General features: G+C 41.2%; 4 protein-coding genes across 11 annotated transcripts in view; 2 read left to right on the top strand and 2 right to left on the bottom strand.

Annotated features, from left to right (window-relative positions):
- Nucleotides 1-10,127: 10,127 nt before the first annotated feature.
- Nucleotides 10,128-35,660, bottom strand: ngef (neuronal guanine nucleotide exchange factor). Of its 2 annotated transcripts, none has more exons than XM_023961608.1 (15): nt 35,036-35,660; nt 27,665-27,734; nt 25,958-26,296; nt 25,655-25,719; nt 22,141-22,391; nt 20,398-20,558; nt 20,166-20,318; nt 18,909-19,038; nt 18,736-18,810; nt 18,365-18,454; nt 17,139-17,296; nt 13,329-13,487; nt 12,450-12,529; nt 12,272-12,376; nt 10,128-12,203 (listed from the first exon to the last, which is right to left on the bottom strand). In XM_023961608.1, exons 1-15 carry the CDS (start codon nt 35,253-35,255, stop codon nt 11,944-11,946), a joined length of 2,316 nt encoding a protein of 771 aa, XP_023817376.1. In that variant the 5' UTR covers nt 35,256-35,660; the 3' UTR covers nt 10,128-11,943. The 2 variants fall into 2 exon arrangements, with proteins under 2 accessions (XP_023817376.1, XP_023817377.1); XM_023961609.1 differs by having other exon boundaries at nt 25,655-25,722; nt 25,967-26,296.
- Nucleotides 35,661-40,379: 4,719 nt separating this feature from the next.
- mrps23 (mitochondrial ribosomal protein S23) lies at nt 40,380-46,720 on the bottom strand. Its single transcript, XM_023961763.1, has 5 exons — nt 46,595-46,720; nt 44,561-44,740; nt 42,592-42,669; nt 41,438-41,561; nt 40,380-41,350 (listed from the first exon to the last, which is right to left on the bottom strand). The coding sequence occupies exons 1-5, from the start codon at nt 46,636-46,638 to the stop codon at nt 41,219-41,221; spliced, it is 558 nt and encodes a 185-aa protein (XP_023817531.1). The 5' UTR covers nt 46,639-46,720; the 3' UTR covers nt 40,380-41,218.
- A 1,665-nt stretch (nt 46,721-48,385) lies between these two features.
- vezf1 (vascular endothelial zinc finger 1) lies at nt 48,386-76,055 on the top strand. 7 transcript variants are annotated; one of them, XM_023961488.1, is made up of 8 exons: nt 48,386-48,529; nt 48,622-48,846; nt 54,941-55,695; nt 57,331-57,400; nt 68,353-68,521; nt 70,797-70,838; nt 73,035-73,100; nt 73,269-76,055. In XM_023961488.1, exons 2-8 carry the CDS (start codon nt 48,772-48,774, stop codon nt 73,628-73,630), a joined length of 1,539 nt encoding a protein of 512 aa, XP_023817256.1. In that variant the 5' UTR covers nt 48,386-48,529; nt 48,622-48,771; the 3' UTR covers nt 73,631-76,055. The 7 variants fall into 7 exon arrangements, with proteins under 7 accessions (XP_023817256.1, XP_023817255.1, XP_020564165.2 ...); XM_023961487.1 differs by having other exon boundaries at nt 48,389-48,529; nt 54,938-55,695; XM_023961486.1 differs by lacking the exons at nt 48,386-48,529; nt 48,622-48,846 and adding an exon at nt 48,865-49,912 and having other exon boundaries at nt 54,938-55,695.
- An 11,675-nt stretch (nt 76,056-87,730) lies between these two features.
- The window catches only part of LOC101157508 (NLR family CARD domain-containing protein 3), a 20,578-nt gene continuing 5,558 nt past the window's right edge, over nt 87,731-102,750 (top strand). The window contains exons 1-8 of the mRNA XM_023961769.1: nt 87,731-87,860; nt 90,932-91,045; nt 91,847-91,960; nt 93,713-93,791; nt 93,955-94,180; nt 94,306-96,094; nt 98,635-98,808; nt 100,007-100,177. Coding sequence (XP_023817537.1) covers nt 87,847-87,860; nt 90,932-91,045; nt 91,847-91,960; nt 93,713-93,791; nt 93,955-94,180; nt 94,306-96,094; nt 98,635-98,808; nt 100,007-100,177 — 2,681 coding nt within the window. The 5' untranslated portion in view covers nt 87,731-87,846. The remainder of the gene's footprint in view (nt 87,861-90,931; nt 91,046-91,846; nt 91,961-93,712; nt 93,792-93,954; nt 94,181-94,305; nt 96,095-98,634; nt 98,809-100,006; nt 100,178-102,750) is intronic.

Below are 102,750 nucleotides of genomic sequence, written 5' to 3'. Positions count from 1 at the left end.
GCTTTTTTCACACTTTTGACTGACAAAATGGTTTTTGAGCACAATACGCATTAAAAAAAAGTTCTCATTTGTAGTTCAAAAAAGTTTTTTTCTTTTTGTTACTTGTTACTTGATCGGATCAATGGTCGGATTAAAATCCAACCGTGTACATGGGATCAGAAAAACTTTTTCCGATTAGAATGAACGTTCACATGGTCTCACTTTCGGTCGGAATAATTCATTTGGGAATGCGCTTTAGTGTTGAAAATACCGGAAGAGGAAATGAGTCCCGTTGTAAACAAACTGAGTTGCCATATACATTCATGCAGCAGCTCTGTTATATACGAGATGATCTTCCAAACGTGCATTTATCAATGTTATGAATATTTTGAAGTGCATATTCACTCATCATTTTATTTTTAATCTGTGTGGTCTATGGCGTTTCATCTCTGCCATAAAGTGAAAGGGCGTAAAGACAACTGAGCGGCGTATTCAGGAACTGAGTGAGGAACATTACAACCGCGCAAGCGCAATTCTAACCGAGCGGGGATCCCCAGCGGTCAGTTCCTCTTTGCGCCCTCAGCAGGATTTACGCTCAGTGTTAAGGGGGCGTTTTTGTCACTGGGGGGGGCGGTATTCAGAGGTGTGTTTGTCACTTGGGGGCAGGAACCTTGTTCTAGAAATCACTGAACACCAAATGCTGCTGCTACTGATAATATAAAAATTTGTGTGGCTGTCCTTCGTGTGTCAAAGTTGACTGTCTTGAGTTTGAAGATTAAAAATGACAGGCTCTCATGTGGGCTGCTAGCCCAGCACGGGATCTGCAGAAACGATCACATCTCAAGCATTTGAAATGGGTTGAAGTTGTTACGGAGTGACGCCAGTGATGTGCCCGTTGGTATTCATGTTGGCGTTGGTCTTCAACGGTTGTCATGACTTTCTTTAAAGTTTCACGGCAATTGGATTTTTGTGGGGCTTCTTCTTCCCAGTTGTAGTGTGGGATGCCTGCTCTCTTCATGTGTCGCTTTAGCACATCTTTATAACGTAGTTTCTGTCCTCCTTTGTCCTTGAGAAAGTTCAGAGTAGAAAACTGCTTTGGGCAATCTATTGTTGGGCATCCGACATACGTGCCCTGCCCATCAAAGTTGTGACGATGTTATTAGGGCGTCAACACCAACTGTGTTGGCATGTCTCAAAACCTCAACATCTGGAATACGGTCTTGCCACTTGATGTTGAGAATGAAGCGAAGGTGGCGGAGCTGAAGTCTTGTTAGAGCCTTGATGTGTCCGCGGTAGAGAGTGGTACACTCGATGGAGTATAGCAAACAGGGGATGACTGCGGCTGCATGTACCTTCACTTTACTGTATAGTGCTGTTGCTTACCTTTCGGCATATCCATTCATGAGTCGCCACAGGGATTGCCACAGGTGGTTTTAGCAAGCCCAGGGAAAAGCACAGGGGGTCCCATGCTTGGGGCTCCTTGTGCCTAAACAGTTAATAAGTAGCACAAAACTGTAATATAGTGTCAACAATTTGATAAACAAACCTAAATGCTTCACACGAATAATTCACAAATATTCATCACAAATAATTGTTTTACTCCTAAAAAAACAACAAAGCCAACTTTGTTGTTTTAAATAGAGGTAAAAATTACAGTAGAAACCAAACGAGATTAAGCTGGAACATAAACCTGCATCTTGATCATTTTAGTGAAAAAACAAAAACAAAAAAACAATGCAGCTGAATTTTTAAACAGAAAAGAAGGAAGTTTTACAAAATAAACATAAAAATTGTGACTCCGGGGTTAATTATTGGTGTACTGTTATCTAAACCTGTATTTTTAAACGGAAATACCTAAGATTATTCCACGTGGTCTGAATATACGACTTTTGTGCAAATAGTTTCAGTCTAATGCTGTTTACTCTCTTTGTGTACAAACATTCAAATTTGAATGAGTGATCTGAAGCCCACTAGTTTGCTGTGAGAGACAGTCAGGTGTGCCATGGGAAATATTTCAGTTTCACCTCCAGGATATCAGCTTTGTGTTCATCCAAACAGGACCAGGTATAACACAGAGTAGTTAGGAATATGAAAGATCAGAAAATACATTTTTCATTGCGTTTATTTGATTCAAGACACTGATCAGAATGACCAGAAATTCCAGTATTGTATCTGGTGAGGTACTGGTAACCAATGAAGCTGCTGGAAGACGGGTGTAATGTGGTGAATGGAGGGAGTTTGGGTTTTGGGTTATTATTCGAGCAGCTGAGTTTTGAACCAGTTGAAGCTTACAGAGAGTTTTTTGAGGAAGTCCAGAAAGAAGGGAGTTAAAGTAATCGATACGGGAGGTGATGAGACTGTGGACTAGGACAGCAGTGGAGTGAGGGGTGAGAGAGGGACGGAGACGACGAATGTTACTAAGATGTTATTGATGTGGGCAGTCAATGAGAGAGTGCTGTCGAGGATGACACCCAGACTCTAAACCTGAGGGGAGGGAAATATGGAGGAATTACCAATTAACAATTACCTGGGCAAACTTTAACTTTTTCCTGTTGAAATGTATTATTGAAATTATTTCAACTATTAGAAAAAAACGGCTGCAACTTCCAGCTTTTTGTGTCTCAATTGTTATAAAAAATGCTGTGGATGGACTGCACATCAATACAGAGTTTCTTTTTTTACATTTAACCCATGTGCTATCTTAGATGACCCCACCCTTACATTGACGTGTTCTCCCTACCATGACAAAGGTGGATAAAGGTGGAAAGATTTCATGTAATCCATGGACACCAATGAAGATCACAAATCATTGAAGAAAAAAGGTTTAGAACACTGTCTAGTGGGTCTAGATGACCCAACTCCCAACGTTAAAGTGCCTAGGATAGCACAAGGGTTACGGTTGTTAGTGTGCTTTGGGATTTTTGTCAAGGAAAAAGTGGACCTTGACTAAAAAAAGGTTGACTGCTCTAAAGGACTCACTTTGGGAAGATGAAGCTCACACATTCAGTGAGGACACAAAAATTCAAGCTTTGAAACAACAGTTAACTACACACACGTCTATGTTTTGACCCTTTTTCCTAGGACTCACCAAAGTCCAGTTTCCTGCCTTATGCTATGAGCGCATCTTATGCTCATTTTACAATTGACGAGTCCACGAGTTCCGAAATAAAAAGTCACTAAAAACACATTTACACAGACATCACTGACAGACCACAGTATGGCTGAGGAATAATTAAATACAAAATTAAACGACAAAAATGTGTTTAGAAAAAGGGGACTTTGGGTTTAAGGAACAAATAAGGTAAGGTTTTCCCCCTTAATCCTGTGTTTGGTGAGCAATGAAGTCACATGTCCTATTTACCTAATCTAATTACATGATTAGATTCTTATGACGATTGTCATTGATCGTCGTTGTTGGAGAATGGCTTGATGAAAAATTCCAGAAGCTCAAAACAACAAAGCAAAACCCAGCAGCACAACATGGAAAAAGGGTGGAGACAAGGTGACAAACAGAAAAATACAGAAAAACGTGGACATGGATGTAGCTGGTACTAGCTAACGAAAGCAAAAACAGCTGCTTGTTTGGAAAATTTAAATCCGGTGGGGTGTAAGGTGAAGAGGAAAGAAACAAACCCCAGAACAAACCATGTCCCAAGACGAGGAAACTAAAATTAAAAGGCACTAATCTGCATGGTTTCCTCCAAATCTGTGTCAGTGCATTCTTTACGATTAGCAGCAAAACGTGAATGTTTTTAATAATTGTTGTGTCCATGAAACAGGCAGCACTGTTAAACTGTTGAACTCGACTTTTGTAAAGCTAATCTAGAGTCTAAGACCACATTTAAATCATGTGAATGCTCAAATGATTAATTCATCAAATTTGTTAACAGTGGGGACAAGTTCCAGGTTCTTGACTCATGTACACGGGCCATGCTGAGGACTGAAGATCTGGAAGACCAGGGTCAACAGCTGGCGGTGGATAAAGGTGGAAAGATTTCATGTAATCCATGGACACCAGTGAAGATCACAAATCATTGAAGAAAAAAGGTTTAGAACACTGTCTAGTGGGTCTAGATGACCCAACTCCCAATGTTAAGGTCTAGGATAGCACAACAGTTAATAGAAAAGACTGTAAAGTGGATTAAAAGGATTAAAACGGTAACAAATGCAGTGATTTTCTCATGAGAAAAACTTACAGCACAAACAAACCCGCTGCACTTTTTCACCTTGGTCTTGGGTCGTTGGTTAACGTTTTAGCTCTGCTCGGACACACGGTTCTCCTGAGTCCGGCAACCGCTAACCCAGAGCGGCGGGACGTATCGCAGTCAGAAGTCTCCCACACATAACAAAGCATCCTCCCCTCCCCTCAAACCCCATGTTATAAACCCGAGACACGGTTCACTCGGTCCACCGGCTACGGAGTCAGGACCGCGCAGGTTCCAGACCTCAAGGGGCACAAAGCGCTCCTCCCCGGCACCCCCCTCGTGAGCGGTGTAAGAGAGGGGAGAGGCGGAGGAGCGGGTCGGTCCTGTTTGAGCTCCAAAGCTTTCTCTGGAGCGAAACATCGTCAATGCATGACGTAAACCAGAGCAGAAGTGACACATGATCAGAATTAACTGTTTACATGCAACACGATCGGATCAACAATCGGCATAACCCACCCATCTTGATCGGAAAGAAATTTTGATCCGAACGAGTCTAATCGGGGGAGACTATTCTGAACAGCGTGTTTACATGACGCATTTTTCTTCCGATCAGGCGTTCTTTCCGATTACTTTTGTCCATGTAAATGCAGCTAGTGTAAGCTGAAAAGTCCAAACAGTTAGAATTTGAGCAAAAATGCTTTTTTTCACACTTTTGACTAACAAAATGATTTTTGCGTCCAAAACGCACTCAAAAGCAAATGTTCCTTATTTGCTTTTGAAAAATATCTTAAGATAAGGCTGGCTGCTTCGCCATACTACTTAGCTCTTAGCTTCTAGCATCACATCCGGATGTGAGCAATATCCCAAGGTGCACCTCGACCAATCATTGAAGTGTAACAACAAGACCAATGATTGGCTATTCGAAATGCATCTTGGGTATGCGTGATGCATGAAGGGATATTGCTCACATCCATGTTTGTAATGCTAGGAGCTAAGTCCGGTAGGCGAAACAGCCAGCCTAATCTTATGATATTTTTCTGATTTTCCTTGAGACAATAATAGATCGATCATTCTTGCTTTTATTTTTACCCCTATTGAATGCTGACAGAGACACGGAAGTAGCGGCAAAAAGCGGCTTTTGCAGCAAGATGGACGGAGAGCGCACCAGGATGTGATTGAACCCAGAAATGAAAACATGATTACCGATGCTTTTGCGCTTTTTAAAATGAATAAATCTGATCTCTAAACATCCTCCGTGTCTTCAATGCAATGTAATGAGACACACAGACAGAAATGTGAAGGTATCTGCTGTAAATCTATGACGTGAATAACAGGATAAATGATCGGCTAGTTAGAATGTAGCCTATAGCCTTCAAATGTAAGGCGACTGCTAAAGAGTATGTTAATAAAAGACAAGTCCTGAATATTATTATTCCTATTCGACCCTAAACTACAAAATCAGCTGGCTGTCTGCCTACCGGCCAGCCAGCTGCCCAAATGCCGGCATGACAAGCAAAAGAGCTCCGCGGCGGAGCTAGAAGCTTTGTCCGGTGAATCGTATGGCAAAGCAGCAAGCCTAGGTATCCTAAATCTTATGATATTTTTCTTATATTCATTGAGACAATAATAAATGGATCATTCTTGTTTTTCTTTTTCCTTTCTTAAACAAATGTGGGTCACAGAGACACAGAAGTTACCGCTGAAAGCGGCTTTTGCGGCCAAACGGAGAGCATATCCATGTTTATGAATTACTTATGACGTGAATAATTATTGCGTTCGCACGAATTAAATATTTCGTTCACCCGAGTTTATCATTTCGAGGGAACGGAATATTATCTTGTGGGAACAAGATATTAATCTGTGGGAACAATATATATTTTAGTTTTTAATGTCAAGACATGAGCTCCATACTTACAAAATGGTTTTTGCGCACAAAACGCACTCAAAAGCAAATGTTCTAATTTTTATTTCAAAAAAGTGTTATTTTTTTGTCACATTGTAAGTTAAATAGTCAAAACTATCAGAATTTGAGCAAAAATGCTTTTTTCACACTTTTTTCACATTCCCAGTGCTGGGAGGAGGGAGAGTTACAAGATATGCGTGACGGGAAGATCGTCATGCTCTACAAGAACAAGGGCGACCGCAGCGACTGGGATCTTTCTCCTCAACATCTTGGGTAAAGCCTACGCCAGGGTTGTCCACAACCGCCTGCAGGCACTTGCAGATTGTGTGAATCCGAGTCAAAGTGTGGGTTCTTTGTCAAGCGATCAACCATCGACAACATGTTCTCCCTCAGGCAGCTGCCGGAAAAGTGCAGCGAACAGCAATGTTCCTTTTACCTCACCTTCACCGACCTGATCAAGGCTTTTGACTTGGTCAGTCGTCTGGCCTCTTCGCCCTCCTCCACAAGGTTGTCTCCTAAACTACTAAAGATGGTATAATCTTTCCACGACAACATGTCTGGCACTATTCAGTATGACGGAGCGTCATCGGCCACCTTCTCAATCAAGAGCGGTGTGAAATAAGGGTGTGCACTTGCCCCAACAGTTTTCGGCAGATTCTTCTCCTTGCTCCTGCACTACGCATTCAGTGAGTCCGAAGATGGGATCTTCCTCCACCAATGGAGCAATGGCAACCTATTCAACCTTTCCCGCTTTAGAGAGAAGACAAAGTTGCGCAAGGTTCTCATCTGGGAGCTGCTCTTTGCTGATGACGCCGCCCTCGCTGCTCACTCGGAAGCTGCCCTTCAGCGACTCATCAATCTCTTTGCAGAGGCCTGCACAGAGATCGGCCTCACTACCAAATACCAAAATCATGGGCTAGGATGTCAGCACCACTCCCGCAATTACCATCGGCAATCACACCCTGGAGGTGGTGGACAAGTTCACATACCTTCACAAGCCCCAGAAATCTATCCCTGGACTCCGACCTCAACGTGAGGATAGGCAAAGTAGCAACTGCTATGGCCTGCCTAGCAAAGCCTGTCTTGGACAATCCCATGCTGACCCTCAAAACAAAGATGCAAGTGTGTCAAGCATTTGTGCTTCTGTACGGCAGTGAGGCCTGGACCCTGTACATGCACCAAGAGCGAGGACTGAATGCCTTCAACATGAGCAACCTCAGTTAACTTCCTGACATTACCTGGCAGGATTGTATCTCAAATGCTGATGTTTTGGCCCAGGCAGGCATGTCAAGCATTTTGCCATCCTCTCCCAGAGGTGCCTGTGCTGGCTCAGACATGTGTGCAGGATGGACGATAGCCACATCCCAAAGCACAACCTCTATGGCGAGCTTGCCACTGTAACACGGCCAACCAGATGACCCGCCCTATTAGGAACTAATTAGGAACTCAACATTAAACTGGGGGCCAATTTTGGTGAAAAAAATGGATAAACAGAAAAAGTTGTTTTTAATAACTTTAATGACCAAGTATCATTTGTACGATTAAGTAGGCCCTCCAGATGTTTTCCCGGTTGCAGTTGGAGGTTGATGCCCGCAGATCTTCTAGTTGTCTAGTAATTGTATCATTTGACAGAGTTATTTCTTCAAACGTTTTCTTTTGCTATAGACTAAAAATGTCAGCTACTTTCAGCATACATTGTTTTAACAAACTTCCTGTCATTTCCAAAGTTACAACATAGCTACTAGCTTCTGTCATAGCTTCACTGGATTTAGGCATTTTTGTAAACATCTGCTGTGCAGCATAGCCTTGTTGTAGTTGTTGGAGCTTATTGTTGCGCTCCTCTCCGGTAAATTTGTTCTAGTTTTTATGGTTTCTAACAAAGTGATGATTTTTATTGAATTCTTTGAGCATTGCATTAACCTGCTTACAAATAAGGCACATGACTTTATCCAGCCCATGAGATACGACAAAGTAAGTATTTGTCCACTTAGCTTGAAAGCCTCTTTTCTCCTCGCCAACACAACGTTTTTCCTCAAAGGAACCTACTCTGGCTGTCTTCCTGCGGGCTGCCATTAGCCCCCAGGCCACACCTTGAGAACCCCTGGTCTCGAGGATCCTAGATCTTGATCTTGGTGGGACTCCAGAGGCGCGACCAGCTTTAAATGTGCTTGCTGCTTTGAAATTGTGTTTTAGCAGCTGTTCTTTTAATCCGATGTATTTGGATTAAGACAAATATGAAACAAAGAATCTTATCCTTTTGACACGTAAATGGAATTTGCATAATAATTTGGGACACACTGTAAAAACTCTTTACAGGGAGAAACCCTTTCCTCAGAGAGTATCTGTTCAAACGTTTCCTCTGAGTTCTCAACTCAGGATACACAAGAAAACAGATGTCAGGAAAAAACTAATTCCCTTAGAAACTGCAGCTCACAGGAAGCAGTCACTGTCCGTAGTGTTTGATCTCTTTGAAGAACTCGCAGAGGGTTATAAAAGGTAGGTTTTCTGCTCAGACCATGTTTCAGGATGGTAGGAGTTTGGTTTGAAGAGTTTCAAACCAAAAGTTTGGTTCACAAAGCAGATTACCCAGGCAATATCCTATGACTAGGAGATATCCAACTTTGTGAAACTGAATTCAACATGTTAAATGTAATAATTTGTTCAATGCTTCCAAACTAATACATTGAAACCATGTTGAGCCATATGTGGTGACAGCTATTGTGCAGAGGTAAACAGGTTGGTATCTGATTAGAGGATTGCAGGTTCAGTTTCACTGTGTGTGTCTTGAAATGTTCTTGGGCAACACGCTGAACCCCGCATTACTCTTGGAGGTTGAGACTGGCACCAGTAACACGCAGCTTAGCCTCCATTGATGTGTGAATGTGTTAAAGCTTTAAAGCTCTGGGGCTTTAAAGCAAGGTACAAAAGCATTATATGAGGATACACTATTTACCATGTTCTTATTAGAGCAAACTTTGGCTCTGCTCTTACCCCCACAGCAGAACACAGTCATGCCGGTTTGAACTCAGACAGGAAACATGGTTATTGGAGTTTGTCCATCAGGGGGTGCTGCAGAGCCTCTCATTAGGTTCATCACTGTCCAGATGTTGGATGTGAATCAGACGAATGCTTTTTTGTGCATCTCATGTGGCTGGTCAGACAGTGAACTCCCCACAGTAAGCCTGTAAAAATGTTCAACTCTAACTTTTTAGGATTAAACTTATTCCAATATATGATACTGCCTCAATTTAGAAAGACACCACAAAAAACCCTGGCCCTGTCGGGAACTGAAGGAAAGCTGAAGCAGTGTGAATGTGCATCTGTCTCAAATAACTGTCAAAATATGTTTTATGAAGAATCTGTTGTAAATACATTGACTCTTTTTGACTATTCATCATTCTTCATTGATGATTCTTATCAAACATTATGGTGAAAGGAGCTACTGTCACATTTTTTGCCTCATCCTAGAAAGAAGCATTGTCTCTATATCATTTACAATCCATTGAAAACATGGATGACTTTGAGAGATCAGATTTATTTATTTTGAAGAGATCTACAAAAGCATTGGTAAACATATCTCCATCTCTGGGTTTAAGTTTCTCTGTAACCCTTGTGCTATCCTATGACTCCACCCTTACAGTGAAGATCACAAATCATTGGAGAAAAAAGGTTCAGAGCACTGTCTAGTGGGTCTAGATGACCCAACTCCCAATGTTAAAGTGCCTAGGACAGCACAAGGGTTAAATGGAAAATATATTTTTTATCAACAATCAGGCAATCATGAAGACCACACCACCGAAGATCTTTATGAGTTACTTAAAATTGAGTTTATTTATAATGTGTACACTTAGGCTTGTAACTTAAAATATCAGCCTAAATGCTTTTCTTTTTGACTAACTGCACCAGCCAGACTGTAGTAGCCTATAAATAATCTTGACGTTTGTGTCACCTCACTGAGGAAAAGAGTCCAACTTTCTTTTCTTTCTACCTAGTTAAAACCCACCTTTGGACACCTCTGTCCCCCAATGAGCAGCTGCTGTATTTGCGTGTTGCTGACTCAGCCTTGTTGTGTAAAAGCAAACCAAACAAATGAAGAGACATTTTTGACTGCAGGAATGTTTTTATATGAAATGTTTTAAATGAATCTCAGCTAGTGTGTAAGTTCTAAACCGTTTAGCTCTTTTCAATTCATTTTATTTATAAAGCGCCAGTTCACATGCAAGGTTGTCCCTAAGCGCTACACAAAAGGCAAAAAAACAACATACATATTTATAATTGGGATAGTTACTTTCATTTCAGATCATTCTAATAAGGTCAAATTTTCTGTTTTTCATGAAAAGCAAAAGGGAATAAAAGAATAATATAAAGGTTTTTAGGTTTGAACTCCATATGGAGCAAGGAGAAGGATGACTCTTTAGTCTAATTTTCCCACCAAATATTTGTCCAAACAGAAACATTATTGTTTTGATCAGACAAGCTTTTACATTAACAAATCCCCATCCAAATTCCAGTTTTTTTTAGCCAATTTAGCATTTAGTCCTTACAAAATTGCAGTGCCAAGTGTTTCAGCAAATTTCAAAATCACTAGTCTTTTCAGCCAACTTAACATTTAGCTTAAATATCATGTTCCTGCTCAGGTCAACCTTTTTTGTCAGAACGAACTTCGGCTGCACTGGTTCCTGTCTGAATGATGGGGCCGAGGTGCTCTGTGTCTCTTTTTTCACTGTTTTTTACAAAAGCTCGGCATGTCAGCACAGGGAAAACCCCCACAAAACCTCAGTCCACAGACAGAAGATTGACGGCCAAACTGCTTCACATCGTTTTAGTCTGAAAAAATGTCCAAACACTGGATCTAAAGCTCAGAGTCTTCCAGGAGTGAGGAGAGCAGCGCCTCATGTGATGAAGTCGTGTTTCAATCATTTTACAGCTTGTGGGTTTATTGCATGTACCTCACAAAAACTGTCACTGACTCCGCCTCTCTGCTTGACTTGTGAACAACCTTGATGGGTGTGCACAGATCCTGTTCCAGCCTTTACTTTTATTCTTAAAAAAAGAAGAAGCTGCATTGCTGAAGAAAACTGTGGAAAATCTTCCAGGAAGCTTAAAGAAAAAATGCTTCAATGAGCTGATCTGATGATCTGCTGTAGCATGAAAAGATCTGCAAATTGAGCAAACTGGCTGCTGTCGTGGGCATTCTCCATCTCTGGTTCTACTCATTGAAGGATGGATTTCAGAGCAGTCACATGCTCACACTCAAAAGGAGGCAGGAAAATAAACTGCTCTGTTTCGTCATGTATCTTCATCACAGTCTTCGTCTCTGCTTTCAGCTGCAGAAGCAGCTTGATTCTTTATTACCAAATCTGGGTCAGAACCAAAAGCAGAGCAGAGGCCCGAGTAATAAAATTGAATTCTTTACAGAGCAAAAGAAAATTTTTAGTTTTGTCCTTCATTACACAATGATTTCTTTAACTTTCACAGTGCTGCTGTTAAGCAGCTGCTCCTCTGAGTACTGTGCAACTCTGTGAACATTATGCATCAGTTTGTGAGCGATGTGCCTCAGTTTGTGTCTCTCTGAACATTATGCATCAGTTTATTGGCGTTGTGCATCAGTTTATGAGTGTTGTGCGTCCTCTTGTGGTGTGCTACAGGATGTGGATGGATCTGTGGTCTGACAGTCCTCCATAGTTGTCAGGTGTTTCAACAACACAATCCTCCATGCCTGTAGGGTTCAGGGTTACACAACAGACTGCATGCACACAAATAGTTCTGTACAAACATTCACAGGTCTGTGTGAGAAGGTGCACACAAAATGAGGGTTTTAACCCTTCAGTGCAGAGAATAAGGATGTCACGGAGGGAGGGAGGTGACATGAGTCCATTTGATGCTTCTCTTAGTGCTTCTTAAGGTGACTGTCATTCACTGTGTTCCTTCATTGCTGTCCCCAGCATTTACACTCCAGCGGCTAGAGAAGTCCGGGTTCTTTCCCACTCGTCTTCCTGCTCTTATGCCGCTCTTGGTCCCCACCTGAGGGCCTCCTCCGCTATCATGGGCCTGCTGGACTCTATAAGCCTCCCTCAGGTTCTGAGCTCGCACCTCTTTGCTGTGTATCTCCTCGACAACTCGACTGGGGAACCAGCCTTTTTCTCCATCGTGGAGTCTTTCACCCATCATCCAGCCTACAACACAAAGGATAATGAGATCCACAGCTGAGCCAATCCTCAGGAGCAAAAACTGCTGCACGCACCATCTTTGGTTCTCTCGAGAAGGTTTAAAACATCCGCCATCTCAATGGAGATCTCATCCGACTCTTGAGCGGTGTATGACTGAATACACTGGACCTGTGGAGAGTCTGAGCATGCACACATCCTGAGTTTCTGCCTGCATACATCAGCAGAACTGTGCAGTGTGGACAGGCCTCTCACCTGCATGCTGAGGACCTGCAGACGTGAAGCGTGTGCGCCTGTTAGGGGTAAGTGCGCAGATCCATCGCAGCTTATCGCTCCTGTCAGATGAATGCTGGTATTAGTTATGCAAGACCAATGGGTGAACCTCTGCTTCACTGTAACACAGGCAGCCTCACATGCCAACAAATATCTTGGGAAAAGATTCAGTCATGATCAAAAGCATTCTTTCTGCTAACAGGTAAAGCTGATGACCTCATAGGCTGCCACCACAGGCAAGTAATTACAAATAGCATTTAGAAGAGTTTCTGGATGTCTCAAAATAGCTTCTTGGGAGGCCAGAATACACCCAGGAAGACAACAAAAGAAAACGCCTCCCTTGAAAAAGTCAGTTTACAAAAAAAAATGTTTTCAATTTAGTTTTTGCAAAATACCTGAAATGTGTGGAGGACTGTAGACAAAAAAAAAATCCAAGTCTGATATACTAAGATGAAAACTGACACATGAAAGTAATTTCCCCGTTCTTTTCAGTTCTGAGTTCTCAGACTGTCCAAACCACTCCTTTTCTTTCCACTCATACTTCTGTGTTTTTGTTTGAAACAACACTAAATAACCAACAGTTGATGGCAGCACATGATCTTTTCATTCTGGTGTCAATGGAGCTTGTGGCAAAGTTTTTAGTTACTTCTACTTCTAAGCCAGAGTTCAGAATGGCCAACATGAAAAACATTGACTGAAAATGTTAAAATTGTTTCATAGAAGTTGATTTTTTACCTATTAAAGCTACACTTGAACAATTGATTTTGGTTTTAGCGTCCAGTTGAGATTGAGCAGTAGATTCGTTTAAATCTACTACTAAACCAGAAGGCTTTTCCTGCAGTGTTCTACACTGAGACTCACATGCTGGAGGTCTTGATCATGTAGGTGACAGTCCGGTCCTCCTGGTTCTCCAGCATCTTCAGGTTGAAGACAAAGGCCAGCTGTTGACCCTGGTCTTCCAGATCTTCAGTCCTCAGCATGGCCCGTGTACATGAGTCAAGAACCTGGAACTTGTCCCCACTGTTAACAAATTTGATGAATTAATCATTTGAGCATTCACATGATTTAAATGTGGTCTTAGACTCTAGATTAGCTTTACAAAAGTCGAGTTCAACAGTTTAACAGTGCTGCCTGTTTCATGGACACAACAATTATTAAAAACATTCACGTTTTGCTGCTAATCGTAAAGAATGCACTGACACAGATTTGGAGGAAACCATGCAGATTAGTGCCTTTTAATTTTAGTTTCCTCGTCTTGGGACATGGTTTGTTCTGGGGTTTGTTTCTTTCCTCTTCACCTTACACCCCACCGGATTTAAATTTTCCAAACAAGCAGCTGTTTTTGCTTTCGTTAGCTAGTACCAGCTACATCCATGTCCACGTTTTTCTGTATTTTTCTGTTTGTCACCTTGTCTCCACCCTTTTTCCATGTTGTGCTGCTGGGTTTTGCTTTGTTGTTTTGAGCTTCTGGAATTTTTCATCAAGCCATTCTCCAACAACGACGATCAATGACAATCGTCATAAGAATCTAATCATGTAATTAGATTAGGTAAATAGGACATGTGACTTCATTGCTCACCAAACACAGGATTAAAGGGGAAAACCTTACCTTATTTGTTCCTTAAACCCAAAGTCCCCTTTTTCTAAACACATTTTTGTCGTTTAATTTTGTATTTAATTATTCCTCAGCCATACTGTGGTCTGTCAGTGATGTCTGTGTAAATGTGTTTTTAGTGACTTTTTATTTCGGAACTCGTGGACTCGTCAATTGTAAAATGAGCATAAGATGCGCTCATAGCATAAGGCAGGAAACTGGACTTTGGTGAGTCCTAGGAAAAAGGGTCAAAACATAGACGTGTGTGTAGTTAACTGTTGTTTCAAAGCTTGAATTTTTGTGTCCTCACTGAATGTGTGAGCTTCATCTTCCCAAAGTGAGTCCTTTAGAGCAGTCAACCTTTTTTTAGTCAAGGTCCACTTTTTCCTTGACAAAAATCCCAAAGCACACTAACAACCGTAACCCTTGTGCTATCCTAGGCACTTTAACGTTGGGAGTTGGGTCATCTAGACCCACTAGACAGTGTTCTAAACCTTTTTTCTTCAATGATTTGTGATCTTCATTGGTGTCCATGGATTACATGAAATCTTTCCACCTTTATCCACCTTTGTCATGGTAGGGAGAACACGTCAATGTAAGGGTGGGGTCATCTAAGATAGCACATGGGTTAAATGTAAAAAAAGAAACTCTGTATTGATGTGCAGTCCATCCACAGCATTTTTTATAACAATTGAGACACAAAAAGCTGGAAGTTGCAGCCGTTTTTTTCTAATAGTTGAAATCATTTTCAATAATACATTTCAACAGGAAAACGTTAAAGTTTGCCCAGGTAATTGTTAATTGGTAATTCCTCCATATTTCCCTCCCCTCAGGTTTAGAGTCTGGGTGTCATCCTCGACAGCACTCTCTCATTGACTGCCCACATCAATAACATCTTAGTAACATTCGTCGTCTCCGTCCCTCTCTCACCCCTCACTCCACTGCTGTCCTAGTCCACAGTCTCATCACCTCCCGTATCGATTACTTTAACTCCCTTCTTTCTGGACTTCCTCAAAAAACTCTCTGTAAGCTTCAACTGGTTCAAAACTCAGCTGCTCGAATAATAACCCAAAACCCAAACTCCCTCCATTCACCACATTACACCCGTCTTCCAGCAGCTTCATTGGTTACCAGTACCTCACCAGATACAATACTGGAATTTCTGGTCATTCTGATCAGTGTCTTGAATCAAATAAACGCAATGAAAAATGTATTTTCTGATCTTTCATATTCCTAACTACTCTGTGTTATACCTGGTCCTGTTTGGATGAACACAAAGCTGATATCCTGGAGGTGAAACTGAAATATTTCCCATGGCACACCTGACTGTCTCTCACAGCAAACTAGTGGGCTTCAGATCACTCATTCAAATTTGAATGTTTGTACACAAAGAGAGTAAACAGCATTAGACTGAAACTATTTGCACAAAAGTCGTATATTCAGACCACGTGGAATAATCTTAGGTATTTCCGTTTAAAAATACAGGTTTAGATAACAGTACACCAATAATTAACCCCGGAGTCACAATTTTTATGTTTATTTTGTAAAACTTCCTTCTTTTCTGTTTAAAAATTCAGCTGCATTGTTTTTTTGTTTTTGTTTTTTCACTAAAATGATCAAGATGCAGGTTTATGTTCCAGCTTAATCTCGTTTGGTTTCTACTGTAATTTTTACCTCTATTTTAAACAACAAAGTTGGCTTTGATGTTTTTTTAGGAGTAAAACAATTATTTGTGATGAATATTTGTGAATTATTCGTGTGAAGCATTTAGGTTTGTTTATCAAATTGTTGACACTATATTACAGTTTTGTGCTACTTATTAACTGTTTAGGCACAAGGAGCCCCAAGCATGGGACCCCCTGTGCTTTTCCCTGGGCTTGCTAAAACCACCTGTGGCAATCCCTGTGGCGACTCATGAATGGATATGCCGAAAGGTAAGCAACAGCACTATACAGTAAAGTGAAGGTACATGCAGCCGCAGTCATCCCCTGTTTGCTATACTCCATCGAGTGTACCACTCTCTACCGCGGACACATCAAGGCTCTAACAAGACTTCAGCTCCGCCACCTTCGCTTCATTCTCAACATCAAGTGGCAAGACCGTATTCCAGATGTTGAGGTTTTGAGACATGCCAACACAGTTGGTGTTGACGCCCTAATAACATCGTCACAACTTTGATGGGCAGGGCACGTATGTCGGATGCCCAACAATAGATTGCCCAAAGCAGTTTTCTACTCTGAACTTTCTCAAGGACAAAGGAGGACAGAAACTACGTTATAAAGATGTGCTAAAGCGACACATGAAGAGAGCAGGCATCCCACACTACAACTGGGAAGAAGAAGCCCCACAAAAATCCAATTGCCGTGAAACTTTAAAGAAAGTCATGACAACCGTTGAAGACCAACGCCAACATGAATACCAACGGGCACATCACTGGCGTCACTCCGTAACAACTTCAACCCATTTCAAATGCTTGAGATGTGATCGTTTCTGCAGATCCCGTGCTGGGCTAGCAGCCCACATGAGAGCCTGTCATTTTTAATCTTCAAACTCAAGACAGTCAACTTTGACACACGAAGGACAGCCACACAAATTTTTATATTATCAGCAGCGGCAGCATTTGATGTTCAACAGTGATTTCTAGAACAACTCCTGAATAAATTGTTTAATTTCATCATTCTCATAATTGCATTCTGATTTGTAGTTGATCAATGTATTAGTTTTCTTTAAACTCAGAGAATTTAAGACCAATAAGCTATTTTTTTAACATTTAAATGTGTCTCCAGTGCACAAATGCACCGAGATCTTGTCTGAACAAACCGAAGTTGTTGATCACCAAAATAAATTGGTATTGTCATTTATATTCAATAAAATCAACATTTATAGACATAAGAAACAACAGCAGGTCGAGCACTGCCCCCTGTGGTACTCCAAATGTGATTTGGTTGCCACATCTTCTTCTTGGTTATATGTTCAGCCAAATAAAATCTCATAATTTCTGTGGTTTATTTCTCAAAAAAGTGTTCTCAATCCTCCAACACAAACACTCAGGTCAGTTGTCCTCGTTGGAAGCTAACCTGCGCTTGGTGATCAGCAGCAGGTTGTTGAAAAGGAACAGGCAGATGGGCTGGTGGAGCTTTCTGCTCCTCATGGTCTTGGTGCTCTTTGGTCCACACATGAGCTGCACTTCACCCTTTTTGAGCAGCCAGCGCGAGTGTGAGATGATGGGCACAGACTGGGGAAACACACATGCATCAGAGACACACACCTACTCAGTCTTCTCTACACAAACAGTTTCAGGTCATTAGTGTGCTGCTCATAAAAGCTGCTTAGACCAGTGTAACCAGTCAAAACTCCTTTGGTTTCATTATTAACACAAATGATTTATTCTTGATTATGTGAAAAATGTGAGGCGGAAGCCCTTTGTATGACTGTTTCTGTTAATTCTCTCAATTGCATGCTTTTGTTAGAAGAATTATTCATACTTCACACAGATAAACTACATTTTTATTTTAAATCATGACGATCTTTAAACTTTTATATCAGCTTCAAATTTGGTTCAAGTCAATTACTCGAGGGAAAAGGTTTCTCTCACATGGAATAGTTTGTTTTATGAAAAAACTGGCAAAACATTTAGTCATTGACCCTTCTATCAGTGCAATCGATTGGGAAGATTCAAGTTAACTGTTGTGCAATGTGTCATAATGTTCTCTACAAGAGTTTAGGAATACAATAGCATAAAATCCAATCTCCCTGAGACTGTTTGTTTGAAGCAGTTAAATAAGAGAAATAGATTCAAGTGTAGAATGAATAATTTCTCTTCTTTACCTAAAGGTAATGTTGCAAGATGTGAAATTGTACCTAAATCACCATCAAAAGGCAGAAGCAAACTCAACATGTTTTATGCTGAACATTTGTGGAAAGTTATCATTGATCCTGGAAGGGACTGAGGTGCCACAACAAACTCTGAGAAAAAAGATGGTGACGGGTTATGTTTGTGTTAATGATGACTGATTTCTGACGTGTTTTATTGCTGGTTGTGTTCCTTTTGTGTTGCTGCGGTGTCTGCACACTGTGAGAATGTTTCCTTATGAGCAACACCATGATATTGACTACAGAGAAACTGGTTTCAAATGCTGGAGGCTTCTTTGATGTGGTTGAACCTGATAGACAGTACAAGTCCAATTGTTTTCATGAGTCTCTGAGGCCGAGTGTCTCTGGAAAATCACAATTTCCTTTTGAAATGTTTGCTTTGCATATTGTTGTGGATGACAGAAGAGTCTCTCACACTAGCTTCCTTTACCTTGGTTTTAAACTCCAGGGTTTTCTCGATGCTGATCAGTTCCTCTGTGCGACTCATTTTTCGCACGCCCTCGTTACACTCCTGCACAATCTGAGAAGGACACAGTTCAAACTGTCACCACTAATGGCAGCACAGAGGTTCACAGAGCTGAGATGACCGCAGCAGTTGCAGTGAAACCAGAAATCGGTCAGTGAGTGAACTTAAAGTCAGTCTAGGATCTCTTCCCCCCCCTAAACTGTTCCTTCGGTTTGTTCAACAGCAGCTGCCTCCATATTTTAAAACATGTCAAATCATCTTGTTAAACAAAATTATTCACAAACAATTTCATTCTACCAAAGAAGCTGTCCCTGAAACCCTTCAGCGCCACTCACCTGCTCCAGCTGTTGATGGGCTTTGATGGCATTTGTCTCCCTCTCTGAGTGTTCCTCTGCTGTCTTCAGGATGTTCTGCACAAACACGCAGATGTTGATGAGCTCTCTCAATGAACCAGTGTTTTCTCCAAATTCAAATAGAAGCTTTTTATGTTTGATGGAGAAGCCTGTACCTGCACAAGGAGCTTCAGTCGTGTGATTCTTTGAAAAGGGAGGATGAGGAAGGAGGTAAAAGACAGACCCCTAACACAAGAATGTTTTTCCAATTCAGCCATGGTCTCCCGAAAAGCCTGATTTTCCTCTCTGGAAAGAAAACAATGGTATAAATCATTTCAGGCACTTGTGTTTAGTCTTCAGTGCACCAAAGATCCAAGAAGAGGAAAAGGAAAGATTTGAATTTTCGATGTTTCATCTTTTATCTAATCTTAACTGGTGTTTTGATGATCTCCCACAGTAAGGAGTTCAGTCTGGAGTCTCCCACGGTCAATTTGGAACAACAGAGAAAAGTAAAATAAAGGCAAAAAATGCAAGCAGATGCTGCTTTATAAAAAAAGAAATCAACTTAATAAAAGATGGCACATTGTTTTCCAATAAATGCAGTTGGAATGTCTGAAAGAGCTGCAGTATCAGGTTTAAAAAAAAAGGTGAACTCCTTCATGCCTGACTTTATTTCCAACTCTATCAAAAACTATTCTTCAGTTTTTTTTCTGTTTAAAGTGATGTTTAATTTAGTGGAGTCCTGGATTTATTGGTACATTGCAAATTGCGACAGACAACATGAAGGGGTTAAAAGAGAGCATACCAACAAAGAGAGAACACATAATGTGAGAAATGCTGCCCTTCACTAACATAGGATTCATTTAATTGTCCCTCTGATCTAAAGGGAGGGGCAATAGAGGCAGAAAACTATCCTCACAATTGTTATGAAGCTTTCTTTGCTTCATGCAGATGTTTACCAGGATAACATTGGATTCAGATTGCGCACAGTCCCATTATTTTTTATTATATATATATATATATATATATATATATATATATATATATATATATATATATATATATATATATATATATATATATATATATATATATATATATATATATATATCTCATTTAAATTATGTTTTTTTGTTCACCTTTCTGCATATCCTCTTGGGGATATTTCCACAGCGAATCAGCTTTCACTAATTTCCACATTTAGTTTGGCAGAGTTTTACGCCGGATGCCCTTCCTGACACAACCCTGTATTTTATCCAGGCTGGGGACCAGCACACTGTGGCTACCAGGTTTGGAATTGGCGTGAAAGGTCTTGCTCAAGAACTCACACTTAATGTGAAAAAGTAATAATTGACACCTGCTGTACTTTTCTCTGATGTATAAATGTTCATGCCGATAAACCTGGAGTGAAACACCTGCATTCAACTACTCACAAAATGCGCCTGTAGGTCTTCTCCTGGTACACCTGGTTGATGACATAGGTGATGAAGACTTTGAAGTGCTTTTCTGCGTGGTGAAAAACAATGTCACACACATCCGAAATCAGAATTGCCTCCTCAATGCGGTGCTCCAAATCCATCAGGAACCTGAAAGCATGGAAGAGCGTCCTGTAATCCCATCAGATTTAGGCCAACGATAAACTTTTTCAGCACAAGTTCTTCCTACCTTTCACTGGCTTCCATTACTTCCTCAATGTTTGAGAACAGGAAATGCGTGTCAGACTGGCTGAGGGTGTTAATCAGGCGGGGGTTACGCAGGAAGTGTGTCTCTAGGATTTCCAAACTTTTGTAGTATGAAGCTTCCGAGGTAACTAGCTCAAACATTGCCTAATGAGAGAAGCAAAACAAGATATTTGAGAATGTTGTGATGATGCCCCACAACTTCCTGAAGTTCATAGAAACAACTTATACAAATATTATACTCATACAAACTTTCTCTGAAAAAGAAATTACAGCTCCAAAAAGTGCATTTTTCTAAGGAACACCAACCGCTTTTAGTTCTAGACATCCAGACAGCCTTAGTCCAAATCCACTGATATTTTATAATAACTCTATATTCATTGGCTGTTTCTTTATTTTATAACATAAATTTCTGGATTTTCTGCCACTACAATGACCAACTTGTTATTTCTATCCTAAAACAGATGTTACAAAGGTTTTGAGTTTGTCTTTCCTGTTTTCTCCCTGGTGCTGTTATGAACAAATCCTCTTTGCCATTTAACAGATGGGTCAGAGTTTTTGTGTTTGTCTGTCTCTTTGCTGCCTTCTCAGCCCCAACTGGTCGTGGCAGGTGGTGGTTTTTAAGGAATCTGGTTCTGTGGTGATTTTCTTCTCCTGTTCCAGGACTCAAGGGCCTTCATTTGGCTGTTTTTCTAGATACGTCTTCTGCAAGCCTGTTGTTAGATACTTATGTGACATCCGTTATGCTAGTGAGAAGCTACAAGGGCAAAGTTAGCTATTTGTATTGATTGTTCAATACAAATATCACATGGAAAACCCCTCCAAGGTGATCTGGTGGTCTTTTGCATGGCAGACAAGTAAGATAGTTTGGTTTCTTCCTAGGATTTGAACTGAACTGAATTATAATGATCTGGCATGCTGAAATAATTTATCTAGATTAGATATTTCTTGCCTTTTGTGTTGCAGCTAGGCTGAAACATTGGCTGTAACCTGGCCCTTTATAAACAAACAAAATTCAATTGTAACCCAGACTGAACTCAAACCAGACCACCATTTAGTGAGCATTTAACATTTTTCACAACTAACTGTTTTCCTAAAAATCTACAAGGACTCACTTAATCTTTTTAAAACCTTGCACTTCTATTGTACTATCATTTACCAGTTAAAAGACTTTTGGCAATATAAAGCTAAACTCTGGACATTTAGCAAGTAAAATATTAAGATTTGCTTTGTGGAGTTTCTCATTTACTATGAAAGTAGTGAAAAGTCACCACTGTTGTTCGTTTCAGATCTTCTGAACCCATGAACTAACTGAACTAACTAACCAGCGCAGTGGCCTTGCGGTAGAGTGTCCACCCTGACACTGGAAGGTTGTGAGTTCAGATCCTTGCTGAGTCATACTAAAGACTCTGAAAATGGAACCCAATCTCAGCATTAGGAGGCAGAATTGGGGAGATAAACCACAGAATGGTTCCAGAGTGTGGCTGGGTCTGCAGGGGATGGCCAAATCCAGAGAACAAATTTCACACACCTGTGTGACAGCTAACGGCACTTTAACATTGATATGGTTGTAATTGTGATCACAGTCTTTGAGCATGAATGTGCTCTGTCTGTGATCTTTCCTGTCTTGTACCATTAGCCTGGGTTGGGTGCTGAATCACTGCTTCTCTGCAAAGTGATCCAAAACACTAACACGTTTGACAGGTAGGTGGGATGTTTCTTTGTGTACCTCTTGCATTCTGATTTCATTTTGTGACAGACGGCTGAGCAGGCCGCTGCTCTGCACAGCTTCCAAGTTCTGCCACAAGCTCAGTGAGTGGGTGTTGTTCCTCAGCTGGAGCTGCAGTGTCGGCTGGGATGTGCCGGCACTTGCTTCCGCCTCCGTCTCCCCTTTAGACCCCGGATACAGATTCTCTTGCTGCCGTCGTTGCTCAATCTCCTGCTGCTTGGATGTGTCTCTGTATTCCTGGTACAGGAAAGCTAAAGTGTGAAAACAAAACGATGAGTTTCTTATGTAGGCATCTTCATTAGCATATTCTCATTTTAACATTACTTCTTTCTGTCTGTAAGATTTCTGTCCAAAAGCACTCCATTAATTAATCTGCCCACATGTCTCTCTATCTTCAGCAGAAAGAGCACATTCATACTCAGTGATTCATGACTCAGCAGCAATGGAAAGAAGGCTGTCTCTTTGATTTTGTCACCATATTTAGGAGTTTCTTGTATTGTGTATCTGTTAGATTATTCCACTATTATTATTTGTGCTAACTGTTCAAGATAGAACATTTGGCCTAAACAATCTCCATCCTACCCAGAGTCATGAACCTAAATCTGGGACTCCTGAAGCCCTAGGTTGGTAATTAGTTACCCAGCGTAAATAGTCCTAAAGGACAATCCACCCTTTAACCACAGAGAGGGCAATAACAAGCCAATAAGACACATGTGTCTTGTTGGCGAGATCATAAAAGTTTTTAATTTCTCAAAATATTTTTTTTTACATATTATTTAAGTGTAGCTGCTGTTGTAATTATTTACTGCTTGCAGGTCGTATGTGTGTATGCAGACAAATTGTTGTCATCAAACCATCAGTTGGATGCAAGGCTGTGTGCAGCCTTTTTTTGTAAAATGTTACATATGTAATACATGTTCTTCCTAGCTCAGTTTTATGTTATTATTCTTTATGCACTTGGACAGTTTGATGCTTCTTTAATGGAGTTATGGGGGTTTTAATAAGCGGAAAAATTTTAAAAGGATTTATGTTGGAGTAACAAGAAAACATATGTTTTCTATGCAACTGCAATTGTCACTTTAAACAATTATAATAAATAAATAATGAGGTATTTGACATTAATGTGTGGTTACATTTATTAATCATTACATTTTGTTAAACGTATAAGTTATATCTGGCCCTTTTAGGACAGCCACCATGCTAATGTGGCCCCTGGTGAAAATTAGTTTGACACCCTTGCAGTAAGAGATGAACTCTCAAATCAGCTGCTGGAGGTCCTCATTACACTGGATTGTAAAGAATTGTATCATGCCCTACTGTACTGTGCTGTACTGGACTACTTACAATGTACTATACAGTACTGTGTCTATGAAGACTCTCATTCATCCAGGTTAATTCCATCATACTAGTATTGCTGTCATCTGGACTTAATTTTTAAAGTTAGAAAACCTCTTATCCAAAAGGCTTTGTAAATTCTGAATTGGCTGGTAAAAGAGAGATGCTATGGGCTCTCCAATCTCGCCCATTGTGGCCAACTTGTACATGGAAGAAGTCGAGAGAAGAGCCTTGAACTCGTTCCCAGGTACTACTCCAAGCCACTAGTTCAGATATGTGGCCGACACTTGGGTCAAGATCAAGATCCAGGAAGTGGAGGCTTTCACAGATCATATCAATGCAGTTGACAAGAACATCAAGTTCACCAGGGAAGACACAAAGGAGAACACCCTAGCCTTTCTAGACTGTGCAGTGATCATTGGAGATGACAAAGAGCTCCAGGCTGAAGTGTACAGGAAGCCTACTTACACAGATCAGTACCTGTTGTTTGATTCAAACCACCCTTTACAGCACAAACTAGCCATGATCAGGACATTACACCACAGAGCCCAGGAGGTGCCCACAAGCTCTGACGGCGAGAAGAAAGAAGAGCAACATATCCGCCAAGCCCTCCAAACCTGTGGATATCCCAACTGGGCATTCACCAGATCCCAACATACAAGAAAACAAGACAAGAAGGAACAAGAGCCTAAACGGAACAGTATTTCAATTCCTTATATCTCAGGCCTGTCTGAAAATATAAAAAGGATTTTCAGACAACATAAATTCCCAGTTCATCTCAAACCAGTCAATACTCTCAGACAAAACCTGGTTAGACCTGGTTAGACTTAGTTTTTAAAGTTAGAAGACGTGAAACGTCTTCTAACTTTCAGATGACAGCCCCTAAACCTACTACTATGTTATTCAGTACTGTGTTGTACTGCACTGTACTGGACCATGCTGCTGTATACTGTCTTTTTACTGCATACATAAACTCAGATGGCTGGGAGTAGGACTGTCACACAGAATAGTCCTACGCTCACAAAACCTGGGTTCGCTTCTCTTAGGCAAAACCTTTTGTGCCTATCTGGATCTCCCTGTGCCTTGTGTAAGGAAAGGCATCCAGCGTAGAAACTCTCTGCCACCTGTGCAAATCAATGAAAGCTGACTCGCTGTGGCAACCCCAAACAGGATGTATTGAAAGTGAAAAACATAGTACTATACTGTGCATTTCCGTACTACATGTACCATACATTACTCAACCATACTGCACCATACTATACAGTACTATTCTGCACTGTACTTCTTAAACTGTCCTTTAAGTATTAATGTCATGTTAGTGACTTCCCTTCCTAAGCCCACAAAGTGATCTAGAATCTTTCTGAGGGTTGAGTCTTAAGGCCTGAACAAAGTGTTATCACTGACTCTTTGTTTTCTGGGACTTCAAAAAGTTCTAGTTTGTATTTAACCATATACAGAGTGTCCTAAAATGTAATCAAGATTTACAAAACTCTTTCTTCAGCTAGTGGCTCTATGGCTAATAGTGTCCACCATGAGCTTTTGTGTTGCTGCAGTGACCATCACTACCTGTGCACTACATCTGCTCCATAGCAAAGCATCTGACATTGCGGTCTGAAACTTTGATCCCTCACAGATGCTTTTCAGGTGGATGACAGCGGAAGATCTTCTAAAATTGTTTCCTGTGAAGCATATTGCAAAGTAGATGCTGGTCCTGTAGAAAATTGCAGCATTGCAATGCCACACAACAAATGAGGAGGAGGCAGATCTACATACTTTCGCATCTCATGAAGGTTCAGGTGGGCTGAAAGTTTGGCAATACATACTGTGTTTCTGCACAAATCAAGCTCGTTGTGTAATCTTTCACTGTCATATACTGCAGATTGGTTTAGTGGGTGTTGAGCTTGGCAGAGTTACATAAGAGCAAGAGGCACAGGGTGGAGGAGGGGCACAAACATATTCTTGCTCTGGACTTTAAGAGTTATTGTTAGTTCTGTGGTTCTATGGTCACCAAGCTTCCTGATGTTAGCAGGAATCAGAAATGTCACAAAATGTTGAAGCCTCTTAGCAGTTTCAAAGCTGCTTTCATGAGCACGTTTGACGCATGATTTTACATAGAGTATTTTCATGCCTCGTGTTGGAGTGGGGGAGTGGGCAGCATTAATGAGTTGCGGTTACTCACCAACACTTTTGATGATGTTGAGACCATGGAGCGCTGTCTGAGGGCTCTCTCCATTCCTCAGCAACCTGAAAACAGACACATACATACATTTTTAAGTTTTTAATTCACGATTCGCTGAAATGTAAAACCTTCACTTTTTGTATAAACACTGGGTTGTTACAGTCCTTCTGTTGCATCCTCAGGTCTCCGGTGCAAAAGTGAAGAACCAAAACCTATATGTTTTAGTTTCAATGAACATATTTACAGTTTTATCGGTTTAGCTGTAAAACAGAATGTGTTTATTAAAATGTAGTTAAGTCTGACCTGTGGTTGTGGTTGTGGTGGTCTGCTTCATTTGAGGACGGCTGTTGCAAGTCCATTTTATGCTCAATCTTCTGGACGGTGAAGGCTGAAGTTCTCTGCTCAGGTAGTTTATCAGATGCTGGGCTGTGGAAGTTGTGCGTCCGATAAGAAGGCAGGTCTGTTGTGAAGTCTCGCTGGCTGATGGAGGCAGCTGACTTGTCCACCCTCGTCTCTCCTCCCACCCCTCCTGTTCTGCCCACAGCATCCCTGTTGCTTGAAGCTTGCCTGCTTCTTGTCTCACCATTGCTTGGCAACGGAGCTCTGAGATGATGAAGCCGCGGCGAATGCTGCGGGCTGGCTCTGAGGTTAAACAAGAGAAAAGTACTTGTGCTACATGAAAACACTCAATACATGCATCTCACCCTTCATTACATGCATATTCAGATCAGGGACCACATCAGTTTTTTGTGTTAAATCACAATTCGGAGGGTTCACTTTTCTCATGTTCTCATTTGTGCATTTTTTTTACTTTCTGAAATTTTAACCCAAATGAAAAGATCACATTGACAAATCATAAACACACATAATGCCCTGCAGTGACTGACCAACTCCAGCTAAAGTCTGGGTGCTAACAACACAGCTGATTCCTTTGCTCAGAGGAACTGTGGCAGCAGACTCAGGTGAGTTATTGTCCATTCCTGAAGCAGCAGTCTTTTTAGGTGCAAAAACACTGCGATTGTCTGTGCAATTGTTGCTACTTATCTTTGTAGTTTAAACTTTTACCAGAGCTAGTCTGCCTAGCCTGTATGACGCAGCTTTTTACCTGATTATTGGAGTTGTAGGTGGAACCACATTTTTTATGAGACCCTTTCTTGACAATGATTACACACCCTTGGCTTGCAGTTCACCTGCAGAAAATGTTCAATTTCTTTTCTCCAGCAGGGGGCGCAGCTCAGGGTCTCCTGAACTCTGTTTGGTGTGTGTTTTTATGGTGGTTTGGGGGGGGGGGGGTCTGACCCAGCTGTTGTTGGACGGCAGGGGGTGCAGCAAATACTATGTTGTAGCCCCTTCTGCAGACTGATCCTGCTTTACAACCAGGGCTGCATGCATGCAGGAGTGCAGATATCAGAGTAGCACAGGTTGAGCTGAGCATTTGTTTCTGCAGCTTCAAGCTATTTCCCTGCAAAATGAGGAGCTTTCTTTAGATAATCTGCTGGAGCTGCAAGGAGCCTCGCTAAGCAGTCCCGGAACGTTTTGTTTCCCATGAACACTTTTCTTCCAACAGGCAGACAGCATTTCTGCAGCATTCTTCAAATGTGCTCTGGGCCTCTGACTCACAGTAGACAGGAAACAAAAGGATCTGCACTCATTTAGGAGAACAGTAAAGGAGCAGCTGCTGCCTCCTTTGTTTCCCTGCTACCCAATCGCAGCGTCATGAAGGATTACTGGCATTCCGGATAATGCTTTGTGTTTCTGCCTCATAGTTTGTTCCAGGAGCTTCTTCTCTAACCAGATAACTCTTTTTTTGTAACTTTCTCCAATTGAAAGATAAATATAGCAGCAGCAGCAGCAGAACAGTGATGTATATTTTCCTTCTGAAAAGAACAAATCCTGCAGACCTGCAGCATAGTGCTTCATCATGTCCCTAAAGGTGCATGTTCTTAGAGACAAACCATGAATGGGAGTGTTGTGGGTTATGTGCGTGTCCATTTTCAGAGAAAGACTTACTGTCGATCCACTGACAGCAGTGAGGCTCTCTGGTTAGAGGAGGTTTCTGCTCTGTGCTCCACTCCAGAACCTGGAAAAGGGGGGAGAGGAGCTGTTACTGATTGTTTTAGGTACTTGAGCAGAAAAATATATACAGAAAATAGTGAAAGGCCCTGTTTTTTCACTGGGACGGATTCTTTTCCTCTGTTTTTCAGCTTTACGGAGGTTTAGTAAAAACAAAACTCATGAACCCCAGAGTGCTACTGCGCTTAATCTCAGTTCTATCACAAATGTTTGAGCTTGCAGATTTCTTAGATCTCCTCCCTCATTCGTTCTGCAGGTCTCACCACTTGGTTCGTGCTTCTTTTTTTTTTCACAAGCAGGGGCAGCTCAAGGCTCACACTGAGGTGGTTATAGGGCAAACCTGACTCTGACTCTTAGGCCCACAACAGGAGTTTGACCTAAAGGAACCTAGTAGGGGACAGCTGCTCACTACTGTAGAAATAAAGATTACCTTTCACCCTTATTAGGATCATTTTACCCCTTTTAGTGTGTGAATGTGAATGGCTCTGTGACTGTAAAGCGCTTTGGGCCTTTAAGGAAACTAGAAATGCGCTGTACAAGTACAGTCTACGCCATTTACCATTTAATAATGTCACATTTAACAAGACATTTTAACAAAATATTTGTCATACAACACATTTCAAATGTTATTTTATCAGCACTGATACTCAGATGAATTAAGTTCAAGGGTGTCTACAGAAACTTTCTCTTAACATGAATGAATTTTTGAGTTCAGCTCAATGTTTTCTTTGGTTTTAAAGGGGCGTTCTTGCTTGTTTTAGACTCATTTGAGGAAATAAGATAAAAGTTAGAAATTGTCATTCTACTTTATGAATGAGCAAATTTCAATTAACTCAACCCAAAACGTCGGTGAAGGTTTTCATTCATGCAGGTAACGTCTTGAAGTTGAGTCATAACAACTGGACTTTTCAAACATTTCAAGGAAGAAGATTTCATGTCCAGTTGCTATAACTCAACTTCAAGTCAACAAAAAAAGGTTAAAATTAGAAATAAATAAAATCCTTAAAATGTTCTCATGATCACTATTATGTTCAGATTCTTTCAAGGTTTCTGGACAAAGTTCAGATCAGTCTTCAGAGAAGTTCTGGACCTGTTGAAGGACTTTCTCTTTCTGTGGTTCTGGTCTCTGCTGACCCTTTAGCTTGTCTCTGTTCTTAGTGGTTCTTTTGTCACACCCACTTGTCTGCTTTAGAGTCTTGCTCTTTGAACTTCCACATAATAAACACGTCACTGAGGATGATGCTCAGCTGCAGGCTGGCCTGCAGCCAAGCAAAACACTCTCACCAAGGTGTGCCGGGCCACTGGCGCACAAACAACTTTCTAACACGGCTTCCTGCGTAACATCACTAAAATTAGAAATAGCAGCGCAAGGCAGAGAAACTAGCTACGCATTTGTTCCATCAAGACGATCTCAACGCTCCTTTCAGTTTTCATCAGGAAGTCTCTTGAAGAGTCTCCAGTGGATCCAGAACTGCTTACTGTTCATAAAGGACATCGTGTTCATTCAATTAGAGCTTTTCTGCAGCCTTTTTTGTTGAGACTGACAGTGGAATAACCTCCTTCTTCTTGTGGAGACACCAGCGATGTCTCACCTCCACTCTGAACTCTGAATCGCCCAGAATTGAAGTCCCACAGATGTTTATAGGTGGAGAAAACACATTTTGAACACCTATAGGCTCGGATGGAAGCAGTCACCATGTGTTAGTGTTGAATCCCAGCTGTGACTCATTTATTAATGAGAGGGGTCATACTGTGGAGGAATTGGTGCCTTTTGAGGGAGAGGTGATTTTTATCTGTTCTGCAGCAGCTGAACCTTTTGTTTCCAAAAAATGACCCACTGTAAATGTGAAGGAAATAAACATACAATCCAACCTCAGTTTATCAAACGAAAGTCAATTAAGAGCTCTCAAAATAATCCCCTTGGGTAAAATGGTATGTCAAAGCTTCCGTCTGCACCCACAGGAGAAATCTCCACACAGCATCCACCTTCACTTTTTAGGACACGTGTCCAAAATATTCAGGGTTCCTTGTACTCCCAGGCAGGAGATGCAGTCCTGCTTCCAGAAACGGCTTGATTGACAGCACTTGTGTCTGCTTAAAATGTAAAGCCACATTAGACAAATGCACAAAGCCCATTACATTTAAAATATGCAGCAGTCTGACACCACTCTGTGGTTTGTTATTACCTCAGCTGCGGCTGCAGGGATTTTAGGCTGGAATAGAGGTCTAATTTCTGAGGATTGCACAGCAGACATTGTGTTGTGTGGAGTGACAGAGAGAGATGTGGGCTGAACTCAGTGAAATCCACACACTGCATAAAAAACTCTGGCACTTTGCTAATTGAAATATTAAGTCAAACATTGCGAAAATTTGACACTTTGCACATTTGGATGCAAACTGCAAACATTATATTGAGATAAAATGCAAGAAAGACACCCTGAAACCAGCCCTGAAGCAAGTAAAGAACTATTAACAAACATTAAGGCACGTTGAAGATTGATGTCTCTGTTTTGACAATGTCACTCAGCTATGACATCGCTACATGGCAGTAAGCAAAAACTCCACACATCCTGCTGTGGCTGATCCAATTCAAGAGGAACACTGAGCAGAATGAGCTGGAGTTGAACATGTATGCTCAGAACATCAACTTGAAGAATGATATCCATCCATCCGTTCCCTGTACTCACTTAAAGCAGTTCAAGGTCAATGGGTTTCCAGAGTGTACCTAAAAACCTTCGGACAACCTGGACAGTTTGTCAGTTCACTGCAGGGCCACTTAGAGACAGACAATCATACATACCTAGATTCTCTCTTACACACTCACAAAAACAACTTAGAGCAGGGTTCTCAAAAGTTTTTGTGGCAGAGGGCCAAATTAGGAACTCAAGACTAGACTGGGGGTCAATTTTTGGTGAAAAAATAGATAAACAGATTAAGTTGTTTTTAATAACTTTAATGACCAAGTGTCATTTGTACAGTTAACCAGGCCCTCCAGATGTTTCCCCAGTTGCTGTCGGAGGTTGCTGCCCAGATCTTCTACTCGTCTAGTAATTGTATCATTTGACAGACTTTCTTTTGTTCTGGACAGACAATGTCAGCTACTTTCAGCATCCATTGTTTTTACAATATTTCCAAAGCCACAACATAGCTAGCTTCTGTCACAGCTTCACTGGATTTAGCCATTTTTGTCAACATCTGTTGTGCAGCATAGCCTCCTTGTAGTTCTTGGAGCTTATTGTTGGGCTCCTCGCCTGTAATTTGTCATAATTTTTATGATTTGTAACATAGTGACGATTTATATTGAATTCTTTGAGCATTACATTTACTTGCTTGCAAATAAGTCATGAATTTATCCAGCCCTTGAGATACGACAAAGTAAGCATTTGTTCACTTAGCTTGAAAGCGCATTTTCTTCTCGCCAACACAACGCTTTTCCTCAAAGGAACCTATGGTACTCTGGCTGTCTTTCAGTGAGAGTCACCAATGAACCTCTGATTTTAATGGTTTGTGGACGTGGGAGGAAACTGAAGTGCCTGTGCCCAGCTAGAGGCTGAAAACATGTCTTTCAGTTGCAGATGGAAAAACCAGATTTGTTGCAGTTGTGTCTTGAGAAAACCTACACATGCAAACTCCACTCAGAGCGTACCCGGCTAGGATTTGAACCAGCGGCTTCTTACTACTGTTAAGCCTCTAGAATGACGTAGATCCTGAACCATAACTTTTTTACGAACACTAAGAAGTGCCAATACGATACAGGAGAAATGTTCAACAACATGATTACAACTAAGGAAGAATATCCATAATTCCCTTTAACACTAATATGCTAATTTACTTCAAACAAAACATTATCTTAGTAATTTCTCACAATATAAATGCACTATCTGAAGCGTGGATTAACAATGTCAGGGGCATGGACTTTGATCTTGAGAAACATGATGTGGTTTGTGAAAACAATTGGGACAAGGTGCAGCACTTTATGCAGGACAAAACAGGTTTAGACAAGAGATTCCAGATAAAATGTCAATAGTTGTGGATGATTTGCTAGGAGTGCAAAACATTACAAGTCTTGTTGAAATCAAATAAACATCTTAATTCAAACAGTATGTCATGTTATTTGATCTGCTGCCCTCTGGCAGAAGGCACAGGTCCATCAGAACCAGGACAAACAGACTAAGGAACAGCTTTTTTCCACAGGCATACACCATCCGGAATTCACACATTTCCACAAACTACACCCCACTCTGACTTTGTAAAAATACTGAATCACGGACTACTACAAATGGATGCAATATCTTGAATTCTGTGCAATAACACACAATATTTATATGCTGCGCTCATAGCAAATCAACTCATTCCATTCTATTTTTTCCATACATATTTAATATTTAACTGTTTCTGTACATATTGTAAATGTTTTTGTTAGAGATGTGAGAACAGTATTTCTATTTTATTTGATTTATCTTCATCACTCCAAGGCTGCTGTTTCATTGTATCATCATGTACAATGACAATTAAAGGATTCTGATTCTGATTCTGATGACACATCTAGAACGTCAGTAATACTACCTTCAATGACTGGATGGAGAATTTGGTCTAGTTTTTTCTGATAGCAAGAAGCCTTTAATAACAAATGGAAATGTCGTGAATACATTGAATAGAGTTCTTTTAGGGGTGGACCTGATTTAGCAGGCAACATTTGTACTCATGACTCATCTCATACTTTACATAAATGATGGTCCTGGGAAAGAAACATTTAAAATGAAAAAAAAAATAAAAATGGGGTGTGATTAGGGGAAATTGTTCTAAAATGTGTCAGAAACTATTTGACAGGCAAATATTAATTTGTGAAGCTGGATATTGCATGCTCCATCCCCAGGAGTCAGTTTTGGGTCATAAATTATTTGTATTATACAACAATTTCACATGTGAATGATCTAGAATTTTGAACTTTATACTATTTGCAGAAAATACAACAATGAGGAGATCTGGTGAAAATTACAGCCACATTTTAATCTGATTACTCTAGAGTCTAGACATTGACAAGGTACAGAAAAACTGTAATTTAATAAATGTATCTCTAAATTTAGACTACATTTGTGCTATTTAGAAAATACAGGAGGGATAATAAACTCCAACTGATGTAAATATGTGAAGAATTATTGAAATCAAATAGTTTTAGTCAATGATAGAATTAGTTAAACCCAAGACACTCAAAACTAGATGGCTAAAAGTGTTGCTATACTGCTGAGGGTGGTCCATGTACTGGATTGGAAGTCACATCATCCATCATGTTAATTGATTTGACCATATTTTGACTTTAGTGTAGAGACCAGGAGACATTTGTCTCAAAGGTTCACTTCAATCAATTCAATCAATGTACAAAAAGGCCCATAAGAATTGATTGTAAAGCTTATGGGATGCTTGGATCAAATCAACTCATCATTCATGAACTCTAAATTAATCCATGTTTTTGATTTAGTAAATGTAAAACTGCTTTGTAATCTTGTATAAACCCGGAACAGTCTGTTGTTAGGTAGAATTCAAAAAACTTGAATAATTAAATGAGGCCATTAAAACCTTAAAGCTCTTTCGGTTCACACAACTAAAAAGGATTTTGCAAATTGGTCAGTCGTGTTAAACTAGGGTGCAAACAGTTTAAGCATAAATACAAAGGGGTCTTCAAGCTATGACAATAAAGCTTTATCTTATCTTATCTTATCTTATCTTAGCTTAGATTATACTGGAGCATTTGCAGTGTGGTGTCAGACGATAAAATAACAAAATCGAAAAATAAGGAGAATGTTCTGCTGTATGTTTGGGTTTCAGGTGCCAGCATAAGGACTAGATAAGCGTCAATTCCTTTTGACTCTCTTCCAAGCATGTGATGATGTCAGAGTCAATGTTTGTGATAGTATTTTATGAATAGTTCTATGGCTGAGTATTGGTGCAATTTTGTGCTAATATGTAGCTTCTTTGTTGTGCTTGCACAACCTCATTGTCTTTTTTGTTTTTTAAATTGTTTAGATACTTGGAAATAATAATCAATTTAGGTCTATTCATGCAAAATGTTGCATGTTTTCATCTATTTTTAGGATTTACAATAGGTGTTTTTTCTGGATGTGACAGCCTGGTTTGGCACATGTCAAAAGGCGACAGGGCCTTCCAGTTCCATCTGCACCTCCACTCAGCAGCAGAGAAAGCCCTCAGACATCCTCTTTTAATGTCACACTCTGCTCCTTTTACTCCTCACGGCCTGCTTCTGATTGTTTCACTCACATGGCCGTCATGGGATCAGTGGAAGAGCTCCAAGACTTGGGAGAGCCCTGAATCAAGTCTTTAATCTGCAACCTAAAGCAACGACTGCCCCTCTCCTTCCATCCTTTTATTCATTCCAGCGAGGTACGCAAGGTGACTGACTGGGCCCAGAAGAACACCGGCACCACCCTGCCCACCTAGAGGACATCACCAGCCCCCAGCATCTTAGTAGGGCCAAAAACATCATCAAAGACTCCCTCCATCCCAACCACCGTCTGCTTCAGCTGCTTCCCTCAGATCTCACAAGGCCTGCACCAACAGACTAAAGAACAGTGTTTTTCCCCTAAAACAGTCAACCGGCTGAACAAAATACAGACTATTGAAAACAGAAAAAAACACTGTGACATCTGTGTGATTACCATACTTGTGAAATGTTTGGTTAAGGAAGTCCAATGTATAGAATGCATGTGCAATGCATGTTTTTTAATTTACATATTTTTGCTCTTTTTTATAGTTTACATTTACATTTTAGATTATTTCAATCCTTAATAGTATATATTCTTTAAAACACGTGGAGAACGACGCCATTTTTTATGGTATCACAATCTTCATTGTACAACAATGACAATAAAGATATTTCTGATTTTATTATTCTTTATCAAAGCTTTTATTTTTAACAATATACAGAAGTGCTTTGATGTTTTTTTATAATATAAAATGAAAAGGGATTCATTAGTGAAACTGGTTATCATTCTTAGTGTCTTAATGGCTGTAATTTAATGTTTGTCATGTTTGATTAGTTAAGTATTAAAGTATTGACGCCTTGATTCTGACCAAAGTCTAAGCTGTGTTGCATTCACTGAGACTGGGGGAACACAGCACTCAGAGTGTGTGAGCCCCGCTGACAGTCATGTGATGCCCTGCAATCTCACACTCACTTCCATAATCAGTTTCTCCCTGACCAACCAGTCTGATGGCAGTTTCCTTTGGAAGTATCAGTATGAAACAGCAGCGCTGATGTGGCTCAGCTGAAACCAAACAGCACAGTCTTACTGTCAGTCTGCTCGGTGTTGCCTGCCGTCTTCTTCTTCCTCATGGAGCGGTAGAAGCGCGAGTTCCTGCGGATGGGCTCTCGGCTGAATCCGGTAGCAGAGTCTTCATCTTCATCATCTACATTGCGACTGTTCTGGACCACCTCTGTCACCCGCTGCTTGTTCGGGGCTTCCTGTGCTTTCTGTCCCCACTTGCTCCGGAATAAAGCTATCACAGACATGACAAGACTCCTGTCCCCGTTTCACTTTGGAAATATTGACTTGATCTGGAGGAAGCTGATACAGAGATTGTTGTCCTAACTATCCGTAATCCAGGAGCAAATCCATGTTTTGGAACGGAAAGTTGTGGACGAAAGCAGGTCCAAAAGCTGAGGTCAGCCAGACGTCAGGATCGATGAGCGCTGTAAAAGGCAGGACTGTGGGCACTGTCGGTGGCTGAACTGTAATCACTGGATTTATGACTGCGTATCTTTGTCCCTCCTCTCCGGGTTTCTCTCAACACACCCAGTCACACTGCAACATTCCTGAGCTGGTTGGGCCCTGACAGTGCAGCTGTCGTGGAACCGGAAAAGCCACCTGTTTCAGAAAGCATCCGCTCACATCCATGTCTGCCTCTCATCCCTGAACCTGCCGTTTGTGCCCTGGGCTGAATCCCACTGTCATGAGTGCAGTGTTTACAGAGCAGCTCAGTCAGGGCCCCTGCTGCAGTTTGATCTGGAGTCAGCTGACCGCAAGAGTTTAAAGTTCACATTATCCCACAGCGCTGAAGCTGAGACATGCAGCTCCACTCACTACCACAAAAGCACTTTGACTTTTTGTCATTTAGTTGAGTTTTGGTCAGACACTAACTCATCACTGCTCACAAATGAGGAGACAGGGCCTTTAGAGAATTGAAATGCAGTAATTGCAAAGCATTTGTAGCTTTTGTTCTGCTTCTGCCAGAATGTGATGAAGCGTGACCTTTGCACAGGAGATGAAGCTTGTAACTCTGCTGCATGTTTGTGACAAGCGGTGACCCTGCCCAGCCTCACTTCCCTCAAGGAGAGGACTCTACTGTTCCAAGCACAGAGGGCTTATCACAGTCTTTAGAATGAATAGATTCGAGTTCATTTTTGGCAAATTGTTGTGGAAAAGAAATCTGATGAAAACTTTAATGAAAAAACCTTTGATTCCTGGACTTCTGGGACAAAAAGAGTCCTTAATGTTGTTTATGAAGATGTGAAATCAGATTTACTTTTTTTTTTCTTCCAGCAACAACCCCACCTGCAAACTTTTTTGTGTTTGACACTGAAGACAAAGTTCTGTAATGATTTTCTGATATCCCGTTTTTAAATCCAGCTCAGCGTGAGTGGAACTTGTAAACATGGATCATCGTTAACGTCTACAGGCAAAGGGACACCCGTGTCAGCTCACATTTGCTTGATTTACCATGATTCTCATGATACGAGACCCATTAAACCCTCTGAGAAAAAAACTGGAAGAATACAGAAATCTGTGAGTTTTCTTGTTGGTGGGATCGTTTTCCAGCGGTTGAGAGGTGCTGATTGCTGCTGCTGATGGAACAGCAGAGATCCTCTGTTGGCATTTTTGGCTTCTTTCACTGTTTGTGTCTGCAGTAAAGGCATTTGCAAAAAAGAAACACACAGAAGCTTTGAACACACAGAAGTTAAGACACAATCAGATGCATCCATCCGTTTTCTTAACGCAGTACATCCCTTTGGGGGGTTGCCAGAGCCTGTCCTAACTACTGTTGGGCGAAGGCGGGGCACACCCTGGACAGATTGCCAGGCTGTAGCAGGAAAAACAATGACTCCCACATGCACACTTTAGGGCAGGGGTTGCCAACCCCGGTCCTCGTGGGCTGCCGCCCTGCTTGTTTTGCAGCCAACCCTGCTTCAGTAGATGCTGATTAGCTGGATTGAATCAGCCCAGTTTCTGATTGACTGAACACCCTGATCCAGCTGAGCAGCAATTACTGAAGCAGGGTTTGCTGCTGAGCAAGCTGGGCAGTAGCCCAGAAGGAACAGGGTTGGTGACCCCTACTTTAGAGTAATCAATTAACCCATGAAGAATGTTTTGGACTGTGGGAGGAAGCTGGAGTGCCGGGAAAAACCCACACATGCATGGGAAGAAAATGCATTTCCTCAATGAAAGGTCCCAGACAGAATTTAAGACAGGGCCTTCTCACTATGCGATGAGAGCGCCAACCACTGTGCAACTGCGCACACCCCATTAATGAAGACACTGCAGCAACTTTGTTAGAGCTGAAAAATAACCCTGTAAGATCAGAGGCACAGAGACCAGATCTGCGGACTGAACAGACCTTTTCATCTCACAGAAACAGATCGACATCAATGCTGAGAAACCGAAATTATTTATGTCATCAGATTTCTTATCTTATCAGCGCTCAAAGGTCAGAGTCCTGCAAGATATCAGATTTATAACCTGACAGGATCAGGTTTTTATGGAGTTTGCTTGCTCAGAACCAGAGCTGTCTGATAAGTGATCCATGGGTCAGGTCAGACATGACAAACGTCACACAGGGGCTTCATCCTGTGGAGGAAACAGGTCAAAGGATTGTCTTAAAAAAAAAGAAAGAAATGTTTGAACATGAACAGGGAGGAGAATAAATGTTAATTTAATGATAAATGAAGAATAATTACTTAAATGTCATCTTTTTCAGACAGAATTTGCAACAAAACAATAGAAGATAAAAATGTTAATCTTTCTAAAGATCTAAAGTTACTGACATAATAAAACAAAGCTAAAAATACAAGAACAGAAGGTAAAGAGGCATTTTCTCTGGGCTCTGAGGAACAAAACAAACAAAAACTCATCAGGTGGGAGAACCGAGCAGAACAGAATCTGACTATGTGATGAAAATGCATGTGAAACATGCAGACGTTGTCACTCACAGCAGACATGACGAGTGTTAGAGTACTTATGCAGAAAGCAGCACAAGAAAACTCATTCGGCATCAGATGGATGTCAAAACAGCCTATTTACACGCACCCACAGACTGAGAAATATATATGGAACAACCAAAGGGTTACGAGAAAAAATCAGAGAGTGGTGAAAAACTAGTGTGTATGTCGCAAAAATCTCTTTATGGTTTAAAACAATGCATGTAACAACGATGTTACATGCATGTTTAACTGAGAATGGATTTGAACAAAATTCAGCCGATAGCTGTGTGTATTCAAAACAGAAAAAGGATGAAGGTCATTCTACTAATATGGGTTGATGATGTAATTTTGGCAGCAAACAAAGAGAGTGTTCTGGAAAGTGTGAAAAAGATGCTAACTGAGAGGTTTAAAGTGAAGGACATGGGAAGGCTGAAACATTTCCTAGGAATAGATTTTGAGCAGACACACAGTGAAGTCAAAATGTCACAGGAAATGTATGTGAATAAACTACTGAAAAGGTTTGAAATGAAAGACAGTAGGTCAAGAGAATCCCCATGTGAGTCAAAACTTGTGTTTTCAGAGAATGCTGAAAAAATGAAAGCTTCAAGAAAATACAGAGAGGCAGTGGGAAGCTTAATATACGTATCCACTTGTACCAGACCTGATCTTAGTTTTGTGGTCAGTTATTTTTCTGAGCCAACAGAACAACACTGGAACACAGTGAAACACATGTTCAGCTACCTTAAAGGTACAGCAAAACAAGGATTAAGTTTCAAGCATCAGCCTTGGTGATGGAGGCTCTATCATTTCATGGAAGACAAGAAAACAACTCACAGTGGCATTATCCACCTGTGAAGCTGAATATATGGCTTTGGCATCAGCCATACAGGAATGCATTCACTTGGAGCATTTGCTCTAAGGTATAGACAAATACCAGTACATTCAAACAAATATATTTAGTATTATAAACTATTTGGTAGTATAAAAAATGTAGGCATATTGATATTAAGTACCATTTCATAAGGGAAACCGTAAAGAGTGGCAAGATGACTATAGAATGTTGCCCTACGTATAAAATCCTCCACCAAGAAAAAAGCTGTTAGAACAGTTGAAAGATGGTCACTTTAAAAATTTAACAGATTCCTTAGCCTTTCTTATTTTTGTTTCATTTTTGCTTAACCTGTTTTACGTTGTTATTATTATAGTTTTTTTAATTTTTGTCCATTTCCCTGGCAATTGTGAAAATTGTTTTTTGCACAGTGTGGAGTTTTGTATTTGGTATTTTGTAATATTTTGTGAAATATTTGTTAATAAAGTAAAAATTTAAAATAAAATAAAAATATTGCCCTACTGACCAAATGGTATGGAAGCATTTGTGTAGAATAATTAAAAATAAAAGTCAAAACCAGAAATTCTGGTATTTGACTTTTCATTTTCAACAAGTTCTCTGGTAAATGTGTAGCAAAATTAATTTAGAAATGTCTAATTTGACAATTTAAGTGATTTAACAGAAATGCTTTTTCATTTTCAAAATGTAACTGCATCAAATGACTAAAAATTGAATTGAAAAAGCAATACTTAAAAATGCTTTTTCATTTTATACTTTAAAACCGCTCATTCTGTCATAATTAAAACTAAAAGCATCCCACAATCCTTTGCTGCCAGCAGACCCAATGTGCACGTGACCGCCACTGCAATGTTTCCACCATTGTGTCTTTGGGTAGGTTAGTTTGGTTCCGTTACTTGGTCTCTTCAGCTGGAAAAGTTAAAGTTAAGTTTGTTGCCTGAGTTAATTATGTTTCTGTTGACCTCATTTAAGGACCCAGTTGGTAAATTGTTTACATTTTTTAGAGAAAAAATTAAACTTTCATTTTTTGATAAAGGTTCTGTTGTCCCCTTTGGCCACTCGATCTCTCGCAAGGTATTTTAGCATTAAGCAGAAAGTTTCAGCATCTTCAGCGACCACATTCAGCTTGAACCAATCACACTTGCATTATTGTAAGTTTCATGTGTTGTTGCTCTGTCTGAACAACATGTTGTATTCAAATGACCTTCATGACTGGGATTTAACTAGTTGCTTTGCTGGGTAATTTCTCTCAAAAACAACTAGCAGCCCAGATCACAAAGGTCATTTAAACACAACAAGTTGTCCAGGCAGAGCAACAACACAAACTAGAATTTTTTTTTTTTACAAAAACGCAAGTTTGAAATGCCTCAAGCTGAATGTTGTCGCTGAAGTAAGGTCATCCTTTACTAACAGACTAGAGTAATTGTTTTTATCTGAAACACATGGGTGACACAGATACTATATTAAAAGAGAAGCAGCTGAAGCAACAAGTATTTAATATAATTCATAGAAAAATGCATCAGTTTCTCTATGCTGCCTCACTCAGTGCTGTGGGGACAGAATGAAGCGTTCCATTTCAGGCCACAAGGAACTGAGCACCTGCAGTACATATTTATTATAGAATTATATTTTTCTTATTTCCATCGAGACATTAATAAATAGAACATTCTTGTTTTTCTTTTTGCCCTATTGAACGAATGTGGGTCACAGAAACACGGATGTAGCGGCGGAAAGCGGCTTTTGCGGCAGGACGGAGAGCGTATGCAGACATGGAGACATGATTATCGGTGCTTTTGTGCTTATAAAAATAAATAAATCTGATCTCTAAACATCATCCGTGTCCTCCATGCAATGCACTGAGACACACACAGAAATGTGAAGGTATCTGCCTTAAATCCAAACATCACTAACATTTGTGTTTATGAATGACTAATCACGTGAATAATTATTTCGTTCGCACAATTGATTATTTGGAGGGAACGAAATATTTTGTGGGAACAAGATATTAATCTGTGGGAATGGAATATTTATTATTTTATCCATCTCAGTTCCCGAGCTCAGTACAATGCAAGATCTGACAGCAGACATAGTTTTGAACTGCTGTATATTCTATAACGAGTGATCACTTTCCTCCCAAAATCAACTTCAAAAGGATTTGGACAAAAACATGTTTGACAACAGCACCCCCTGGTTGATGAAGTCAACACTTGTTTAGGACAAATGATGCAGGTTAGAGAAGAATGAAGCAGCTGAAAAACACGACTGGAAGACGCAGAGCGTTTTGTGTCATTTCATGGAGACATCAGTGTCATGACCAAACACCAAATGAAACCAGATTTGAAGTTAAAAAACAGATTAACTTTAAGTATCCACAGTATTTTTTACAAACAAGCTTCCAAGGACATCAGGTCGAGTTTCTTATAGAGAGTTTTCAGGACTGTGTTGGCATTGGCGACTCTGGTTCTGCTGGGTTTTGTGTTGATGGAGAACTAGCGGCATTCTGCAGCTCTGCCAGCATGTCGGTCAGCTTCAAGTCAAGCACAGCATCCCTGGATGACTCTGCCTGCAGGACAGAACCAGCAGTACAAATGGTTTTTTATTTTGATATAAATTTGCAGAATAAACCTCCAGAGGCTCACACCAGACTTACAGGAACAGCTCCTCTTCTCTTCAGGACCACGCCCTCAGACAACAAAGCCTTTCCAGTCTCTTCAAACAGGGCAGAGTCACTGAGGTCACTGTGGTTCCTTAACTCGTAGAACTTTGTGACAAATCTGGAAAATCAGAGGTAAAACAGAAACTCAATGTCTCAGGAAAGCCCAGCACTGACAAGCCCCAAAACAGGGATGAGGTCAATTATGAGTTGACTATGAGAACTGGACCAACTGAGTGTGGCGTCACACATAGGAAATGGTTTATTCCAGCTCCAACCAAACAAAGTCAATTCAGTAGCCATTTGTCATGACACGGATGCCGTCATGTTGGTGTCAGACGTCGTCAGTAAGCAGTGATTGGTCCAAATGTGTCTTCAGTCTTCGTTTCTATGGGAACCACTCTTGCCAATCAGGGGTGAGCTTGTTTGGAAGTCCCTACCACTTGAAGACAGCCAGGCGAAGTCTGCCGTCATTGGCTACACCAAATCTGTCAAACGTTTAGACCGTTTGACACAAGGCCCAGCAGGAACCACATGCTTTTGTTGAGGCATCTGATTGGCCAGTTTATGAATAACTTAATACATTTTCATGGGACCTTCCTGTTGGGCCACAGTATATAAACCCATGTCCCAAACGGTCTGATTTTTTTCAAGCACCAAGTTGGCTCAAAGACCACAGCCAAATCTGAATTCCTCCCCTACCCCTCTGGCTCTTCCCTATTGCTCTAATCGTAGGAGCATTTGTAGCTGTAGTGGTGTCGGAACTTGTTTTTTATGGGGAAGCTGTACCGACTGAAGGCTGGGCATCCCTCCGCCGGTAGGGCGATCTGCGTTAGGCTTGTGATGCGCATTTCTTCGCGTGTGTGCTTTGAAGCACAGAAGTTTACATTTACATGCAAGTACTTTTTGTTTTAGCATGACTTTTTAAAGTCATAACACCAATGTTGTGATGTATTTTCTGAGCGCTGGCAGCTACGCGCTAACGTAGAGGACCAGTTGATGACATCATCAAGTGGTAGTAACATCCAGATCTGAAGACACCATTTTTCCATAACTACATAAATGTAGGGGTTAGGGTGAAGCCGTAAAGGTAGGGAATGAATCTGCAGTCAGCCCACGTCACCAAAATCCCTCTGACGACGGACACTTGCCTCTGACAGGTGGATACAAAGTTTGGTTTGGACAGGTCAAGGGGCCGTGGGCCCGTCCCATACTGCTCATAGAACTTCCTGCAACACAAAACACCAGAGATGAGAAAACAACAAACCGGGGGGGGGGGGTATTCCAGGAAGCATGTTTAAACTAGCCTGACTTTGAGCCTGAAATCTGGCTGAAATCCGCCTGAACTTGCTTACTCTGGGTATGTCGGTTCCAAAAGACCGGATATGAGTTAGCGTGATTACGCTCGACTTGGTAACCCCGGGTTAATGCACGTGCACAGCAGGTACATAAAGACATTCTCAATGGAACGCCGCTTTCCGGAGTCACCATGGAAACGCGTAGTGAAAAAAAGAGAGAGCGCTATACGTCAGTGAGAAGGAGTCTGAGATTTTAATGACGGCGTATGAAGATTATACGTCCATCAAAAAAGTAATACTGCTGCATCATCAAAAGAAAGAGTTTCTGCCTGGAGAAAAATAAAAAAAGGAAACGCACGAGTCTCTATCTCCTTTCCATTTTCATAGTGACGCATATATATATATATATATATATATATATATATATATATATATATATATATATATGACTTATCCAACTCAAATGAATTACTTCAATTCGTAACAAGTAATTGGGTTACATTTATTTAACCTAATTTTATATGTCTATTAAACTCAATAGTCGTTTTTACAACTCAAATTTACATATTTATCTAACTAAATGTCATTTTACTCCAATTCAATTAAATGTTTTCCATCTTAATTGATTGTAATTGTTGATCTCTCATATGTCTAAGTTAGAGGTTGCAGATTTACTCATTTTTATAACATTAAAATGTATGATACTATGTGGATTTCCATAATGGAGCATGCATTCATTTATCATGACTCTGACTTTAACTTCAAGTCTTACAACAGTCAGAAGCACTAATGTTGTTAAACATCTCATCATGCTCTCCCTCCCTCTCACTCATGGTGCAGAAAGAATTAAACATAACAGGACAAATAACTAGACAAAACACAGTAAAATAGCTAAACAACTAAACACATTTGGTCAAAAACCCACACTTAAACCCAAATTTGTCCAGACAGGCAAATGGAACGGTATCCCACAATCCTTTGCGGTGCCGATCTAACAGCAGCACCAAAGTTACACCTAATTAATTGAATTAATTTGATTGAAAGTAAAATAAATGTCTGATAACTACGTGTTATTTTTACTTAAAAAAAGGGTTTATTTTAACTGAAGCAAATAATTAAGTTAGATCAAAGTAAAACGTTTATCTTTCCAACATCCATACGTGGTCTTATCACCCTCTCATGGTGGAAAAAGTATTATCTGAGCTTCTTCATCCACTAAATCATATTCAAATGGACACGCCATGCTGCTTCACCTCTCTGAAAACAAACTAACATTCAACTAAACCTGCTACAGACCAGGCTATGTTCAGAGCATGAGTTGCCATGGCAACTTTCCTTCCCTGAAACATACCTCCATTTCTGGAACCGAAAGCTGAGCTTATCAACTTCCTTAGCCTCAGACTTACCGTGGGAGCTAGCATAACCTGCTTTCTGGAATACACCCCAACTTCCTGTTTCTATAGCAGTTTATGACAACAAAAATACAAACATGTCTAAAGTCAGAGGAGGTGATAGTTTCTGGATCTCATGTCAAGCAATGACCCCCCTCCTTAAGGATATGACCCCCCTCCTTAAGGATATGACCCAGAGGTCAGCTCGTCTCCATTCGACAGCCTGTATCAGATGGGAAACATTTAATTGAATTTGGTTAATATTACATTTAGTTAAATATGTAAATTTGGATCACGGACTCCAAAGGAAAAGCAGCTGCTGTGAAGACGGTGAGGCCTGACAGAAATTGTTGACCAAGGATCTGAGAGGGGGGAGTCCACACATGGACAGAAAACTTTCAGACATTTGAGGACAATGGTGAGATGCTCACGCTCTGACTTCATCCTCTCTGTAGAAGATCTCAGGAACAGGGTCCTGCTTGTTGACTGCAGGTCTGGACTGTTGCTTCACATACAGTGGCTCTCTCTTCGGGGGAAACACCTCGTACACATCGTACCAGATGGGTTTGTCTGCCTTCTGTATCACACCAGACCGCATCAGGTCTCGAACCCTGCAAACCAGAGAAGACGTCAGTCAGGAAGCCTCAAACTTTAGCGGAGACCCAGGTTTCAAAACAGTTTTGAACGCGACCTTCAGGCTTCAACCTATGAGATTAGCTCTGCAGGAAAGAAGGGAGCTGGGCTAGACAGAGGTGTACGTCTCTGAAGTTTTGGTCAGGACAACATATCATCCCGATTAACACATGCAGACTGAGGCGGAGCATCTGACAGCTTTCAGATTTGTTCTGCAGCAGGATGCAGAGTCCAAACATCCATCTCAGTATATCTTCAGGGTGAGGAACAAGACAGTACGGGAAGTAATTGCAGTCCTGCTGAAGACCACGTGACATCGTGATGCTTCACAAACAGGAGGCTGGACGTGTGAGACTAAATCCGCGGCTTCGTTGGGCCCGGAACCTACATACATAGACGCTCATATTCCCATGTTAAAGTAAAAACAGTTACATCTTAAGTATTTAAACTACAGTACCCAATAAAACGACGCTGAAGTTGGCTTCCGATTCACAGCTTCCGATTCGCGAAGGCACTAAAGAAACATTCCGCTGCATTTTTCGCATTAAGATCACCCAAAACCGGGTCCTGTTCAAAAACCGCTGGACCTGGACTGCTCAAACCTGGATTAAATTATACATTAGATACTAAAGAACACATTAAATATAGTTTCTGATTTGTGAAACCTTCCTCTGATTTGTGAAAATGTCAAATAGGTTGATTTTTATTGCATTTTACGCAGTGAGTCCACCTTAGACCAGGTCCTGTTCAAAAACTGCAGGACCTGGACTGCTCAAACCTGGATTAAATAATAATTTAGATAGTAAAGAACACGTTATACCCAGTTTCTGATTTGTGAAACCTTCCTCTGATTTGTGAAAATGTGAAATAGGCTGATTTTTCTCGCAGTTTACACACTTAGTCCACTTCAGACCAGGTCCTGTTCAAAAACTGCAGGACCTGGACTGCTCAAACCTGGATTAAATTATAATTAAGATAGTTAAGAACACAATAAACACTGTTTCTGATTTGTGAAACCTTCCTCTGATTTGTGAAAATCTGAAATAGATTGATTTTTATCGCATTTTACGCACTGAGTCCACCTTAGACTAGGTCCTGTTCAAACACCACTGTGGGAAATAGTATCATTTCATCGAATTTTATGCAATTTAAGGATAATGGGGACAAGGGAAGGACAACTTTAAGGAAAACACCATAACAGGAACTTTAAAGTAAATCAGAAACCAAACCAAGAAATATTGAACAAAAAAACAAAACTTAAGTCAGGGGCTCATGCTAACCATGACCATAACTATTTGTCCAATCTGACATCTGTTGTTTCCCAGTTTCTTTTGTATGTTGAGATTTTGAGACTCAGTGCGTAAAATGCTTTAAAAATCAATCTATTTCAGATTTTCACAAATCAGAGGAAGGTTTCACAAATCAGAAACTGTATTTAATGTGTTCTTTAGTATCTAATGCATAATTTAATCCAGGTTTGAGCAGTCCAGGTCTAGCGGTTTTTCAACAGGACCCGGTCTGAAATGGACTCAGTGCGTAAAATGCGATAAAAAAATCAACCTATTTCACATTTTCACAAATCAGAGGAAGGTTTCACAAATGGTGGTCTTAGTGCGAAACCTGCAGCGGAATGTTTCTTTAGTGCCTTCGCGAATCGGAAGCTGTGAATCGGAAGCCAACTTCAGCGTCGTCCCAATAAAACCCTATACCGGCTAAGCAACAGTAACTGCAGGAGTCTCCTCTCGGATCGTTTCAAATGGTAATTTCCCGCCGCCCTCGTAAAGTTAACAAGAGTGAAAACCTTTTAAACAGGGAAGCGGGTAGAGTCTCACCTGCTGAACACGGTACCAAACCGCTCTAGCCTGCTGCCCGCCATCTCACCTCCAGAACCCTCACCTTCTTCTTCTTTTTGTTTAAATGGCGAGAACACCAACGCCAAGGTGCAGTACTGCCACCTACTGTGTTGGAGGGTGAGTCGGAGCGTGGGACCGATGAGGTCTATCACTAGAGGAGACATCACGTGGTTCCTCATGGGAGGAGAGCACCGCCATCTTGGTGAGGTCAAGTCACTGCTGCAGTGCATGCATGTCAACACATTTTTTGCGAAATGCCAGTTCATTGTGTGCGTTTCAACTGCCAAAAGCGAAAATATTATGCCACAGAGGAGTATACAGTATACTAGCACTAGGTTGTTATAGTTGTATAGATTTATACATTTCTGACTCAGTGACTGAACTTTTCTTGCAGGTTTCCAATGGAGTCAGTCTTCAGGAAAAAGTGGGCCTTAGCAATAAAAAGAGTTAACCCAGATGGATCAATGTGGTACCAACTAGTAATACAGTCTGGATATGTTCAAAACATTTGGTGGAAACAGATTTTGATAAGAGGCCAGACTGTTCGCTTGAACCCCGACACCATAACATCTGTGTTACACAAATTGATCACTAACGTGAATCAGTGAATCTATTGTTGACTTTTGGACTTATTGTTGTGTTATTATTGATTTATTATTATTATTAATACTATTATTATTATTATTATTTATTGACTTATTGTTTATTTATTATTAGTTTTACTTATTGTGGATTTATTATTATTATTTATTGACTTATTGTTGGGCTTTTCTAAATCATTTAAATTTCATGTCAAAGAGGTCTAAAACTTCTAAATGTTTAGAAATTATACTTAAAAGTTCTTTTTAATATTTTTTTTAATTGTAAACCGTCTTGCAACTATGTATTATCCTTCAACATAACCTGCTCCAGACCAGGTTATGTTCAGAGCATGAGTTGCTATGGCAACTAAGCATACCCTGCAACATACCTCTGTTTCTGGAACTGAAAGCTGAGGTTATCCGCTTCCTTAGCCTTAAACTTACCGTGGTAACTCACATAACCCTGCTTTTTGGAATACCCCCCAGGAGGAGTAATTTTACCTGCTTTTTGTGTGTGTGTGTGTGTGTGTGTTTTTCATTTGTTTTAGTCTCTGGGGCACATATGTCCCAGGCTTCTGTGATCTTTACATCTAATTGTCAAACATCAAATAACATGGTACACCAAAATTAGGCTGTAATTGTTTGTGTATAGACAAAAACTGAGCTGATGGTTTGTCCTACAATTGTGCGTCTGGTGAGTTTTCTTTACTATTAACAAAAACGATTATATCAGTACTACATATAAATCATTGATCTGATACAAATGTGTTATTCATCTGTGATAATTTTCCATTTAGATGGTTAAGGGCTATTTCTGCTTGTGGCATAAAGAAATTAATGTGGGGTAAACAGGGTTTCTATTATATTATTTATGTTTTTTTATTATGCATTTAATGGATTCTATATATGCATGTATATTGTATTGCAGAAATATGGTTGATTCCTGCCTTCAGTAGCAGATAATATGTGCTGAGGTCACCAGTAAGCCTGTTTTTGACTTTTGGTCTCTGTTTTCTTTCTGTACTGGAGTGTTTATGGACGACACCTGCAATGCAGACTAGACTAAAACACACAATTCTAGTGACATATTTTGTATGTTTTCGTCTTCCCTTGCTGGATAATAAAAAAGCCCTTTTGCCTTGAGGGCAGAGAGAGCGGACAGTCACAGAGCTTAACAGGTCGTGTTTCTCCACCTCCCCCCTTTTGCTAAAGGTTTGAAAATTCATGCAGACTCGTGTGTGTCTTTTCATTTCCCAACAGCACATTTCATTTTTGGACGTCCTAAACCATCCGAATCTGCGAAGGCCGGATGAGACGGCAAGAGTAACTTCCAGTGAGTTATGTAATGCATTACAATTTGCAAAAAGTAATGCTGTGAGGTTATGAATTACATTTTAATACCAACTCATCTTTGATGTTTTCCAGTTCGGAAGTACGTTGCACACCACTGCCGAGAAAAGGCCTGAACAGTCAGAGGCTGCCGTGGGGCGATGAAGCTGTAGTGTTACAAATTCCTAGGGTACCCGAACGCAGCATGAAGTTGAGCGGCAGCGCTGACAGGAAGTTGTGTCTGCCATGTTCGGCTGCTTTGTTACAGAGCTGAGCTCCGGAGCTACGATGGAGCCGAGCTGGAGCTCGTTTTTATTCCAGGTGAGTTTCGCTGCCCGGGGCCAGCCTAACGCCACTTGCTCGTGCTTCCAGCTCCGTGGAGCCGGTCCGCGTGCGACCTGAGCTCGAGGCAGGCCAAGAAACAACGGAAACCCGCAGCAGGTCGCTGCTCCCTCCGCTCACGAGCCGAACACTCTGGGCTTTGTTCGTTCCCCCGGGCTGCTTGACGGACTGTGTGAACTTTGGGGCAGGTGAAGTTGTGGGTTGATGTTCCCCCGCGTGAACGTTACTCGTGTTCGCTGCTCCAGCATTATTGCTGCGCGTGAGCTTGGTTCTTATGAAAGGCGCTTCTGCCGCCACTGGAGGCTCTGCTAAGCTAATCGGCTAACGGGTTAGCCGAGCACGTCCCGCCTGCTGTGGAAGTGCCGGCGCGGCTGGAGCCTCCATTCAGGGATCCTAACTAGCAACAACAATTCTTTGCAGTCTTAATATGTCTAACCACACTCCCGTTCACGCCAACATAAGACAGAAAACGCTGGATAACAGCGGGAACAAACTTTTACAATACAACACTGACGCACACACCGATATAAAGATGCTAAGCGTTTATCGTGATGCTACCCGCAGGTTTGAGTGGAACCGGGTCATGTCTTTGTGATGGACTCGCAGCTCCGACCAATCAAAACCTTCCCTTTGTTCGTCTAAGTCCAGGTTTTGAGCAGTGCAATTGGGCGCAAACACTGTAGCGTGTCTTCATCGGTTAATGCCGTAGATAGTTCTGCCTGCACGGTCCCAGTCATTAGTCTTTTTAGTGCTGAAACTGGTCATAGTTTTATGGTGAAGTTTGATTTGTTAAAAAAAAACAACTAAAGAATAGGAAGTATTTAAAGTGATGTTTGGGGGAAACACGTGGTTAAACAGATGAGGATTGGGTACTAGATTAGAGAAGCAATAACATTCTCCTGGATTATGATACTTTTTACCTGAATTAACCAGTCTGAGATGATTCCAGCTTTATGACATGGCGCCTTATCCTGCTGGAAGTAGCCATCAGAAGATGGAACACTGTGGTCAGAAAGGGATGGACATGGTCAGCAACATCACTCAGGTAGGCTGTGGTGTTGGAACAAGTTCCGTTCGTACTAAATGGCCCAAGGTGTGTGTCAAGAAAATATCCCCCATGACACCACCACCTGCCTGAACCGTTGATACAAGGCAGGATGGATCCATGCTATCATGTTGTTGATGCCAGATTCTGACCCTACCATCCGAATGTAGCAGTAGAAAAGGAGACTCATCAGACCAGACAATGTTTTTCCAGTCTTCTAATGTCCAATTTTGGTGAGTCTGTGTGAGTTGTAGCCTCAGTTTCCTGTTGACACCCGGTGTGGTCTTCTGCCGCTATAGCCCATCTGCCTCAAGGTTGGATGTGTTGTGCGTTCAGAGATGCTCTTCTGCAGACCTCAGTTGGAACCAATGGTTCTTTGAGTCACCATTGCCTGTCTATCAGTTGGAACCAGTGTGACCATTGTCCTCAGACCTCTGGCATCAACAAGGCATTTCCGCCCACAGAACTTCTGCTCACTGGATATTTTCTCCTTTATGGACCATTCTCTGTTAACTCTACAGATGGTTGTGGGTGAAAATCCCAGTAGTTCAGCAGTTTCTGAAATCTAGCTTTTCTGACACCAACAACCATGTCACGTTCAAAGTCTCTTCAATCACCTTTTTTCCCTATTCTGATGGTCTGTTTGACCTGCAGCAGATCATCGTGACCATTTCTTCATAAATGCATTGAGGTGCTGCCATTTGATTGGCTGATTAGAAATTTGTGTGAAAAAGAAGTTGGATAGGTGTGCCACTGAGTTTATATCCCAATATTCTTCTGTTATCACACAGTAAGAAGCCACACAACGTTTTATGACATCCAGTAGTTTACAGGAAGAAATCAGAAGCTGCGTTTACATGGACAAAAGTAACCTGAATGAACGCCTGATGAGGAAAAATGTGTCATGTAAACACGGGGCGTTCGGAATACTCTGCCCCGATCAGAATCATTTGGATCAAAACTTCTTTCCGATCAAGATAGGTGGGTTATGCCGATTGTTGATCCGACCGCAGTGCATGTAAACAGTTTATTCCGATCGTGTGTCACTACTGCTCTGGTTTTACGTCATGCATAGACGGTGCGGTGCTTCAGAGAAAGCTTTGGAACAGGACCGACCGGCTGCTCCGCGCGAGTGAACCGTGTCTGTGAGCAGAGCAGCCGGACTTTTAGCTTTGTGTTTGCAGACGGGGGTGCTTTGTCTCTGGGTGAGTTGCTGGACTCAGGAGAACCGTGTCTCCCGGTAGAACTATGTCTCCGAGCAGAGCTCGGACCGCCAGCTCACACAGCGGCTTTGGGGCGGTGTGTGAGCTTTTCAAAGCTGAAATGTCGCTCAGTCCTTAGAAACGGTTCAAACAATCAACATGAATTTGTGTTTCCAGTCGTGTTCCGACAAAATAAAGGCTGATGTTATTCCCACATTTACGTGCAGCCAAGCTGCAGATTGCTGCAAATCCTGCATGCATTTTCTGTTCATCCAAGGCTAAATGTTGTTAAATGTTGTTAGCACGTGTTAGCCTTAGCCAGCTCCGTTCTGCCAAAAAAAAGCACTAACCACACGGATTAAAAATAAAATGATGAGCGAACAGGCGCTTCATAATAACTATAACAATAATAAAAGCATCTTTAGAAGATCGTTCCTTATATTATATTAAACAAGCCGAGCTGCCACATACATATGTATGTGGCAGCTCGGCTTGTTTACAGTGGAACTCATTTCCTCTTCCGGTATCTTATAGAGTACTGCGCATGTCCAAATGATTTATTCCGACCGAAAGTGTGGCGCATGCAAAAGTTTGTTATAATCGGAAAAAGTTTTTCTGGGCCCAGTTGAATTCTAATCCGATCTTTGATCTGATCAAGATAATTTGCACATGGAACCGCGGCTATAGTTTCTAAGGCATTTTGATATATGGTGTTGATGGCTTGTAATGTCATACACACCCTCTAGCTTAGTGTCTAAAGGTGGTTTGGTAACAGCCACTTCAAATCAAAACACTAACCACAGACACTTTTTAACTCTTTATAATATAAGAGTAAATAGTCATATCCATTAGTAGTGGTTGAAAATGAACCATCTTGCCAACTATCCATCTAACTACTTTGAAAACAAACCTCTGGTCAAAGTGGTTTGTTCTTTAGAGATTTCCTGCATGTATATTCATAATATCATGTGTAATAAAAAAACATTTACACAAAGACATCTATGTTTGCAACAAACCTCAAAAAACCTCCGGAGGTTTTCTTTGTTTGATTCTGAAAATCTATTTTGCGATTGGCTCAGACAAAAAGGGTTTTGTGACATCACAGACCCACAGCAGAATTGCCCATCCCGACCTCCACCTGGTCATAGATCTCACTGCATTCATTGATACTGATCAGTTGTAAGAAAAATTCATAAATATAATCTTAATGATTTGGGTGCTTAAATGTTTTTTTATACTCATGTATTATTTTAATTGTTTAATAGAATGGAACAGTGCGTATAAATTAATAGGCAAACAAGTGCTGTATATATACCAGATTTAGTACAATGCTTATTTCGTTCTGTAGTTTCATGTTAAAACAAGAACAGAAAAGAAGTTCTAACTTCTGAAGATTTTTTTTGTGTTCTCCAAACACTGGAGCCTGTGAATGAAAAATATTCTGAGCAGACCTCATGACCTTCTTAGGTTTTACTCCTTTACTATGTAAGAGAATTGGACTGAATGACTCCTCCCCTTCAAGAAGCCAAAATCCCATAGACTCCTATAGAGAAATAAACAACTATTACTCAGTCATTCTATTGGTCAGAATAACTAATGTTGCTCTGATACATTTTTAACCCTCCTGTTATGTTACAGGTCAAATTGACCCGTTTTAAAGTTTGAACATCTAGGAAAAATAGTTAAAAGTATTTTTTCAGCATGAAACTTCTTCTGCTTGCCTTAATTAGTGTAATCAACATATATTATGAAAATGGTTCATCTCACATATATGCAACCCCCCCCCCCCCCCTGCATGTTAATATCACATAGATGATGTTCGGGTCAATTTGACCCGGCAGTCAAACTGAAGGTACAAGGATGTCTTATTATTATTAGTTTTCCTTTTATTTGCAGCTGTGAGACATATTTCAACCCAATCACACACATAGACACACACATACAAACAAACACACACACACAGGTGCATAGTTGTTATGATTTTTGACAGGAACCATTTATGTTCTCGCGGGAAAACTCAACCCACATTCAGTGGACACTCAACAGGGGAGGGGAAAAACAAATAAAAGATTCTCTGCATGGGAGTCCTTCCAACATTACACAGGCAGACCTTTAGAAAATGAGCAGCAGAAGCAGAACAATGGCAGTCCAGGAGGCTCTGGAAGTCATCACTGATCATGATCAGAAGAAGACTATCTTGAGCTAAATTCTGATTCTAATGATTCTGATTTTGAACCAGATGAGGGAATTGTTATTCTTGTTCCTCCAAGCAAGACATTCATATCAAAAAATGGTGAAGTACACTGGTCTTCATCCCCAAATATGCGTCAGACAAACCTGTCTTCAGAAAACCTAAAAAAGACAGCGCCAAGACCCACTAGGATGGCAGTGACTCATGTGACCATGTCAATTCATCCAATCTAATTCAATTCAATTCCATTTTATTTGTATAGCCCAAATTCACAACAACTGTCGTTTCGATTGGCTTTGTATCGGTAATTGAAAAAGTAAAACATAAAATCAAAAGGATCATGAATACATAGATTTCAATAGGAAAACTAAATTGAACTATCTAAACAAACTAAACTAAACTGTCATCCCTGCCCTTAGACCCCCCTTCGCAGTTAGGAAAAACTCCTAATAAAAAAACGGATTCCGGAAAAAACTAAGAAACCTCAGGAGTGTACACATGAAGGAGGGATCCTCCACCAGGACGGATAGGCGATTTACCAGAACTCATAGAGAAGAATTAACTTATCTAACGCTATAACTACATATTTAAAGTCCAGCAGACGAGCTTCATCCAGATGGAGTTTGGGGGGACGGCAGGGGGCAACAGGATCTAGGTCAAGACAAGCATGACCTGTGCGAAATGTGCAAAATTAATTTGCACAAAGCACAGTGTGTTGACTGGTCACTCTTGTGCTGTGTAGATGTACAGACACACACACACAAGTTCATATTGCGATTACTTGTCTGTTGCATTGTGATTTTGTTTTTTTCTGGTTCACAGTGCATGTAAAACAAAATTTCAATATTATGTTTCAATGTCATTTAAAACTATTGTATTTTAAATGTTAGTCTTTCAAAAGTAATACAGTAGTGAAAAATAAAAAAAAAGTTAGAACATGTATATTTTTAAGAAAAATGAGTGAATTATCAAATAATTGAACCACTACCTGTTAGAGGTAAGGAACGCCATTTCACTAATTTTTTGAAAGAATAATTGGTAATGGAGTTAGTGATGATATATTCACACTGCTTGTTAGGATTTTCTGGGTTTCAGACATTTTTTAATTAATAAAACATGCAGCGCGTCAAATTGACCCAGGAACATCATCTCTGTTCCTCACAAATGAACATAACAGGAGGGTTAACATGTTATTGATTATTTAATATTTCTTTATCCAAGTTTTAAACTGACCAATCAGATGCCTCAATAAAAGAATGTGGTGCCCACTGGCCCCCAGCTGCACCGTTGAAATTTTTTTGATAAATAGATTATCCAGAGTCCACTTTTAGTTGGAGGGCTATGGACTTCCAACAAGCTCACTCTTGATTGGTGACAGTAGTTGCCATAGCAACGCGAACTCAGACCAACTTCGACCAATCGCTGTTTACTAACCTTGGCTGGCTCCAAAGTCGTTTTGTGGAAAAATGTCGACTGCATTCATTTCGTCAAAGCCAGAAGTAATCGTTTTCTGTGGGTGACATAACACCTTTTGTCAGTCCAGTTTTCTTACACAGTCAATGCTATCACTGCTGGTTTTCGTAGAACTGTCTTGAACACAGACTCACATGGCTTTTTTTTTTTTTTTTGCAGCAGACCAATGAGGCATTGCATCATCAGCATCAAGTATCTGGAAACAGTCTCCTGCCTCTGCTAAATGCAGGCACAGAACCACCAGATCAGAAACCAGTTCTGCCAATCCTTCTGGACCAGAAACCCCCAGTCAGTGCTGCGGATCTTTTGAAAGAAAACGTTGCCAGTGGGACAGGAGGAGATGGGGTTGGAGGGGGCAGTGGTACAGGAGCAACTTTGGTTGCTGTGGTAAAAAAGGAGCCGAAGTCAAAGACGCCCTTCATCTGTGGTTACTGTGGTAAAGCTTTTAGAGACAGCTACCACCTGCGGCGGCACGAGTCCTGCCACACGGGCATCAAAATGGTTTCCCGGCCTAAGAAGATTCAGATGGCGCCCACCATGGTGCCACTTATATCCACTGTCACCCGTGAGAACAATGGAAACCCTACCTATGTCACTACGGTGGCAGGCATCTTGACCACAGCCACCACATCCATGGGGAGCGGTGTCATGAGCGCTGCACAGCAGCAAACCGCCCCCAAGAAGCCCCCAAAGCCAGTAAAAAAGAACCATGGCTGCGACATGTGCGGTAAGGCCTTCAGAGACGTCTATCACCTAAACCGCCACAAACTGTCCCACTCGGACGAGAAGCCCTTTGAGTGTCCCATCTGCCATCAGAGGTTTAAAAGGAAGGACCGTATGACCTACCACGTCCGCTCCCATGATGGCGGTGTGCACAAGCCATACATCTGCTCTGTTTGCGGAAAAGGCTTCTCCAGGTACCAAAGACACAGTTCAACAACAAAGTTTTCACAAGTACACAAGTAGCCATTAGGTACAAAGATCAATAAAATTTCACCTAAATGGTCTTATACTCAAATACTGAACGGCTATGAGGAAGAGATTGACTTGGTTGTTTATGTTGCCCACTTTTGCAAAACCAGGCTGCACAGTGGCGCAGTGGTTAGCGCTCTTGACTCACAGCAAAAAGGCCCCTGGTTCAAGTCTCGGATGGGGGACCTGAAACAGAACATCAATTTTTGTGTGGAGTTTGCATGTTCTCCCCGTGCATGTGTGGGCCTCCGGCTTCCTCTCACTGTCCAAAAAAAACACCATGCTTCATAGGTTAATTGGTTACTCTAAATTGTCCATGGGTGTGAATGTGAGAGTGCATGGGTGTGGGATTGTGGCCCTGCGACAGACTGGCGACCTGTCCAGGGTGTCCCATGCCTTCGCTCGCAAGTGGCCAGGATAGGCTCCGGCAGCCCCGTGACCCAGAGAGGGAGCAAACTCATTAGAAGATGAATGAATGACTTTTGCAAAACCATTTTTTAATTGCATTGAAAGTAACATAAACATAATTGAAGTGTATGGAATTGGCAGCATGATGGCTGTTAGCTCAGTTGATTGAGTTTGATTCCTAGACTGTGCAATGAGCTTCATCCAGTGTAGGTTCTTGGGCAATACCCTTCACGCTACTGCCTAAGTATGTAGCCACAAAGTGGCCCAATTCTGGGTCTCCCTGTGCTGGTCCCCAGCCCAGTTAAAATACAGGGTCGTGTCAGGAAGGACATCAGGCATAAAAATCTCTCTGCCAAACTTGTTGTGTGAATCAGTGAGAGCTGTGGTGATCCCCCGAAGGGAAACAACAACATAGAAATGTATGGAATCGGTAATAAATATTCTTTCTCTACGTTTGTCTGTCTAAAGACAAACATGATTGATCATCTTACTGTTTTTTGTTGCTAAAAATTTAAGGCTAGTCTAACAGGAAATAAGAAATCACTTTAGCCACAATCTTAGAGGCATCTCCATTTTTTTATTAGCTTCACAGCTGAGTTTGGTTTATGAAGCCATGTTGTGGGCTGTTCAGCATCATAAACTGCCATAGATCCATTCTGTAAACCTGAATGGTTTCCTTATTTCTTTCCATTTGCTGACTATACATTTACCAGAACAATTATGAAACAAAATTTTTTTTTTAAGTGAAGAGGTTATGTATCTGTGACTTTAATCACAAATGTCAAGTTGCTAAATAAATGCATGAATGAACCACTCCATAAACTTTCATTTAGACAAAAGGTTTTAAGAAAACAGCCCTGGTCTTTTTAACAGGTGAATATTGTCATTAACAGAAAGTTACCATGAAAAGCTCACAATGCTTGAGCCTAACTGGAGCTGCAACACATTTCATTTTACATATGCCATTTACTGTAACTGGACAGAAAAGTGAGTCTCTTTAGTCCATCATAGTTTGTTCAGAGAGGCTCGCGGATGAATGCAAAATGAAATGAGGCGTGTAAGTATTTAGACCATAGCAGGTCTGTCAGTGTGTTCCCCAACTCGGTGTTCGTTTAAGTGTGTTTTGATCTGTGTTGTTAAATAATTATTATGGTTCTTGTGTCTCCTTGCAGGCCTGACCACCTGAGCTGTCACGTCAAACACGTCCACTCGTCAGAGAGGCCCTTCAAGTGCCAAGTCACGGTAAGATCCAGAGCACAGTTTCTTCTGTGCTGCCTGCTTTCTACCACCTTCTTCTTCTTCACCATTTGCGGCCCTTTCTGTGATGTTAACTTTATTTTGTATTAGTGGAGCAGTGAAGACAAAAGTCTGCCTCAGACTATAAACCTGCTATACGTAAAAAAGCTTTGAAAGAAGACTGTAAGTTTTCTGCCTTTTACTTTTGCTGGATGCGGGTGGGGTTTACATTTCCCATAAATACAGTATTCAGCTCATAAAAAGAAAATTGTCTGCTAGATTTGCTCTAAAATAAGACTTTTCCCTTGTTTTATTCATGTTTAAAATTATTTGTATCGTGTTGATTTATATCTTTAATAAGGATAAAAAGAAACCTGACTCAAACTAAACAATCTCACAACTTTGTTTTCTGTATAACTTTTCTCTTTATGGTTGATTTTAAATTTGAAATAGGAAGGAGACCCACAGTGCAGCAACATTTTCTGATCAGTGTTCATACTGTTGACAAACATTTGTCAACACGCTTTTATGTGTTTATTGTAGAATCATGACAAGTGAATGTTGTAAAGCTGGGAGAGAATAACACACTAGGCAGAACCACAGGTTTTTTCTGTGGCACTTATGTCTCTTATACATCTGTGGAAGAATTTTTAAAGTGCAATTGTCAGGTCTGCAATTGATGATCATCACAGTTTCAAATCAATTCAATTTTATTTGTATAGCCCAAAATCACAACAACAGTCATCTTAATGGTAAAATGGTAAATGGTAAATGGCGTATACTTATATAGCGCCTTTCTTCCTACAAGGACAAAGCGCTTTACAGTCACAGACCCATTCACCCAGTCACACACACATTCACACACACAGTCACACACTGGTGGCTGCTCCGCTGCCAAACACAGGCGCCCGCCTACCACCAGAGGCAAGGTGGGGTTCAGTGTCTTGCCCAAGGACGCTTCGACTCATGGGCGTGCAAGGCGGGAATCGAACCTGCAGCCTTACGATCATGGGACGACCGCCCTACCGCTGCACCACGGCCGCCCCATGGGCTTCGTACCGGTAATTGTAAAGTAAACATAAGATCAAAAGGATCATGAATACATAGAATTCAATAGGAAAATTCTAAACTGAACTAACTAAACACACTATACTAAACTGGGCATCCCTGTCCTTATATCCTCCTTTGTGGTAAGAAAAATTCTGGGGAAAAAAGAACAAACCTCAGGGGTACCCACATGAAGAAGGGATCTTCCCCCAGGACGGACAGGCAATGTACCAGAACTCTTAGAAAAGATTTAACTTATCTAACTCTACAACGACATATTTAAAATAGTCCAGCAGATGAGCTTTATCCAGGTGGAGTTGGGGGACAGCTGGGGGCCCAAGACGAGCCAGAGGCAGGATCCACAGCCAAGTGTAGGAACACTAGTAGAGACGAGGTACACGGTCATGTAGAGGAGCACGGACGAGCCAAATGGAATCTGGAAGCACTCCCACTTCCCTGGAGGGGAGTGGTAAAGAGGGACAGTACATGAATTGCACTTCACCAAATAGAGGCATGGAGAACTAAATAAATAATGATCAATAATAGAATAATAATAATGAATTTTATTTATTTGGCGCCTTTCTAGACACCCAAGGTCGCCTTACAGATAAAAAAACAATTGAATACAATTAAAAGAAAGAAGCATTAGTTCGAAACAAAACAATAGAATCATAAATTAATTAGGGTGGATATGCTTGTCTAAAGAGGTGGGTTTTGAGATTTTTAGCAAACTGCGGGAGTGAGTCCATGTTCCGTAGACCTGAGGGAAGTGAGTTCCAAAGCTGAGGGGCAGAGCGGCTGAATGCTTTGCCCCCCATGGTGATGAGCCGAGCGGTGGGTGTAACAAGCTGGAGTGAGGAGGCAGACCTAAGGGAGCGGGTGGGAATGGCAACATGGATAAGGTCAGACAGAAATGGAGGGGCGATGTTATGGAGGGCTTTGAAGGTCAAAATAAGGATTTTATAATTAATCCAAAGAAGCACAGTGAAGCTTCTGTAGGATGGGTGTGATATGCATAGTGGAGGGGGTTTGTGTTATGTTCCGGGCAGCAGAGTTTTGAAGCAGTTGTAGTTTGTGAATAGTTTTGTAAGGGAGTCCAGATAAAAGGTAGTCGCAGTAGTCCAGACGGGAGGTAATGAGACTGTGGACTAGAATAGTTGTGGAGTGGGGGCTGAGTAAGGGTTGGAGATGGCGGATGTTTTGAAGGTGGAAATAGGCGGTCCAGGTGGTGTTATTTATGTGGGCAGTAAAGAGAGACTGCTGTTGAGGATGACACCCAGACTCTTAACTTGTGGGGAGGAAAGGATGGAGCAGTTATCAAAGGAAATGGAGATGTTAGGGAGTTTAATTAGGGTGGTCTTTGTTCTTATGATGAGTAGTTCAGTTTTATTACTATTTAATTTTAGGAAGTTTGCAGTGAACCAGGATTTTATTTCAAGAAGGCATTTGGAGAGGGAGGAAGGTGGAAGAGTGGAGTCAGGCTTGGAGGAGAGGTAGAGCTGGGTATCATCTGCATAGCAGTGAAAGTCGATGTTGTGTTTATGGAAGATATAACCAAGGGGGAGAAGGTAAATGATGAATAGCAGGGGCCCTAGGACAGAGCCTTGGGGCACACTTGTGGTAATTGGAACTGTGGGAGAGGTGAATGACTTTAATTGGATGAATTGTGTGCAGCCTGAAAGATAGGACTGGAACCAGCTGAGGGATAAATCAGTGATGCCAATGGTTGAAAGTCTTTCCAGTAGGATGGGGTGAGAGATTGTATCAAAGGCCGCAGTCAGATCGAGTAGAAGGAGGATGGAAGCTAAATCAGAGTCAGCAGCGAGAAGAAGGTCGTTGGTAATTTTAAGGAGGGCTGTTTCTGTACTGTGGAATTGACTGAAGCCAGACTGGAGTTGTTCATGTAAATTATTGGAAGAGAGGTGGGTGTGGAGTTGAGAGGCAACATTTTTGTCAAGGATTTTTGCAATGAGTGGAACATTAGAGATTGGGTGGTAGTTATTGAGATTGGTGGGATCAGAACTTGTCTTTTTCAGTATGGGTGTGACAGCTGCGGTTTCGAGAGCAGGAGGAACAGTTCCAGTCTTAAGGGAGGCATAAATTATGCTAATAAAGAGGGGAGAGTAGCCTTGACCAGAGCAGTGAGAATTAGGTCAAGTTGGCAAAAGGAGGTTTTGGATTTTTTAATTAGTTCAGTGATTTGCTCAACTGATGGTAGATGAAATGATGAGAATAGCCGATGTGGGGAGAGAAGAGCTGGTGCCGTTACATTTTGACTTGAATTGGATTGAAGTTGTTGGTGAATGTCATGGATTTTTGAAGAGAAGTAAGACGCTAGGGCAGGGGTGCTCACAGCTTTTTGGCGTATGAGCTACTTTTGAATCGACAATGTCTTGAAGATCTACCTATATATATATATATATATATATATATATATATATATATATATATATATATATATATATATATATATATATATATATATATATATATATATATATATATATATAAAGTACTATTTGTAAATGTTTGTTAGTTATGTTTATTAGTAACATTATTGTTTATGTACTGATGATTAAAAACTACACAGTAAGATTACACAAAGACAGAAAGCAGCAACCATCGTATTTCATGCTCTGCTGTAAACCGTGCAATGGGGGGAGCATCATGGCTTTTCAAAGGCGCTGCTGGCTCTGTATGAAGCACGCGCCACGTAAAAAACAGGTTCCTAAATGAGCTCGCATTTATCAGGCGAGAACTGCAGAGCTGATAGCAGGAGGAGACACGCGGGGCGGCTTCAAAAAACACTCCGATGGCGCGGAGCGGTCTTTTGCCGGGAACTTGACGCGGGGCAGTGAGCAACTCTCTTATGACAGAGAGTTCGCGCTCAGTGTTTTTAAACACACGTCTGCAGCGACGTATGCATCAGAGGATGTCCGATTGGCCGTTCTGCATGTCAATCAAGTCCCGTACTTCTCGGTGAGGATTTTGATTGGCTGGTGGATTTTTAAGAAGTATTTTTTTTTTTATTTTTTTTTTTATCTTCTCTGTCCCGCGATCTACCCTAATGTCCTTGACGATCGACTGGTCGATCGCGATAGACGTAATGAGCACCCCTGCGCTAGGGTGTTACAGAAATCAGAGGACGACAAATGAGGAGGAAGTGAATTCTGGCAGGTTGTTGTACGTAAAGGAAATGGATCTAATATTTAATAAGCTGTGGACGCAAAGTCTCTAGTGCCTGTTGGGGCGGTAACCCCCGATCCTGGTGGTCGACACTGGAAATATGGGATGCCGTCAAGCTGAAGAAAGAGTCCTACCAGGTCTGGCTGACTTGTGGGACTCCAAAGGGGCCTGACAGGTATTGGCAGTCTAAGCAAGCTGTGGCCCGGAATGTTGCGCAGGCAAAAACTCGGTCCTGGAAGGAGTTCGGTGAGGCAATGGAGAAGGACTATCAGTTGGCCTTGAAGACATTCTGGCAAACTGTCCGGCGCCTCAGAAGGGGAAAGCAGTTCTCTACAGCCAACCGTTTTCAGTACAGGTGGGGAGCTGTTGACTTTAACTGGGGACATTGTCGGGTGGTGGAAGGAATACTTTGAGGATCTCCTCAATCCCACTGACACGCCTTCTTTTGAGGAAGCAGAGAATGAGGATTTTCGGGTGAGGCTATCTATCACCCAAGCTGAAGTCACTAAGGTAGTCATTGAGCTCCTCAGTGGCAAGGCTCTGAGAGTGGACTAAGTCCGCCCTGAGTACCTCAAATTTCTGGATGCTGTTGGAGTGTCTTGGGTTACACATCTCTGCAGCATAATGTGGCAGTCAGGAACTGTTCCACTGGACTGGCAGACAGGGGTGGTAGTTCCCCTTTTTTAGAAAGGGGGACCGGAGGGTGTGTTCCAACTACCAGGGAATCACACTCCTCAGCCTCCCTGGGAAAGTCTATGCCAGAGTACAGGAGGGGAGAGTCCGTCTAATAGTCGAACCTCAGATCCAGGAACAACAACAGTGCGAGTTCTGTTAGGGTGCTGGAGGGTTCGTGGAAGTTCGCTCATCCAGTCCATATGTGTTTTGTGAATTTGGAGAAGGTTTCCGCCATGGTATCCTGGGAAGGGTGCTCTGGGAGCTTGGTTCGCATTGCTGGCAGTAAGTCAGACCTGTTCCTGGTGCATGTTGGACTGGGGCAGGGCTGCCCTTTATCACTGGTTCTGTTCATAGTTTTTATGGACAAAATTTCTAGGCGCAGCCAGGGGCCAGAGGGGGTCTGGTTTGGGGACCACAGGATTTCCTCTCTGCTCTTTGCAGATGATGTCCTGTTGACTTCATCAAGCCGGGACCTGCAGCTTGCATTGGGGCGGTCTGCGGCTGGAATGAATGGTCAGCACAGCTAAATCTGAGGCCATGGTTCTTGACCGTAGAAAGGTAGATTGCCATCTCTTAGTGGGTGGAGTGTCCCTGCCCCAGGTGGAAGAGTTTAAATATCTTGGGGTCTTGTTCACGATTGAGGGAAGACAAGAGCATGAGATTGACAGGCGGATCGGAGCAGCATCCGCAGTTATGCGGTAGCTGTATCAGTCCATTGTGAAGAGAGAGCTGAGCCAAAAAGCAAAGCTTGCCTATGGTCATTGGATATGGGTCATGACCGAAAGAATGAGGTCCCAAATACAAGCAGCTGAAATGAGCTTCCTCCATAGGGTTGCTTGGTGCTCCCTTGGAGATGCGGTGAGTAGGTTTATCACCCTCGGATTGCTCGGAGTAGAACCACTTCTCCTCCACATCGAAAGGACCCAGTTGAGGTGGCTCTAGTCCGGATACCTCCTGGACGCCTCCCTGAGGAGGTGTTCTGGGCATGTCTCACTGGAGCGGAGGCCCCGGGGAAGACCCAGGACACGTTGGAGAGACTACATCTCTTGGCTGGCCTGGGAATGCCCCGGGGTCCCCCCAGAGGAGCTGGAGGAAGTGGCCAGGGTGAGGGAAGTGTGGGCGTCTTTGCTTAGACTGCTGCCCCCGTGACCCGGATAAGCGGCAGAAGATGGATGGATAGTCCATCCACAATCTTCCTCTAAAGAGACCTGAAAATTGTTTCCATGTCCTCATGCTTATAATAAAACAATGTTGACTTACTAAAAGACGTAGTATTTCCTTATTTTTGAAACCAGTGCTGAAGTAACCTCTTACAATGCGCTCTCTCATACTAAAACACAATATGGGTTCTTTTTTGTTGTCTATATTTTCCTTAGACTTTTGCCTAATAAATATATTGAAATTTGTAAATTCTCAACAAATAACTTATAAAATTATACTTATAAATGTATTCTCATAACCCTTAAAAATTATTTCTTCATAATTTTACTACTTTGTTGTTGTAGCATTGCGACTTTTTCTCACACATTTTTTTCATATAAATTTTTTTTTTCATATAATTTTGCCCCCCACCCCACCACCATTCAGGCTTCTGAACCGTTTTAAAGTACTGGAGAAGCTACATTAAGCAATGTTGAAAATAAACAGCATTTTACTTCCTCAATACAAACTTATTGGTTAAGACACATTCATTCTTTGTTTTTTTCTTATACTGAAAATTGTGAAAATCAGACAACGTTGACTGTTCCCTTTCAATTTTTTTAGTTACCAAAATAAAAGCACTATGAATTTGCTTTGGTAAAAGCATCTTATTTATGAGATACAGTTGCAGTGCTCAACATTGTGATCATTAAGTAAACTGAATTTGACCATTTTATTACGATGGAAGACATTTAAATAAAGGTTGTTTTTTCAAAGTCATATTAAAGAAAAAAAAAAGGAAAATATGTTTCAGTAAAATAACGGGGTACGTATCGTATCGCCAGCCTCTTGCCATTACACAAACCAATTGCATTAGTCTTTGTATCTGGGTGAAGTTCTGAGTTTATGCAGGTCTTAGCTCAGTGGATGTGGATACTTGGATGTGTGTCAGTGACCTGTTCTGTGTATTACAGGGGTCTGAGCTCTGTAATAGCTAACAGTCCTGAAAGTGCAGTGATCCTTAAAACAATCAAAGTACATTTCTAAATGTATCTTAAGATTTTTACCCATCTTAAGATAGTTCATTCACAAGAATATCAGCTGTTTCTGTGCTCTGTCAGCAGAGGGAGCTGCAGGTCCCTAACCCCAGCACTCCTTGCCCCTCTGGATCTGTCGTATTTAAACTGTTGTCAGGGCTCCAGAGCAGGCTTTTTAAAAAAAGATTTGAGCCAAGGTACACTTTTTCCCTGACAAAACTCACAAGGTATGATGTTGTTTGCCTTTTTCTATAATATTGAGGCATAAAAAGCTGCAAGTTCCAGCTGTCTTTTCTAAAAGTTGAGACAGTTTTCAGTAATAATTTTCAACTATAATAGTTAAAAATTTGCCCAGAAAGTTGTTTTTCTTCCAGTTTAAATTTTTATTTTATTTTACTTCACAAAAATAAATAAATCTGTTCTTCCTGAACATAGATTTTAAAAAAATATTTTTGTTCGTGCTAGAGCAACTGTAGTTTTTGAACAGATATATAATCACAACATGCTCGATACATTTTAGACAAAAAAGGCCAACATTATATTCATGTTTATAAGTTTATTTGTAACTACACAAAAAATGAACACACTGAAGTTTTATTAGTTTTGGTTTTTCCAATTCACTGGAATCTCTAAGTCATTTGTTCTCCAACACAAACCTTTAAGGAGAAATAAACTGTTTTCATAATTTCATCAAGAAGATTTACAAGATTTAGAATAACAGATGTTTGTGTTTGTTCAGTTTCATGACAGTTAACAACAGCGCAGTAAAATATGCTGTCACACAAGCCCAATGAATCATGGGAGATGTAGTGAAAAACAGTGGTGTGGAGGCCAAACAAACTCAATTCTCAGAGCTTCCTTTTTTATTTACTTTTTACACGCTCTGACACTGGATCTTACGGAAAGATACTTGGAGTAATCCGTACAGATCACTAGCCACACTTCGCCACACGTTTGCAGCGGTTGAACAGCTCCACAAAGAAGTCAGTAAACTCCTCTGTTTGAAACCGGGGCCTTTTTTGATAAACACGGAGCTTATGTTTCTTGTGATGGTAAATGTTCTTTGGATCAGTGAAAATGAATCATTTCCAACAGCACACCTGACTGGCACATTAGTTGAAAAACACTGCTTTAGAGTATACATGTGACCTAATTTCTCAATAGTGCAACCGATACAAATATTGGGTCACATCATTGTGCCAATTCATTTGAGATAAAACAAACATCTCTGCTACTCTGAAAGTACCTTATTTTCACGACGAAAAGGCGTATTTAAAAGCAGTAAATTTTCTCCAAAATGTAGGGTGCGCCCTGTGGTGCGGTGCGCCTAATGTGTTGTTGCGTGACTTCTGTAAAGAGGACGTAGGAGAGGACAGCACGAGAATGTGTGGACGTGAAGGGAGACACCTCCCGAATAGTACAATAGTGCAAGTTTGTGCAAAACATCGTTTTGGAAACCCTTAAAATGCAAAGAGACACGCTTAAACTGTAAGCTATAAGCTACGCGGGACATAGGAATCAAGCAGCTGCGAGAAAATTCAAGATGAAAGAATTCATGGTTCGCTAGAAGAGGAAGCTTAAAATCGAACTCTGACAGTCGAGAAGACACGGCTGAGTGTCTGCAGAAACAAGGCAAGGTGGCTCGAGTCGGTTTTCCAACTCGAGCCACCTCGCCTTGTTTCTTGCGATGGATTAACGATCAGAGAACAGCTGGGAGAAGAGTCGCTACAGTCACCATTCGACCGAAGGCAGTAACACTCACTGTAACACTGTTCGAGCTTTCGCAAAAGCCGGCATCATTCATGAGGAGCCGCACGGTTACAAGACAGACTCTGAAAATGACAAAAGGGAACCTTTCGTGTTTAATAGAAATTCAGCCCAGCTGTTCATTTCAGATACCGAAGATGAGGACTTTGATGGAATTTTGGATGCTGATTGATGACTGAAAAAAAAAAAAAAGAATCGCAACCAACTTGGTTTTGCTCCCGCTGCCTTTTAAAAACACACACTAGCATGCATGTTTTACTGGTATGTTTTAACGTGCCCGCGCCTTAAAACCCGGTGCGCCTTTTGTATGTGTGAAATACAGAAAAAGCACCCATAACTGAAACTGGGCCCTAAAATCCAATGCGCCCTATGGTCGTGAAAATACGGTATCTCTGTGGTCTGCGGTTCACCAACAAACACATTTGCTCACATTTAACACGAACAATATGAACATAGAAATTTTGTTTCATTTCAGACTAAGGCTGTCGAATTATTGTGTTAATCGCAATTAATTACTTACAAACAAATTACCAAAATAAATTTTTTAAATTGCAAATCAAATTGTCATGTTCTTGAATACTTGCATGAATGTTTTATTTGAACTCAACTGAAAACGCCTCTTAAATGCCCCTCAAGGCACTCGTGTGTCCCTGTAATTCAGTCAATGCTGTGATTTCGTCAATGTGTGACTTTGTAGGTCTTAACATAATTATCTATCTATTACCTATCTATGTATTGGATAAAGCCAGACGAGGTGTTCATTTTCATGAATTATGACTGTAAAAGTATTATTTGAGCTTCATCATCCACTTAATAATCTTCAAATGGACACGCCATGCTGCTTCACCTCTCTGAAAACAAACTAACCTTCATCTAAACCTGCTCCAGACCAGGTTATGTTCAGAGCACAAGGTGCTATGGCAACTTAACAAACCCTGATACATACCTCCATTTCTGGAACCGAAAGCTGAGGTTATCCGCTTCCTCACCCTTAAACTTACCAAGGTAACTCATTAAACCTGCTTTCTGGAACAGGGCCCAGGCCCGCTCAAAGCATACAGTTGATCCCAAGGGTAAACAAAGGACTTGCATTTCTATGGATTACACCCTGTACCAAAGAGTACCAGAAGTAACAGTAAAAGTGAAAAAAAGAGCCTGAAGCACACAAAATCCATGCCCTTGACAGTGGTGGTGTATAGACCGAGCAAGAGAAAAAAACAAGAGTCAGTACTAAAAAACAAATAAAAACCATTTACAACTGGAGCTGCTGCAACAGGCAGCTGCCTCTCAGTAGTGTCAACCTGGTTTTACATGGAAAAACAGACAATGGAGCAAAAGAATGAGCTGCAAAATGTTGCAAACTGTAAAATGTGACGACCACCACCACCCTGTAAAAAGCATGCAGTCTGTTATAATTATTCAAGGTACAATCTCTTTTGTGTTTTGAATGAAAAAACAATGTAAGAATAAAATATACTTGTAGATTTGTGTTTTGCTAGACTAAGTCTTGACAAACTCAAGTGATTTACATAAATTTACATACAAATATACATGAATATATGTAAAATACTACTGCAACATTAAAACATGGATGCTTCTATGCTAAATTCATAAAAGGTTTACTCAGTTGAGCTCCAATTCTGCTGAGTTGGCTTTCTTGGATAACACCAGCAAGGGTCTCGGGTTCGGGGTCAACAACAAATCAACCAACCTAATGCAGGTTAATATTTCCGTGTTTTTTTCCTACTCACATGGGGATGGTCACACAAGCGCGCAGGAGTAATTATTGCTGTATTTGTCGTCTGTTACATTAAGAACTGATTGTTTTACTGTGGTTACAGCAGAGAGCAATGGAAAAAGGCATATAGTTTAGTAAACTTTAGGGACGCATTTTGGGGCTGGGGGTGTATGTATGTATGTTTTCTGTGGTGTATACATGTGGAAGAGGGTGCACTCCTTTCCCTTTCAGCCGCAAATGAACAGCAATATAAGAACCAAAAAAGATTCTTAAATGTTATGCACACCAGTGTAAAACGTTAGTCTAGAACCCTGATTGTGATGAAGGTGAGTGCAAGTTTGATGAAGACCATCACTGTTCTCTGATAGGCATGTACGTCAGCCTTTGCTACTAAAGACCGCCTGCGCTCCCACATGATCCGACATGAAGGCAAAGTGACGTGCACCATCTGCGGCAAAATGCTGAGTGCTGCCTACATCACAAGTCACCTGAAGACACACGGCCAAGCCAGCTTCAACAACCCCTGCAACAACAAAGGTCTGTTCTTCCACATTCAAAGACATCAACCCCGACCACACCTACATCTGGTTAATGCTGTGAAGAGGTCTTCTCAGTGTCGCCACTGCTGGAGAACTTTGTTTCCTGCTGCGTGGCTAAACGAAAAAAACTTTAATCAACACACACCTGTTTGTTAAAAACAAAATCATATACCGTTACACACACAGTGCTCTGTCGTTTAGAACTCATGATGGGTGAAATCCACAGAGTAGTATTGTATATGTTTTAAGACTGTAATAGTCTACACAAGACCCTGTAAACCAGGGGTCGGCAGCCTTTACCACTCAAAGAGCCAATTGGATCAGTTTCCCACAGAAAGGAAAGCACAGGGAGCCGCAACACTAGGGGTGTTAAAAAAATGGTTTTGCCGACATATTGCGATAGTTCATTAGGAGATGCTTGTATTAATTGAAAATGATGTTAGGATATTTATTTCATTATTTAGGAGCGTGATGTTTCTTTTGATCTTTTGTCCATTTTCCCACAACCTTGAATAGACTTTTCTGTCTTTGTGGCGGGGTCTATACCCCTCCCCGCCTCTCTACCTGTTCACATCCTGTGCAGCTCCAAGTTGTTTTCCAAAGTTGTTTTGTGCAACCCCCCCCCCCAGCGTGTTCTACAGACAGCGCAACATATGGTCATCATAGCAGCAAATTGACAGGATAGTAGGGGGCCCCAACGCAAATGTAATTAATTTTATGCGGAAATGGGTGGCTTTAGTCTAGGTAAAAAAACTGCTTTTTTTGGGGCGCTCGTATCCCCTACGAGATCCCCACTGACTGTCTTTTTTGAAGAACTTTCCATCCCATAACAGACTCTGGTCGGCGTTCACAACTGCAGACTCACCCCCTCTGCATGAGCACGCTGCTCTCCTTCTTCTGCCCGCTCGCACTACCCGACGGTGTTAAAGGCACCACGACAATCTTAGAACATGATAGTTATTTTACAAAACCTTAGGCAGGGGTGTCAAACTCCAGGCCTTGAGGGCCGACCTCCTGCTGGTTTTTCAGCTGTTGATTACCTGGATCAGGTGGGTTTAGCCAATAAGGAGCTTCAATGGCAGGTTGGTTAGAAAATATGTAGGACACCGGCCCTTGAGGCATGGAGCTTGATACCTGTGCCTTAGAGAGCCGCAGCACAAGGAGCCGCAGGTTGCCGACCCCTGCTGTATACAGTTTTCTCCGACAGACATGAACATTTTCACACTTTTCTTTCTTGGTTAGACTCTCAAAGTTCAAACATTAATAGAAAATGAATGAAACCAAAGATCTGATGGAGGTTAAAGATTTGTCACTTTGACAAGCTGAAAGCATTCTGTACAGGAGACACAGTACAGAGGACATTGATTGACGGTGGTCTATAGCTGATCAGGATGTAGAACACGGTGTTAAAAAAAAACCGTGCAGAATTGCAATGAATAAAACTGCCAAACAGTGAGACTGCAAAAGGAGGACCACAGTATAGCGAGGGGTTACTAGAATCCCATCAGTTATCACACAACTGAGTGTGACAACTGTTCTCCACATTGAACCTATCCCCTGGGTTTAAGCTACATTTGTTTTTGTGCTCAGGGAACCCATTTGAAGGTTTGAAACTCCAATCCAACTTTTAATGGTGGTTCGGTAATTAGGTACCATTTTTTTAATGGTGTGACCCAACCTAGTGCTAAAAAATATCTTATCCGCTGTTTCCCATTTTTCATGGTAGCTGTGTTTTTGATTAATGTTTTGGGAAAAATCAACTTGAAAAAACACTAAACTGTTCCTCCACCTTAAATTAAAACCTAGAGTCTTTGTGACAAAATTCAGGATCCCAAAGTCCAGCAAGCATGACCTTTTTTCTTGGATGAAAGTGGATCAAGACCTCTCTGTTTCCTTCAATTCTTCAGGCCTCAGAAACAAAGGATTGATCCACTGTAATGAAAATGTGACTTCAGGATGAACCCAAGAAGGAATTATTCCTCCAGCCCCAGCTCTTTGGGAAGACTTGACAGCTTGTCAGTGAGCACTCTTGATTTGTCTGCAACAAGACCGTTATCTAACTCCTCTGCGATCTACAAGGTTTTGAGAAAGAAGCCAGAAAGCCTCATCTGTCCTGAAAAAGCAATGAAGACTTTTAATTGTTCTGAAATTTGAAAGTGTCCAGCTTTCCTGCACAATCGCTGCCAATGTCCAAATGTTCAGATGTTGATGGGGGTGTCAGCGCCGCTGCCCTGTTCTCATGTAACCACATATGTGTCTGTATTTCTGAATAGGCATAGGTGACTGGCAGTGGAACCATTCAGGGCCACACAAAGGTAATCCTGTAGCTTGTAGCAGAAACCTGTCATGACTGATTACAACCTTGGGTAGACGAAGTGGCCAGTTTTTTCTGTTTGTTTTGTGTCTCACTAACCAGCAGCCCTTTTCAAAGTCCCAGTCCAGCCCTCATATGACTTTACATTTCTTCTCCAAGGATTCAGACTGCATTGCTCTAAGGCAGGTGTGCTCATTATGTCGATCACGATCGACCGGCAGATCTTCAAGGACATGAGGGAAGATCCGGCCAGCAAAGATAAATAACCAAAGAAATATATATTTCTAAAAAATCAATCAGCGAATCAAAATCCTCTCCAAGAAGTACGTGACTTGATTGACATGCAGAACGGCCAATCGAACATCCTTGATACATACGTCACTGCACATGTGTGTTTGAATACACCAAGCGCAAATTCTGTCTGTAATCAGAAAGTTGCTACTTACCCCGCGACACGTCAAGTCCCCGGTAGAAGACCACTCCGGCCATCTGGAGTGTTTATTGAGGCCCGGATCGCCCCGCGTGCCTCCGCATGAATCCGAGCCCACTAAGACAACAGTGTTTTCTTGTAGCACACGCTTCTGGAGCCAGAGTCTACTCATGGAGCCGGCCGCGCTTTAGAAATACCATGCCTCCCCCCATTGCACGGTTTACAGCAGAGCATTAAATGTGATAGTCGCTGGTTCCTGTTTTTGTAATAAAATGCCTCATCTGTTAATACTAAACTATCTACTCACAAAGATTTGTGTACTCTTACTGTGAAGTGTTTGTTTATGTACCGGTACATATATATAATTCAATCTTATGCACTAATAGTTCAAATGTTAATTAAATTTAAATTCATCTGCATTAGTGCACATGTCAAAAAAATGTGGGCACCCCTGCTTTAAGGCCTTTAAGCTTATTGTTAAGCTCCTCCATCATGCTCTATCAGGAAACATTTAGTTTTGGTTTCATTGAACAACTATTTCTAGTGAAGTTAGACCAAGTGTTGTCAGGAGAACTTGGATGTGAAGATGGAGGTATGAGTTGCTCCTTAATGCTGACAGAAGCAACTTTTGAAGTTGTTAGACTGGTGAGGAATCTCTTCAGACCAGACATCTAGGCTTCTGTAGCTCAGGTGTACTCATTTGACTGAAGGGATAGTGGTACCTTTCCTGACTACTGCCATCTCATGTCAAACTGTCCTTGGACATGACACCGAACCTTTTGAGGGTTTGATTTAGGCAGGTTTGGTTAACGGTGTGTGCAAATGTGTTGTGTGAGAGAATGGGTCGATGAGAAGCTGTATATGTCCTCTTTCAGTTTCAGTAGGTGGAATTTACCATTTATGCCCTTCAGTTTAGACCCTTAGGGTGTCCCAGGTTGGAGGTCCTGACAAGTTTACTCTCTTGCTTCTTTCTCGTTTTCTGATTGGCTGGACCCGTCAGATCAGGGTTATCAACTGGAAGCAGCTTAAAAACAAGCAGAACTGGGCCTTTAAGACCTGGTTGTGTCCAGCCTTGGTTCAAGAGCAGAGCTAGAACTACATACCAAGAATGTATAAAAGAATGGACATGAATGGAAAGCCTGTATCATAGTGACCTTATACATTTCTCAGAAGCTCCAGCAGCTGCTGATGATTTGGTTCTGGTGCTGAATCAGAGCCTGGGTGGGTCAGAATGAGAGATGGTCTGACTGTGTGCCTCCTTGGAATCAACGCACAAAGAAATGAAGGCTGGAAGTTTGCTTCAGAAACGGTTGTTAGGTTCCCCAGAACTGGTCCTTGTAGCTTTTAGTACTGCTCATGTTTATCAAAGGTTAAATTTCATGAAGCAGGATCAGTAGATGATTTAAACTTTTAACAAACTGGACCACAGTACTGAATGCACACTACCTCACTGCTTTTAGATTAACTTGAATCAGGCTTTGTTTGTCCCAACATATGCCAGCTTGAAATTATTTTTCCCCAAGTAAAAAAATGAATATTTTGCAGCTGGGAATAAATTGAAAACCATTTGACTTCAGCCCAAACCCTATAAATTGGCAGAGCTTCAGTAATCATCTGGCATGTTCTAGTTTAGTAGTGTGCATCCAACCTTTATCTTAAACACAAATGAACATGTCTTTTTTCCTGTGAGACTGTTTAGAATGAAAGTTTTGAATGAGACAACTAGCGGTTAGTCTACTGATCCTGCTTTTTGAATTTACCCCTCAGGTGAGTTGACGGTAGGAGAGATTTTAAATAACTCCTTCCAAGTCCTAATTGACAACTCTCATAAAGGTAGGTTCCTCCAACAACATTCACGTATGTATTCATGATGCATTGACACTTTCAGTCGCACAACAGGAAGCTGAAGGGCGGTACATTTCTCCTGGTTTGGAGGTGCACTACATTCCTTGGAACCTGTTCTACAGACTTGCTTGTTTCTGTTTCGTTCTTCTAACACAGATGCCGGAAACGTGCAAAGCAGTTCAGCGGCGACGACACCAGCCACAGAATCGGCCGCCACCACTTCGGCGGGAAACCGCAATGTTAACACCAGCAACGCCGTCACCATTACAACGCAGATGAACATTGCCACCAACACGGTCAACATAACTTCTCCAGTCAACCTTCAGCATCCGGTTAGCATAACCGGCCCAGTCAACCTTGCGTCTATCCCAACGACGGCGCACATGAATATCGCACATCCAGTTGCCATCAGCACGGCCATGCCCATGAATATCACAGGGCCGCTCAACATTGCCATGCGGTCCATGGAAAGCATGCCTTTTCTGTCCCAGGTGCTGCCGTCGTCTCCTCCTTGGTAGACTGATATGAACTTGTGTTGTTAGTCCTTTTGTAACTGCCTTGAAAGCTGGAGGGGGCCATCAAATTGAGTGGAAATATTCTCAAGATGAGTTGATGGTAAAAAGCCTAAAGGCGAGAAATAGTGTAATACAGCCACATAGACAGTATTGAAAAATAGTTTTTTGGCAAATATGATTTTAGTTAGTATTTTTAGAAGATGAATGTTTCAAATGTCCCAAAAAACAAATGCGTTTTTTCAGTCCCTCTTGATAGAGGTAGGGGGGCACAGACATGGCATGTCCTCACAGCATGATGAGATGTGCTCTTCTACAAAAAAAAAAAGGTTTCACCCAAGGTGAAGCTTTTGCAGGAGAGTCTTTGTCACCAAACACTCCTCTGTTTCTGCCGGGATGCTAAAGTTAGGTTGAACTTGAAGAATCCTGTTTTGGTTTAGCCTACAAACAACTTGAAAAGCAAAGGTACTTCCCCATGCGAGTCCCTTCTTGAGTCTGATCACTTTCTAAACTTTGAGCCCACACAACGGTTTGATCCTTGGTCAGGGGGGCTTCATGGTCAGTTTCTTCAGAGGTGTTTTGGTACATGGTGGGTTTTATTTTATTTTGAAGGGTTCCTAACAAGGTCAATGAAAAAAAGGTCTCAATGTTTTCTCTTTCTCATCCAGCATTCTGTCTTTTTGAAACCAGCTGGCTCCATTTTCTTAGGGCCCAATAAAGTCCGTTTGTCCAGCTGTGCCCTGTTGAACCCCGTCTCTATAGCTCTTCACTGCTGTTTCTGTCTTGGAGCTTCTCTCAGTTTTTCAGCCAGGGCTCCTAGATCAAAATGAAGACTGAGAGCCTCAGATCTGTCTTTAGTTTAGGACATTCAACACAGCAAACCAGTGTGAAAACAAGCTATTGCAAGGCAAATAAGAACAGCATAGAAACATCTTTCCACTCCAAGTCTGGTCAGAGTAAAGCAGATTCATTTTAACTGTTCGCTGGAAAAGTTTGACACAGGAGCAGTTTACCTCAGTTTTTGTGTCTTTGGTTAGCTTCATGCAGGCACAAAGATCAAGTCTGTGTCTTTGGAAGTTGCTGACAAACACTTTGTATTAAATGCAAAACACTATTTTGCTGCTGTTGATTTGTGACAGATATAATCCTCCCTTTTAATTATAGATTAGGATTGATCAGAGCAGCTGAACAGTGCAGGCCAAAACAGAAATGAACTGAAGCTCCAAAGATCCCCTCTGCTAGCATTCTTCATCCTGAAAGCTGGATGTGGAAGGAGTGTAACAGTCAAACTCACCACGAGCTGCACATGTTCCACTTTTATTTAGATTTAGAAATGCACAAAATAATTCTTAAATTCAAGTTGGATCTTTGGAAAAATGATCAACTCATTTTGAAAACAGCAACCGTAAGAGTGAAAGTACCTTAGTCCCCATCTTCCTCTTCCTTGCATTTTAGACTCTTGAGGATCATTGCTCGTAAATGTCCAGAAGTCAGGGTCTTGTTTATGTGCTTCTGGTGACTTCCAGTCTTGCTTCCTGTCTTTTCTCTAACATCTCACAGCTGGTTCACAGCTCACTTTCTGCATAGCATGTCTGTAGCTCCCCCAGTCTTATCCTTTGACCTCTCTTTTACTTTTTTATGCCAAACAAAATACCCAACGTTGGTCTACTGTGACCCTATTCACACACTGAAGTTTCATCTACAATGCAGATGACTTCCTTTTAGTTTTGTGGGAGCAATCCAGATGAAGAAACGGCTTGAATGAAGAGACCGCATCAGGCCGTCCTGTTGTATGTCTGCAGACACCAGATAGGGAGTTACTGATCACTGAAGTCTATCTGGGTTTGGAGCTCCCACTTCTGGTCTCAGTCTATAGAGGGACAGAGCCAACAACATGGTCATCTATGCTAAACATGACGCCCTGAGGGCCGGTCACTGCGTGCCCACAGGCTTCATGGTTCTGGGCTTGTTGGAGTAGCAGCAAACAGGCTTTGTTCAGACACACTACCGGTAACCATGACAGCAGGAGCAGTGCCGTCACTCTTTCTCATGGCTGTCAGCTGTAAGGAAAACACTAAACCCTAGAACTACGTGACATTTGAGCCTGCATGATCTTTGTTTTACCTCCAACCAAATGTGAAGAAATGCCGCCTGATGAGCAAAAACCAACCAAGAGTGTAGTTAATGTGAATTTCAGAGGGGCAAATGAATGTATATGTCTGTACAAAGCATTTAGTTCAGAAGACATACTACTTATGTCAAACATGTAAGAAAAAAACCCTTTTTATAAATCATTTTGTATTAGAACATTAACAATTGTCCTTTTTGTAAATATGAAGGTTAGGCATTCTGATTAGCAGACAGAGGGACATTCCTACGGTTTTATAAATGTGCATGTTTTGGAGAGCGGTGTGAGCGTGTCAGACGTGCCTTCTTTTTGGCCCGTCTCAGTAGAAGCGCTGCATGATGGAGGACTGCCGAGAGCAAAGGTGGTGCTGCTGTTTGGAAAGCCCTCACCTGATTAGGACAGGTGTGCGCCACTCGGGCTCCTCCCACTGTGCTGGCTCCGCCTGTGTCCACCTGCTCAGCCCCTTTAAGTGCCTCCGTGAGCTTCAGAGGAGTCTGGGGGGGGGGGGGGGGGGGGGGGGATTCGTGCCAAATCATAGTATGTGAGGACAAAGACATTTTTTTTGGTGTTTTTTTATTTTTTCTTGTTTCCATTCTTTAAACATTAAACTTGGAAAAAGTAACATTTGTGTGGAGTGTCATGTGTGTGAATTGTTCCCATCTTATTGTCAACAAAAACAAGAATGCCTCAGCAGCTGAACCTCACAGAGGAGAAGGATTCCTTTACAAATGCTATCTGTATGTTAACATGAACACAAACTCAAGAGAGGAGATCCTGACAGAGAAGACATCTGGAGGGAGCAGAGGTTTGGTTGGGTGAGCTGTAGATTGTTTTAGTGGGCTCTTCACCGAGGATAAGTCACTAAATCATCCATTAATACCCATTCCTGACTCTGGGAATGCTTCGGAATCCCCTGCAGGAGATGGCTCGGAAGGAAAGTCTTTACTTAGACCGCAGCCCCAGATGAATGGAAGAAAACCTGAAGGCTGACTTCTGTTTAAGGTCACAGGTATGTTTTAGTCCAGCAACTGTCGGCCTGCAGATTTGATGAAAACTTGGCTTTAAATTTTTTAAATGTTAAGCTTTTTTTAAATGCATCTATAATCCACCACATCTTTATTCAAGAAAAATGAATCAAATCAATTTATGTTCCTGCGATCTGACCAGAGTGATCTGTCTGAGGCCGATTTTTTTTTTAATTGAATCCACCTGTATCCTTTAAAATGAAATAATTGAATATATCAATATTGGAAAATGTCATTTGGCGTGAGAAGGTTTATTTTACTATGAGGTAAAAATGACTTCAGTGCATCACAGTTAGCAAAACGGATCAGTCCATCATTCCAGTTCAATGTGTGGAAACACTTTGAGTTTGGCAAAGTTAGTGACCAAACAAAATGAATCATTGCACTCCTAATACTTATAGCACCTGACTACCTTCTTAGAGGCCCAAAGCCCTTTGCAGTGACAGTCTCATTCACACACTGTGGTTACTGCTGCCAAACACTGGTGCCCTACCTATAATCACCAGGAGGGATGTGGGACTCATTATCTTGCCCATTTCAACACAAGGGCAGGCAGGGAGGGAATCAAACCTACAATCCTCCAACCAGAGATTGATTGCTCTACCTCCGCTCAACAACATAATCAATAGAAAGTGACAAGAAGAGATGCTGATTGAAAGGACAGAAAATTTAGCTGTAAAGATTTATATTAGAGCATGTTTACAACCGAGTTAAAGATCTGTCTGTAAAAGAAAGTTTCAGGAAAGTTAGAGAGTGAAAAAACATGGGGGAGAAGTGATCCTTTCATTCCTCATTAATCTTTGTTATTAAAATAAAAGGGTCCAAACTCAGATGCCATGTACAGGAATTGACTGAGTTTTAGGCACAGGACTATATCATGCAAAATGAACGTTTGGAGCTTTTAAGTGTATTTTAATGTTCATTCTCGATGTGGCAGGATGAGTTCATTGGGCTCTCAGGTGTAGACACTCCCATCCTAGTGCAATTTTAGTTTTGTAGTACGAATGCACTGTTTTTTAAGTTCAGCTGATTTCTTAACTCGTAACCCCCCCTCTCTGTCCTTGAATATTTGTTGTATGTTTACTGGAAGTACGTTATTTATGGCTTTAAAAGAGACATTTTGGGTGAAATAAGTGGCCAGTTAAAAGACTTTAAACAGGAATTGTTTGAAGGTCTTGCCTTAAGGGCTCCACAGGGACAGCTCAGACTTTGCTTATACATGGTCTGCAGAGGGTAAACCCATTTGTAGGGGGTGTCATAGAGAAGGCCACATTGTTAGGTTCTGTGGGGAACGTGGTCAAGCTAGGCCACATTTAAACTAGCAGACTCCACTACGGAGGCCGGGTTGGTGAGGTTGGTACAGAAGGGGGAGTCAATAGGGCCATCTGATATACTGGTGGGTCAGTGTCCTTTTTGGATGTAGAGATTGGGGGTAAAATTATCGGGACTCCTAGACACAGACTTGCAGACCACCCTAATCCACTAAAGTGTCTTTGCACAGCAATTTTTAGGGTGTGAAGTAGAGCAACCCCCGGCTTTGATAAAACTGAAAGCTGTAAATGGACCCAATAATCCCTGTAAGGCAGGGGTGTCAAACTCATTTTGGTTCGGGGGCCACATTCAACCCGTCTGATCCCAAGTGGGCCGGACCACTAACATAAAAGCAAAAAACAGCTTTGTTTTTTTTTTTTTACTCAGTTGGAAAAAGTGCCTCAACCAACATGTTAGCCTAATCACTTATTATGATACATTCATTCACAGAGGCCAATGGATCGAAAGTAAAATGCAATTTACTTTAAAAAAATTGGTTTATTCAATTTTATACAGACTGAATATTTTACATCTGACACTGAACCAATCCTGATAATAAACTCAAGAGGGGCTACGCAAAAGCATGAAACACCCTTCCTAAAATGTAAATGTACAAATAAAAAAAAACATTTAAAAATTAAATGAAATTAAACTTGCAAACATTTGTGAACATCAGAATTTGGAGAAAGCTCCTTTCTCTCCTGAAACTTTACCCGGCCATCAATATCGGGATACATATCGTATCGATACAATATGCATCCCGATATTTTACCGGAACATATTTTCTTTCTTTTTTTTTTTTTTAAATATGACTTCGAAAAAAACTACCTGAATTTCAGTATGTCTTCCTTTGTAATAAAATAGCCAAATTTAGTTTATTTAATGATCACAATATAATATAATATTTTTCAGTATACGAAAAAACAAAGAATGAATTTACCTCAACCAGTAAGTTTCTATTGGGGAAATAAAATGCTTTTTATTTTCAACATTGCTTAATGTAGCTTCTTCAGCACTTTTAAACGGTTCAGGAGCCTTAATGGTGCTTCAATAAAGTGTGATGATGAGGCAGCATGACAGAACGAAGGAAAGTTGCTTTAATGTGGCAAAGGTGCTTTGTCTACATATCAATGTCACTTGTTTTTATCTGAGCTGCTAAAAAGCACAGCAATCCGCGTTTTGGGGACACAGTTTCTGTTTGGTATCCATCCCAAGTAAAAACGAAGTAGTTCATGTCTCATAACAACGAAACTGTCATGGTGCCTCTGTCAGCTCTCCTCCCCCTCCCCTCTCTGCTTGCCTCCTGATTCATCTCAGTTGTGTCCACTCACCTCATCAACCACCAGACCTTCATAAGGAGATCCAGTACCAGCATTCATCGCCAGTTCGTTGCCCCTGATGGTGCCTAGTCTGGTCTCATGTTATTTCTAGTCCATGTGTTCATGCTCTCGACTAATATTGTTTATGCCTCGCCTTCAGGACTTTCATACCGTGAGTGGACACCTGAGCCTCCTGTTTACCAGAGCCGAAGAACCTCACGAAACTCCAAGAAGCCTCAAGCGACACCACGAGCCATAGCAACCTCCAGCAACGTCGCCTGTCGCTGTCCTGCCACGTCAAGATCTCAAGCAACTCCAAATAATATTAAAACTATTACTTACTATCTACTCAGCTGTGTTTTCCTTCCGGGTTCCAGCTTCTGGGTCGGTTCCTCGCCTAGCTTGCCATGACAGAAACAATTTGACTCTAGCTGAGGTCTTCCTGTTGGTTTGTGGTGTAGAGCTGCCTAATGCCTAATGAGGCTCCATGTTCTCTGCTGCCAACTAGCGGTCGGAGGGTGAAGTGGACAACAAGAGTCAATGCTGACGGACGCTCATAAATAATTAAAGAAATATCGTCCTGACAGCATTTTGAATCAATGCAAATAAACTATCGGGATATTTTGCCGTATCGATTTTTTTCTAACACCCCTAATCTGCGCTAGTAGAGACACGCCCCTCAAACATTGTGCCGAACCACATTATGAACCACTCTGCTTCACGAAGGTGAAACAAGCGCCGGAGCGTCCATGTAAAACGGGCCATCCCTACTGTCTGATAAGCCGCCGATAGTCAAGTCCTGCGCTTGCCTTAAAGCTGTTTTTGTTTTTTATTTGGCTAACGTTGCTTGTTGGTCTTGCATCACCAGGGACTTTCTGATGCTCCCGCCCGCCGAATACCTGCTGCTTTTTACACACTGAGTTTTCGGAAGCATTTTAATGGACTGTCACTGCTCCTGTGCCGAATCCCTGTATTTTTAACCCTAACCTTACGACCAGGGTGCTGCCGGGCCCGGGTGCTCGCCGGCTGCTATAAAGCAAAAGGAGGACTGAAAAGGGTGTTAACTTTTCCCTGTAGGCTTTGTTGTGGGTCGATTGCAGAACTGCCGGGACCTGCTATGAGGGGTTTCTTTTATTTTGTTTTAATAACAATTTTTATCATTCTTTTAGAGTTGTGGACATATAAAACTCTTTTGGTTTTTCCTGGAAAGCTCGGCGCTTCAACCTTTTTTTCCTTTTTGACAACATTTTGGTCATTAGGTATGGAAGCGATTGTGTAGCATAATTAAAAATAAAAGTCAAAACCAGAAATGCTTTTTCATTTTCAAAATGAAGCTGCATTTTTTGACTCAAAAATTAAAAGAAAAAAGCAATCCACCAGAATGCTTTTTTATTTTCTTCTTCAACACTGCTTATTCTGTCACTTAATTAAAATGATGATGAAAATGGTATTTGACATTTCATTTTCAAAAAGTTCTCTGGTAAATATGTAGCAAAATTCATTTAGAAATGTCAAATTCGACAATTAAAATGGATTAATAGAAATGCTTTTTAATTTTCAGAATGTAACTGCATCATACGACGGAGTTTTAGGGCCACCAAAAAAAAAAAAAAAAAAGTAAAATTACAACATTTTATCTCGTAAATTTACGAGAAAAAAGTCATAGATTAACAAGGAGAAAACACCGAAGTTGTCCGTTTATCGGAGCATCGCTTGAAGATGAAAGATGTGGAGCCTTTTGTGAAGCTTTATTTCCAGGTTTATTGTAGGTTTAAAACAAAGAGATTCTGAACCTTTGGCGACTCAAAATCAGATTATTGTCAGTAGAGGCGGGTTTCTGAGGTTCAGTGTCAGTAAAGCAGAGTTTCATATGTAAAATAAGGAGCTCAGAGACACGTTTGGGTGCAGAGGATCGTTGCAGCTTTTATTCTCCTTTTCATTCACAAACCCTGAAGTTTATCTGTCACCTTATATCATGAACCTGTCATCAGATCCGAACACCAATGCGGAAGTAAACGTCCCGTTATATCATTAAATAACAAAGATGAATGAAAATAGTCTGTTATATTAGCATTAGAACGTTAAAAATGCCCAAAAAAAAGTGCTCCTCCTCCTCAGACGGAAGCGTCACACAAACGTAGAGATCTTGTTTTTGGTGGAAGAAGAAAGGATTGAAGTGGAAAGCTGCAGGGACACCGATGGCTTCATCGGGCTGCAGGGATCCTGCAAACCAACCATCAATAAATAAAACTTTAATAAATTGTAAATCAAACGAATGAGCTTCCAGATATTTGGAACGTTCAAGCTCATTCAGCTCACATGTTCAACTGAGTTTAGTCGGTCTGCTCTGTTGCTGCGCGGCGTTCACCTGCTGCTCTGCATGATGCTCACTTCCACTTAAAATCTTGTAAAATTACGAGTTTTATCTCATAAATTTACGATATAAAAACTCGTAATTTTACTTTTTTTTTTGGTGGCCCTAATACTCCGTCGTAGCATCAAATGACTCAAGATTAAGATAAAAATCAATACTTCAAAATGCTTTTTCATTTTATACTTAAAACCGCTTATTCTGTGTAATAATTAAAACAAAAATGCAAACAGGGGATTGCATTTGCATTTTCACATCCACCCTGCGAATAGTGTCTCAATATTCATTTAGAAAAAGCATTGAGGAGGGAGGAGGCGGGGCGATGACGTCAGTGCTTTCTCTTTGTGTTGCTAAGAGACACAGACACACTAGGAGCAGTGTAGCTTTGTGTTAGCGGCAGAGAAGAAGGCTTTGTGACAGTTGTGAACTTCTGATGATTGTACACAGCTTCTCAGGACTACGTGGCAGCATTTCCGCCTTTTGCGGTCCTCCTTCGGATGCACCGCGGACAAGCTTTTTTTCTTTGGACCGGCAGCTGGATGACAGCCGGAGCACCATCAACAGATAGCAGATTTCACCATTCTAAACGTTTGTTGGTTAGACCAACACTCACTCAGCGCGAAGCTGCAGGAGACTATCTTCAGACGACGCTGAAGTTGGATTGCGATTCACAGCTTCACAGAGCACTAAACGAACATTCCACTGCATTTTTCGCATTAAGATCACCTAAAACCGGGTCCTGTTCACAAACAGCTGGACCTGGACTGCTCAAACCTGGATCTTAATGCGAAAAATGCATTATCTGTTGATGGGGCTCCAGCTGTCATCCAAGAGCAAATTCAGCGCGAAGCTGCAAATAAATTTGTAAATATGTGGGAATCACATAAACCTTTATTTTGTTCTGGACACCACTGGAAACACAAATTCATATGATGGTTTCTCAGATTGTAGCAGCATTTCCGCCTTCGGCAGTCGGGAGCTTCGCACTCCGCTATGCGGTGCGTCCGAAAGAGGACCTCAGAAGGCGGAACTGCTGCTACGTAGTCCTGAGAAGCTGTGTACAATCATCAGAAGTTCACAACTGTCACAAAGCCTTCTTCTCTGCCCCTAACACAAAGCTACACTGCTCCTAGTGTGTCTGTGTCTCTTAGCAACACAAAGAGAAAGCACTGACGTCATCGCCCCGCCTCCTCGCTGGAAATGCTTTTTCGAAATGACTATTGAGACACTATTCGCAGGGTGGATGTGAAAATGCAAATGCAATCCCCTCTTTACATTTTCGTTTTAATTATGACACAGAATAAGCAGTTTTTAAGTAGAAATGAAAAAGCATTTTGAAGTATTGATATTTCAGCTTAATTTTGAGTCATTTGATGCAGTTACATTTTGAAAATGAAAAAGCATTTCTGTTAATCCATTTTAATTGTCAAATTTGACATTTCTAAATGAATTTTGCTACATATTTACCAGAGAACTTTTTGAAAATGAAATGTCAAATATCATTTTCATCATCATTTTAATTAAGTGACAGAATAAGCAGTGTTGAAGAAGAAAAGAAGGTTGCGTCAGGAAGGGCATCCGGCGTAAAACATTGCCAAATTTACCATGCGACTCGTTCGCTGTGGCGACCCCTGATGGGAGAAGCCGAAAGTGGAAGAAGAAGAAAATGAAAAAGCATTTTGGTGGATTGCTTTTTTATTTTAATTTTGAGTCAAAAAAATGCAGCTTCATTTTGAAAATGAAAAAGCATATCTGGTTTTGACTTTTATTTTTAATTATGCTACAGAATCGCTTCCATAATTAGGGTGTCACTTCTGATCATTCTTATAGCAACATAACAGTGGTGAAGCTTACCAAGACAAAAAGCTGTTAGGTTTTGCTTTTGGCACGTGCAGAGATATGCTGTTTCACCTGTTTTGCTTTTCCTTTTCCATTATTTATTTACTTTAACTTTTTAAAGCGACAATTAGAGTTGCATAGAAAACATATGTTTGCTTGTTACTCTGGCATAAATCCTTTTACATTTGATTCTGTCAGGTTAGGTTATATGGACAGTGTTTAAGTCCTGATGTATAGTTGCCCAATCCAATATTTCAAGTCTGATTCCCTCAAGATAATAATAAATATGCACAAATTTGTATTTTTTACTTTAAGGAACTCAAAACTTTTATGCTCTCACGGGCCACATAAAATGTCATGGCGGGCCACATTTCGCCCGCAGGCCTTGGGTTTGACACATGTGTTGTAGAGGATGAGTTTCTGACTAACCCCCTCTGTAAAGTAATAAATGTAGTGAAAGCATGTTGGTATGTAATGATGGCCCTGTTTCTTTCTTCTGCCAGAATCCAAGGTCTCAGAGTGCCTGGAGGACTGCGTTTGCCATGTGCCAATGGGTTGTGGTGACTGGCAAAAATGATTTTTTTTTGGCCTGGTGGAGGCACTCGAGGAGCCTAGTGCTTTAGCTGTCAAATCCCCCCTGCATCCGTGATCTGAACAGTTTGTGTGTTCCCATAGGGCACTACCAGAAGTTGGGCTGGGTATTGTTTTCAAGACAATGACATCTACAGCTCACAACATGTTTGTCTGATGCCTGGAGTTGAGGGTGTTTGTGAGGTGGGCTTGGTGGACGCTTGCGACCACAATGAGGTAACGAAGCTGGCCACCAACCAGACCTGACAGAGGATGAGCAAGGCCAGCAGCAGATGCTGCTCCAGAAGTGGGTCAAAGTTTTCTCCACTCAAGAGACAGACTTTGAGAGGACCTCCACGGTGAGGCACTGTATTCCCACAGGCGAATCAGCGCCCTTATGAGAGTGCTTCAGGCTACTACCACCCCTGCAGCAGCCCATGGGGTGCACCCATTGTGATGGTGAAAAAGAAAGACGGCAGTTGGAGGTTTTATTATCGGAAGTTGAACTCCACAACGCACAAAGATGCTTTTCCTCTTCCCAGAATCAAAGAGACCCTGAACTTCATGACCCATGCAGCCTGGTTTTCCACCATAGACCTGGCTATGGGGGTATTGGTAAGTAGAGATGGACCCACATGACCATGAGAAGACTGCTTTTACTTTTTTTAAGGATGCCCTGACTCCATCTGTTTACCGTTTCTGTGTCTTTGCAAAACTCTTTCTAGTTAATCAGCAAACAATAGAGCAAGAAAGATTGCATTTTTGTAAAGAAGTTCCATTACCCTCTGGATCCACCCCAAACTCTTATCAGCATAAGAACATCCCTGCCCGATGCCCCCTGGTGGTTATTTAGCAGACCTAAAAAATATTGTATAAAAATCATGAATACTCCTAATGAGCAAAAATCTTTGCGTTTCTTATCAGAGCTGGAGCACAGAGTTTATGTGGTCTTCATAATTATTGGAAGCTGTAACCTAGAACTTCAAACACTGATAAGAAAAAAAGCTTAAGCAGAGACTTGTGGAAAAATTGTGTCTTCAAATCCGGATGTTACTACCACTTGATGGAGGGATAGCCAGCCCTATAAGTCACTACGCCCCCCCCCCTTAAAAGAACAAGTGCGGACATCGCTACAGCTCCAAATGCCCCTACACTTAGAGCAATAGGGTTGCTTGATGAAAGTATTTTTCATCAAGCAACCAACTTGAGACCCCCACCCCACCCAATCAAGAATAAACAACAGCTGATTTAAATGACTGAACAGAAGGAAGAGGGGCAGCTTCAAACACCACCACCCCTCCCCATGTTAAGCTGCATAGATATGACTCCGCTTAAGGGGATTGAAAGCCAACCTCTGCCCTCAGTGAACACGCAATATGACAGTCAAAAACAGCATAATCTTGTTAAGTGTTTACTGCTGTCTAAAATATGAGGTAAAGTTTATAAACAAAACAAAATTCAGTTAAATGTAATTCTATTTGATTCACATATTCCAATATATCAACACAGTTGTCTCAGCAGGCTTCACATCAATAACTGGACAAAGACAAGGCATCAGTCATAAAATACGAACAAATGCTAATTGCTAAACTAAACTAGACAAACCCAGAAAAATCCCTCGCTTAGAACCCGATTATGGGCTAAAAAGAAGAAACATCAGAGATGTCCTCATGAAGGAGGGATCCTCTCTCAGGATGGACAGGTGGTGCATCAGAACTCTCAGAGAAGAATTAGCTTTTCTAACTCTACAACAACTTGAATGCTTGAATAGTGTATCAAATGGGCTTTATCCAAATAGAGCTGGGTGACAGCTAGGGGCGCACACACGAGCCAGAGGCGAATTTCACAGCCACGTAACCCTTGTGCTATCCTATGGGGTCAAGATGAGCATTGACGTGTTCTCCCTACCATGACAAAGGTGGATAAAGGTGGAAAGATTTCATGTAATTCATGGACACCAGTGAAGATCACAAATCATTGAAGAAAAAAGGTTCAGAGCACTGTCTAGTGGGTCTAGATGACCCAACTACCAATGTTAAAGTGCCTAGGATAGCACAAGGGTTAAAGGAGTACAGATGGGCCAACTGGAATCTGGAATCAGAGGGACAAGAGGGACAACTCATAAAACAAAGGCATGGAGAACTAAATGATACATAAATGATCAAGAACAGAGGAGAGGAGAAGTTGATGAGGACAGAGGACAGAACCCCATGTTCACCATACTTTCCCCAGCTTCAAACTTCTTGTAGCCTACAAGCAACTAATTGTTGTTAAGTTTGATTCCAAAATGTTAATAGTAAGTTAAATATTCTTTGATTACTGGTTAGCTTGTACGCTGTACACTGAGACGCTATCACTTTAACCCTATGCATCATGGGAGATGTAGTGTGAAAACTGCAGCAAAAGGGCAGAAAGACTAACGTCTCTGATTGTTTTGGTTCTCTTGTTCCACGGTCTGATACCGGATTCTGTGGAACGCTACAGCACTTAAGACGAGCTTTAGATGGTATTTTTGTTGGAACTGAGAGACATTATGAGCAGAATCAGAACAAGGAAGTGAAGACTTTAACCACTTCTGATTGGTCAGACTGATGACATGTGATTAAGCCTCCAAGAATGATTGGTGGAGACAGTTAAAGGGGCGGGACTTTTCTGAAAACAGAGCTGACGCTGCGGCAAAATTGCGGTACCGTCATTCTGATCAAAATATCTTTAATAGAATCAAATAAACACAAAGAAAAAAGTATTTTATGATCTTTCATATTCCTAACTACTCAGTGTTTTATCAGGGCCTGTTTGGATGAACACAGCTGATATCCTGGAGATGGGAAATGTTTTTAGATCAGTCAAAATGGGTCATTTCTGCACACTGGTTGAAAAACACTGCTCTAATCTTTGGAGTAAAATACTGTGGTCGATAGTGTCAAACCTTGCACTGAGGTCTAACAGGACCAGGATAGAGAGTAGTCCCTTTTCTGAGGCCAACAATAAGTCATTAGAGACTCTAACTAGTGCAGTTTCAGTGCTGTGGTGTGGCCTGAACCCTAACTGAAAATCTACAAAGTCCTGAAAATATTAATTGTCCTGAAGGTGGCAGTAAAGCTGCTTAACTACAATTCTTTCTAAAATTAAACAACAAAAAACACATTCAAAATAAATATTTTTGCTGGAAAGTGTAAAACATAGTTGGTGAGTCATTTCCAGTCAAACTAAAACCTCTTCTTGAATGATTGAGATAGTGCAGTTTGACCACAGGATGCTGACAGTTCAATTTCATCTTCCTCTTGATTCTTTTCGCCTGAAGCTGTTGGCTTCTCCTCCTGCCCCATGTGCTCTTTATCACGTCCAGCAGCATCATGAATGCAGCAAAAGGGCAACAGAAGTAGCTGACTGACTGATGCAGCGGAGATTGCTGCACATGTGGACAGACTCTGGTGGGGATGTAGCTGTTGTTCCTGATGAGCAGGACTGTTGTGTTCAGGTTTCCTCTGGGCGTGTCAGCAGGTGAATGATTGAAATCATGGAAAGCTGCAAGATGTAATCTCAGAGCTGCTCTGACAAAGCGTCAGAGATACGCTGCTGCAGACTCAGAGGACAGAAAAGCTGCAGAAGATTTCTTCTCCTCAGACCTGCTCTGGACAGCAGAGTCGCAGACGGTCATGGAAGAACCAGAGTAAGAGCCTCTTTGCTTAATTAGAGTGTCTAAACTGTCTTTTTCACCAAAGCTGCTTCAGTTGTTTTTTTTGTTTTGTTGTTTTTTTTGCTGCTTTTTTTTGCTCTTGTGAAGTAGGGTAAAGAAGAGAGAGCTTTTCATATATATTTCAGTTTAGTGATCCACTTACCAGCAACAGTGGTTGAACAAGCGGAAATCTGACCCTGGACTCCAGCTGACCTTGACCAGGAAACATGTCTTCACTTATTTAGGAGGTTTTATGCCGTCTCTGTTGGTCAAAGTGTAACAATGCTGGATAATGTTTAACAGAGCAGTGAGTGCCCCCTGTTGGTTCCTGTCAGTCTGCAGTCAGCCTATGGTATGGATCTCTAGTGGCGGAAGAGACTAACTCCAGTCTCTATTCACTTCTAACTCCCCCTGCCATTGTGGCTAATTTTGGATCCATCCCGATCCAGGTGATCTGTCATGGCAAAAGGAGAAGGAAGCATCCCATTATGTTGGATAATGTGGGATAATCCAGAAACTGTTGTGGCTGGAGGAAGTGGCCTGGGAGAGGGAAGTTTGGGCATCTTTGCTCATACTGCTGCCCCCGAGACCCAAGTCCTGCATGAGCGGAAGAAGATGGATAGATAGATGGGCAGACGGATGGATGGAAAATCTAATTGATATGAGCGTTTCTATTTATGAATCCACTGCGTTCTAATAATAAAAAAGGTTGATGGTTTATTAGAAAAATAAATGTAAGCAATTTTTTCACAAAAATCTTCAAAAAATGCAATGCATTGTGGTCTATGTGATTGTTTATGTCTTAATCTTTGTCAATAATGACACTAACATTGACTTAAAAAATTGAGGGGCAAGTGTGGGGGGGGGGTCAAAACTGTTTTATTGGGGGCAGCTGCCCCTACTTGCACCCCTGTAGCTCTGCCACTGCATATTTTTTTTTTTGCTGTTGTTTAAACAGCGGAGGGAAAGGGAAGTAACCCTCCCGTTCTTGTGAACTCACGAGTCCCTCATGTGTGTGCTCGGTAGACCTGAGACTTTTTTTAACAAAGGCAGAGTAAAATGAAAAGAAGAGACAGAGAGGGAAATATTTAGCAGCTCATTTACAATTTTTCTCTGTCAATGCCATCTCTGTTGATGGCATTGACTCTTTACCTGACAAAGAATCTGCTTCTGAAGCATGTCTGCTGAATTTTGGGGAAGAAATTACTTTTTTCTAGTAAGCTGAACTTTTGTGCAGAAGGGTAATTGTGTTTGGCCAATTGACCTTTTCGTTTTAGGAATGTCACTTGAGTTTCAAGAAATGAGCCAAAACAACTGAGAACAACTGTAAGAAAGCAAAGAGTAAATCCAAGGAGTGGTCTAGCCTCACACCAGAGTTTGGTTGCAGAGCACAAATGTAGGAGGAACACATTTGCTGGGATGAAAAATGTTCAAACATGAACGAAAATGACTGCAGGATGTTGACTCTGACAAAAATTTGAAACCAGTTAAAGCAATGTTCAGAGTGTGTGCTCCTCCATCTGCACAAACCCTGTAGTCAAAGGTCAGCCTGTAAGACTGTTACAACATCCCCCAACTCAATAAAACACATAATATTTTCTGAATTAATTAACTTTTCAGTCAGACAAGTCATGCAGTAAAAATTATTTATTTTCACATTCTTTCCGTTTGGCATAAGGTTCCGTACAATTCCATGAGATAAGATTTCCATAAAACGTTTGGGTATTAACTACCCCCAACACCAAAGATCATCAAGGATGAAGAGAATGTAAATGTATAATCAGTGTGTAATAAGATGAGGTGTGTTTCGGCACCTTTGACCGTTGAGCCGCCCCCGTTCAAGTACAGCGCCACGAAGGGAACACACTATCTAGAAAGAAGAGAAAAGAGCCAATAAAATTGAACGTGGAGCCCATGTCCGCAAAACGCTGTAAGGAACTATAATTTTAACCGCCATGAACCAACCTGTAAGACAACACTAAGATAAGATAAGATAAGATAGAACTTTATTGATCCCATGAGGGAAATTCGTTTGTCACAGCAGACAAAACAAGAATTGTAGCAGTTAGAAAAAGACAAAAAACAAAGTAGCAATGAGAAAGAACAAAATAGTAATAATACAAAGTGAAAGTAAAAGTACACATCAGAAATAACGAGTTAAATAAGGCAATAACTTCCAATCCGATGCTTCCACTGGCATACTATGACATGCTTAAGTAACATCCATTATTCGAAGCTTCCATCAAAGTACTATGAACGAGCTCAACGGCCACAATCTTTTCTTCCATCTGGCATCTCAATTATACGAGCTTAAGAAACCTCCAAATTCAAGCTCCATTGTATACTATAATACAAACTTAAGAAGATCCTAAATTTGAAGGTTCCACCTGGCAAATAATTTTTTCCAAACATCTATAATCTAAGAATTTATATTCATTCTGCTGAATTGGTTGATTCAAGTCAGAAGTTTCATTGGAACGCAGAGGATGTCCACCTCCCCATCACTTTCAGTGTAGAAATACATACGTGGAGAGCAGTCGTCGTTGCGGCAGCAGAACAAGGAGTGAAGGGGTGACAATAACATTACATGACATAAATTTCACCAGTTTCCTTCAGAGTGCGACTTTGCTTCAGTTGGTGGGATAACAGCAGGAGGCCTTTCTTCACTTTACCATCCAAACTGAATGGCGAACTGTAGCTCCGCCCACCATCATTATTAGTGTCGTGATTTAGCCTGGATGCAGTTATTTCATTGTAATCTGATTCAGAGACGAAAGTTTAAAGGTGGAGCTGATCCGTGCAGTTCCAGGTGTAGTCTGGCTGCTCTGGTGGATCACAGCACACTGACCTCCTACTGCTGGATGGACATGAACAAAAAACAGGAAGGTACCAGAGTGTCATTCCAAGAGGAAGAAGTAATTTTGACCAAGAGAAAAATACCTTATAAATACCTTATAAAAAAGAAAAGTCTCCCTGACTCCATGTCTTACTGACAAAAAAAGGAAAATCTTAAAAGATTCATTTGTATTTTACATTGTTTACCTTCACTCATTTTTTTTTTGTAGGAATTACAAGAATCGGGGACCTGTACCAAGTTCCAGCTGCGTGTCTTTGAGGAGTGATCGATCAAAGGATGCGATTGTTCATTTTCAATCAGAGCAGCACAGTGCTATGGACAAGTGAGTTGTACTATATTTTGCAATTGACTTTTAATCTTTATCCAAAGTTTCGGTAACACTTTATATTAAGATTCCTTAACAAGCTTTGTTAACGGATTAACAACCATTATAATAGAATATTATAATTCATTGCAAATCCCATCACAGTTCTCTGGATTTAATGCCAACTGCATTCAACCACTGTTGTCCTGCTTATAAATTCACTGGAAGTTGAACAAGCCAGTAATTTTTGAAGACCGAAGGTAACAAACCTACGAGCCATGCTAAAGCTCACACGCTAACAACCTTCCAGTACAGAATCAAAGATGGGCAGGTCAACTAATTTACCATTGGCTAATGAATCTTTCAAATCAGATTTGTCAGCAAAACAGGCGTGCTCGCTTTCAGCCAATTGAATGGCCTCTTGGACTTTACTTACATTTATTTAGTTACATTTATTTAAAAGTAAACTGAGAGACTCTAACATTGTTTTCCTAGTTGTAGATCATTGTTTAGCTCTTGTGCTATCCTATGGGGTCCAGATGACCCCATCCTCACATTGACGTGTTATCCCTAGCATGACACAAGTGGATAAAGGTGAAGAGGATTTCATGTAATCCATGGAAACCAGTGAAGATCAATAATCATTGAAGAAAAAAGGTTCAGAGCACTGTCTTGTGGGGTCTAGATGACCCCACTCCCAGTGTTAAAGTGCCTAGGATAGCACAAGGGTTACTGACATCTGAACTGTTTTTCTACAGTAAAACTGGTTTGTAGTTCATACAAAAAATGATCTACACACTGAGAAAACATTTCTTGCAGGATCCACCAGCGGGCCGCGTCCTTACAGAATCCCAGCTGTGTGTCTTTGAGGAGCGACCGATCAAAAGATGCTATTGTTCATTTTAAATCAGAGCAGGAACATGCTGCACAGAGGTGAGCTTCTCATAGAACTACTTAAAATGTTTTCAGTCTGAAGTGCTGTTGTTATTCGAGCTCAGCTTTCTCTCACATCTCTGTCATTCATGAGAAGCGGTGTGTTTGCCATTAACAGAGCAGTCTGAGTTCAATGACTGGATGTTGGAAAAGTTTCTGGTGTTGGAACATCGGATGGTCCAACAAATGTGAAATTTGTGTTGCCAATAAGGAAAATCCTGTTTTGAAAAGTACTTTCTTTAAATGACCAAAAGAGGTTGTGTCCTGTGTCCCAGGGTGAGTTGATCCTCACTGAGGTGTTGGAGCAAACACAAAGAGGAGGTTTTGTTTTTCTGTCTGAGCAGTGGGTCTGAGTCTGGACAAAGGTTGATAGATCAAATACAAAAAACTTATCAGAAATTTCCATGGCTGCGTTCGTGTTTTCTGCTTACACGCTTTTCTACGCTGTCACCATTCTCCACCTTCACTGGTGCACATCATCAAAACGCACATCCTACTTGGAAAAAGGACATTATTAGTGTGTACATCTACATTTTATATGTGACAGCTTAAAGGGGGTTTTATGTTTTGAGCTTTTGACATGTGTCATAAATTCTCTGGATAACTTTGCCCCCCTCTTAATACAGTAAAACAGAACATCATCATCAAAGCAAATAAGGAGGATCTCAAAGCTGGTTTTTGGGGTGGTCCCATCTCCACCTTCAACTGCTCTCAGCTACAGCAGATCTCACTACTGTCCCCCAGCTCTCAGGCACATCCTGGATAACTTGAACATACCCCTCTGTCTCTGCAGAATTTCTCATAAAAATTGTTTACAAATAAGATAAAGGCTCTCTCTAAATCTTGACAGATGCAATGCAGCTCCTATCTGCCTTCTTTGTACTCCTTCAGCAACATCTGCAAAGCAAATTTTGCAACTGTGTTTGTCTGTTGTGGCATTTAACCATAGTTGCTCTCAAGCAAAGCTACTCATTTCTGGTCCTCAAGATCTACCACCCTGTCTGTTTTTCAACTCTCCCTGCACTGCTTGCTGCTGATTACCTGCACCAGGTGTATACATTCAATCAGAATGTGGAGACATCTGATTGAGCCAATCAGCAGCTAACAGGGCTTGGAAATCTGGGAAATAGTCAGGGTGGTAGATCTCGAGGACCAGGAACGAGTAGCTCTGCTCTAAAGTGTTCTCTTCTGACCTTTGCTTAGTTTCCACTACTCTTTCGTGTGATGTGTGATGCATCAACTACATTCCTCTGTACTTTTCAAAACTCTACACATCTCTCTTTTTCCTACTAATAGGCACCAGTAAACAAGCAGTGTGAAGTCTTTCAACCACTGATCCAACACTTTATTCTCGCTAAGACCTTTAAGAGATCTAGGGAGTTGCACATCCAATCCATATGTGTTTGTGGACTTTGAGAAAGCATTTGACTGTGTCCTGCAGGAAAACTTGGACAGAATCTAATACCAAATGATAGAATGTTTTTTCTTTGGGGGGCCTTAGAAATATGTCTCCTTTACTGGAATTATTCTCCAGGGAGAACTTGCAGTAATAAGAAAACTTAGCTAATATACATACTATCGTATAATTTGGACGTTTGGAAGCAAGAATGGTCTTGTCATAGAGGTCCTATGTGACAAGCATCCTTCAGAAGAGCTTGGAGAGGTCTCCAGCGAAAGGGGGGTCTGCGCACTGCCATGTGCTTGTATCACCGCATACAGACAGAAAGGGAGTAAACTTCTGCTTCTTCATAGAGTGTGCCGTCAGAATTCAGAGGCTCCCAGTGGTCAGTCTGTCCATCAGGATCAAACACAGCTGGACTCCATATTTATGGTCTGTACATGTACAATAAGTACTTTATTTTAATCAATTCTGTCCATGTCATCTTCTTGCTGTACTTTGTAGCTTAGTGGACAGTCATTGTTTCACCACATACTTGATATTTGTCTTTGTGACTTCACTCTGAATGACTCATAAATGTATTGTTATGTCACAGCTGCTGGAAGCCAACATAATCAAATTTGTGAAGAATGAGCTGAAGAAAATCTACCAAGTTCTGAGTCCAGATGACCCAAGAACCTTCACGAGTCCAAGAAAAGATGAAGGAATGATGGAGAGTGAAGATGAAGAACACGCAAGCAGCAGAGAAGCACTGATGAAGATCACAGTAAACTTCTTGAGGAGAATGAAGAAGGAGGAGCTGGCTGATCAACTGCAGTTTAGTAAGAGAACTTGGTTTAAGGCTTTACCCACTGGACAAATTAGATTTACCAATGCCTAACAGCACTCAACATGTGTTATTGAACCTTCAGAATATGTATTTACTATTGTTTGTCTTTGCATTCAGGACCTTTTGAGGCAGTTTGTCGACAAAAAATCCAGTCTAAGCTGAAGAAAAAGTTCCAGTGTGTGTTTGAGGGGATTACTAAAGCAGGAAACCCAACCCTTCTAAATGAGATCTACACTGAGCTCTACATCGCAAAAGGAACTGGAGAGATCAACCAAGAACATGAGATCAGACAGATTGAAGCAGCTTCCAGGAAAGCAGACAGAACAGACACAAGTATCAGACAAGAGAACCTCTTCAAGCCCTCAGCTGAAAGACAAGAACCAATCAGAACCGTGATGACAAAGGGAGTGGCCGGCATCGGAAAAACAGTCTTGACACAGAAATTCACTCTGGACTGGGCTGAAGGCAAAGCCCACCAGAACATCCACTTCACATTTCCATTCACTTTCAGAGAGCTGAATGTGCTGAAAGAGAAGAATTTCAGCTTGGTGGAACTTGTTCATCACTTCTTCCCTGAAACCAAAGAAGCAGGAATCTGCAGCTTCGAAGACTTCCAGGTCCTCTTCATCTTTGATGGTCTGGATGAGTGTCGACTTCCTCTGGACTTCCACAAGACTCTGATCCTAAATGACCCTAGAAAGTCCACCTCAGTGGCTGATCTGCTGACAAACCTCATCAGGGGGAACCTGCTTCCCTCTGCTCGTCTTTGGATAACCACACGACCTGCAGCAGCCAATCAGATCCCTGCTGACTGTGTTGACATGGTGACAGAGGTTAGAGGCTTCAACGACCCACAGAAGGAGGAGTACTTCAGGAAGAGATTCAGAGATGAAGAGCAGGCCAGAAAGATGATCTCTCACATTAAGACATCCCGAAGCCTCCACATCATGTGCCACATCCCAGTCTTCTGTTGGATCACTGCTACAGTTTTGGAGGATCTGCTGAAGAGCAAAAAGAAAGGAGATCTGCCCAACAGTCTGACTGAGATGTACATCCACTTCCTGGTGGTTCAGGCCAAAGTCCAAATGGTCAAGTATGATGGAGGAGCTGAGACAGATGCTCACTGGAGTCCAGAGAGCAGGAAGATGATGAAGTCACTGGGAAAACTGGCTTTCAAGCAGCTAAAGAAAGGCAACCTGATCTTCTATGAATCTGACCTGACAGATTGTGGCATTGATATCAGAGCAGCCTCTGTGTACTCAGGAGTGTTCACACAGATCTTTAGAGAGGAGAGAGGCCTGTACCAGGACAAGGTCTTCTGCTTCATACATCTGAGTGTTCAGGAGTTTCTGGCTGCTCTTCATGTCCATCTGACCTTTATCACCTCTGGAGTTAACCTGATTGAAAAACAGAAAGCAAAGTTCCCTAAATTAAATCAAATCAGGCCAACTCAGTTCTACCAGAGTGCTGTAACAACAGCCCTACAGAGTCCAAATGGACACTTGGACTTGTTCCTCCGCTTCCTCCTGGGCCTTTCACTGCAGACCAATCAGAGTCTCCTACGAGGTCTGCTGACACAGACAGGAAGTAGCTCCCAAACCAATCAGGAAACAGTTAAGTTCATCAAGGAGAAGATCAGTGAGAATCTGTCTGCAGAGAAAAGCATCAACATGTTCCACTGTCTGAATGAACTGAATGATGGTTCTCTAGTGGAGGAGATCCAACAGTCCCTCAGTTCAGGACGTCTCTCCACTGATGAACTGTCTCCTGCTCAGTGGTCAGCTCTGGCTTTCATCTTAGTGTCATCAGAAGAAAGTTTTGAAGTGTTTGACCTCAAGAAATATTCTTCCTCGGAGGAGGCTCTTCTAAGACTGCTACCTGTGATCAAAGCCTCCAGAAAAGCTCTGTAAGTAAACTCATTAAAACAATCAAGTAATTAAACTATCTTTAAGATATCCAATCTAAGTTTCAGGAAAACTGGGGCAGCTTTTGACATTTCAATTGTAAGATAACTAAATTTGAAATCATAACATAGATAACAAATGTTTTGATAAACTTTACAAGTTTATACGGAGCCCGTGTCCTGACATTAAAAATTAAAATATATCTCGTTCCCACAGATTTACATCTTGTTCCCACAAATTAATATCTTGTTCGCACAAAATAATATTCCGTTCCCACAAGATAATATTCCGTTCCCTCGAAATACTATTTCGTTACCTAGAAATATATTATTTTGTGCGAACGAAATAATTAATTTATGCGAACGGAATAATTATTCAAGTCATAAGTCATTCATAAACATGGATATTGTCTCCGTTCGGCCACAAAAGCCGCTTTCAGCAGTAACTTCCATGTCTCTGTGACCCACATCCGTTCAAGAAAGGAAAAAGAAAAACAAGAATGATCATTTTATTATTGTCTCAATGAATATAAGAAAAATATATGATTTAGGATACCTAGGCTGGCTGCTTTGCCATACGATTCACCGGACCTAGCTCAGCTGCGGAGCTCTTTTGCTTGTCATGCCGGCATTCGGGCAGTTGGCTGGCCGGTAGACAGACAAGAATGGGATATTGTAGTTTAGGGTCGAATAGGAATAAAAGCAGTCGCTTTACATTCGAAGGCTATATGCTAACTAGCCGATGATTTATCCTGTTATTCACGTCATAGACACGGATGTGGGTAAAAGTTGGATTTACAGCAGATACCTTCACATTTCTGTCTGTGTGTGTCTCATTACATTGCATTGAAGACACGGAGGATGTTTAGAGATCAGATGTATTATTTTAAAAAGCAAAAAAGCATCGGTAATCACGTTCATTCACATCCTGGTATGCTCTCCGTCCATCTTGCTGCAAAAGCGGCTTTCTGCCGCTACTTCCGTGTCTCTGTCAGCATTCAATAGGGGTAAAAATAAAAGCAACAATGATCGATCTATTATTGTCTCGATGAAAATCAGAAAATTATCATAAGATCAGGCTGGCTGCTTCGCCTACCGGACTTAGCTCCTAGCATCACAAACATGGATGTGAGCAATATCCCATTGTGCATCACATTTTCCCCATAATGCATCTCAACCAATCACTGTGTCCCTATAACTGTAGTGACACACAGACAGAAATGTGAAGGTATCTGCTGTAAATACAACTATTGCTCACATCCTTAATTGTGATGCTAGGAGCTAGGAGTTAAGTCCGGTAGGCGAAGCAGCAATCTGAGTTTATGAATGGCTTATGACATAAATAATTACTTTGTTCGCATGCATTAATTAATGCGTGGGAACGGAATATTATTTCGTGCGAACAAGATATTAATTTGTGGGAACGAGATATATTTTAGTTTTTTTGATGTCAGAACATGGGCTCCGTAATTTCATGCATCTTCTTTCTCTTTCGGCTTTTCCCATCAGGGGTCGCCACAGCGAATCATCCTTTTCCACCTCACTCTATCATGAACATCTTCTACCCTAACATTAGCCAACTTCATGTCCTCTGTTAAGACATCCATATATCTCCTCTTTGGCCGTCCTCTTGCCCTCCGGCCAGGCAGCTCCATCTCCGTAATTTCATGCATAAAATCGGTTAATTTTAAATGTCATTCTTTGTGCTGGTCTCAGAACAGTTTGAACAAGGGTTTTATTACAAGAATTAATATTCTTTTAGAACTGTTTGAAGATGTCTCCCCATCCAGGGTATGAGTTTCTAGAGTTTGTGTTTTAATACTTGGTCCTGTTATGACCTCCTGTGGCTTTCCAGGTACTAAACATGTGTTATTATCCATTTTACATTGTTTTTGTTTAATGACGCTCCAAGTTGCTACTTGGCTTTTTGGCAGCTTATCCTCCCCACTGCAAATGATGCAATATTACACGGTGAAACTCAGTGTAAATACAAGTTTACACTGTAATATAAAATACCTCTTCCATCTGGAAATGTTCATGAGAAATTCGTTTTTGCAGTGACTATAAGCCTGTTCAGCGAGGTAGTGCAGTCGATGCCACATTTTAGCTGCACATATAACATTAAACATACTGCTTGTTTGGAAGGAATATTTCATTTGTGTCCATTTGTTCAAAGGCTTTCTTGAATGGTGCTTTTTGTCACACTCATGTATCAGCTTGGCAACTGCATTGCTCCCATGAAAAATTCTAAATCCACATGCTTTGGCAAGGGCCTTTGTGAAGATGGTTTTACAACAGAAGCCAACATTATCTTGGTTACACAGCTATTCCTTGGGTGGGTTGACATATTTTAGCATTTCAGAAGGGGCTTAGTTTTTGTTGTCCTCTTTTAACAGAAAAGAGACTTGTTATTTTGCTATGGGTTCAAGCTGAAAGACAGAACTTGATTGGTAGAAGGCTTGCATCCTGTTAGTTTAAATTCAATTTAAAAAAAAATTGCTTTATTCATGTCCTGTTTAATGTTTTATTTTTTATCTTTTCAGCCTGAGTTGCTGCAACCTGACAAGAAAGAGTTGTGAAGCTCTGTCCTCAGTTCTCAGTTCTCAGTCCTCCAGTCTTGTAGAACTGGACCTAAGTAATAACAACTTGCAGGATTCAGGAGTGAAGAAGCTTGCTGATGGTTTGAAGAGTCCATACTGTCAAATGGAGACTCTCAGGTGACTTATCAAATATTTCTTGCTTTCAGGTTTTTTCTTGTTTTCTCGGATGTAGAAAAAGGCACACAAGAAAACCCTGACAGCGACATCTGTGGAAATGATCTTTATGTTGTGTGCTCTCTCATTGTTCTGAGGGTTGGACTGATGCAGAACAGTTACACTGCTGGTGACTCCTTTGGTACAGATTTGTAATTCTACCCTTTGCTCTGTTTTTTCTTAAACAAGAAAACAAACACATTTTCTTTTGAGTAATTGACTGCTTGTTTTCTACCAAGGCTTGAGTCATATAACATGGGCAAACTTGTGCGGAACATGCAGGTGGCCGGCGCAAAATGTCAAGTAGTGCGGAAATGTCCATGTACATTTTTTCTAGTGCTTGGTTGATCAATTCTTTTATCTCTTTGATAAATGTAACACTTATTAACCCATCATCCACTCAGACATTTTTCTTATAAACCAGCCGACAGGACATAGCCAAAACTAATGATAAATGCAAGGGTAAAGAGGAGGTGAAGAAGGTAAGACAAAGGCACAAATTTTTTGTTTTTGACTCCCCTCCCGCTCCAAGTCCTGCAATCTCCACAAGGAACTCGCAAGTGCTGTTTACGTGACAAGTGCATGGTACTGGCACTAGAAATTAGGAAAGTAGACAAACAAAGTTTGTGCAAGCATTAGGGGTGTAACGATGAATTGATTTCTATTCCTATCAGATCAACATGTCTGAGGCAAAATCCAATCAACCTTATAACATTAAAATGTTTCAAAATTAGATAAAAGGTTATGATGGCAGCAAAAGATTATCAAGCCATCAATAATGAAGAATTGAATTGAATAGAATAGATTGATTATAGTCTGCACACATACAGCGAAATTTGTGGAAGTGTTTCAATGTGTAGAAACTCTTAGAATTTAGCAAAGTCATGTGACCATACAGTGTGGTAGAATGTTCTGAATCCCAGCGCAGGAAGTGGTCTGCAAATTCTGAAGAATAGGATAGAAATAAATTTAAAGTAGTGGCAGTGGATTCATCTGAAGTTCCAGATGGTTCTGCTCGGGTAAGATCAAAGCTTCAAATGTGACATTTGTCCAACTTGATTCATAAATTTCAAACTTCAGTCGTATGACAACACAGTAACAGTGGAGAAAAAACGTTTAAGTTTGTGTGAACATGTGCTGGATGTGTGTTGTTTATCTGCAGTCTGTCAGGCTGTCTGATCACAGAGGAAGGCTGTGCTTCTCTGGCCTCAGCTCTGAGCTCCAATCCTTCCCATCTAAGAGAGCTGGACCTGAGCTACAATCATCCAGGGGAGGCAGTGAAGCTCCTGAATGCTGGACTGAAGGATCCAAACTGGAGACTGGACTCTCTGAGGTATGGAGAGACCTACTGTGGAATGTGTGACAGATGAGGAGTAGCTGCAAACATAGACAGTGTTCCAAATTGTCCAGAGTGTACCCCATATATGCCCGACATCAACTGAGTAGATTCCAGCAACCTTGTGAGCCTGAACAATAATAAGGAAATAGATAGATTGCATCATAGCTATCGTTAACTCAGCTTGAAAGCCGCATATTCATATTATGATTTGGATTAGTTTATTGAGGTCTAAGACCATTTAAACCAGTGGTTCTCAAACTTTTTCTCTTGTTCCCCCCTTTGGAGGAGGAAAAATGTTCACCCCACCCCAACACCCCGACACCGCGAAAAAATTGTGACAAAATAACGCAAAAATGTTCAACTTTAAAACCATATCAAAATCTTAAACATTACTGCTGGTAGAGACTAGAAAAATTGAAATAAAGAATTCTTCACTTTGTAAGAACAATAACGTTGAACCTATGTGCAAAAAGAAAAAAAAGATGTGCTTTGTGCTACACACCTTTAAAAACGAGTTTTTGTTCTCAAGTCTCAATATTGAGCCTTGCTCTGTTCTTTGTTTTCAAAGTAGCAATAGCAGAAAATCTCACAGAGATAGGACGTAGAATGGAAGCAGAATGCCCACAGCCTTCTGCCCCATGAGTGGATGCTCCCACCATATTGATTTTGCAACGAGGGTCAAACACTCAAAAAGGTTTAAAACATAAAAAAAAACGTGTCAAAACGCCAACAATAATAAGAATCTTAAGCAATTTGTTTTTCTGAGTGAGATGATGATGTTGAGCGCAATGCTAGCACTTTTAGCCACATTAGCATAATTAGCATAGTTAGCATGATTAGGGTAAAATGGAAATTGGCCTGTAACTATTTAGGTCAAAGCAGTCACCACCTTTAAATAATAATAATAATAACCATTGCAGATTGCCATTCAGGTGGAATTTCACCAGTTTGGATGGACAGATTACAAATATTTGTCAATGGAACTGATATAATATAGGGGATGCTATTTTAAAGAAGAAGGCAGCAAGCCCATCTGATCTGGCTGGCTTTTTCTGGGTCCAAAGACAGTAATTCATTTGTGACGTCTTTTAAACTAAAAGGTAGCCCTGCTTTTACGCCAGGCATAATTTTTTTGCCTTAGCAGTAATTCCAGGTCTTGAGAGAACCATGCGATTAGTAGTTTCTTGACAGGTGCATGCTTATTGATGACTAAAATAAAATTATCTTTGAAAAGAGCCCATTTCACAGTTGTAATAAGCACAATTCTGTCCCAGCATGTTTTAGAAAGATCATGTAAAAATGCCTGCACATTTAAATTTTTATGAACACATCACTAACTCATTTGACCAGGTAGTTTGACAGCATAGTTTTTACGAATGCAAGCAATAAAACAATGATCACTGAAATCCTTGCAGAGATCACATCAATCAGTGTTGCTTTTTCTGGCCTTTTTGGGTCATAACGTGTTGACTGAGACACAATATCGGGGTATTCCAGAAGGCATGTTTAAACTAGCCTGACTTTAACCCTGAACTCTGGCTGAAATCCGCCTGAACTTGCTTACTCTAGGTATGTCGGTTCCAAAAGACCGGATATGAGTTAGCGTAATTACGCTGGACTTTAATTTTAATTTTAATTTTAATGAATCTATAGCATTCTATTCATCGGAGGAAATACTGGAAAGTTTTGTCCTGGTTGACACCGTGGCACTTGGCCGAGTTCTCTCCCAGTTAAAGCCAACCACCTGCCTTTTAGACCCAATCCCCACATCGTTGTTGAAAACATTTTATGACTTTTTGGAGTCTGAGCTTTTAAATATAGTAAATTACTCTCTTCAGACAGGTGTCTTCCCTGCTGCCTTTAAAACGGCAGTGGTGAGGCCTTTTCTGAAGAAGAGTAATTCAGATCCAAACAATTATAACAATTATCATCCAGTATCCAACTTACCATTTTTAAGTAAAATGATTGAAAAAACTGTTTTAATCCAATTCATTTGGTTTTTAAACAGAAATAACATTTTTCAAAAATATCAATCCGGTTTTAGGACAAACCACACCACAGAGACGCCCCTTGTCAAAATAGTAAATAACATTAGATGCAACCTCGACTCTCAGAAACTTTCAGTCCTGGCACTACTGGATCTGACTGCTGCATTAGATCACAGTATTTTACTCAACTCAAATAGTTTTATGAAGTGGTTTTGTTCCTATCTCACAGATCGAAGATTTTATGTAAGTATGGATACATGCTCCTCAAATATTTTTGAAATCAATTGTGGGGTCCCCCAAGGTTCAATTTTAGGCCCAATACTTTTTAATCTATAAATGCTGCCACTTGGGAACGTCATCAGGGGGCATGGCGTTTGTTTTCACAGCTACGCTGATGACACTCAATTCTACATCGCTTTGTCTCCTGATAATGAAGAGTCGGTCAACACACTCTTAAAATGCATTTTAGACATTAAGTCATGTATGGCAGAGAACTACCTACAGTTAAACAAGGACAAAACAGAGGTTTTAGTGATCGGCTCTGAAGACAAGAGAGAGATAGCTTTGTCTAAATTAAAA

Source organism: Oryzias latipes, chromosome 13 (genome assembly GCF_002234675.1).
Source record: "Oryzias latipes chromosome 13, ASM223467v1".
Lineage (NCBI taxonomy): Eukaryota > Metazoa > Chordata > Actinopteri > Beloniformes > Adrianichthyidae > Oryzias > Oryzias latipes.
Note: the sequence above shows the minus strand (reverse complement) of the source record. Positions and strands in the feature narration are given on the sequence as shown.

Excerpts from the sequence above, each read along its gene's own strand:
- ngef (XM_023961608.1), bottom strand. The coding sequence starts at position 35,255 with ATGTCTGTGATAGCTTTATTCCGGAGCAAGTGGGGACAGAAAGCACAG. Across the intron at positions 19,039-20,165 it reads AAGACCTACAGGCGCATTTT|AGAGGAAAATCAGGCTTTTC; the intron begins GTGAGTAGTTGA and ends TTTTCTTTCCAG. Across the intron at positions 12,530-13,328 it reads ATGATCAAGACCTCCAGCAT|GAGCGATAAGCTGCGATGGA; the intron begins GTGAGTCTCAGT and ends TTCATCTGACAG.
- mrps23 (XM_023961763.1), bottom strand. The coding sequence starts at position 46,638 with ATGGCGGGCAGCAGGCTAGAGCGGTTTGGTACCGTGTTCAGCAG. Across the intron at positions 42,670-44,560 it reads AGAGAGGATGAAGTCAGAGC|GAAGTTCTATGAGCAGTATG; the intron begins GTGAGCATCTCA and ends TTTGTGTTGCAG. Across the intron at positions 41,562-42,591 it reads TTTGTATCCACCTGTCAGAG|ATTTGTCACAAAGTTCTACG; the intron begins GCAAGTGTCCGT and ends CTGATTTTCCAG.
- vezf1 (XM_023961486.1), top strand. The coding sequence starts at position 49,826 with ATGGCGCCTTATCCTGCTGGAAGTAGCCATCAGAAGATGGAACACTGT. Across the intron at positions 55,696-57,330 it reads TGCGGAAAAGGCTTCTCCAG|GCCTGACCACCTGAGCTGTC; the intron begins GTACCAAAGACA and ends GTCTCCTTGCAG. Across the intron at positions 68,522-70,796 it reads CAACCCCTGCAACAACAAAG|GCATAGGTGACTGGCAGTGG; the intron begins GTCTGTTCTTCC and ends ATTTCTGAATAG.